Source organism: Castor canadensis, chromosome 4 (genome assembly GCF_047511655.1).
Source record: "Castor canadensis chromosome 4, mCasCan1.hap1v2, whole genome shotgun sequence".
NCBI classification, from domain to species: domain Eukaryota; kingdom Metazoa; phylum Chordata; class Mammalia; order Rodentia; family Castoridae; genus Castor; species Castor canadensis.
Genome location: NC_133389.1, coordinates 42,742,346 through 42,886,524, shown reverse-complemented (window position 1 = coordinate 42,886,524; position 144,179 = coordinate 42,742,346). Strand labels below are relative to the sequence as shown.

The 144,179-nt window shown below is 37.0% G+C and overlaps 1 protein-coding gene and 1 long non-coding RNA gene across 8 annotated transcripts; one reads left to right on the top strand and one right to left on the bottom strand.

Annotated features, from left to right (window-relative positions):
• Window positions 1-49,941: 49,941 nt before the first annotated feature.
• On the bottom strand, window positions 49,942-131,267 carry Trappc8 (trafficking protein particle complex subunit 8). Of its 7 annotated transcripts, none has more exons than XM_074070090.1 (30): window positions 131,099-131,267; window positions 124,090-124,284; window positions 118,508-118,591; window positions 115,282-115,371; window positions 114,007-114,181; window positions 110,443-110,596; window positions 107,990-108,083; window positions 106,471-106,730; window positions 106,013-106,128; window positions 104,686-104,836; window positions 103,053-103,153; window positions 100,348-100,453; window positions 93,142-93,273; window positions 90,535-90,759; window positions 89,538-89,646; window positions 87,501-87,695; window positions 86,968-87,098; window positions 83,676-83,750; window positions 83,070-83,196; window positions 80,769-80,923; window positions 77,272-77,714; window positions 75,618-75,765; window positions 74,318-74,414; window positions 72,770-72,838; window positions 72,624-72,682; window positions 70,294-70,467; window positions 66,266-66,367; window positions 54,805-54,950; window positions 51,355-51,444; window positions 49,942-50,981 (listed from the first exon to the last, which is right to left on the bottom strand). In XM_074070090.1, the coding sequence occupies exons 2-30, from the start codon at window positions 124,277-124,279 to the stop codon at window positions 50,747-50,749; spliced, it is 4,233 nt and encodes a 1,410-aa protein (XP_073926191.1). In that variant the 5' UTR covers window positions 124,280-124,284; window positions 131,099-131,267; the 3' UTR covers window positions 49,942-50,746. The 7 variants fall into 7 exon arrangements, with proteins under 7 accessions (XP_073926191.1, XP_073926187.1, XP_020041383.2 ...); XM_074070086.1 differs by lacking the exon at window positions 131,099-131,267 and adding an exon at window positions 130,734-131,011; XM_020185794.2 differs by lacking the exon at window positions 131,099-131,267 and adding an exon at window positions 130,734-131,011 and having other exon boundaries at window positions 106,471-106,727.
• On the top strand, window positions 131,246-137,508 carry LOC141422495 (uncharacterized). The gene is made up of 2 exons (XR_012447077.1): window positions 131,246-131,378; window positions 131,564-137,508. It is a non-coding gene; the product is annotated as an uncharacterized lncRNA (long non-coding RNA).
• The last annotated feature ends 6,671 nt before the right edge of the window (window positions 137,509-144,179 follow it).

Genomic DNA, 144,179 nt, shown 5'->3' with positions numbered 1-144,179 from the left:
AGAATCTAGAAAATTAAATTACCATTTGGTAATTTAAGGAAAAACCAAAGAACTGTTAGTTAAACAACTCAAAACCTGTGAAAAGAAAATGCAAGAACTCACTGACTCCATCAAAAGACCAAACCTGAGAATCATGGGCATCAAAGAAGGAGAAGAGGTGCAAGCAAAGGGAATGCATAATATATTCAACAAAATAATAACAGAAAATTTCCCAAATCTAGAGAAATCTATTCCCATACAGATGCAAGAGGCCTCCAGAACACCAAACAGACCAGACCAAAATAGAACTACCCCCATGGCATATTATCATTAAAACAACAAATGCAGAGACCTGAGAAAGAATATTGAAGGCTGTAAGAGAGAAAAAACAAATAACTTACAAAGGTAAACCCATCAAAATCACAGCAGACTTCTCAACAGAAACATTAAAAGCAAGAAGACCTTGGGGTGAGATCTTCTGGGCACTGAACGAAAATAACTTCAACCCTAGGATACTCTACCCAGCAAAACTATCATTCAAAATAGATGGAGCAATAAAAGTCTTCCATGATAAGCAGAAACTAAAACAATAAGTGATCACAAAGAAAGCCACCACTACAAAAGATTCTTCAAGGGATTATGCACACAGAAAGTGAAACCCAACATAACCACGAAAGAGCAGGCAGCACCAAACTACAGGAAAAGAAAAAGCAAGAAAGTAGAGACTAACCTCAACTTAGGTACACACAACCAAACCTTCAAACAACTAAGACAACTAAATGACAGGTATCACCACATACCTATCAGTACTAACACTTAATGTTAATGGACTTAATTCCCCCATCAAAAAGCACTGTTTGATGAAATGGATTAAAAAGGAAGATCCAACAATTTGTGGCTTACAGGAGACCCATCTCACCAACAGGAATAAGCATAGGCTCAGGATGAAAGGCTGGAAGAAGATCTACCAAGCCAGTGACCCCTGAAAACAGGCAGGACTAGCAATACTTATCTCTGACAAAGTAGACTTCAAACCTACATTGATCAAATGAGATAAAGAAGGACATTCCATACTAATAAAAGGGGAATAGACCGAAAAGAAATAACAATTTTCAACCTATATGCACCCAATGTCAATGCACCCAATTTCATCAAACATACCCTGAAGGACCTAAAAGCATATATTAACTCCAACACAGTGTTTGTGGGAGACTTTAACACCCCATTATCATCAATAGATAGGTCATCCAAACAAAAAACCAATAAAGAAATCCTAGATATAAAACATACCATAGATCAAAGGGACCTAGCTGATGTCTACAGAACATTTCATCCAACTTCTACACAATATACATTCTTCTCAGCAGCCCACAGAGCCCATGGAACCTTCTCCAAAATAGATCATATCCTAGGGCACAAAGCAAGTCTCAGCAAATATAAGAAAATAGAAATTACACCATGCATTCTATCTGATCACAATGCAATAAAATTAGAACTCAACAACAAAAGTAAAGACAAAAAACATGCAAACAGCTGGAAACTGAATAACTCATTGCTTAATGAACAATGGGTTATTGATGAAATAAAAGAGGAAATTAAAAAGTTCCTGGAAGTCAATGAAAATGAAAACACAACCTACCGGAACCTATGGGACATAACAAAGGCAGTCTTGAGAGAAAAGTTTAGAGCCATGAGTGCATATACTAAAAAGACTGAAAGATCCCAAATCAATGACCTAATGATACATCTCAAACTCCTAGAAAAACAAGAACAAGCAAATCCCAAGACAAATAGGAGGAGAGAAATAATAAAAATAAGAGCTGAAATCAACAGAATAGAAACCAAAAAAACCATACAAAGAATTAATGAAGCAAAAAGTTGGTTCTTTGAAAAAATAAACAAGATCGACAGACCCCTGGCAAATGTTACTATTCACTGGTAAATGGATGGAATTGGAGAACATCATTCTGAGTGAGGTTAGCCTGGCCCAAAAGACCAAAAATCGTATGTTCTCCCTCATATGTGGACATTAGATCAAGGGCAAACACAACAAGGTGATTGAACTTTGATCACAAGATAAAAGCGAGAGCACACAAGTGAGGTATGAGGATAGGTATAACACCTAAAAAACTAGATAGCATGTGTTGCCCTTATGCAGAGAAACTAAATCAGATACTTTAAAGCAACTGAGGCCAATAGGAGAAGGGGACCAGGAACTAGAGAAAAGGTTAGATCAAGAAGAATTAACTTAGAAGGTAACACACATGCACAGGAAATCGATGCAAGTCAACTCCCTGTACAGCCATCATTATCTCAACTAGCAAAACCCCTTGTTCCTTCCTATTATTGCTTATACTCTCTCTTCAATAAAATTAGAGAAAAAGGCAAAATAGTTTCTGCCAAGTAGCAAGGGGATTGGAGGGAGGGGGAGGGAACAGGGGGAAGGGTAAGGAAGGGGGAAAGGAGGAGGGAGAAATGACCCAATCATTGTATACACATGAATAAAATTAAAATTTTCAAAAATTTTGTTACAAGGAACAGCAGATTAGAAATACCACTTTGATAGAACTGAGTTCATGCACAGTACTCTGAGTGCAGCCCTGTGATGAACTTGCATCCAGGGTCTTCACACTGGGTCTCAGAAGACAATACTCCCAAAGTGTGGTGCTTCCCCATGCTGAGCTGGAGAAGCAGTGTGGGAACTAATGTCTCTGGGACTTTCCCCAAAACCCAGGCTGTATCATCTTTGACCCTTTCTCTCCTGAAGTTTCCTATCTGACTACACAAGTTCTCTGCCCACGAGGAAGGTGATTGCTGTGAAATACCACCAATGGAAAGGATTAACCACCTGAGGAAAGACTGAAACTCAAACACCACACCTAGAGCCCTGAGGCCTTTGTATGGTCTTGGGTCCAGGTATTTACCCTAAAAATTATTCTCTTCCTCTCCAGAAGTATCAACCCCCCTCACTTCCTTCTCCCCTGTGAAGACAGCATCAAAGCCTCAACCATCAGGCCCTTCTTCACATTTCATATTTTATGTAGACCCCCTGCTTGTATGCATGCAAATAATAAGTATGCTTTTTCTCCTGTTGATCTGTCTCATGTCAGTTTATTTCTGCAGCCCCTGTGTGACCAACAACCTGCACTCAAATCCTCAGACAACACTATTCTCCCGCTAGATGCAACACAAGGATCTGCACCTTTAGGTGTTTGTACAGAGAAAAAAGAGAACTGGTGGGTCCTGAGTACACTTAGCACCCAAGCACACAGAAGCTGGGACTGGAGGCAGGAGAGGCAGAGGAGAGGCCAGCTGAGAGCAGAATTACCCAGTTGTCATGTCATTCCTGTTTTATCTTACATTCATTGTATGATGTATGAACAATGGTTACACTCTCCTGGTCAATTTACCTTGCTTTAACCCAATACTATCTTATTTTCATTTCTAAAAGATTTCATTATGTTAGAATATATATTTAATACAAATGTATACATATTTATAGATTTATATTCAGCCCTGTAGTCCTCTGGGTGACTATCAAATTATCAAGCTCTATTTTCTATTGTTATTTCAACTGATAATGCATCAATGATGCATAAACCTATGCATTGTGTTTAGCTGAGAATTGCTGTATTCTTTATTTAAAATTCTCAACTGGGAATAGTCTGTATCTGCTCATCTATTCTTGTTCTTTTTATTTTTTATTTTAGGATTTTATTCTTTTCTTAAATGTATATTTTGAGTGATCTCAGTGATTCAATATTTGCATGCACAAAAAGAACTCTTGTTATTGCATATTTCAGCATTATGGCATTCCATAATGTATGTACAAATAACAAATCTTACAGTGTGTTTCATGTACATTAGGAGGTTATTGCCCCCTGGTAATTTTTTTTTTTTTTTGGTGGTACTGGGGTTTGAACTCAGGGCTTCACTTGCTAGGCAGGTGCTGTACTGCTTGAGCCATGTCCCCAGCCCTTTTAGCTCACACATTTCTACCATGGCAGACTAGGATCACAATTAGGCCTCCTGAGTAGCTGGAAACACAATCACATGCCACCACACACTGTTGAAATGGAGTCTCACTAACTTTTTTCCTGAGCTGGCCTCAAAATGATCCTCCCAATCCAAGTAACTGGGATTATAGGCATGAATAATTTTTGATAGATTCCTTTGAATTTTCCAATGATAGGCTCATAAAACCAGCAAAAAGTAAAATATTTACTTCTTTATATCTTTTATTTGTAACAATTTTTTCTTTCTCAAATATCATCAGAATTTTTTAACTGTAACTGGGGGCTTTACTTTTCTAGTCATTAGACTATCTCTAATGCTAAATTAATTTCCATTTCTACAAAACTTAATGTATGCTCCTTTTAAGATCAAAAAAGGAACAGGAGATCCAAGATAGCAGCTAGGGTACAGAAGCAGAAAACCTAATCTCTGTGACTCCAGAAAACTGGAGTCGGAGCTACACTTGGGTAATTCTGATTGCTTCTAGCCAAAATAATAACCACCATCACATTAGGTGCTGAAAAAAAAATTTAAAGACTGACCCTAGCCTTTTGTTGTATTTAACAGCTGCTGTAGCAGAGAGGAGGACCAAAAAAGAAATAAACAAATTTGTGTTCTGATAATGTAGCAGGGGGAAGATATGACAAAGCAGAGATAAACTTTAAAGAATTAAAATATAAAAAAGGTCACATAATACTGGGGGAATAAAATAGCCAATAAAGTCACATGCAACCATATTTGGGTTAAGCTTTGCTTTTTCCTTCTGTAACCTGCTTACAAGAGTATATAAAGTGAAACCCCTTTGTTCTTGGGGCTCAGCCTTTGTACATGAGTCTTTTGAGTCTGTGCCAGCACAATAAAATGTTGCTTCCTGCTGAACTGCCTCAGTGTCCCATATTTCATCTTCAGATTCCTGCAACACTGCAACCAATGGCACAGACAGCAAGGTGGGTCAGGCCCCAGCCATTTCTTTTTTTTTTTTTTCTTTCCTTCTCTTCTCCTTCTTCCATCACGTTGAAGACAGAGCATCAATCAGAATCAAACTCTGTGACATCCTGAACCCCTAGCCCATGGAAAGCCTCCCCACTCAGTGTTGCTGAGGAAAGTTGGCCCCATTTTCCCTGCTGCTGCTGGCTCCAAACCTGCTTGCCAGTGAATTGGCAAAACGAACAGGTGAGCATATCACACACACATGACTCCTCTACCCATTCCCCTGGAACTTAAACCAGTGCAGCCCCTGGCATACCAACCCCCCCCCAACAAAACTGAAAAACATAAATAGTGAAGTGCAATCTAACACCAACAGTGGAGGTGGGGGTGGAAGACTGAACCCGCCTTGGAGAACAGGGGCACAGCAAGGAACAAAACTGTGGGAAACCAAACTCTCAGTGAACAAATACAGGAAATGCAGCAAAGGCTAAAAGTGGGGGCAGGATCACAAGCCACCTTCCAAAGCAGGGCAGGTAGTGGATCACAGAACTGATCTCCTGGGCCAAAGGCATCATTCAAAACCAAACTGCCCTACCTTGTTGGGGGAGGAGCTGACTAAACAGAACTGCAGCTGAAGGATAACACAACTGCCAGTTGAAGAAAACAACAGCTCTGTCCACTCTGCATGAAATGGCAGATTTACCTCACCTCACAATTTCAATTAAACTGGTGAACAGAAGAACTAAACAATACTCACAATCCAGTCACCTGGTGGGACCACATCAGAACTTCTGCTTGTACGCCAATACCAGGACTGGATGCTGGAGGAATAGCTCCAGAACTAAACCAAAGACTGAAATTCTATTGTTCCTGAACCTGGTGGGTTTTTAAAATTATTATTGTGGTTTTTTTCTTTTCTTTTATTATTATTGTGGGGGTTTTATTTTATTTTATTTTTTTCTTCTATTTTTTTTCTGTATTATTAACTTTACCATTACTATCTTCTCATTCTTATCCTTGCCCCTTTCACTCTTGCCCCTTTTCCTTTGCTACAATCCATTGTCCTCCCTCCCAACTCTCTTTCTGCCCCTTTTTATCCACTCTTTCCCCCATCTTCACCTCCTCCTCCTATCTTGCCCCAACCTGTCACAAAACTACCCCTGCCTCCTACATACTCACCACCTGCTGACTAGCCTACTGTACCAACTTTACACAACCCCAACCACCTGCAATCCCTGACACAAGCACCCTACACTACACCAACAGAAAGACACCCAAACACACACAAGGACCACAAAACCCAGCAGCCCCCAAAACTCTTTCCTCACTCACCAACCCCACCTCCTGCCTTCTCTTTTAGTGCTACCTTTACCAATTTCCCAAATGTCTATATCTAACCTAACAAGCATTACCACCCCCAACTCGCACTGTTTATAGATAATATCACCAAGGGGTCTTTTGTATAATATATAAACAACTGGTCTGGCATTGAATTTGTGAATTTGTTATTGCTAAATTACACCAGGGACAGAAATAGCACACCAACGAAGACAGTCACAGCACAAAAATTAACTCAAGAGAAAGAAAACAGGCAATTAAAAGTAACAATTAGTCTATCAAGAACATACTTTCACAGCAACAAGTAGAGTGATGGGAAGAAGAAGAAGGGATGAAAACCACTCTCTTCAAAAAGATAATTCAATACAGGATTCAGTGGGAAATGAAGAATGGATATCCAGTTCCTGACACCAACAAAGCAATGATAAATGTCACTAAGGAGCTGAGAGATCCCCATAAAAACACCTTCAAAGAAAATATCTAGAAAGAAATCACTGAAAAATCATGGAGGAGATACTAGACATGGTTAACAAAAATGTATAAGATGCAGTCAAGAAATTTCAAGACACCAAAAATAAAGAACATGAGAAGACATAGAAACAAATAAATGACTTAAATAAGCACCAAAGTGAAACAAAGGACACTATAAAAAGAGAGATAAATGAAATAGAGACCAAAAAACCATAAAAGAATCAATGAAACAAGAAGCTGTTTCTTTGAAAAAATAAAAAAGATTGACAAGCCCCTGGCAAATCTGACTAAAATGAAGAGGGAAAAGTCACAAATCAGTAAAATCAGAAATGAGAAAGGGGAGATAACAACAAACATCAAGGAAATCTAGGGAATCATCAATTGGAAAATCTTGAAGAAATGGACAAACTTCTAAATACTTATGAACATCCAAACCTGAACCAAGAAGATATTAACCAGCTGACCATGGAACTGTGAAAAACTCACACGCACTGGAGTTGGGAGTTAGGAAGGTGACTTTCTACCACTTGCCATTTATTGGGACACAATCAGTCATGACCATGTAACCTTCTCCTCCCCTGGCTTACCCCAGCCCATCACTCATAGGCTGCATTTTTCTTGAAGATTTTAGGTAGTCTTCCTCAGTCTCTTTCTTCAGTGGTTTGTAGTTCTCCTTGTATAGGTCATTTACATCCTTTGTTAAGTTTATTCCTAAGTATTTGATTTTTTTTGAGGTAATTGTAAGAGTTTTTTTGTTTTGTTTTTGTTTTTTGGTGATATTGGGGTTTGAACTTAGGACTCACGCTTAATAGACAGGAGCTCTACCACTTGAGCCACTCCACCAGCTGAGGCTATTGTAAATGGAATTGTTTTCCTATATTCTTTTCCAATTTGTTCATTGTTGTTGTAGAGAAAGGCTACTGATTTTTGTAAGTTATTTTGTATCCTGCTACATTGCTGAAGCTGTTTATGGTGTCTAGGAATTTTTGTGTGGAGTTTTTTGGGTCTTTAAGATATAGGATCATGTCTTCTGCAAATAGGCATACTTTGACAATTTCTTTACCTATTTGTATCCCTTTTATTTCTTCTTCTTGCCTTATTGCTCTGGCTAGGAATTGCAAGACTATGTTGAATGGGAGTGGGGATAGTGGGCACCCTTGTCTTGTTCTTGATTTTAGGGGAAATGGTTTCAGTTTTTCCCCATTAAGTATGATGTTGGCTGTAGGTTTGTCATAGAAAGCCTTTACAATGTTGAGGTACATTCCTTCTATTCCTAGTTTTCTTAAAGCTTTTGTCATGAAGTGGTGTTGAATCTTATCAAAGGCTTTTTCTGCATCTATTGAGATAATCAAGTGGTTTGGTTTTTGTCTTTTCTTCTATTAATGTGCTGTATTACATTTATTGATTTGTGTATTTTTTAAACCATCCCTGCATCCCTGGGATGAAGCTGACTTGCTCATGGTGAATGATCTTTCTGATATGTTGTTGGATTCAGTTTGCCATTATTTTGTTGAGGATTTTTGCATTGATGTTCATTAAGGAAATTGGCCTATAGTTCTCCTTTTTGGATGTCTTTGTCCGGTTTTGGGATGAGTGTAATACTGGCTTCATAGAATAAGTTAGGCAAGGAGTGGTGGTACATGCTTGTAATCTCAGCAACATGGGAAGTGGAGGTACAAGGATTGTGGTCAGAGACACACTTGGGGCAAAAATACTAGACCCCTATGGAAACAGGTGCATAACCTAAGCCCGGACAATCAAAATCTCTCCCTACAGTGCTTCAAAATGGAATTGTGCAGGAAGAACCACATTCTGTCTGTGGCAGAGCTGTTAGCACCTCAGCCTGGCCCTATCAGCAGCCACATGCCCTGCCACAGAGACAGCTGGTTTGATAGAACAAAGCCACACACAGAGAGGGTGGGATGGGAGAGCAAAGGACAAGAAGAAGTCCTGGTGACCTGCACCTATCTGATTGCTGTCATTCCTGGGGCCAGTTGAGCCCCAGCCTTACAAAATTCAGATATGCATCCAATAAAGTCTCCATCTGTTTAAGTAAACTTGAAAATTCTTTCCTTATATTCCAAAGAGTCCTGAATTTACAACCAAGCATCAAGTTTTAGCTCAACTGTGTCCTCATTCTTGCTCACCCATCTGGATTCCATTGGGATAGCTCTGACTAACCAGTGGTGATTGCACTGACCTTAAGTTCAGCTCCAACTTCTCGTTTCTCATAGACTTGCTAGATAGCAGTGACTAAATGCATAGACTCTGGAGTCAGAAGGCCCCTGTCAAACCCCAGCCTGAGCACTTTAGCTGGAAGATAAAAGCCTAGTGTGACACCTAGAGAAAGTGGTCTGTATAAAAGGATCCTACAGATAGGGCTGCTTGTAGGTTGGCATATCACACAGTTTATAAATGTCACTAGTCGGGACTGACAGAGCATTATGTCAAGAAAACATTTCCAATCTGTCAAGGCCATAATTCTTTAGCATTTTCTTCCTTCCCTGTTCCTTCTGATATTGCCATTACAAAATGATTCAAGAACCTAAAACCCAAAGATGGAATAACACAGAAGCAGCCATCAGCCAAAGGAAGACACAACTTGGAGAGGGATTAAGAGGAGAAAATGGATATTTCTCAGTCCTCTTAGAGCTTTCAAGGAGAGAAATGTGTTCTATTCTGACAATTAAGTACCTGTTTTATGTTTACCCTAATATTGGCTTAGGAGCTTTCAGAGGAGATGATGACAGTTAATTCATGATATTCTGCCAGACTGTGAAAACCAAGAACTCCCTGGTGAGCTGAATGCTGCCATGCTAAGGTTTATGGATGAGGGAGGACAGCTAGCTGCTGCCTTGTCAGGATGCAGTGTCAGGATGGTCCCTGGCAATGCTGCATGTTCATTGCATGTGAGTTTCCCAGGGCTCCATCTAAGATGAGACATTTCACAATCATAGCTGCTCCAGGACTTACCGAACCACAGTCATTAAAGTTGATGATACCTGAGTCATTTCTCAGGCAGGGGATTCCTTGGATCTAAGTAAAGATCACTTGTTAAGGTCCTGGGGTGATTTGTGTTTCAGTTCTCTTTCAAACAAATTCCCCCTACAGAATCAGGTGCTCACTCTTGTAATCCTAGCCACTTGGGAGGCTGAGGTTTGGGGTCAGTCCAGGCAAATAGTTCACAAGAGCATCAAAATAACCAGAGCAAAATGGACTGGAGATGTGTCTCAAGCAATAGAGCACCTTCTTTCCAAGTGAGATGCCCTGAGTTGAAATCCCAGTCCCACCAAAACCAAAAAGCTTAAAGTCTAAAACAAACAGTAATAAAAATGTGGACCCAATATAGCTACATGATATTAATGAATATCCTTTTACTAAAGTTTGTGTGTTCATATATATTTATTCCTTTGTCCTTATGATATAGTCTTAATATGATTATATTCACAAATAAGAAATTGGAGGGTTTTTCCTTTGTTGGTCTAAGAATAAAAATATAAAATTCTCAAAAATTTATCTCAATCTCAATTTGGGAACTTCTCATTATGGAGCAGTGATGGCTTACCCATAATTTGGTAGTGTTAATTATCCAACAACTTCACTCTGAGAGATTAGCAGGGCAGTGGCCCAAATGCTCGTTACTGAGCAGAAAACAATGGTGAGATCAGCCTCCACAGGACTTAACCAGATCTTATTGTAAACCATCAAAACCATGTATTGTAAGGAAAAGCACACACGAAATTGCCTTTGCTAATCTGACTCCTATTAAAAAACTGCTTTTAACTCATCTCTCCCAGTTCACTGAGAATAATGTTTTTATCTACAATTCCTCCTTCTGCTTTCTTACCCTCCCCATGGCTCATTCCTGTTTATTTTCTCTTGTGGCAATACCAGTTCTTACTTACACAGTCCTTACGCTGTGCCAGGCACTGTTCCAAGCATTTTACACATATTATGAAGTTTAATTCTGGCAACAACATAACAAGGTATTTTTACTTCTCATTATGGAGATGAGGAAATTAAGGCAGAAAGAGATTAAATAATGTCCAATCACACAACTAGTTGCATGGCTGGGATTTGAACCCAGGCCAGATGGTTACAGATTCTATGCTCTTAAACAGTGGCTTATGGGAAACAATTTTTCTCTGGTGCTGCAATGACTTGTTTCAACTTCCTTTTATTAGGGTGACCACACTTACAGGTTTTCCTGGTAAGGTTTCCTTACAAGTTTGTCTGTATAACAGTCATTTTAATTAAAAAATTTTATTAGCACAAATTAATCGTACAAAGGAGTTTCGTTGTGATATTTATAACATGTATATAATGGGCTTTGATAAAGAGTCACCCCTTCTATATTACTCTTTCTTAACCACTTTCCCTCCTCCCCCTCCTTTTCAGCAGTTTTTGGTGGGCTTCATTCTGCTATTTTCATACATGTATATAATGTATTTCTATAATATTCACCACCCATCACCCTCTCCCGTTCTCCTCCTCCAACCCACTGGTTCCCAGCTCCCAAAAAATCCTTTTACAATCATGTCATATTATTTTTTTAAGTCTAGGTTATACATCCACAGTCATGTTGACAGCATTCTTTTCACCCTCAAATTTGTCCTCTTTAGTGTAAAATTATATTATACTTTTAAAACTACCTACTATTCATAGCTACCATTTGTTGAGTGCCTGGTATGTACCAAAAATTTATACTTATCTTATTAAACTGCATAAGAATTTTATGATGTAGTGATTGTTGCCCCCAGTTTTATAGTGGAGAAAATTGAGACTCAATGATGGTAGAGAACTTGCTCCAAATTGTGTAACAGTAATGACTGAGGCAGGATTCAAGCCCATATCTATCTGATACAGTAGCTCATGGTCTTAGCCCCTGCCCTATACTTGGCAAGTAACCATGAAAACTCAATTAACCGGGTAAAGTCTACCATCGCTGCCTGCACAAAGTTCAGCTAGTGCAGCTGTCCTCAAAGTGTGGTCCACAGACAACCTTGAGATCCATTCACAGGGTATTGAGATTAGAAGTATTTTCACATTGACACTAAGACACCGTTTGTCTCTTTCACTGTGTGGGTATTTGATCTAATTGTATAAAAGTAACAATGATCCTCTGATGAGAGACCACTTCACACTAAAGAGAATGGTTATGAATTTTTTAATGGAAAATAACAAGTATTGGCACCGATATGGAGAAAGCAGAACCCTCGTGCATTGCTGGCAGGAATGTAAAATGGTGCGGCTGCTTGGAAAACAGTTGATGGTTCTGCAAAAGTTAACCACAGAATGATCATAGGACCCAGCAATTTGCTTCAGGTGTGTGCTCACACTACCGTGAATAACAATGTATACAAACATTTGACCGCTTAGTGGAGGCTGGTCAATCCCTTGAAAACCTCATGAAATATGAAACAGACAATTTGACCAGCCCTATAAATTAAGGAAACAGAATCTGCAATTTTAAAACACCCCCAAAAGAAATTCCAGTCCCAAATTGTTCCACTGGTTATTCTACCAACCACTTATAAGATTATACTAATTCTACATCATCTCTTCAAGAAAATACAAGAGGAGGAATAATTTCCCAATTCATTTTTATGAAGCTAACAGTACCCAGATGCCAAAGTCAGATATTGATGGTAACAAAACAAAAACAACAAAAACTACTACAGTCTGATATCCCTAATGAATATGGATGCAAAAAAAAAATCTTTAAGAAAAATTACGGAATCTAGACCTTAAAAAAACAAATGATATGAAAAACTCATGAAGAACTGCTCAACATCCCTGGCCATAAAGGAAATACAAATCAAAACCACATTAAGATTTTACTTCACTCCTGTAGGATGGCTATCACCAAGAACACAAACAACAAATGTGGGTGAGGATGTGGGAAAAAAGGAACCTCATATGCTGTTGGTGGGAATGTAAATTAGTACAACCACTATGGAAAACAGTAAGGCGCCTCCTTAAAAAAACTAAAAATAGAACTGCTATGTGATCCTGCAGTACCACTTCTGGGGATATACCAAAGGAATGTAAATCAAGTTTCAGTACAGGCACCTGCACTTCCATGTTTACTGCAGCACTGTTCACAACAGCTAAGCTGTGGAAACAGCCAAGATGTCCCACTACTGACGAATGGATCAAGAAAATGTGGTATTTATACACAATGGAATTTTATGCAGCCTTAAAGAAGATGATTGTCATTTGCAGGTAAATGGATGGGACTGGAGAACATCATTTTAAGCAAAGTTAGCCAGGGTCAGAAGGCCAAAGGCCACATGTCCTCTCTCATATGTGGAATATAGACCTAATACAAATACAGCAATATTATGAAAAATATGTCACACTATGTGGAGGTCATGTACCAGAGGAAGGGTAAAACAAGGAAGTTAAGGTGATTATGGTTGATGTACTTTTTATATAAGAATGAATATAGAGTTTTTAAACCTGTTGAAATCATTATAAGAAGGACATTAAGGTAGAAAGGAGAAAAATAGAAGAGATGAACCAATTCAGGTTGTAAGATGGAAATGTGACAAGTAAACACCCTCAGTAGTTATCTTAAACAAACAAAAATGTCATATATATATATATATATATATATATATATATATATATATATATAAACAGTGAACAGGAAGGTAGAACAAGTCCTGTCTGGGGGATTGGAGGATGTGGGGAGAGTGTGTAGGAGGTGAACATGGTGCAAATAATGTGTACACAAGTATGTAAATGGAAAAATGAGACCTGGTGAAACTCTTCCGGGAATGGGGAAAGGGGATAAAGGAGGATAATGGAGGGGGTGAATTCAACTACGATATAGTGTAAGAACTTTTGTAAATGTCACAATGTACCCCCAGCACAACAATAATAATAATTAATTAAAACACAAAAAATAGAGGTCTCTTTAGCTCTGTGTTCTGGAACAGAGAAGTCTAATAACATAGGGCTGGCATCAAACAAGCTTTTTTTTTGCTGCATCCTTAGGTGGTGGAGATCATCACATGGCAAGACAGAGTGGGCAGAAGTCATAGTTGGGGGTCTCTGTTCCTCTTTTTAAACATGGTAACCCCACCTGTTACTGGAAAACAGGTGCCTAGGCCTCAATGCCAATTCACAATTTACAAGTAATGAGAGCAAGATTTTAAGGAAAAGGAAATAAGGTTTATTTTTCATCAGATGAAGAGGAGGACAGTGAGCGTCAACCTCTCAAAACACTGTCGTTCTACTTCTGAGAGAAAATGTCCACCTTTCAAAGGAGAATTCAGAGGCTCAGCTTGACTGTGTGACAAAATGCTTATTCATCATGGCCACTGGCCTTGATTCTCCAGGTATCTGGTGCCTCTGCTCTGATTCCCATACAGCTCAAGATTTACTGCTCTGGAAGTCAGTAAGAGATAAGGGATAGAAAACTGCCAGGTTAATTGAAGAGCAAAGGGAGTTAACCTTGGGTTTTCCAGGATGTAGACAGAGTGGGAAAGATGTCAATTTAATTAACAGACAGAGTAAACTGGCCGTCAGGCAAGCTGGCTACAACCAAAACATTTTCCCTGTTGTAATCCTGGTCACACATGCTGATGACCCCATCTGATCTTAATTACCCCTCATTGGCCCCACCTCCAAATCTGTTATGAATTAGGGGATTAAGTTTCCAACACACGAGCTTTTGGTGGACACATTCAAACCATATCATATTTATTGATAAATAATTTAAATTACATTGATTTTTTAAAACTCTGCAATGGAAATGGAATGGGGCTGGTAATACAGCTCAGTGGAAGAGCTCTTGTTTAGTATGTGTGAAGCCCCAAGTTTGATACCCAGCACCATAAAAAACAGTTTTAAAAAGAGAGAAAAACAAACGGGTTATCAAAAGTCAGATTGCATTATATTTATAACACAACAAAAGACAGAAAATCAATAAAATCAGACGTTACAAATAGGACAGATACACCATGATTGTATTAATAATGCTCATGATGAAATAGTTAAGTAAAGTAGTTAAAATACTAAGCATCCAACAAAGGTGTGTATAATAAACACATGGTACATGGAGAGTTTCTCAGGAGTGGGTTTTTAAGAGCAATGTTCTGCTGTGTTTTTATCCTGCTTTCCAGGTGCCTGGCAGCTATCTGAATGCTAATCATGGCTCTCCTTGAAGCAAGAAATTCAGGCTTATGGCAATCTTGATACCAGAAAATCTATCAGGTAGTTCAAAACAATAGCCATTAACTTTATAAGACACTTAATGTAAATTTTCTCTAGTACATTTCTACAAATCTCATTTTCTCTCAGTCACGGTCAATGGCTTTTGTTTGAAAAATGAAATGGAACATTTGTAAGTACCTGCCACTTCCACCTACTCTCCAGCCAGCTTTCGACTGTTCTTGGAATACTGCTCTAAAGAGCACAAAGGGAACGAGGAAACACCCAGACCCTGCTGTGGACCAAGTGGCTACTTCAGTTACTCCCCGTGCTCCCAGGGATATTAAAAAAAGAAAAGAAAAAAAGGTGAGAGTATCTAGTCTTTTTTGTCTCCTTTGGTCATATACAGAAGCTAATGTAGTTTTGGCCCAGTCAGGGTTTTTCACAATGTCTGAATGCAGTGAGGTTTGATAGATCCCAGGAAAGACCCATACCTAAACCTCTTCCCACACAGGTCTACTATTGGTGATTAAATTTTCCACTATTAAGGAAAAATTATTTGGGGCCTGGGTTTGAAGCTCAGTGGTAGAACACTTGCCTAGCACACACAATGCCCTGGTTTTGATCCCCAGCACTGCCAAAATATTTTTTGGTTAAAATATTTTTTTTTTAGTCAGGCATGGTGTTAAATGTCTATAATCCCAGCACTTGGGATGCTAAGGCAGGAGGCTCATGAGTTCAAGGCCAACCTATGCTATATAGTAAAACATTGTCTCAAAACAACAAAAAATATCCTTTTTAAAAAAATAAAATTAAGCAAACATCCATATTTAATGCCTTAATTGATAAATCATAGCTGGCAATGATGGCTGATTGGATGAAAAGATATCAATAATGTTTTAAGCCTGGCTAGGGAAGCACCAGTATTATAGTTAGAGCTGGATAATTCTTTGCAGTAGAGTCCAGGATGGGGGTGGGAGGCTGAAGTCTCTTCATTATAAGCAACCCAGGCCTCTCATCACTAGATGCAGTGATAACCCTGAGTACCGGCAATCAAAACCACCTCCAGACATCATCGAATGTTCTCTGGGGACAAAGCTACTCTTGATCGAGAGCCACTGGGCCAGAGCTTTGTATGTTGTGAAGCTGTATGAATGAGTCATTTCACAGCAGGAGCTAGGGTGAATCTCAAACACATCATGAGGAGTGACAGAAGCCCTTCCCAAAGGAGGCATACTGTAGGATTCATTCACAAGAACTTCTAGACCTAAACCTAGGCTAAAGAGTGAAAGGAGTTAAGAAGGTGAATATGGTTGATGTACTTCCTAAACAAAAATAAATATAGAATTTTAAACCTGTTGAAGTTACCATAAAAGGGGACTAAGGTAGAAAGAAGAAAAATGGAGGAGATGATACATATATACATGGAAATGTCACAAGGAAACTCCCTGTATAGCTATCTCAAACAAACAAAAATGTCTTTTTTTAAAAATTTTTTTACAAAATTGGAGAATAGGAGGACAGAAAAGTGAAAAAAATAAAACTAAATGGTATGTATGCTGATGTATTTAAGGGAAAGTATACTGATATTTTTCAATTTATTTTGAAATATATCTGAAAAAATAAGATAACTTGATGGACCAATATAGGAAAGAGAGAGAGAGAAAGAGAGAGAGATGTTTATGGTAGAATCTAGGTAGTAGGTATATGATATTTACTGTAATTTACTTTTAGGTTTTCTTTTTTTTTTTTTTTTTTTTGGCTGCACTGGGGTTTGAACTCAGGGCCTTGTGCTTGCTAGCCAGGCACTTTTACAGCTTGAACCACTCCACCAACCTAGTTTTTCTAAATGTCTAAACTTTGCACATAATAAAACATTAGGAAAAAATCTAATATCCTAAGCCAGCAGCTTCACAAATATTAATGCAGACAAAGCCTGACAGTCAGGTCTCCAAGAAAAGTCACCTTATCAGACCTGTCTCTGACCCCTTTCATCCCCACCAATGTCTTCTGCATTATTTTTCTTTATGGCACTTGTTATAACCTAGCATATATTCATCCCTAGTCATTCATCTCCTGCTGCTGAAAGAAAAGCTCATGAAAGCAGATTCATCATTTGTTTTACACAGTGCAAGCTCCCTGAGGTCTAGAACAATCTCTGGCATAGAGTAGCCACTCAATAAATATTTGCTGAATGAAAAAAATTCTGGCCAGGCACCAGTGGCTCACCTTGTAATCCTAGCTACTGAGGAGGAAGAAATCAGGAGAATTGCAGTTCAAAGCCAGCCTGGGCAAATAGTTAGCAAGACCTCCATCTCGAAAATACTCAACATAAAAAAGGACTGGAAGAGTGGCTCAAGTGGTAGAGCACCTGCCTGGCCAAGTGTGAGACACTGAGTTCAAACCCCAGTACCACAAAAAAACAAAAATTCTGAAAGGTTCAAGAATTTTTTGATGGGCCATTGTTACATATGGACATATGCTGAAGGTGCCAGGCCAGGCCAATAAAGCAAGATTGGACATAATCTCTACTCCCAAGGGGTCTTCAATCTAGTCAGGTGACATTGGTCAGTAATAACTAAGATAATGCCAACACAAAGTAGTGTATGCTAAGTGCAAAAGGAAAAATAAAAACAGAACAAAGCAAAGAAGGTCTCCTGGAGGAGATGAGATTTAAGTTTCATCTCAAGAGAACAAAAATGACTGCCTGGCTTCCTTGGGAGTTACACCTGTCACGGTAAATTAATACACTGGGATGCGTGTTTCAGGGTTCTGTGATATATTACTTCCCATGAAGTCACTCACTTTGATGGGTGCTGGCATAATAAAGCTTTGGGGATTTCCAAAGCTGAAAAAGGCTAATGACAAGAAGAATCTGAAGACAGAATAACTGATAGAACCAGTCTCAGAAGTCAGAAAGTGATTTTATACAGCCAAGGTAGGAGAATTTATCTGAGACAGGAGAAAGAGCCTTTCTTCTGAGCCTGGAGGAAAAGAAGTTATTTATAAGTATAGAATTTTTAAGTAGATGGACGTCAAGAAGATAATGTTTTTGCCTTCATTTTCTCTCTGAAAGAGTAAGGACTTTGGTCAAAGTGTAAGTGTATGGGAAACTGATCGAGGTAATATCATATAGTGAGTAAAAGATTCTGCAGACAGAATGCCTGGGTTCAAATCTCACCTCTGTGTAATCTGAAGCTTTAATTTCCTCAACTATAAAATGGGAAGGGGAGTAATAATAGAATCTTCCTCCTAGTTGTTATGAGAATTACATATAATTAATGCATGAGCAGTGTTTTAAAGAATGCTTAACATGCAATAAGTATATTATTTGGAGACTTAAAGGGCTGGAGGCTTGGCTCAAGTGGTAGTGCACTTACCTAGCAAGGATCAGGCCCTGAGTTCAAATTCCAGAACCACTAAAAGAATGACAAAGCTATGAGAGACATCCAACTCAAAATTTCATTGGGCACCTGCCTAGTGAGGGCAAGACTGAGTTTAAGCAGTCTTTAAGACTTGAAGCAACTTAAAGTGAGTGGGAAAGATTTTGTAAGAGCTTTGTGAGAAACCAGCAAGAGAAGATGGTGAAAGGAACAAATAAATTTCCCTGATGCCCCCGTGAGGCTGCAGTCTGTAGATAAATTGTTGTACTAATGTAAATACTATCTTTGAAGAAAGGAACTCTAAGAGCCAAAAGTTCCTCTTCAGGTAGGCTACTCAAAACCAGCCAGAACCAAGATGGCCGCTTAAACAATTTTTAACAAACCTTATACCCCATTATAATCCCATCCACATGGTAAATAACATCCCACATCAGCACCATGACAGTTGACAAGTACCATGACGACAGCTGGAAAGGACCATAAAAGGAGCAAAAAGAGGTGGACTATGAATTTCCAGAAAAATCTCTGCCTATACTCAGGAAATACATGAATATCCCTCCATTTCATTACCCCTCCCCCATTTCTTTCATCCTGGATCCATGACTTCACCTGCATGGGGCTGAGAAGTTAATTTGCAAGCCTAGACTCCCACTTCTCCATTCATTGGCACTGAATAAACTTGTGTTGTTAATGCTTGGCCCCAGGCTTATCTTTGACTTCATGACACTCAATGGAAAAAGATTCTTTCTGGAGTCACTCTGCTAGAAGAGGAGCCAAGAAATTGTGAGTAATGTAAAGACGTCTAGATTTTCTTTCTAAATGCGCAGCTGCTGGATGTTGGAGAAGAACATGGGAACTTTACAAGGCGTACTTAAGGTCGAAGTTCTCCAAGCTGAGTTGAGGAACCATGATGGATCTACAAGCTGAGAATGCTGGGAAAGGAAGCAGTTCAGCTGGTCAACCTGAGCACACCAGTCTCATGCAGATGGTTGAAAGATGGACGTTCAGAGGATGAGGTGTTATCTGCACCTGATGTCACACCAGGGTGACAGCAGAAGTAGGAGTAGGGAAGGAAGACTGGGTTCCAGGTGTTGGAGTCTTCGTGCATAGGAGAAACTGGTGACACTCAGTCAATGGCAACAGTGAGAAAAGTCGAGGGGATGTAATCAACTGAGAGGAGTCAACAGAGAGGGGTGATCTAGAGAGAGAAATTAATTCCTTTGGGCCTCACAGAGTAGGGAACAGGAGAAGGAAGGTGATAAGAACTGATGTTCCCCTTAATTTTTTTTGGCAGTATTGGGGTTTGAATCCAAGGCCTCACACTTTCCAGGCAGGTACTCTACTGCTTGAGCCACTCCTCCAGCCAGATGATACACTCTTAAATCTTACATTGAAGTCTTAACCCTCAGTGTGACTCTATTTGAAGATTGAGCCTCTAAAAAGGGAATTAAGGATAAATGAGGTATTGGGGTGCAGAGAGAGATGCCCTCCAAATAGGGAAATTTTTGGCATGCTGAACAATTCGATCTAACGGAAACTGAAAGGCCTAAAAGCTGGCTCTGAATCAAGGTCCATTCAAGCTCACCTTCTCTCCACCCAAGCCCAGGGAAAGAAAGAATTCCCTGACTACATTCAGACCAGACTGAAGGGAAGCGACTGTCCTCCCTGAAGTCCCATTATCTATTTCAGCAAAGAAGACTGAGGGATGGAAGCTACCTCCATGGGCATCCTGGGCAAGGTAATGTCTGTCTCTTGGGGCCAGACAAGGATTCTAAAGAGGCTGTCTCTGGTTCCCCTAATAATTACCTACAAACTCTCGAAATTGTCTGTATTCCCTGTCTTCTTCCTTCTCTATGTACAATTTTCTCAATAGTGTTCAGCAGATGGATAATCATGCTCCCTCCAGCTGAGACTGTCCCTTTTCACATGTGAATAAATTTATATGCCTTTCCTCTTTTTAATCTTTGCAGGTGTGCTCCAGCAAACCTACAGAGGGAAATTTCCCTACAGAAAATTTCCCACCAGTCTGACTGGTGTCCTTATAAAAAGAAGAAAACACAAGAAAGATGTGCCCTCAGAGGAAAGACCCCAGGAGGGCACAGTGGGAAGGTGGCCTTCTGCAAGCCTCCAGAGTAGCCAACATGTCAACACTTACTTTTGGACTTCTGTCTTCCAAACCTGGGAGGAAATAAACTTCTCTTGTTTAAGCTATCCAGTTTGTGGTGTTTTGTAATGGCAGCCCTAAGGAATAAATACAGAAGGAATAGCCAAATATTTCATCCTCAACTTTGCAGGACCAAAAATCTGATTTTGTTTATGTACACAATAGATAATATTTGAACTGGCTCATATTTACCAAACTCATAAAAGTTTACTGTATAGCCAGAAGAGTAATATGGATAAACAAACCAAACTAAAGCCTCCAGAGAACTGTAATGCCCATTCTGACTAACTACACATTTCTCTCCCCATTGGCAAATATTTGAGAAGATGCATAATTATTTGAAGTGTTAGCTAGTGAGTGTTATTAGTATGAGTGTTAATTTTGATTGTACTGAGAAACATCTGCTAGATTAGTAAAACACACTTCAGGGTGTGTCTGTGAGGGCATTTCCAGAGACAATTAGATCATGGTGGGGGGTCTGACCTAATGAATTGATTAATCCATTGATGATTCAAAACTCAAACAGACTTCCACCTGGTGGAACTGTGGAAGGCAGGCCTTGGTTGGAGGAAGTAGGTGAGAGGGAGCGTGGCCTTGGGGACTATATCTTGCTCTGGCTCCTTCCTATTATGGATCCACTCTGCTTCTTCTCCACCATGATGTGAGCTGCCCTGCCCTCCCTCCCCACCATGGTGGACAGACACTTCTGAAACCATGAGCAAAATAAATCTTTCCTGTCTTTTAAGTTGTTTTTCTCCAGTATTGGTCACAGAGATGCTGAAACTGACTAACACATTTGGTGAGCATAATTTCAGAAGGGATATAGAGAGTATTTGAAGACATCGCTGAAACCAATGCTGCCAGTAACGTAGGCCTGTGACCACAAAATCAGCTTATAACCTCTGTTTATTTAATTTACTGTGTCTGTAACACCCACTGGCCTTCTTCCTCCAAAGTGCCTTCCCAGTTACAGGTGGCTCCCCCAGGTCTTGCATCAAGAGATGTTCCCCACAAGTCCTCTGCTCCTTGTTCACCAGTAACCCTGATGACTCAAGAGAAACAACCCTCTGGTGAGTACAGCTATCCCTCATGGTGACTCTGTTCTCAGCTGGGTTTGAGCCCTACCACTAATATATATATAATATATATATTATATGCAATTTGGATTGGATATTTGGTTGCAATCAAAGGAGACTAGCTGTATTGTTGCTATGGAGACATCTGAAAGCAGAGCAGGTGAGCAAATGATTCTGCATGGCTTCCAATGCAAACGAGCATTGGATGGTGAAAAAAGGATTCACCAGGGTTCACCCGGAAAGAAGAAACACTGATTCTAGGAAACTCAGTCAATAGAAATTACCTGGTTTGTAGCTTGGAAAAGCAAGAAAAGGGTAGAGATGGGATGGAGGGGGGTGTGACTCAGTAGTAAAATGCAGGCTTAGCATGCTTGAGGCCCTGGGTTCAATCCCCAGCACCCCCCCACAGTACCCCAGAGCCCCACATTGGCTATCTCTATCATATGGCCCTTGAGACCTAATATTACAAAGGGCTTCATTTGCATCTTATTTGTTGCAATCAACAATAAAAAATCTATATATCCCCACTCAGCATTGTTCTTCACAGTGCTGTACCTAGATTGAGACAGAGAACATACAGACACATCACAGCAGCGTTGTTCTACCCTGAACCCTTTCTGAGACAAGCACTCTTTATTTCTTTTGGGATTTTTCATTTGGGTAATAACTGGACTAAAGAATTGCAGTACTTATTTCTTTTCCATCCAGAAAGAGTTCTGGGGAGAGAAGACAGAGGAGAAAGAAAAAACAGACATTTCTCACAATCTAAAAGTGTTAGGTGGTGCTGCAAAATGGATGCACTTAGTCTCTGCAAACATGTCACAGCTAGAGATGCAAGTAGTAGGAAATGGAGTGTATTTTTAAAACATTATTTTCTTTGTTTGCATCCTTGAGTCTCCTTGGCCCTGAAAACAGTGGGGTAGGGTGGGGACCCTTTTAAATTTGAAGAGAGATATGGAAAGGAAACCAGACTGGAATACAAATTGAACTTCATTCATATCCAATATCATTGGTGGGTCTTTGTTGCTAAGCAAAATCAGTGAGGCTGCTTTAATGGAAGACAGCCCAGTCAGATCGGGGTGAACTGTGCTGAAAGAAAACACTGCAAATCTCTCCTCCTGTCCTTTGGGTCTAAAGCATGACCTGACAGCACCCAGGTGAGCAAGTCAAGCTTTCCCTCTTAGCTTTTGCTGTCCCAGCTTAGTTGCTTTAAAACACTTCTGCCACATCTGTTGGGTTTTATCACTTTCTAATCAAATTAGAATCCTCAACCCCAGCATCTCCTAGGTCACCTATAAAAATTGGAGGAGCATGAGTTGTGAGAAACTGGATTCACAGGATTTGCCTGATGACATATATGATGTGCTATCAGTAAGAAGGTCAGAACCTAGAATGGACACAGTCATCCAAAAAATCCTGGTTTCTCGCTCCTCTGTAACTCACTGGGGTAAACTGAACAAAACTTTGCTCCTACCGTGCCAGTGGCATGTTCCTCTTCATAGAATCCATAATTCTGTAAGTCAGACAGTCCTCCAGCTCCTCTAAGTAACCCCAAGAATGGTCCCAAATTTGGGAAGAGGGTCCTGGTACCCACAAGCAATATGATTCAAATTCCAGGCAAATTTTGGTCTTTTCTACTACAGTCCCTTTGGTAGCACCTGCTCAGAGCCCTTGTCCCCTGCAAAGGTTGGGTTGGTGCTACTATTCCATGACTGATAAGTTGTCCTGGCAGGTGGAGTTGGGGCTCATTTCAGGAGCTGAGAGGACATCCTGGACTCTGGTTAGCTACTGACAACTTGTGTGACCTTGAACTCTTAGCTCCAGAGGCCATTTCATAATAGTAGAACAGTGAAAAATAGCTCCCAAGTGAGCCTAATATGTGTCAAGGACTATATTAAACACCTTAGATATTTTAATTTATATGCGTAAATAAAATATACAAAATAGAATGATTCTCATAACAACCCCAATGATGTCTAATGCATCAATTTTTATTCTCAGAGCATTTTCTCTAGAGCATTTAGCTCTATCTGATTTCTAAATATGCTTGGAGAAACTTAAAATCTTCCAAGTATTTCATGTTAGGTAATAGAATATAAAACATGGCTAAGGTCATGACTGCAACTCCTCAGAAAAGCAAAGATTTCCTCACATAAATCAATGAGTCAGATATTATTGCATATGAATCCAATAAATACAATACAAAAGAGCCTCTTGGAGAGGTGGATTGGGTTTGACCTATGACAGAATATAGTTCAGGTTCATTTCATGGGGCCAGGCAAGAGGGAAGAGGGAGAGAGAGAAGAGAAAAAAAAAAAAAGAGAGAAAGAAAGGCCAATTTGAAAGTATAGTGGAACAACCAGAAGCATAGCAAGTTCAGCTCAGATGATAACAGGACATTACCTCTAAAATTAAGTATGTCTTCTTTTTCATTTTGCCAGCAAATCAATGTTGTCATGGTTCTCTGAAATAGAGAAATAAGTTTAGCCTTTGAAAATCAAACTGTGGAAATCCATCATCACAGTATAGAAGTCCAGCCTGCTGAAAAAAAAAAAAAAGATTAAGCTACAGACAAGGTTTTTTTGAAAACATAGGGGCAGAAAAGATGTTACCTTTTGCCATCCAACATGTGTTCTTATAACATATGCTCCAGTAACATGAGTCACGGTTGACACTCTTATTGCAAGAGAAAAGTGTAAGAGACTTAGTAATCAAAATTTTACATGACATGGGTGTCTTCAGAAATGTAGACCCAAACACCCAAAGCTTTTTTCAAAGCTTTATTGAAAGAAAAAAGAAAGAATAAGCACCACAAAAGAAAAAATGGTGGGTCAGAAGCCAGAAACCTTTATTTTTATGCTTAGGTTGGATGAAGAATGGACAGCTACATAGAAAGGTGATAGGACAAAGGGTCTGATCTAATGGTCATAGACTAACAGGGTAGGGACCCAACAAGGCCTGTCTGTTCAGATTCTTCTTGCCATTCTGTGTAGCATTCCTTTCTCTGGCTAGAACAGGACACCCGTCAAATGAGGGTTTTTTGAGGGAAGTCAGACAGTTAACTTTCTAAGCTTTATGGCTTACTTCAAAGAAGAGGATTCCTAATTTATATAACTTGCCTTAGGTGAGAGGAATTCTGGTTTCTGTGACTCTTCTGGGGAGGAAGAGGGGTAGGAGACAGACAGGAAGGCAGGAGTTCAGAAAGATCTTGCTTATGAGGACTTCCAGTCTCTCTCAGCTCAAAAAACTCAGCAAACTGGGCCATGATAACTTTGAGACATTGTGTTGTAAGTCCCAACAAGAGCATGCAGCAAATTATAGGTCCATCTAGAGGATCAGGAAAAATTCTGGATACATATAATTTTTCCAATATATTTGGAAATTTAGCATAAATATATTGCTATGTAATTAGCTATGACAAATGAATTCAGCTAACTAAATAATAAAAATTTAAGTAAACTAAAGAGAGCAATAGAATCAGGTCACTATTATAATGATGTCTGTCTATACCCTTTGGAGAAGAAAACAAGGAACATTGTGTGACTGGATCCAGGATAAGTGAACCTGGGTTCATGAAGTGACTTTCTTCTTAGGCAAGGACATTCATTTGACTTAGACCCAAGTCTAAGTGAAACTAATCCTCCTCACTAGGGATGTCAAAGCAGTTTCACTTTATATCCTGAACCCTGGTTATCTGTAATGGCCGCTCCAAACCTGAAGTTATGTCTGGATTTAATGTGTGTTCCCTGGGCAGAGACTCTGTAATGGTGGCACATTGGTTCTGCATCTGCAGATTCAACCCACTGTGGATAAAAAGTATTGAGGAAAAGTTGTGTCTGTACTAAACATATACTGACTTTTCAGTCGTTATTATTCCCCCAAAAAATACAGTGTAACAACCATTTGCCTAGCACTTGTATTAGGTGTTATTAGTAGTCTAGAGATTTAAACTATACAGGAGGATGTGTGTAGGTTATTTGCAAATACTACACCATTTAAAATAAAGAACTGAGCATTTGCTTATGTTGGTATCTGCAAGGTGTTCTGGAACCAGCACCCTGTGAATATCAAAGGATGGTCGTGTTTGTCTTCCAGATGGTAAATGAATGATAGGCTAAATATAACAGTTATTAAAATTTCCTTCATGTGTTAAGACATAAAAATCAAGCATTCCTCTGATTGAGAATTTAGTTGTCCAGTGTGGTAGTTTTTAAATTATTTGACAACCATGTCACATAAAGAGGGTTAGACCAGCTAAAGTCTCAGACAATGCATAACATCAGCCACCAGCAATGAACTGTCAGTGATTCTAGCCCTCCGCCTTCAATTCTCCCAGCTGAGATACCAGCCGTTTTGAAGTAGAAGCATGCAATCCTCTACTATATATGAATTCCTGACTCATAGAAACTGTGAACAAGAATATCTTATGATTATTCCAATTTTGGGGAAATTTGTTGCTGCATAATGGTCTTAAAATATTAGCAGTAGAAAAGAATATGACTCCCTGAAAGTGAATAAGTTAGAATTCTAATTGAATTTGAATAACAGGAGTCATTTCAACTGGAGACGAAATATGTGTGGGGCACTAAGAATCAAGTTGTTCGTTTTATAAAACTGAAATCTCCAGGGTTGTGGAGATTCCACGGAGGCTATTGCTCCATAAAAACCAAACAGGGCTGTCATCTGTTATCACAGCATAAGTACAACAGTTTCTTTAAAAATAGCCAGGTGCTGCCTGCGATCAATCCTAGCAACTTGGGAGGCTGAGATAGGGAGGATCGTGGTTCAGGGCTACCCTGGGCAAATAGTTTGTGAGACCCCCCCATCTCCAAAATAACCAGACCAAAATGAACTAAAGTTGTAGCTCAAGCAATAGAGTGCCTGCTTTGCAAGTGGGAACACCTGAGTTCAAATCCCAGTACCCCCACACACACCAAAAAATAACCAGGTGGGAACCAGCATGGTGGTACACCCCTGCAGTCCTAGCACTTGGGCGACTGAGGCAGGAGAATCTCCAGATCGAGGCCAGCCTGGGCTACAGAGTGAGTTTGAGGCCAGCCTGAATTATATCTGAATTATATATCAAGACCCTGTCTCAAAAAAAAAAGAACATTTTCTTTATGACAGGACCTAAACTCAGTTTCAGTAAATACACCTAGCTGGGCAGTGGTGGGTGCCTGTAGCTGTAACTACTCAAGAAAGTTAGGCAGGAGGACCCCTTGAAGCCCAAGGATTTGAAGCTAGCCTGAGCAATATAGTGAAAATCTGTTTCACTAAAATTTTTTTTAATGGGGAGGGAAATAGTAAGGAATAATAGAGAGGGTGAATATCACATGTGCATCTATGGAAATATCACCATGAAACCCCTTACTTTGTACACTTAATACAGTAGGACCACCTTATTCACAGATTTAATACAAAATGCAGTTTTGGCCAAGTGCACTCCAAAAAATAGTAGTACATTTAAAAAAAAAAAACTGCCGGGTGTTAGTGGCTCATGTCTGTAATCCTAGCTACTCAGGAGGCAGAGATCAGGAGGCTCACAGTTCAAAGCCAGCCTGGGCAAATAGTTCGAGAAACCCTGTCTCAAAAATACCCGTTACAAAAAAAGGGCTGGCAGAGTGGCTCCAGGTGAAGGCCCTGAGTTCAAGCTCCGGTAGCACAAAGACAAATAAATGAATTAATTAATTAATAAAAAGTAAAAAATTTTTAAGACAAATAATTTTAGATTCCCATGTGCACTATCCATCTCACTTGAGACGGAGCAGCTCTCAGTACTGTGTTGTCGTAAGATGTGTTTAAATTGTTGTATGGTCTACTATTTTCCTGCCCTTAATTTTGTGAAAATATACCTTCCAAAAAGCAAATGGTGCCCAAGAAACAAGGTAAAAGTGAATGTGCTTAATTGAAGTGATAAAGGAGAAATTTTATTTTATTTCATATTTTTGGTAGCACTGAGGTTTGATCTCAGGGTCTCACGATTACAAGGCAGACACAATTGTAGGGAAATTTTAGGCTTTGTTTTTTTTTTTAAATTTTTATTTTATTCATATGTGCATACAATGTTTGGGTCATTTCTCCTCCCTTACTCCCTACCCCTCTGTCCCCTCCCTCTTCCCCCCACCCCCTCAATACCCAGCAGAAACTATTTTGCCCTTATTTCTAATTTTGTTGAAGAGAGAGTATAAGCAATAATAGGAAGGAACAAGGGTTTTTGCTAGTTGAGATAAGGATAGCTATACAGGGAGTTGACTCACATTGATTTCCTGTGCATGTGTGTTACCTTCTAGGTTAATTCTTCTTGATCTAACCTTTTCTCTAGTTCCTGGTCCCCTTCTCCTATTGGCCTCAATTGCTTTTAAGGTATCTGCTTTAATTTCTCTGCATTAAGGGCAACAAATGCTAACTAATTTTTTAGGTGTCTTACCTATCCTCGTATCTCCCTTGTGTGCACTCGCTTTATCATGTGATCAAAGTCCAATCCCCTTGTATGATTGCCCTTGATCTAATGTCCGCATATGAGGGAGAATATACGATTTTTGGTCTTTTGGGCCAGGCTAACCTCACTCAGAATGATGTTCTCCAATTCCATCCATTTACCAGGGAATGATAACATTTTGTTCTTCTTCATGGCTGCATAAAATTCCATTGTGCATAGATACCACATTTTCTTAATCCATTCGTCGGTGGTGGGGCATCTTGGCTGTTTCCATAACTTGGCTATTGTGAATAGTGCCGCAATAAACATGGGTGTGCAGGTGCCTCTGGAGTAACCTGTGTCACAGTCTTTTGGGTATATCCCCAAGAATGGTATTGCTGGATCATATGGTAGATCTATGTTTAGATTTTTAAGAAGCCTCCAAATTTTTTTCCAGAGTGGTTGTTCTAGTTTACATTCCCACCAACAGTGTAAGGGTTCTTTTTTCCCCCAACTCTTCGCTAACACCTGTTGTTGGTGGTGTTGCTAATGATGGCTATTCTAACAGGGGTGAGGTGGAATCTTAGTGTGGTTTTAATTTGCATTTCCTTTATTGCTAGAGATGGTGAATATTTTTTCATGTGTTTTTTGGCCATTTGAATTTCTTCTTTTGAGAAAGTTCTGTTTAGTTCACTTGCCCATTTCTTTATTGGTTCATTAATTTTGGGAGAATTTAGTTTTTTAAGTTCCCTATATATTCTGGTTATCAGTCCTTTGTCTGATGTATAGTTGGCAAATATTTTCTCCCACTCTGTGGGTGTTCTCTTCAGTTTAGAGACCATTTCTTTTGTTGAGCAGAAGCTTTTTAGTTTTATGAGGTCACATTTATCTATGTTCTTTCTTAGTTGCTGTGCTGCTGGGGTTCCATTGAGAAAGTTCTTGCCTATACCTATAAGTTCCAGAGTATTTCCTAATCTTTCCTGTAACAATTTAGAGTTTGGGGTCTGATATTAAGATCCTTGATCCATTTTTCAGTTAATATTGGTATAGGGTGATATACATGGATCTAGTTTCAGTTTTTTGCAGACTGCTAACCAGTTTTCCCAGCAGTTTTTGTTGAAGAGGCTGTCTTTTCTCCATCGTATATTTTTAGTGCCTTTGTCAAACACTGTTGGTTATTGTTGTGTGGCTTCATATCTGGGTCCTCTATTCTGTTCCACTGGTCTTCATGACTGTTTTTGTGCCAATACCATGCTGTTTTTATTGTTATTGCTTTGTAATATAGTTTGAAGTCAGGTATCATGATACCTCCAGCATTGTTCTTTTTACTGAGTATTGCCTTGGCTATTTGTGGCCTCTTGTGTTTCCATATAAATTTAACAGTAAATTTTTCAATCTCTTTAATGAATGTCATTGGAATTTTGATGGGAATTGCATTAAACATGTAGATTACTTTTGGGAGTATAGACATTTTTACTGTTGATTCTACCAATCCATGAGTAAGGGAGATTTCTCCACCTTCTGTAGTCTTCCTCAATCTCTTTCTTCAGGGGTTTGTAGTTCTCCTTGAAGAGGTCATTCACATCTTCTGTTAAGTGTACTCCTAGGTATTTGGTTTTTTTGGATGTTATTGTAAATGGAATTGTTTCCATATATTCTTTCTCAGTTTGTTTGTTATTGATGTATAGACAAGCTAATGATTTCTGTAAGTTGATTTTGTATCCTGCCACCTTGCTGTAGCTATTGATGATGTCTGGGAGATTTTGAGTAGAGTTTTTTTGGGTCTTTAAGGTATAGGATCATATCATCTGCAAATAGGGATATTTTGACAGTTTCTTTACCTATTTGTATTCCTTTTATTCCTTCTTCTTGCCTAATTGCTCTGGCTAGGAATTCCAGTACTATGTTGAATAGGAGTGGAGATAGTGGGTATCCTTGTCTGGTTCCTGATTTTGGAGGGAATGATTTCAGTTTTTCTATGTTAAGTATAATGCTGGCTATAGGTTTGTCATATATAGCTTTTATAATGTTGAGGTACTTTCCTTCTAATCCTAGTTTTCTTAGAGCTTTTATCATGAAATGGTGTTGGATCTTATCAAAGGTTTTTTCTGCATCTATTGAGATGATCAGGTGGTTTTTGTCTTTGCTTCTGTTAATGTGATTTATTACGTTTATTGATTTTCATATGTTGAACCACCCTTGCATTTCTGGGATGAAGCCTACTTGGTTGTGGTGAATGACTTTTTGATGTGTTGTTGAATTTGGTTTGCCATTATTTTATTAGGTTTTTCGCATCAATGTTCATTAAGGAGATTGGCCTATAGTTCTCCTTTTGGTGGTGTCTTTGCCTGGTTTTGGGATAAGTGTAATACTGGCTTCATAAAATGTGTTAGGCAGTTTTCCTTCCCTTTCTATTTCATGGAACAGTTTAAGGAGGGTTGGTATCAGTTCTTCTTTAAAGGTATGATAGAATTCAGCAGAGAATCCATCAGGTCCTGGACTTTTCTTTTTTGGGAAGACTCTTGATTGCTGCTTCAATTTCATTTTGTGTTATAGATGTATTCAGGTGATTAATTTCCTCTTGGTTCAGTTTTGGATGATCATATGTATCTAGAAATCTGTCAATTTCTTCAAGATTTTCAAATTTATTTGAATATAGGTTCTCAAAGTAGTCTCTGATGATTTCCTGGACTTCCATGGTGTTTGTTGTTATCTCCCCTTTTGCATTCCTGATTCTACTAATTTGGGTTTTTTCTCTCCTCATTGTAGTCAGGTTTGCCAGGGGTCTGTCGATCTTGTTTATTTTTTCAAAGAACCAACTTTTTCTTTCATTAAATCTTTCTGTGGTTTTTTTGGTTTCTATTTCATTGATTTCAGCTCTTATTTTTATTATTTCTCTTGTTCTAATTGTTTTGGGATTTGCTTGTTCCTGTTTTTCTAGGAGTTTGAGATGTATCATTAGGTCATTGATTTGGGATCTTTCAGTCTTTTTAATATATGCACTCGTGTCTATAAAATTTCCTCTCAGGACTGCCTTTGCTGTGTCCCATAGGTTCCGGTAGGTTGTGTTTTCATTTTCATTGACTTCCAGGAACTTTTTAATTTCCTCTTTATTTCATCAATGACCCATTGTTCATTAAGCAATGAGTTATTCAGTTTCTAGCTGTTTGCATGTTTTTTGTCTTTACTTTTGTTGTTGAGTTCTAGTTTTATTGCATTGTGATCAGATAGAATGCATGGTGTAATTTCTATTTTCTTATATTTGCTGAGACTTGCTTTGTGCCCTAGGATATGATCTATTTTGGAGAAGATTCCATGAGCTGCTGAGAAGAATGTATATTGTGTAGAAGTTGGATGAAATGTTCTGTAGACATCAACTAGGTCCATTTGATCTATGGTATGTTTTAGATTTAGGATTTCTTTATTGGTTTTTTGTTTGGATGACCTATCTATTGATGATAGTGGGGTGTTAAAGTCTCCCACAACCACTGTGTTGGCGTTTATATATGCTTTTAGGTCTTTCAGGGTATGTTTGATGAAATTGGGTGCGTTGACATTGGATGAATACAGGTTGTTAATTATTAGTTCCTTTTGGTCTATTTCCCCTTTTATTAGTATGGAATGTCCTTCTTTATCTCATTTGATCAATGTAGGTTTGAAGTCTACTTTGTCAGAGAAAAGTATTGCTACTCCTGCCTGTTTTGGGGGGCCATGGGCTTGGTAAATCTTCTTCCAGCCTTTCATCCTAAGCCTATGCTTATTTCTGTCAGTGAGATGGGTCTCCTGTAAGCAACAAATTGTTGGATCTTCCTTTTAAATCCATTTCATCAAATGGTGCCTTTTGATGGGGAATTAAGTCCATTAACATTAAGTGTTAGTACTGATAGGTATGTGGTGATTCCTGTCATTTAGTTGTCTTAGTTGTTTGAAGGTTTGATTGTGTGTACCTAAGTTGAGGTTACTCTCTACCTTCTTGCTTTTTCTTTTCCTGTAGTTTGGTACTGCCTGCCCTTTCATGGTTATGTTGGGTCTTACTTTCTGTGTGCAGAATCCCTTGAAGAATCTTTTGTAATGGTGGCTTTGTGGTCACATATTGTTTTAGTTTCTGCTTATCATGGAAGACTTTTATTGCTCCATCTATTTTGAATGATAGTTTTGCTGGGTAGAGTGTCCTAGGGTTGAAGTTATTTTCATTCAGTGCCCAGAAGATCTCACCCCAAGCTCTTCTTGCTTTTAATGTTTCTGTTGAGAAGTCTGCTGTGATTTTGATGGGTTTACCTTTGTATGTTATTTGTTTTTTCTCTCTTACAGCCTTCAATATTCTTTCCTGGGTCTCTGTATTTGTTGTTTTAATGATAATATGCTGTGGTGTATATATATTTCACTATTTTGTTGGATGTTCTGGAGGTCTCTTGCAGCTGTATGGGAATAGATTTCTCTAGATTTGGGAAATTTTCTGTTATTATTTTGTTGAATATATTACATATTCCCTTTGTTTGCACCTCTTCTCCTTCTTCAATGCCCATGATTCTCGGGTTTGGTCTTTTGATGGAGGCAGTGAGTTCTTGCATTTTCTTTTCACAGGTTTTGAGTTGTTTAACTAACAGTTCTTCGGTTTTTCCTTTAATTACCATTTCATCTTTGAGTTCTGAGATGCTGTCTTCCATTTGTTCTATTCTGCTGCATGGCCTTCCATTTTGTTTTGCAATTCTGTTTTGTTCTTTTTTCTGAGGTTTTCCATATCTTGAGTTGTTTCCTCTTTAATGTTGTCTATTTTCATCCTGAGTTCATTTAGCTCTTTATTAATCATGATCTTTGTTTCACTTTGGTGTTTATACAGTGCTTCTATGGTTTATTTTATTTCTTCTTGTGCTTTCTCAAATCCTCTATTTTTGTTGTCTTGGAATTTCTTGAGTGTCTCCTGTACATTTTGGTTGACCCTATCCGGTATCATCTCTATAAAATTCTCATTGATTACCTGTAGGATTTCTTGTTGTAGATTATTCTTGTGGGCTTCATTGGATTCTTTGGCATAATTTTTCTTCATTTTGTTGGAGTCTGGGTCTAAGTATCTGTTTTCTTCATTCCCCTCTGGTTCCTGTACTAATTTTTTGCTGTAGGGAAACTAGTTTCCCTGTTTTTTCTGTCTTCCCGTCATTGCCCTTTGTGTTGTTATTGTCCCTGTACTGTGTGCAATTAAGTATTTTCTAACTTGTAATAATAACAATGGTGATATTTAGACTGGAAGGGTGAGAAGAGAGGGACAGCAAAGAAGTTAAAGAAAAAGGGAAAAACAAACAAGTAAAAAAACAAAACAAACAAACAAAAAGTTTCAAAGATATAAACAGGGAGAGATAGTGTACTAATCAACAGTAAGCTGAACAGGCATTAGAGAGACAGAGAGAGGATTGAGAAAAAAAAAATAATAAATTAAATAAATAAATAAATAAATCTCCAAGTTCAAATGCAATAAAGTTTCAGTCTTAATAATTTTGGTGTTAGTACCTCAGCATCCAATCCTGGATATGGTGTTTCAGAAGTAGTTCTGTCATTGTCTCATCAAAGGGAAAAAAACCCAGAAAAAACCAAACCAAACCAAACAAAAAAAAAAAGCACCATAAATGTCCCAACTTCAAATGCAATACAATTTCAGTAAGTTTTTCAGCATGCAGGTATAGTTCAGTTGTTGTCTCATCAAAGGAAGGGAGAAAAAAAATCTGGAGACAGGTCTGGGAATGGCTATCTGCGGCTGTGGCTCACCTGCCTGCTGCTGTCATCCTGCTGTTGCCTCCCTTCTCCTGTGGAGTTTTCCTCCCACTGCCACTTTTACAAGCTTTCCCACTCCTGGTTGCCGGGCAGTGCCGCCGCTCCTGCCTTCTCCAGCCGGCTTGTTTATTTACAGTTCCGTGAGGGATTGCCCCTCCCCCCCCCTTTGGCGATCAGGGCACCCCGCCCTCTTTGCTATGTGTCCTTTTTGTTGTTATTGCTTATTATTCAGTTTTTTTTCTTTTTCCCCTGGGTGGGGGTCAGTCTTTCCAGGGGGCTATGCTGATCTGGCCCAGGGTTGTCTGTGGGAGTACCACGTACCGCTTAGCTCACCTGTGGTCCACGTCTTCCCAAGCCATCTGGGCGCTGGCATCTGATGGCGGCATGGGAGCCCTCCTGGTTTCTCCGTTTAACATGAAGTGGAGATGCTATGCACAGGCTGGGGGTGTGGAGGAGTCAGTTTTGCCTCTTCTCGGTGGTTTTTCCTGTAAGGTGTATCTCCAGCATCTTTCCAAGATTTTGCTTTCGGAAGCACACTTTCTGCTTCCTCCCTCTAGCCGCCATCTTGGAAAATCCCAAAATTTTAGGTCTGATGAAAGGTAGGATGTCTTTAGTGGAAGTTGGGTGGTATTATGGGAAAAAATGAATCAAGCACACCCAGTACAGAACTGAGCTCTATTCATCCTGAGTATGTGTGATATTCTCCTCCACAGTGGTTTCCTTGGAACCACACACCTGTAAATGTCAAGTGTCCACTGTATACACTAAATTTTTTTAAAGATTAAAGCAATACTACTCAGACCACATTTTTCTTCAAGGTTCCGTTAAGCAAAAAAAATAAGGCAGCAGACTATAGCTTCTCAGTTCCTGGCACACAGCCAGAAGCAGTCATTGCAATAAGCCTATGCAGAGTGATCTACACAGAAATAGCAGATGATTCCTTATGTGTGTAAATCATACAGCAAACAAACAAACAAAAATGCCACAGGATCTTTTTGTATCTTCCCAAGTAACCTCAGTGAGTTGTTGACTACACTATATTGAAGACTTAAAATAACATGCTTAATTTTGTTGAGCTCCATGCCTTCATTCCCGAAAGCATGCATTATAGTTTTTGTTCTATGAGCAGATAATGGAGTTATTAGCCTAGACTTGTTGGTACACAGCCTACAAGACAGAAGACACAACAAATAGGAGTTCTAGAGACTATGACTCATTTATCAAAGTGTCAGAAGCACAAGTAAAGCAACCTTTCATGCTCAGGAGTCAACTCTGAAATTCACCTCCTGCAAAGGGCCATTTCCCTGCTTCTGATGGATCCTCTGTTCTGACACAACACTCAGAAATTGCCTGATGCTCACACCATCCTCTTCTTGCTACAGCAGCTAAATAAGTTTCCCTCATTCATTGGGAAGTTGACCCTACTGTCCTGAACATAACTGATTGGAACAAGCCAGGTGCCAACACAGCCACCTAAAGCACTGTTTCACAACTATCTAGAAAGTTTCTGATAAACAAGCCTCATAGGAAACAGCCCACACTACGGAATCAAATTCCTCAAGGAGGAGGCATGATTCTGTATTTCAAAATACTTACCTGGTAATGCTGATGATTCACCAAGTTTTAAAATTTTGACTCAATATCAGAAGGTAAGGGGACCCATTTTATGAGATGACCTGGCCTGAAACTTCTCAACAGGGTTATGAGGAACAGATCTGATCAGATCTTCTTCTTTGGGTGTTTGAAGGGGGCACATGGAGAGAAAAGGGAGTAGGCAACAGCAAAACCTGAGAGACTGTCAGAGAAACAGCTATAAATTCATAAGTAGAAGCCATGGGAAGTATGGAGAGTTTAGGCAACGGTGAAAACAAATAGGCTGGTAGGTTATCAGAAGCCGACACTGAGCACTGAAATGCAAGCATCAGGACAATGGGAAGGAACGGGTACAGCAACTGAAGGGTGAGCCTTACACCCCTAAGTTCATGGGGCTGGATGCTCAGTAACTGGGATGGTTTCTTCTGACTTGACTTTCTTATGTTTCCCATTCATTACCTGAGATGCTCTGGAAAGACCTAATTCACTCACAGGTTTAGGTGTCTATTTGTTGTTCAGTGGGCTTTTTGCCTCGATATTTTACTGGCAAATGTACTGTGCTTAAGTCAATGTAACTCCCTTCCACTACATTTCTTCACCCTTTTCCCCTTATCATGTGTTGTTCAACAGTTTTCAGTGTATTTCACTGTATCTTGTTCCTACATAGATGTGGTGTATTTCATTACTGTTTCCTATCTTTCTTTCCTTCTTTTCCTCCTCCCTCAGCCTCTTCTACTAGTCCCACTTTGGGTTACATGTTCTGTATATATTTCTATGTATATATAATGTTGCTTATATTTTTATTGGGACTATATTCCCCATATGAGAAAAAACATGCAACCTTTGGCTTTCTGACCCTGCTAACTTCACATAAGATGGTGTTTCCCAGTTCCATCTATTTACCTGAAAATGACAAAATTTCATTCTTTATGGCCAAATACAACTCCATTGTATATAAATACCACATTTTCTTAATCCATTCATTGGTTTTGGGGCATCTTGACTGTTCCCAAAGTTTGGCTATTGTGATTAGTGCTGCAATAAATATGGGTGTGCAGGTGTCTTTACTGTAACCCGATCTATATTCCTTTAGATATATGCCTAGGAGCACTCACTGGTCTTATTTTTGAGTGAGAGAGAGAGGGAGGGAGGGAAGGAAGAAAAGAAAGAAGGAAAGATGAGTGGAAGGATGGAAGATGGAAGGATGGAAATAAAGGAAGGGAGGAAGGGAGGAAAAATGGAAGGGAAGAGGGAGAAAAGAGAGATGGAAGGAAGGATAGAAAAAGAAAGGGAGAGAGGTTTTTTTTGTTTTTTTTTTTTTACTATACTAGGATTTGAACTCAGGGACTACACCTTGAGCCACTCCACCAGCCCTATTTTTGTGAGGGGTTTTTTGAGATAGGGTCTCACGAACTATTTGTCTAGGCTGGCTTCGAACTGCGATCCTCCTGATCTCTGCCTCCTGAATAAGCTGGGATTACAGGCATGAGCCACTGGTGCCCTGTGGGAGAGAGGAGTTTTAGAGGAGCACATCCTTGCAAGGGCCATACCATGCTTCTGCAGCATGGTTTTGTTCAACATGCCTTTCCAGCATCCTTGGAGTTGCACTATCTTTTATGCTTACTTCTAAAAATTACCCTTTTTCAAGACACTTCAACAGTTACAACATCTCTGCTTAAATGTTTTTAGACATGATATTCAGTCTTGATCATAATTATCTTTAATGGTTCAGCAAAATCTCCCAGTCATTTACTTTTTGCTAAAAATATATGACTTATGTTCATTTTATGTGCTACTGATTGTTAGAGGAAAACATAGGAACATTATTATCTATCCAGCAAGAAAAATTATCCTGTTTCAGTTATTCAAAGGATGGATCAAAACCATTTTGTAAGACACTCCAGAACAGAACCTGACTAACTTTGAAGTTGTGCTTCAGTCATTTTTATTTAAATTATTGTTATCTAAGAGCAGAAGATTGTCTTCAAAGTCTGTACAGAGATCTCTTTATAGGAAAGCATTCTTTAATAATTTTCTTTTTTTGTGATACCATAGAGAAATATTTATGATTCTAATATCTGGCACCAGAATCTGAAATCATCAAACTGTCTAAAAATGTCAGAATGTTTGCTGTTGTGATTTTCTCATTTTCTAGTGAGGAAGCTTCAGAAGGGTCTGCAGAGTCCAGACACTGACATGGCCCCAATTCCAGACACAGGAACACCCTCTTTCCTAAACAGTGCTTGGATAGGTGCTAGCAATCTCTAGATCTTTGGGAACAAATTTTATAGGTTTCAAATTGCCTGGTCCCCTTGTGTTGACACAGGCTCCCTCCCAACAAGGTTTCACATAGTTTAGTCTTCACCTCAGTAAATTACAAGCACTTTCAATCCCTTGTTCCAGAGTAGTCTAGATTAGAGGGTTGGATATTTGTAAACTTTTAAGACACACTTTTTAATCTATAGTTTATGCCCAAATTATCTATCCTAGATCTACCTTCTTTATGAAAGTTGAGATGTCAGTAACACTAAAGAAAGATTCAAGTCAGGAAACTCCCTTTGCATTCACGCTACTCTTTTTTTTTTTTTTTTTTTTTGCCCAGGCTGGCCTTGAACTGGTGATCCACTTCCCTCAACCTCTCAAGTGCCTTAATTACAGGCATGTACCATGACCGCAGCCTCTGAATTTATACTTTCTGTTGGGGATGGAGCGTTGACACTGGGGATGAATCGAGGCCTTGCGTTTTCTATGCAAGGGCTCTATCACTTGAACCACGCTCTCAGTCCCTTGACTTTCATTTTGTTTTTCAGATAGGTTCTTGTACCTTTGTCCTGGTGGGCCTCAGAACCTGATCCTCCTACCTCTGCCTCCCAAGTAGCTGGAATGATAGGCATAAGCCACCACACCCAACTTGTTTATGAAACAGAGTCTCACTAACATTTTTTTTTTTTTGCCAAGGCTGGCATTGAACCATGATCCTCCCATCTCTGCTTCCTAAGAAGCTGACATTACAGGCATGAGAATCTACACTGTTTAATTAGAATTTGGATTTGGATTATAATATGATTTCTTTTATAGTTTGACTAGAAAAAGCCGAAGTGGATCTGCATTCAGATCCAGTTAGAGGTACTGTTTTCTGTAAATTAATAAAGGGGCATATGTCACATATTCACCTCTGTGTGTGTGCATGTGCCCATGAGTCTCACTATAAATATACATATGTGTCTGAATGTCACAAACTAGAAAATGTATGTCACAAATACACATACCCATATGTGATATTTTCTAATTCACAAATGGGGGTTACATATACCTTAAATCCCCATCACCTAAAAATTGATGTAAAATTCACAGCTTAATTTCTTCAATTAAGGTCAGCTTTTCTCTTTCTTTTTAAAATCGTATCCTTCCTGTGTCATATCATTCCCTCCCCCCCAAAAAAAAGTTAAAAAATACTACAAAATCGGCTAGGTGCATAGCTTAGTGGTAGTGTGTGCTGAGCACGTGTGAAGCCTTATTTCTCATCCCCAACACAATGCCCCCCAAAAACCTACAAGATATGAGATTTGTGATATTTCCTATCATTAATAAGGGAGTAAAAGTAAAGCTACTTTACCTCGTAAGAGTTAAAAATCTACCATAACATCACCCAATTTCATACAAGGAACGAGTTATGCCACATAGAGAGCATTGTGAATGCATCCAAAGCCAAAATGCTGGATAAGAAAGAGGAAATCACAAGCTGTGAACCAGGTGTCAGCCTCCCCAAACAGAAAAGTTTCTGTGAATATCTGGAATCCTGGAATTGCTTTATGAGTCATTTGAGGACTTACAGACTACAGAACAATTTTCTTTATCTGCTAAGAATTTCTGATTATCATCACACAATTGTGGTATAATACCAAAAAACCATCTCTAACACAGACTTTCTGTTTACGGTATTACACTAGAGGATATAAATATGATTTCCAAGGGTACCCATATTCCTTGGCTCTTGGTTAGCAATCCTAACAATTGCTTAATATAACACTCCTTTTTTTCCTTTAAGATCATCCTCTAAGGGTAACTTTCCAGGAGTGCATTCTAAAAGGGTTTTACTACACTTAATATTACTCAAGACAGCTTCTTACACGTCCAAGATTATCCTCAAGCAACATAATGGCTGCCTTCTGTTGGGAGATAATTCTTCACAAGTCTTTTGCCTTTCTGCAGGCCATGTGAGAGAGAAGCATTAAACACCCTTTTATTTCTGACTTCCTCTTCCTGAATGTTTGTACAATAAACAGCTTTGGAATGTGGAGACCTGTCTCCCTCTGGAACAGAGAGCTGGTTGCTTCCTGCCAAGTATAACAAAGCCAAAGGTCAGGGAAGTTTGTTTGCAGTCCATTATAAAGATATTTCACAGACAGTTTATAAACCACAGTTGAATCTCTATTGCTCCACAATCAACCAATGAAAGCCTATTGAGATAAATGGGTGGATGAAAAAGTGACTTTTGCTTAAGCTTGGAAATTTTGCCATTTGGGTGATTTCCTTCCATGTTGAAAACAGACTCTTTCCAGTTTTTGTTCTTGTCAACCCCAGGCCTTCACTTAATTTTTTAAAATCTTATCATATGGGTTGTGCTTTGGGGAACTTATGAAAGGACTGGGTTGGCCCACAGGTAGAGCAAATATTGTGGGAGAAGCTGCAGCTGAAGAGATGCCTGCTACCTGCCCAATGACCACAGGTGGCCCTGGAAGCCAGCACAACCTGTCCAGACAGCACAGTACAGAAGGACTTGCAGTAGAGTGTCTTTGGGGGTAGGAAGGGAAACCTGACCAAAGACTACATTTTAAAAAGATGACTTTGGGGAGATGGAGAATTCACGGAACTGTCTGTGACAGCAATGCTCAACTCAACCAAATTAACTGTTACATTAAACTTGTGGTTGGACTGGGAATATAACTTGCCTAGCATGTTTATCCCCAGAACCACCCAAAACACTGGGGTTAATAGTAAATTATGGCACACCAAGTTAGCCTCTGTAAATGTATCAGGTTGATCCATTCATCAAACAAACATTTTTGAACATATACTCTATGGCCAGACTAAGATCCAGAAGTATGAGACTGAACAAGACACCCACCTTCAAGGATATTTAATTTTTGGTAGTTCTAGGGTTTGAACTCAGGACCTATATGTTGAGCTACTCTACCAGAACTCTTTGTGTGTGTGTGTGTGTGTGTGTGTGTGTGTGATGGGTTTTTTCCGTCAAGATAGGTTCTCACAAACTACTTGCATGGGCTGGCTTCAAACCTCCATCCTCCTGATCTCCTCTGCCTCCTGAGTAGCTAGGATTACAGGTATGAGCCATCAGCACCCAGGCCTGTAACACTTGGAGGGAACAACACACCCAACTGGTAATGGAACACAGTTTTATTATGAGGATGTGTTCAGAAAAAATATTTCAGTGGCTTTCATAAAATTAAAGTTTATGTCTTTTACCCAAAAGAATGGTAGACAGTCCCAGGCTACTATGTGGACTTCCCTGTCATCAGGACCGTAAGCTACTGCTAACTGGCTTCATTCTCAACAAATGGCTTCTACCTTCTACCAAGACATGACTGACTGTTCTGTCTTCAGCCATCCCATTTTGTGCATTCTGGCCTCCGGCAAGGTTAAAAAGAGAGAAAGGCAAACTCCTTCCCTTTGGGGACCCATTACTCTTCAGTTACACACTATGGGTTGGATTTAGATGCATGTCCACATCTTACTAGAGTGTCTTATTCTGACAAGCCATGTGCTGGCTAAACATACAGGGTTGTACTATGGGAATGAAGAGCAGATTGGTATTACCCGTGATCAGCAATCTCTTACAGGGCACCTCTTACACCCTGCAGCAGAAAATACCCTGGAGCTACTACTGGGGGTTTCCTGAGGCTTCAGGAATAGATGGAACTGGAATGTGGAAGGACAACTAGGATTGTTCTAGAAGTATGTGGGGGAAGGCATATTCCAGATAGCAGAAAGAGTTTAGCGACCTGGAAGTAAGAGAAAACATGACACTTTGAAGAACGTCAAAGTTCTTTTGAAAAACCAAGCATAGAGCACCAGGTTGAAGTGTGATGAAAGATGAATCTAAACCTCTAAACTAAGGCTCCCCACCCTGCAGAAGTTTGAATTCTCCTTTAAGAAAAAGCGAGTTCAAACAAGAAGCGAATTAAGTTGGCCAGACTTGCACTTTAGAGGAATGTTTTGGCTATAATTTGGAAACTAGGTTGGAGGTGAGGTAACCTGGGGATTAGACTTGCAAAGTAACTTTTGCAGTAAATCAGACTGGTAATCACAGAAAGCTGGACTCTGGCAGTAGCAGTGGAAAAGGAGAAAAGTAAACAAATTCACATGGCAGGAGATAGTATCAACAAGATGTAGAGTTTAAATAAATGTCAAGAATGAGGGAAAGTTAAGGACAAGCCTCAGCTCCTGACTTCTGTGAGAGGCTGAATGGGAGCACTGAAATAGGGGAGTTGGTAGGAAGATCAGGGTTGGAGAAGGGGGCGGTGTAGCTTGGAGCAGGTGAATTCAAATATCTGTAGGACCTGTCACTGCTGATGTACACAGAGAGAATCTTGGTTGGATATTTGTGATTGATCGTTATGTTCAAGATGGTAGATTTAATCTGATATTTAAAAATAATTATAACTGGCAAATGTGTGTTTATGGAAAGTATGTACTTCCAAGTTTCCATATACAAGACCATAGGAACAATCATATTAATTATTTTACAATTATTATTGCATTGGCTATATGATTTACAAATCATACTTGAGTAACAGTTACCAATTTTTCTGATTGAGTCAATACATTAATGTGAAATGTGCAGCATAAAAATAACTGCTAGGCAGATAATCTCAAGTTTTTAAATATTAAACCTAGCAAATAGTTTTGAATATCCCCAAACTGTAATTCATTTCAGACCAAGAGACATTTCCTAAATGTTAATTAGCTTTCCTTGAGGCCATAGTTCTGTTTTTTCATACAATACCTTCCCAGAGAATAGCATTAGGCTTAGCTTTCATTTATTATACAAGAATATTTTTAACGGTTTTATGTTAAAGATCATTTTATTACTCCAGAACCTTTTTTTTCTATTGCATTGCTATTTCTTTGCTGTCTTTATTAATTCAGCTAATCCTTGAGCCCAATTAATTTTAAGTGCTTAATATACATCCTAAAAATTCAGGGGAAAAGGCACTTTTCCTATATTATTTTCTATGACTATTAGCCCAAGATTCCATGAAAGCACAGAAATGAAAAAGGAAGAGATGTAAAATTTAGCCCTTTCTTTTAAAATTTTTATTAGGACATATTCATTGTAGGAGGAAGATTCCTTGTGATAATTCTAAATAGTCTTACATTGTACCTTGATTAGATCACCCTTACTATCTCCCCCGCCACTGACCCCTTCCCTGCCTCACTTAAAGCAATTGCAAGAGGTTTCATTGTTCTATTTCATATATGAAGCCCATCAACCATATCCCCTCACTTTCATCTCCTTCATTAACTCTTCCCCTCCCACAAGAACCTCCTTCCCCCAAACACACACACTGTACCTGTTTTACAGTCCTGTCTTTCATTATTAATTCCTAAGTCAATGTTCAGAGGGGTTTTTTGATGTATCCCTACTGTGAATATACTTTACTTTTGTCCATTCAGCCTTTCCATTACCCCTCCCCTCCCACCCCCCATTATCCAATAGCTTTCAGTATAAATCATTATATCCTCTACCTGCACAGATGTTACCCATTTTCATATTATCCTCTCTATCATTCTCTTTTTCTTTCCTCCCTAGACCCATAGAGTAGTTCCACTGTTACAAACATGTTTTATGGATGTTTGTATATGATCATGTTTGGTTTTGTGTATATGTTTATCTATTGGATCTATCTTCCACATTTGAGAGAAAATATGTAGCCTTTGTCTTTCTGAACCTGACTAGCCCTCTTTTTTTAGTAGAAACCTTACATTGCACCAAACTGGTTAGGATTCATTCGACCTGATGATGATTGATTAAAGAAAAATGAGTTTAAAGAGGATACTGAGAGATGTTGGAGAACTGGAGTGAAGTCCAGTGGTACAGTATTTGCCTGGCATGCATGAGTGAGGTCATGAGTTTGACCCCAAGCGCTGCAATAAAAAAACAAACGTTGGCAGAAAACTAGAAGTGTGTCTATCAAGACAGGAAAGATGAGTTTCTTTTGCTGGAGTTTGAATCTGAAGAAAAACAGAGAAGATACACTAGCCAGCAATTTTTCTAAGAAAAAAAAATCTGCAGAGCAAAGGCGAAATATTCAGCAGTGGGCTCACTGGAGAGCAGTTACCTTACGTAGCATGTGCAAGGCCCTGGGTTCCTCCCCAGCACAGCAAACAAACAGAAATACTTTGTAGATTGATGTGGAGGCAAATACCTGTTATCCAGGACTCTGGAGGTAGAGGCAGGAGGCTCTCAAGTTCAAGAGAAGCCTGGGCTACATTGTGAGACTCTGCCTCAAAAAAACAAAAAACAAATTGAAAACTGGTTCAGGCGGTCCATAACCACTCAGGAGAAAAATGTTCCCCAGGACATTTGCTATATTTAAGGAAACACTGGGAAAGCAAGGAACTAGTACTCTGATAATTTGCTCATTTACATGTGAATTTTATTCAGTTGCTTCAAGCTTTAAATATGCTCTAATAATAATTTGTAAATTTTCTGGTTTAATTAAAACAATTTCTTACCAAAAAGCTAAATCTATATAATAATAATAATAATAAATAACCCCCCCCAACCACATTCAGTACCTATCTACAGTGTTAATCTTGTTTGGCTGAAAAACAGCAAAAGCTAAAATTATTCATATATATATATAACCATTGAGCATGAGTTTTTTGGGTTTTTTTTTTGTGGTTTACTGGGGTTTGAACTCAGGACCTTGTGTTTGCTAGACCACTCTACCATTTGAACCACACACACACACACTCCCTTATTTGCTTTAGTTTATTTTTTAGACAGGGTCTTACATTTTTGCCCAGGCCAACCTCAAACCACAATCCTCTTACCTACACCTCTGACATAGCTGGAATAACAAGCACACACCACCACATCCAAGTTCTGTGTTGAGATGGAGTCTTGCTAACTTTTTGCTCAGGCTGGCCTTGAACCACAATTCTCCCAATCTTTATCTCCTGAGTAGCTGGGATTATAAAATATTATAATTATAGGGATTATAGTAATTTGATTATTTGATTTTTTGGTGTTTTAATGCCACTGTGATGAATTTCCACTTCACTTTTCCTGATTTTCTTAATCCTGTTCTCAGGATTCCTGCAGGAAAATTATCTAAACGATGCCATTCATCATAAAGAAGACAGAGTACATGATCAAAGGTATACTCATAAAAACTTAAAAACACTTTGTATAAAATTTGATGGACAGCACTTATTGTTCAGCTGGGGAAATTTTTTTACTTTTAATCTTTTAATAAATGACATTGTATAAAAATAATGGGTTTCATTGTGGCACTTTATATAAGCATTTCATACTTAGACCATAGTCACCCCGCCATTCCCTTTTTATCCCTCTTCACTTCACTTCCCATGATCTCCATCTTCTTCCTTAATAGTCACTTTCAATTTTCATGTCCTTTTTCCCCCTTAGATTTCACTTATGAGAGAAAACATGCAATACTTGTCTTTCTGTGTCTGGCATATTTTGCTTACCACTGAGACAAGCAGACTAGCTCCAACTATTGTTTTTTTTTTTGCAAATGACATGATTTCATTCTTCATTATGGGTAATACTCCATTGTGTATATATACAACTTTTCTTTTAACCCATTCATCTGTTGATGGACACCTAGGCTGATTCCATAACTTGGCTATTCTGAATAGTGCCACATAAACATGCATGTGCAAGTATGTCTTACTGTATGCTGATTTGAGTTCCTTCAGGTGTATACCCAGGAGTGATATAGCAGGATCATATGGAAGGTCTACTTTTAGTTTTTTGAGAACCCCCCCATACTGATTTCCATAGTGGCTGCACTAATTTGCATTCCCAACAGGTATAAAAGTCCCTTTCCCCCTCACCTCCTTGCCAGCATGCTTTTCCTTGATGACAGCCATTCTGACTTGGATTAATCTCAATATAATTTTTAATTTTGCATTTCTGTAGTACTTTTAAATGGCTGAACATTTTTTCATTTATTTATTGGCCATTTCTACTTCTTGAGAACTGTGTTCATTTGCCCCTTTAGTAATTTATTTGATTTTTTTTGTGTCTAATGTTTTTAGTTCTTTATGTATCCAGAATATAAATCCTGTCGGGTGAGTATCTGGCAGATTTTCTCCTGTTCTATAGGCTGACTTTGCTGTTGCTTTCTTTGCTGTGCAGAACCATATAAATTTGGTGCAATCCCATCTGTCAATTATTGCTATTATTTTCTGAGCTACTGGAGTTCTACTCAGAAAGTCATTGCCTATGTCTGTATCATCAAGTGTTTTTCACATGCATTGTTGTTAGTCTCAAAGTTTCAAGTCTTAGACTAGGATCGTTGATCTATTTTGAATTGATTTTTATACAGGGTGAGAGATGGGGGTCTACTTTATCTTCTACACGTGAATATTCCCTTCTCCAACAGCATTTGCTGAAAAGGCCACCTTTTTCCAATGTATGGTTTTGGCCCCTTTGTTGAAAATCAGATGGGTTTATTTCTGGGGACTCTGTTCTATTCCATTGGTGTCTGTTTTTGTGCCAATACCATGTGGTTGGTGCCCCCAGGCTCTTTGACTTGTGATTGTTCCTTTATTCAGGTCCTCTCCCAAGATGGCACCTGCGTACAGCACTCCCAAGATATGGGGGAAGGACGAAATTGATTTCTCTAATGCTGGTCTGCCATGCAAAAATGCAAATGTCACATCAAATCCTCACACTAGATTTAAGGGTTGTGAGAATCATAGGTTTCTCATGGGGCTAGGACTGCCAGTCTGTTGTTGCAGGGCTGCCTGGCTTACCTTATAGTTGTGGCTTTGGGTTCTCCTCCCTTAGGGGAGCTAGAACTGGAGTGGTAGACTGATTCCTATTTTTCTCTGTCACCTGTTTCTCCATCTTTGTTAGCTCTTTTCTCGATTCCCAGAGCTGCTTCTTTTTCTGTCCTTGGAATAGACTGTTATACTGACTCTTCTCATTGGGCAGAGTCATGTGGAGGAATCTTCTAATCCACCATCTTATACAGGAAGCCTAAACCACTTAATGAAACAATGGCATCTACACAGTAAGAAAACACAAGACCATAAGGACAAGAAGTCAGAGAGAAGAAATTTTATGAAATTGAAATAGAGCCATTCTTGAGATGGACCTGGAAAATGGAAATAAATATATAACTAAGCTATAAACAAAATCAATATTGGAAATGACACAACAAATTCCTTGTAGGTCAGTTTTGACTTTATTACCTTTTGGAAATGGCCAATATGCAATAGTAATAAGAGAAATAAGCCTAAATTGTTCTGCATAAGAAATGATACGGGTTGTTAAAATGGAACATTTTCTCATTTTTCATTATGTCCCCAAAGTCCAAGAATAAAACAAAAGGCAGAAAGAACTCCCATGTATCAAAGTGTCATATTAAATGGCTTGTGAAGGATTGACAGCTGACTTGAGGGCATAAAACAGATGAGGCTAGAAGCCTGGTGAGCACTTCAAATGAACTTCACAGTTTGACCTGGGTCACAAGGAGACAGTAGGAACAGTGAGTAGGTGGCAGGCTCACAGCTGGAAAAGCTGAAGTCAAGACACCATGTTTGGCTACTTGCTCTGATAGAGGAGCAAAGAGATAGTCCCTGCTATTTGGGACGCTGAAGCAGAAGGATCATTTGAACTCGAGTTGAGGGCAGCCAGGGCAACGCAGTGAGACCTAGTCTCAAAAAACAAAAACGAAAAGAATTTGCTGCTTTAGGATAGTCTTTATTGATAGTTTGTTGGAACTAACTGTGGGCCATGCCTAAGAGAGCCATCTTGCAGCTGGATTTAAAATGAAACTGGGAGTCCAAGAGAAAAGCAGCTAGAAACAACCATGTTAAGGAGATACTGCCTGGATTTCAGGGACTTTAGGAATCTCCAGTGATAGTCTCCCAAGATCCCACAAAACATTCCCTGATTGTGAGTCAGTTTTAAACAATGGCCACAACCAGTGCCCAGGGCCAAACAGTGCAAGGTACCACAGTTATCAGTGAGGTAAGACCTTTCCTTTATTCTTGCTTCTCTTTAGTCCTCTCCCCAAATTATGGAAGTCAGAGGCAGCCAGGAAAATTGAAAAAAGAAAGAGAAGTACAAAATAGAAAAAGGAAATTGGCCACTTTCCACACCAATTGAAGTCTTCCCAGGAGAGAAGAAATTTTATGAAATTGAAATATACTCATTCTTGAGATTTAAATTGGAAATCACTAGCTGAAAGAGTTATAATACTCAGTATTTCATTGACTGGACCTGGTGAGTTTGAGTGTGTGTGCTGGGAAGGTGGGAAAAGAAAGGAATATTCTTCTGCTGTATCTTGTAGAGTCTCATGTTAACATTACATCAAACATGAATTCTGTTCTAGGAGATGATCCAAGAAGGAGAGAGTGTGGTATGGGAGTCAGATGATGAAACGGACACTTTAGGTCCATAAGAAATGATGTCCAATGAAAAAGGTCACCCAAGGGCTTTTAGAAAACCTGAAGTCTGGTATTGTTTACAGATGCTCTGATGTGCTTCAGTGTAACAAACCTAGAAATCACAAACCTTTGTGCTTTTGTTAAATAAAGTTTAGGTACTTCAGTACTGGGTGATGAAATGGGATGTGTCTTGTCCATGCATTCTATCTGAATGATGTAAAATAATTACTAAGAATGTCTGTAAGAATGTTCCAGGTACTTTATTAGAGGAAACTGACCCAAAAATGTTATTAGAGGCAAAATCTACATTTTCTTTGTGAATTCCCCACAACTCTATTAAGTGCTAGCTCAAATAATGTTATTTTCAACACTTTAAAGGTAGTTAATGACAGCACTGATGCAAAAATTGTACTGAGTGCCCTCTAGTGGACATAGTTTCAAGAATCACAGGCTTGAGTGAAAACTTAGGAAGGAAAACTCTCCCACTGTCATGTCCTCTCCTTTCTCCTCCCTTATTCTCATTCTGTCCAAGTCTCCAAAACATACTAGAGTAGACTTTCTCTAGACTAATTCCAGCTCACCGTTCTGCTTTATCTCTTCTCCAGTCTCTTAGATTCCTGCCTTTCCCACCTGCACTCCTGTAGAAGCCTGTTATGATTAGCACTAAGCTTTCCACTTAAAGGACATTTGAACTTCTTAGTATTCTTTCTAGTTATGTTTACAAAATTATCTTTAGGTTCATTTGCTGTGGTTGTTGATTGGCATACACTTATTCAGAGAATGAATGGATTTAGATTCAGAGAGCTGGCATCATCCTACAGTCACCTGTAAGTGAACGATCTAGTTTTGTCTAAACATGTTTCACTTCCATTCTGGAAGAGTGTGTTCTCTGAGCTTAGAACTGTGGCTGAGCAATTCAAACCTTTGCAGATATCCCACTGTCTTCTGGCTTCCATTATTTTTGTTAAGCCATCTGTCAGTGCAATTATTGCTACTGCTAATGGAAGTTTTGGGACTGAGGATGTTGCTAAGTGGTCGAATGCTTGCTGAGCATGTGTAAGGCTCTGAGTTTGAGTCCCAGAACTGCAAAAAAGAGAAAAGGTTAGTCTGGATTCAAGATTGCTTCTGTGTTTTTCATTTTCAGCAACTTCACTGTGATACATTTTTTTAAATGTTGTTTGGGATTTACTGAATTTGTTGAACCTGTAACTTGACTTGATACTCATTCTGGAAAATTCTCAGATTCTTTCAATACTGTTTCTGCCTTATCCGCTTCCTCCTTTCTTACTAGGACTCAAACATGTGATAAGACATTTTCGCTGAGTCCTGTGGTTCTCTTAACTTTCCCCTATTTTCCATCCTTCTTCTTTGCTTCAATTAAGATTGTTTCTCCTGACTTAGGCTTTTTATTTTGAATATACATCAAATATATGGCTATGCCTCTAGGCAGCTTCTTCTCAAGTAAGTTAATACTCCCAAAGCAAAGCAGTCCCACATAATGCTGGCCTCACCTCTCTGAACTTTCTTCTCGATTTGGTTCACTAATGACTAATTACATCGGTAACTCTGTGTTTTAGGAAGATGTTTTCCCATATTTTGTTCAGAATTTTAATTTTTCTTCAGCAGGATGGCTAACTTACCTAGTTTGCCATGACCACCATCAGAATCTGCAACATGGTTATTTACAACAGGTTCAATAAATTTACTCTCCACCAGGATAAAAATGCATTACCCAAATTTGTAACTGAGCATCAGACATGACACATTTAAATCAAAATTCACTTTCTCATGTATAAAGAGGTCATCTCTTCATTCTGAAAAGAATGAAGACTTGAATTTCAGAAACAATGACAATAAAAGCTTTCACAGGAAACTGGGCTGGTACCTTCTATATATGGTTGGCATTTATTTTAAATAAATAATATATTAAGTCTTCAGAAAACCAGGTTTTAAAAAAGGCATCTAATAAATCTCTACAGTGAATAGCATGTCTTTATTCTATTTACAGTACATTTGTTATAAATATAATACATTTTTGAAAAGCTTATTTTTAATTAACTTGAGTAGATTTATATTTTAAACAGATCAACTCAATTATTAAAGTTATATAATAAAGAATATGATTTTAATGACAAAAATCTCATATTGCAGAATAGTGCCATGAATGTGAGATGAATGAGGGGAAAAAAGTCAAACTCCTTTCAAAATTATATTCAAAGCATCAGAAAAAATGTTTTTCTTTTTACAAAGTTATGTATAAGCCATAGGGACCACCAGGTACAGAAATATGAAGACTCTATAACCAAAGTTCCAAACTGATTTTAGAGACCTGTGTGAAGCATACAGGGAATTTTGTATATAACACTCTATAGAACTTCACAGTAAAGCTGGAATTTATAGACTAATGGCTTAACAGAAGAATTGCCAACAAGGCCTTTCCTTCCTCAAAATCATCTATTATTCATGTATCATTTGAAAAGTTGTAACAGCAGACTTAGATGGTTTTTAAGAGGGGGCTTAAGAAGGTGCATGGATATGCTGAAATTCTGTATTATGAGCATGTAAATTATTACTAGGTTTAAAAGAAAAAAAAAAAAAGAAAAAGAATGTAAGTATTCTCAGTCCAACGTGCTTTGCATCATCAGCCAAATAAGTCAAAATATCCTGCAGTGATGAGACATCAACCTTCATGACGAGTTAGGTATTTCAAATACTGCTGTAAAACCAATTCGGCAGAATTAAACTGATTCTTGTGGCTTCAATATGAACTTGCAAGTCATCACACATTATTGATGATGATTAGAGCAGGCATGGAGTTCTGCTGACTTGTTTCAAATACTGTGACCTGGTCCGAAAGCTTGGCAAATACCCTAGGCGTTCCAAGGTTATAAACACCTGTATGAACAAAGCATGCTTTCAGCTGCAAACTGTGAATCTCCTGACTTTTAAGCTGAAGTTTATATTGTGTCTGTCCCAGCCATGTGAACGATCCATGGATTTCCAATGCTTCTGGACTAAAGAAGGAAGAAAATGGTAAGTTGTGAGGTTTCCTCTATAATTTTTCCTCTAAAGTCCCATTAATTGATCTCTTTCAATTAATACTTCTATTTCTAGGAATTATTTTATAAAGCTATCTGTTTATTAATACCTAGTCACAAATAAATTGTGCTTAGAAATTCAGAGAGCCATCCCAGATCTGACCCAAGGAGTTAGTTACACGATAATATTCAGTACATACTTCAAATTATTTTTCAAAGAATCCAAAATTTCTGAGTTCTAGAGCATCTGGGGTTCTAGGAGTATCAGATGTGGCAGTACAGATCTGGTTTTTTTTAAAGAGTAATTTTATAGTGAGGAAAAAACTTTAACCTTTTACTAAATCTTTACCTTGTTGTTTTATGTCGAAGATCGACTATCACATCTACATCAGCTTTAGAACAGTTAGAAAGCAGAAGGGTGACTGGTACTAAACAAAGGCTATGGAATAAAAAGAAACAAGAAAGGTTAGCTGTGTATTTTTTTCTTACAAACAATCTTCCTGAAAATAACACTTAAGAAGATCTAACAAGCTGGAGCTGGTGGCTCGTGCCTATAATCTAGCTGCCTGGGAGGCTGAGATCAGGAGAATGGAGGTCCAAGCCCAGCCCAGCCAAACAGCTCTAGAGACTCTATCTCCAAAATAACCAGAGCAGAACAGACTGGAAGTGTGGCTCAGTGGTAGCGAACTGCTCTGTAAGTGTGAAGCCCTGAGTTCAAATGCCAGTCCTACCAAAAAAAAAAAACCTCTAAAGAACATAGGCACCTTAAACACAAATTTAAGGAAAAAAAATAGGAGTTCTGAAATATTCAATATAGTTTATTTTGTAGATCAAAATACATGAATACAGTGCCTCAATATGTAACATCAGAATATATACTTTATAGAACAACACTGTAAATAACGCAGATTTCCCTGAACAAAATCTACCCTAGGTTGTACTGATGCCAAGCCCTAAACCTCCCCACAAACTTCTCACATGGCAATGAGGGCAACGAAGACTGGTGAGCAGGTTTCCTCTCTGTAGCTAAATTCCAATTGCATAATTTGTACACCAAAGCAAAAAATTCAGAAACTCATTCTGTTCCTATTTATCCATACATGTCAAATTCTTAATGCTTTACCTAAAATGCTACTAGAAAAAAGAAATGTGATTATCTGGATGTTTCTTAGTCCAATATGAAATACATTCCCTTAATTTTGCTACTTCCTCCATTAACTACCTCAGTAAATAGCACCCGCATCTACCTGAGCAAAACTTAGGCATCAGACTGACTCCTCGTATTGCCTCACTAACCACCACTCCACATCTTCTTCATAAACTTCTGTCAATTCTCTCTCACACATCTCTGAAAACTTTATCCTTCACTCTACTTCATTTTCAAGTTCAAGCAGCACTGCATCTTGGTTTACTGCAATAGCCCTTAACTGGCATCTAATGCAATCTGGTCTTTATACCAGTGTGTCTCACACTTGAGTGTGCACCAAGTCACCAAGTGGGAATGTTACAGAAGAGTGCTGGGTCCCACTCCTAGAATTTCTGATAAACTACTTCTGGGGAATGGCTCAAAAAGTTGCATCTCTAAGGAGTTCCCAGCTGCTACTACTGCTCCTGTTCTTGGATTACATTTTGAAAAACAATGCTTTTTAGTGGTCTAACATGCTAAACCAATAAATCTCAAATGGTGCCTAAAGACTGAGCTGTTGAAAACTATTCCTTGACCTCTGTGCCCAATATTTAGTTATTAACCAACAAACTCGCACTAGTGATAGTAACTCAGTACAGCAGGGATTCTTTGGAAGAAGAGGAAAGAACGGATATTTTGAATATATGAGGTGAAGATGAGGCACGTGGAGTCTGAACCATCTGCAAATTCATCTACTCTGCCTGTCAAGCAGGGGCACACTATGTATGTGAGAACACTGCTCCAGCTCTCCTCTTTCAAGTCATCTATTGGCTTCATGAAAAACCTTCAGCACGTGTTTGCTTTCTTCCTTTCAACCCCAGGCCTTGCCATCATTTTGGACAAGTAGCCTACATTGATGACTCCTTTGACACATTCTCAAATCCCTGATCTGCCATCTCCATTAATCTTTAGCCACTCCACCAGCCCCTTTTTGTGTTGGATATTTTCGAGATAGGGTCCCACAAATTATCCACCTGGGCTGGCTTCAACCATGATCCTCCTGATCTCTGCCTCTTGAGTAGCTAGGAGTACAGATGTGATCTTCAACCAAATCATAGTCAACCTACAGATCATGAGTGTGGAAATAAATGCCTTACCATAAGCTACTGAATTCTGGAGAGGATTGTAGGAGGCATTACTGCAGCAACAAAAACTAAGAGAGATGCACACTGGTATTATCTGTGAATGTTAAACTACAGGTATGTGGGTGCTACTGCCACAGAGTCTGATTTTAACTGTCCTGAGCACCGGGAGCTTCAGACACTTCCAGATGGTTCTAATGTGCAGCCAAGGTTGGAAAAAGCTGCCAGATTTTCCTTATTACATCCTTGAACCTGCCTTGTTTTCATATATTTCCATGTAGTTTTGATTCTGTGATACTTCATTTAACCCACTTCTCTACTTTAGTTTGATCAATCCTGTCCTGCCTCACATACATCCCTATACTGCCTAGATTCTATGATGTTTTTTTAAACCCAGGAGCTTTATATCCCCAAAGCTCCTAAATATCCTGGCATCAAAATACAGCCAAGGTTTTAACCACTAAGGTTGAAAAGAGGTACTATGAATTAAAAATATATTCAGAAAGTACATGAAGGAAGACAGGTTTGATAAATATGGATAAAGTAGAATAGTGGGTTAAAATGAAGTATTATGGAATAAAAATGGTGCATGGAAGGATGTGAAACCAACACAAGTTCAATAAGGATAAAATACAGAAGTCCTTCCTCACCCCAACTTTGGCTGCACATTAGAATCACCTGGAGCACTTTAGAAAATCCAAGTGTGCTGGAAGTGGTAGCTCATACCTTAATCCCAGCTACTCAGGAGGTAGAGACTGAGAGATAGTGGTTTGAGGCCAACCCAGGCAAAATGTTAGTTGAGACCATCTCAACCAATAAGCCAGACAGTGATGGTATATACCAGTCGTCCTAGCTACAGGCAGGAGGATCACAGTCTGAAGGTGGCCTAGGCATAAATGTGAGACTCTATTAAAAAAACAACTAAAGTAGGGCTGGCGGAGTGACTCAAGTGGTAGAACACTTGCATAGGAAGCAGGAGACTTTGATTTCAAACCCTAGTACCACCAAAAAAAAAAAAAAAAAAAAGCAAAATTTTTATGTGTGTGTGTGTGTGTGTGTGTGTGTATACACACACACACACACACACACACATAAAGGGTTGGAAGCATAGCTCAAAAGAGTGAGTGAGGGAGGGAGGGAGGCAAGAAGGAAGAGGGAAGAATCCAGATGCACAGCTTCCTTATTGTCAGACCCTAAGATCACTTATTATTTGACCTTTCTGGAACACTTTAAACTATTAACCATTTCTATCTCTTGACCTATTCCCACCCAACCTAGTTGAGATGCTAGTTTCTTTTTGTTGGTCTTTCTTCTTTATTTTTTAATTCTTGACAACTAAGAGGTAGCTGAAACAATGCCTATCCTTAACCACAACTGTAACATATACAGTAATTATAGCAAAGGGTAAATTATATAATCAATATTTGGGGTAATGCTATTGCAAAGATAAATTCATAAATAAATACAGGTGTGTTCCTGTATGTATGCATGAATAAGTATAGAAAAATTTTAACAAAAATAAACCTCAAACCTTTTTTGGTGAAATGGATGATTAAATGATTCTGGGTAGTGAAGACTTGTTTTAATGAGGTTAGAAAGCTGGTCTACTGATGGTCTTGAGGAAACTGTAGTGTTTTCTGGTCTGAAAAATTTTAGTAGTTCCATTTCTGGTGGCTCCTGAGAAAAGACAAGAAAAAATTTATGCAATAAGACACTTTGTTTGAAATAATAACAAAAAAAAGTATAGTGCAAAAAAACCAAAAGAAATTAAAACCAGTAGATAATGAAAAAAAAAATGAGCAGTACTTTTTCTTTTATTATTTAGTTTATAATATAATCTAGGATAAAGATACTAGGATCTGGAATCATTCACTTTCTCACCCTTAGTACCACAGTTAGACTTGAGTTCTACTCACTTTACATATTAGTTTTGTGATCTTATGTTGCTTAACACTTTAAGACTTAATTTCTTCATATGAAAAAAGGAGTGTATAACAGATGATTTTAATGGTTGATGTAATTATCATTCAGTAAAACTGCTTAGGAATTAGGCGGTAGACTTTAAATTCTACTATATAACTTTTAGTAACTGAAGGCCTTAAAATTACTTAAAATTCCATTTTGATATTTATTTTACAGATTATAGTGTTTCAACTATATTACCTAAAGGTCCATATGGAAGTAAAGTCAATGTAGAGGAAGACAGAGCAAGATCGTGGCTGAGTAACAACCCCCAGCATCTCTCCTCACAGTCACACCAACAGAGAAGGGCAGCCTGTGAGTAGACAAGGGACTGGGAGACTTGGGAGGACTCCACAGGTCAACCAGTGAGTGAAACCAGATTCAGGGTACAAATGAATGAAATAGAGACTAAAAACACAATACAAAAACACAAAAAGTTGATTCTTTGAAAAGCTAAACAAGATTGATAAACCCTTAGCCAAACTAACCAAAAGAAAGGTCAAGAACCAAATTAATAAAATTAGAGATGAAAAAGGGGTATCACAACAAATACCAATGAAATTCAGAGGATTACTGAAGAATACTTAAAAAACATGTATTCTAATAATTGAAAAATCTAGAAGAAATGGATAGATTTCTAGGTGCATATAACCTACCAAAACTGAACCAAGAGGATATAACCACTTAAAAAGATCTATAACAAGAATGAAATTGAAGAATATAGTCACCTAATAAAGAAAAGCCCAGGACTAGATGGATTCACTGCTGAATTCTACCAGACTTTTAAAGAACAGCTAGCACCAATGCTCCTCAAACTATTCTATGAAATAGAGAGTAAGACAAAGAAAAAAGTGTTTAAAAGAAGAAAATTATAAACCAATTTCTCTGATGAATATATCTGCAAAAATTCTCAATAAAATACCTGCAGATCGAATTCAACACATTAAAGAGATTATACATATCACAACCTCAGGTTGGTTTCATTCCAGGGATGCTTGATGATTCAACATACACAAATCAATAAATGGAATAAAGCACATAAACAAAATAAAGGACAAAAGTCACATAATCATCCAGCAGATGCAGAAAAACTCTGTGACAAAATTCAACGTCCCTTCATGGTAAAAACGCCAATAAAACTAGGAACAGAAGGAAAATACCTCAGTATAAGGGCCATATATGACAAATGTATAGTCAACATCATACTAAACAGGGAGAAACTGAAATTAAAGTCAGGGACAAGACGAGGGTATTCACTCTCTTCACTCTTACTTAATATAGTGCTTGAATTCTTAACCAGAGCAATAAGGTAAGAGAAGAAAATAAAAGGGATACAAATAGGAAAGGAAGAAGTCAATTTATCACTATTGTAGAGATAGTCTATACTTAAAGGACCCTAAAACTCCTAGACCTGATAAAAACGTTCTGTCTACGGCCACACCACCCAATCTCATCTGATAAACGCATTCTGCAAAGTAGCAGGATACATACAAAAATCAGTAGCTTTTCTATATACCAACTGTAAACAGGCTGAGAAAGAAATCAGGAAAACAATTCCATTTACAATAGGCTCAAAAAGATACCTAGTAATAAATAAGGAGGTGAAAGACCTCTATAATGAAAACTGTAAAACACTGAAGAGTCAGGCACCAATGGCTGATGCTCGAAATCCTAGCTACTCAGAAGGTGGAGATCAGGAGAACTGCAGTTCCAAGCCAGCCCTGGGAAACAGTTAGAGAGACCCTATCTCGAAAATACCCAACAAACAAAAAAAGATGGTTGAGTCGTCAAGTGGTAGAGGGCTTATTTAGCAGGTGTGAGGTCCTGAGTTCTCCAAAAAAAAAAAAAAAAAAAAAAAATCAATCCTAAAATTGAAGTAAGACCCAAAATACCAACAGCAATCCTAAACAAAGAGAAAAATAAATGCTGGAGGTATAACAATAACTGACTTCAAATTACACTACTGAGCCACAGTAACAACATGGCACTGTCAGAAAAGCAGACATGTAAAACACCTAGAAGTAAATCCACAGAGACACACCCATCTGATTTTTGACAAAAGAGCCAAAAACATACATTGGAGAAAACACAGCCTCTTTAATAAATAGTGCTGGGAAAACCAGATAACCACATATATAGATGACCGAAATTAAACCCAACTCTCACCCTGTATAAAGATCAATTAAAAATGGATCAAAGATCCTAATGTAAGATCTGAAACTCTGAAACTGCAGGAAAACATTTGCAGTTATTAGGCATATGCAGTTCTTTTCTCAACAGGACTTCCAATTGTCCAGGAAATACGAGCAAGACTTGACAAACAGGATTGCATAGGTTTTCGAGGTGGTTGTTTTTTGTTTTTTTTTTTTGATGGGACTGGGGTTTGAACTCAGGCCCTCACCCTTGCTAGGCAAGTGGTCTACAATTTGAGCCACTCTGACAGCCCATGATTGCATAGTTAAAAAACTTTTACAGATCAAAGGAAACAACTGACAAAATGATCCACAGAATAGGAGAAAATCTTTGCCAGCTATTCAGATAAAGGATTAATATTCAGAATATACAAAGAGCTCAGAAAATTAATGAAATATAATTTGCAGGAAAGTGTTTTAATTATTATTTTCATCTAAGTTATTTTTTCTTTATTTTCCCCTCACTGTCAAGGAAAATTTTAATTTCCTGTTTAGCCTACTTTGATTCTCATCTATAGGGATTGGGAGCCCATAGCCAGTGGGCCAAATTAAGTCTGCCTCCTATTTTTGTAGGGTTGTTTTGGGTTATTTTGCTTTGTGTTCTTTTCTTTTTGACACATATTCTTGCTATGTAACTTAAGGTCACCTGAGAACTCACTATGTAGATTGGCCCTGAACTCAAGATTCTCCTGCCTCAGCCTCCCGAGTGCTGGGATTTCAGCATAAGCTAACACATCCAGCTGTAAAGAAAGTTTTATCTAAACAGTCATACCTATTTGATAACATACTGTTTATAGCTGCTTTTGGGTTCCAATGGCAGAGATGAGAATTATGACTGAGAATGCCTGGCCAGCAAATACTAAAATATTTAGTTTCTGGCACGGTTTAGAGAAAGTTTGCTGACCCCTGATCTATGCGGGTATAAAAGTAAGAAATACATTTGATAAAAATAACTATGCTATTGGTTCCAATAAGGAAGTCCAGATTCATCCCAGCAAGTAAAGTGACAAGTTACATGTAATATATATTTGTACATATTCCAGTAACATTCTGGTGCTATTGATAAAACTGCAGAGTTTATAACCTATTAGTGGTAAAAGATGAGAATTTAATCCTATGAGCCAGCAATTTGTAGAAATTTATTTCACAAAAAAATGTGAAAAGCAAGACTTTTGCAATTTGTATGATATATAAATGTACGGAAATTGACTAAAATGGTGTACAATGACCAAATAAAGTTGTACAGTATGTAAAAAGTACATATATTTCCATCCTTATATTTACATGAGCACAGAATATTCCCGAAGAATATAAAAGAAACTCGATAGCAGATAACTCTAGAGGCCATAAAAGAGAACAGAAAGAGAAAAGCAGAATTTGCTATTTATTCACTTGTATTTGATTTCTTTTGGCAATAAGAATTACTACTTTTGTAACAGAAGTTAAAAGAAACAAAAAAGACATACCAGAATGCATTAAAAAAAAAAAAAAAAAAGATGTGCCAGTGGCTTACACCTTGTAATCCTAGCTACTAGGGAGGCTGAGATGGAAGGATCACAGTTCAAGGCCAGCCAAGGCAAATAGTTTACGAGACCTGATCTCCAAAATAACCAGAGCAAAATGGACTGGAAGCATGGTTCAAGGAGCAGACTGAGTTCCAATCCCAGTCCCACCATATAAAAAAAAATTCTTTAGCGGAACCAAAGGGAGAAACTACAGAATATAATATAATAGTCTTTACATGCGTCAGATGAGTGGAAGTGGTTACATTTTAAATAGGAGGGAAATTAACTCAGAAAGGTTAAAGGTTGAGTAAGATATTTAATGTTTTGGGTGTCTCTTTTGCATGGTTCTGGGGACTGAACTCAGGCCATCTGAGCCACACCCCTAGTCCTTTTTGCCTTTAGTTTGTTTTTCAGATAGGGTCTCATGCTTTTGCCCAGGATAGTCTCAACCATGATCCTCTTACCTGTCTCCTCAGTAGCTGGTATGCCACCATGCTGGGCTTCTTTTTGAGATATGGTTTTGCTAACTTTAACTCAGGCTGGCCTCGAACTACAATCCTCCTATCTCTGCTTCCAAATAGCGAGGATGTTCAAGCCATCCTCCTGGCTTGAATAACATTTTTTAAGTGGCACAGCTCTATTTGACTCTCAAAGCCCATGCATTTAATTACTGTGCAATATTGCTTTAGTAATGAAATCTTCCTCTTCTAACCATACAACTTATAATTTTGAGCTAGATGTGGTGGTACTCACCCATAATCCCAGCATCTGCTGAGGTAGAAGGATCTCAAATTTGAGGTCATTCTGGATATAAAGTGAGACCATATTTCAAAAAACAACAAAGACTGGAATTATGGCTCAAGCAGTAGTGCGCCTGGTTTGCAAGCACAAAGTCCTGAGTTTAAACCCCAGTCCCACCAAAAAAAAAAAAAAAAAAAAAAAGTATGCAATTCAAAAAGCAACAAAAAATATAATTTTACATGCCTGATGAAGCAAGAGAATTCAGATTATAAGGACTTCCCTCTCTACTCCTTACAGGATTGTTATGAGAACTACTGGTTTGAATCAGCATTTGACAAATACCAGACACTCATTGTTTACTTACGTGGATTACTTTATTCCCTACTAGCAGATAGAAGAATCTACTACAATTGCATATTAATTTTTTTTAATTGTATAAGGGCTGGAGGATGTTGCTCAGTGGTTAAATGTTTGCCTAGCACGCACAAGGCCCTGGTTACCACCAAAAAAAAAAGTTGTATAAAATAAACTGTTTCAGACTTTAAGCAAATTTAGATTGGCCAACTGGAGACTGAAACACAAGAGTGATATATTTTTGGTACACTAGCAATGTTAATGGATGCTTTCTACCTTGAATGGGTTAGTTGCCTGCCTTTCATAAGACCTCAACAACTTGACATTTACCTTGGTGATTTTACCATTTCCAGGGCCTGTCATTCACCCTTACAGACTTAAGTATTTAATCTCATCATTTTCCTAGAGTTGAATTCCAGTGGGTTGCTAAGTCACTATAACACAGTGCATGCACATGAATGTGTAAAATACTTTGCTAACTGATATACAGTCTTTCTGTTGGAAGGATGTCTAGGAAACCAAAGTTTCTGAAAATGACTTGCCAAATATGGAATCAAAAAAGAGGGATTAATCTAGTAACACAAATGTTGACTGGTAGCAGGCTGATTCCCCTCCATAATGGAGATGTAACTCTATCATCAAATACTAATGGGGAGGAGAAGAGTGCACCCACGCCAGGGACAATGCTTGTTTTATTCAAAGACTTAATAACTGACTGATATCCCTTCTGGTGGACAACTTCTTTCTTTAGTTGTGTTCTTATTTTCTCTCAGGTTGAATTCAATGTATTGTAAGACTGCATATATAGCTCAAGTAGTGGAGCATTTTGCCTAGCAGAGGCCCTGAGTTCAATTCCCAGTAACACACACACACACACACACACACACACACACACACACACACAGGACTAGAAATCTTCTGAGATATTGCATATTTCTGTTAATTCATTAAGCAGGCTTTTTAAATTTTTGAGTGAATCATTTATTTAAAATATGTTTTTGAAGGGTAATATATGTTCACTGTAAAAAAATTCAAGTACTATGTGTAGAAAAGTAAAAATAATTTTAGACTTTCCTTTTAAAGATTTTAAAATGACTACATGTTAAAATATTATAATTGCACATTAATCTGCAGTACAATTGAACTAGTAGGCTTTATATTTAAAAGTAATAAACAAAAGAAATAACAATTCTACCGGACCTGTAGTTTACTAAGCAATATCCCCTTTATCCCATTGAACTTTTACCCTTAAAGAGCTGAATGAAAGTTTTTACATTTCACTTAACATGTACTAAATGCCAAACACAGCACAGCTGGGAATCAGAATTGAGTCTTGCAAGCATTAAGTAGGGCACATATAAATTCTGGGAATAGAAGACAGTCATACAATGCATAATGATGTTTCAATGAACAACAAACTGCACATGACACTGATTCCATAGTTTTCTAGTGCCTAGTGGTGTTGTAGCCATGAAAATATTCTAGAATAACATATTAGGTGTCTGCAGTGTTGCTGGTAAAAACAAACCTATGGTGCTGCTAGTCATATAAAAGTATAGTGCACTCAATCACATATACTACATAAAACTTGATAATGGTAATAAATGACTATGTTACTGGTTGATGTTTTTATAAAACATTTTTTTTCAATACTGAACATTAAACTTTATTTTGAAAACAGATCTCTCTATGTAGCCTGGGTTGGCCTTGAATTTATTTTAATGTAAAGTTACTTATTTTTTTAAAAAATACAAACTAAACTGTACATCTGTCTTTGTTTATGGCCTTTGCCTATTCTCATTTACCAAAGTGTGATACCCCTTTCTTTGAAGCCTTAGCCAGGCAGGATAGAAGACAGTTTCTACAGGAGGGCCTCAAACTCTTGATCCTCCAGCCTCAGCCTCTTAATGCTGGGATAACAGGTGTGTACCACCATTCCTAGATTCAATACTATACTTTTTATCATTACTTTAGAGTATACTCCTTCTATGTGTCAAGAAAGTTTACTGTAAAACAGTATGTTATACCAGTACAGCCTAACATAGCTCAAGTTTCTGCTTTCATGCTCTTTCTTTCTTTCTCTCTCTCTCCCCACCATGTGTGCATGTGTGTATATGTGGTGCTAGGGACTGAACCCAGAGCCTTGCACATGCTAGGCAAGCACTCTACCACTGAGCCCAGCCCTACCATGCCTCTTGACTACATCATTCTCTGTTGTGCTTCGTTTTACCTTGTGTGCACACATGCTATAGAGTGTGTGTACTAGACTACACCATCTAGGTTTGTTCAAGTATATTATATCTACACATAACAAAATCACCAAATGACTCATTTCTTAGAATGTGTCCCCACCAACACATGATTATATTTACTAAAGGAAAGAAACTTTGTCAGTACATTGGTAAAATAATTTTGTATATAGCCACTCAGTAGATTTGTCCTTCATAACACAGAAGGAAAATCAATACATATTGATTATCGGAGCTGGGCATGGCGGTGCATGCTTAATATTCCCAGCACTCAGGAAAGGGGGGGTGAGAGGATCATGAGTTTGAGGCCAGCTTGTATACACAGCAAGTTCCAAGACAGCCTGAACTACACAGTGAGACCCTACCTCAAACACAAAATACAGGGACTGGGCATGGTGGCACATGCTGTTATCTCAACTACTCAGGAAGCAGAGATGGGGAGAACTGTGGTTCAGTAATAGGGCAAAAAGTTAGTAAGCACCCTTCTTAACAAATAAGCTAGAAATGGTGGCTGGCACCTGTCATCCCAGTTACACAAGGGGTATAAGTTCTCAAGGTTCAAGGGTGGCCCCAAATACTTAGTCTCTATCCAAAAAAAATTAAAAATGCAGGAAATAAACCAGAAAACAAAGCAAAACAAACATCTCCCCCTCTGTCACCCCCCCCCAAAAAGAACTGATCATAGAATTGTAACTTAAAATCTTTTTTTTTTTTTTTTGGACGCACTGGGGTTTGGACTCAGGACTTGAGCCACTCCACCAGCTCATGACTTGAAATCTTAAAGCTTACTGTGTACTTCCTGTTTTGTACAAATTACTAGTGCTACTGAACTGCTCACGTCTAGTTAAAATCTTTTTGGATTTTTAAAGCAGTAGAAAGAATTCAGTATTACAGCATTCTTCATTCATTTAACAATTAATAAGTACTTATGTGTTAGTACTGTCCTAAAAAGTTGAAGTGAAACAGTAAATAAAGCAAACTCATAAAAAATAAGTCTGCCTGGGGGATGGATAAGTAATGTGTAACCAATAAATTATAAACCTTCAGGTGACAAGAGCTCTTTTTTCTTAAAAAGACAATTTTAAAATTAAAAAATTGTGAAATAATATAACTACTTTTTTTAATGGAGCCTCATTTGCAAAATGTGGTTATTGTAACCGCACTGCTTACAGACTATTTATGAAGATCAAAGGAGAATGACAGTCACTTCATAACATAAAAGCAAATGAGCTTCTATGTAACTGTTTACCCCTATGGATTATGATCCCACTGACCAATTTTCATTAAATTTTTCTCTTGTAAAAAAAAAAAAAAATAAGAAATGAGCTCAGCATGCCCTCTCTCAGCTGGGGGAGCACTTCCTTACTGTTCTGGCACTGGGAAGATCTTGCAGCTCCTTCTCAATTTCTCTGCCCCAGCACTGGAATCAACCATTTTGTCAACAAACCCTGGTTCTTCTCATATTGGAGAAAGGCTGGTAAGTTTTATGTTGAAATGTTTATTGCCAATCAAAGAGCTACATTATGGACACATTTCACAAACATGAACCTTGACTGAAAGGAGCCAGACAAAAACAGTATCTAAGTTATGTTATGTCCCTCTCCTTGTGTTACATCAAAGAGCTATGATACATATGTGTCACATTATTTGGGACAGATCTTTCTTTTATAACAGATAGGCAAGGGGTTTGCCTTCATGATTTTATTGAAGTAGTGCATACAAAAAGTAAAACAAGTATCATTTCAGATTTTGACAGTGATAGGAAAAAAACAACTGTTGCTATAACAGATATTGTAATAAACATGACAGACTGATGGGGAGGAAGTGCTGGAGGATAGAGGGTACACTCATGGTCTGCAGCACCTTCTAAGGGGATAAGTAAGCTGGGAACAGTATGTACTGTGACCACATTTTAAATTTCTTCTAAAAAGTACTTTTTTGGACAGAAGTGGAGGTCTCCCCAAGACCAGGCCAGAGGCTGGGTAAAACAGTGCTCTACGGGCTTGCCAGATATGCCCCAACGATAGATAACCTTGTCATTGGACTGGGGACCAGAAGAGAAAGCTTCTGTAGTGTACAGGGTTGTGGATTGTTCCTAGCATTCATGGCCTTCCCAGAGGTATTCAGAGAAACTGTCGCTGTCAATGGAAAGGGAAAAGACAGTGGAGGAAACAGAAACTGAAGGCAGAACTGGGTTCCGAGAGTTCTCCTTCTTCCTTGCCATGCAAAGGTAGAGGACTAAGGGAAGTAAGCACGGTGGAACTACTGCCTTTCCAAGAATGTTTGCTGAAGCCAAGGATGGAATTGGGACAACACCTTGAAACTCGAACCCAAGTCGGCATTGAAGGAACAGTAAGCAGGATATTAAGAAGTAGCTCCACGTAACAGAGACAGATTCCACGACTCACAGCTGCCCTTCTCTGCCCTGGTCACATGATCGTGGCACCTAAGTTCCCTATAGTTCTCCCTGTAAGTTAATGTTGACTCTGTGTGACAAGCAGCAGTAGATGCTTCTGACCTGTAAGTCCTCGAGGATAGGCACCAGCCAGTTCACCTAAGCGTCCCCTGCCTGCCCTAATATGGCATCTGCTGGTGCTCAGAAGGCCTTTGCTGGAACAAAAGCAAATGCCCTTTCTTGGGGCACTTAGGCTGGTTTTGTTGGATCTACAGTGGAGATTAGTCACCACTAGGTGTCATGACTCATAGCTGAAAAAAAAAAAGGTACTTTTTCTTTTGACTTGTAAGTCAGAAAGAAATGACTAGGTTTACATTGCAGGAGGGAGACTTGGGGAAATTACAAGTATACAACTTCTGGGATGTTGGTTAGGTTCTCTTTCTTGATCTTGGTTTTGAATCAGAATGTTCTTCAATTTGTAAAAACTCAATGAGCTAATAAGCACTTTTCTATATTTACATTTCACTTTGCAAGTTTTTAAAAGTATTATTAGTATATTAAAGTCTTCCAAAAAGAAAAATAAGAGTTAAAGAGTGGCAGAGTGAGGGGGCTTAGCACATTTGAGACCCTAGCACTAAATAAATAATACTGAATAAATGTCTATCTTGTTTCAGGAAGAAAACACATGAACAATGGCCATAAAAGGATACCCAGAAACTGAAGCTAATTTACTGAGAAAATACTTAGAAAACATTCTCTTCTAGCTTAAGAACATCAGCAATTATTTTTGCAATCAATGCTGGAGAGTTTGTATAGTAGTTTCCTAATAAGGATATGATTCTATTTTATGAGTTCCACACAAGAGGAAAGATTTTACATCCTACTATCCTTGTTTTATAAGTGGGAATCTTAGAAAGCTAAGATTCCTCAGGATAAGCCGGGCACAGTGGCTCACACCTATAATCCCTTAGCTACATGGAAGGCTGAGATAGGACAATAAAGGCTCAAAGCCAGCTGGTGCAAAAAATTAGCAAGTCCCTATCTAAACGAAGCTGTCAGGAGTGGTGGTTCATACCTATAAGCCTAGTTCTTGGAAGGCATTGGTAGGAGAATCACATTTGGAGGCTAGCCTAGGCAAAAAGCTCCAGACTCAGACTGGACGTGTGGCTGCTTTGCAAGTGGGAAGCCTTGAGTCCAAACCCCAGTCCCACCAAAAAAAAAATAAGAAGAAGAAAATATAGAGAATATGGTTCCTTTCTTTCTCAAGCAAATCAATTCATTTTACGATTATAAATTCTAGATTCAATATAGAACATATAAGTGTATCTTCATATTGTTAAAGAGACAATAATCATTTTTCTGGATGATTAATTTTACAATCAATTTCTGTTCAGTTCTAATCTTAATCAGTCTTTGCCACCAACCTCTGACCCATGTCCCAAACAAACAGACCCCTTCAAAACTATAAAAATCAACCAAACAATCCTACACACACACACACACACACACACACACACACTCACTCACTCACTCACTCACTCACTCACTCACTCACTCACTCATAGGAAAGCCCCAAAGCAACCTATGTTATTACCTGTTTCTGAGGATAGGAAAAGGATTCTTTTCCTATAGTATGAAGAATAACATGATGCTGACCTTCCAAAATAAGCTGCTTACTGTCTTCCACAACATATGCCTAAAAAATTCAAAACACAAAAATGTAACTCTGCTTTGTGCTAACCTCAAAAGTAACCAATCTGATGAAAGTTAGAAATATAATAGCTAATATCTATCAATTATCAATAATCTTGGCTATATGAACATGTCAACTTTTACTCATTTAATCAATAAGAAATGTGTTCAAAAATCTGTTTTAACTCATTGTATCTCAGATGGCCTAGATATTTGGAAGGGACAAATCTTGAAATCTTTCCTAATTTGCTCTACATTCTTAAGAAAAAGCTTCAAAAGAATTGTGCCATAACCCAACCGTTCTGTTTTTACTGGATTGTCAATATATAGGCAAAGGTTTATTCTTATATTTTTGCTTCTAAAATGCCCTACAGTTTACCACAGAGCAGAGAGAAATTGCTGAGTATAATCATAAATCCTGGCAGTGGAAATACCATGTTGGGAAACCACATACGGTTTTGAGATGGTTTTGTTTTTATGCTTTGTAGCTTAGGCTATCCTGAAACTTGCAATCCTCCTGAATCTCCTCCCAAGTGCTGCGATTACAGGCATATGCTACCACACCCAGTTTAATACACATGCTTTTAAAAATGTTTTTTTCTTCCAATATATAGTGAACCAATTTCATCTATATAAAATACTTGTTCAGTTCATATATACATATATATATATATATATGTATATATATATATATATTTTTTTTTTTTCAGTACAGGGTCTCACACTCTATCAGTTGAGTCATTCTGCCAGCCCAATCTTCTCCTTCTTGAATTACTTTTGTAGTTTTGGTTCTAATTGGCACATTATGCAAATATAAGGCTTATTTTTTTTTTTATAAACCCAAGGTTTTTACTATTAAATTCTACAGACATAAAATTACTCAGTCAGTAAGGGTCATAAATCTCATTGCTTGCTTGCTTTTGTTCTCTGTACTTACAATGAACTAGTGGCAGCTTGCCATGCAGGGATCAGACTTAGTGTACTGCACTAGGCACAGAATAACAAGGACCTGCTCAGAATCCATATGGGCAGAACCCAGAAATACAGGAGTTAAACAGGGGATGGCATGACCTTTAATCACAAGGGGATGGAAGTTGGCAGGTCTTGAGACACAATGTCAGACATATTTTCCTATAATCCCATGGGATAGAGCCACAGTTACCCAATGCCATCGCTAATTCTATTATGCATTCTCCTCCCTGTACAAGGGCTTAGATTTTTTAAAACAAGCTTTTATTTTTGGCTAAGATTGCCTATGAGTTGCACTATACCCCTTTTCAACATTTTTTCCATTAAAATTTTGTTCAATTTCTTAGTTTTCTCCCAAATCATATTTTATTCAAGAGTATTATGTCTCCTGTGCATCTTACTCCACAATTAAAATGACTTTTCAAGGCTTTTTTTAAAAAAATTCAATAGGTCATTTTTACCTTACCTAAAAAATAAAACCAACCAAACAAACAAAAAACCTACCAGCCACTTTTTCAACTGAGTACATACAGGTATTAGGCACAACCAAACTTTATATCCCATTCTTTAATCCATTCAAAATTATACTTTCTAGCCAAGAAGAATTGCACTCTCAGTTTTCTTCTTCATGTGATTAGTAACACTGATGGTGGGCTTTTGTTCAGGGTCATTTTTAAAAGACAAAATTTTCTCCCCAGCCAACATTATTGTGTACTTAATGAATACTCAAAATCTTGTCTCAAAAACAATAGATTGTTATATGGCATGAGCATATGGACAACAGTCACAACTGTAAGGGTCTATTATACACTTATTTAGTGGATGGTGGTTTACATTAAGGGAAGTGCTAATCCTGAAAAACAGGATCCTCTTGATTGAAGAGCATTTGATTTCAAACTGTTTTATTGTAACATAAAATATTTTCTATACTCAATAAAAATATTAACTACTTAAATAGCATTCCATTTGAAATTCATGCAAAGTCAACAGTCTCAAAAAGTTTTATTTCTAATTTTTTTTAAATAAAAAAATGCTTTTTATTTGGATAAAGCTAATAGCGTGTAAAAAATGTTTTTTATTTGGATAAAGCTAATAGCATTTTAAAGTATGTTCATAAAAATATTTAGTAATTTTTTTCCCCAGTATAGAAGATCAAACTCATGGCTTCTTATATGCTAGGCAAATGTACTAAGCTATACCCCCACCCCCAGCAAAAAAAAAAAGGTTTATTAAGAAATACGTGGCTTAGTTAAAAAAATACTCTAGAATACCTGAATCAATTTTAAAAATACATGTACTAATGACATACTACAGTCTCTATGCTGGCTTGTATCAGAGGACAAAACATACCTCTGTCAGAGTTCAGGTGAATATTCTTGGACAGCATTGTCAACTTCACAGTAGAGTCATTTAAAAAAACAAACGAGTTACACAGCTAAGCTATGGAAACAGCCATGATGCCCCACAGACTAAGAAAATATGGTATTTATACACGATGGAGTTTTATTCAGTCACAAAGAATAAAATTTTGTCGTTTGCAGGTAAATAGAGTGAAGTGGAGAATATCATCTTAAATGAAGTTAGCCAGGCTCAGAAAGCCAAAGACTGCATGTTCTCTCTCATATGTGGAATATAACCTAATACAAATTCATCAATATTATGAAAAACAGGTCACACTGGAAGAAGGTCAGATATGAGAGAGGGAGGGTAAAAAACAAGTTAAAAAGGTGAATATGGTTGATATACTCTCTATACAAGAATAAATACAGAATGTTTAAACCTGTTGCAATCACCATAAGAAGGGGACTAAGGTAGAAAGGATAAAAACAGAGATGAACAGAGATATGTATGTATAATACATATATACATGGAAAGATTACACGGAAACTCCCTGTACAGCTATCTTAAACAAACAAAAATGTCATTTTGTTCTTTACAAAAATGGAGAACAGGAGGGTGAAACAGGTCCTGCCTGGGGGTGTGGGTGATGGGGTGGATACCAGTGGGAGGGGGACAGATGTGAAGAGAATTCGTAGGAGGGTAAATATTGTACAAATACTGTGTACATGTGTATGTAAATAGAAAAATGAAACCTATTGGAATTATTCCAGGAATGGGCGAGGAGAGATAAAGGAGAATGATAGAAGGGTGAATTCAACTATGATATATTAAAAGAATTTTTGTAAATCTCACAATGTACCCCCAGAACAATAATAAAAAAAGGGAAAAAAAGTTAACACACGTATATGCTACAAAAGGATATACTGTAAGTAAGATTCCAATGTATTATGGCTCTGTTCAATTTAGGGGAGACTAATGCCTCAACATTCATTCTGCTACTACATGTGGACTTTGGGTTTGATTCAAAGCATTACAAAAAAACAAAAACAAAAAAATAGCTTTGTGGTATTGAGTGCTTTGCATGTATGTGGCAAAACAAAACAACCAAAAATAACCCAGTAGAAACAATAAAGGTAAAAACAAAAAAGGGGGAAGGGGAAAGGAATACATGGCAAATGAATAGCAGTAAGTGGCTGTTGGAAGGAAAGAGAGTAATGGGTACCTACAGGTTCATGGCGCTATGCTTCTTTACCTGGCATGTTTGGAATTGCCATAGGAGTTTAATAATACCTGATGTCATGGAGGTTACCACGTCCACAACATTCTCAGCAACACACAGATATAACAGTAACACAGAAGTTATAAAACAACTTCAATATTGCAACTGAAAATTGTATGCAGAATACAAATAGCAGGAAATATCTGTTCTTCACTTAAGAATCAGGTATCTAGACCAAGCATGGTAGCATGCACCTACAATCCCAGCACTTGCGAGGCTGAGGCAGAACGAATGCAAGTTTGAGGTCAGCCTGGGCTATGTAGTGAGACTTTGTCTCAAGAAACAAACAAGAAAAACTTCAAACACCTATAAGCGAAGCTTACTCACATAGAAGCACATACCTTCCATAAAATGACAATATTCAAATCCACCTCACTGCACTTTTGAATCAATCTCACGGCATCCTCTGCTGAATGTCTTTCTGTATGCCCAGACACCTGAGTTTGTGTTTTTTTCAATTCAGAGGATAAACTTCGAAAAAAGAAATCTGCACACGGGCTTGCTGAACTTATTATCTGTTAAAAGAAAATCACTTGTCTACATAAATGTTCTTAATTTAATGTCCTGTCAATACTTATTCTGTATCACTTATTTAAATACATCTTGCCAAAAGTTACAATTCTGTAATTTATATATACCCAAAAGGCATACTCTGTGATTTCTTGCCAACTACTGCAGTTGAACACAAGGTCATTTGAATACCTAAGAGATTTGTTACAAATTACTCAGAATCTTAAAAGCTGTCACCCCAAAATAACCAATCTATACACCCATCATCTTTCACGTATTCAGGGAGTATATATAAAAAATTAAATGCTGAATATAAATATTTTACTATTAAAATAGCAAGTATTTCTTGAATATTTCAGAATACAAGGCAATGAAATAGAATGCAAATAGTTACTGGTACTTATTCATTCTTTATGCTGTAGGATTTGGCAGGAGAAAGAATTTTAAATGGACTCAGACCTACAGGATTTCCCTTAATAAAATGTTGGGTCTCAGTAAAATCTCTACACTTACACTTTTATAAATTGTAGGACAGGTATATATCATGTAGATATTAGCTTCGAGATACAAAATAAATACTAAATGTTAATGAATATACACAGTTTCTCCCTTTTAAGTGACTTTTTTCCTAGTAAAAACATTATCTTCATAGTTTTCTCCTTAATCTGTAGTACTTGGTGCTATTTATCAACCAGATTTGCTGAAAGGAAAAATAACTTTGTTTCTTCCTTCTTCAGCACTCCTATACAGAATTATTTAACAAGTCAACAAAAAACATAACCTTAATGTAATTTAAGAACTCCAGTGATGTTTCAAAGGATTCTAAATCTTTTAAAAGAAATAATGAACAAAGCACACAACTGAAGACCTAAAAGCTGAGTTCAACCACGCAAAGCATAATATCTGCAAAAGTCAACATGTTTTATAATTATTGGGCTTTCACAGCTGTGAGATATTTCTAAACAGCTGCTTCCCCAAACGGTCAAAGACTGTCACAAAGGCTGAGTCAGAAGAAAGCCAATGATTAGAGAAGTATAAAATTGTAACGATATTTGGTATTATCAGAGAAGAGTACAGAGAAGAAATCGTTCCACTACCCACGCACAATTATACAGAATTTCACACTGACAGTCCAGTACTTCTCAAAGCAGATCTCCTGATAACCGCTTCAATTATATGTACGACTAGCTAAAAATGCAACATTCTCAAACTCTACCCAAGACACAATGAACCAGAGCTTTAGAGGTAAAGAGACAAAGACTGTATTTTCATAATTCTCCAGGTCCTTTGAACTCAAAACTAGGGTCTGCAGACTAGCAACTTCAGTGTCACCTAGGAGCTTATAACAATTTAGAACCTGAGGTTCTACCCCAGGACTAATCAATCAGAATTTGCATCTTAATGAGATCCACAAAGCACAATTTTTGAAATTTGAAAACCACTGCACTAGGTGATTCTTATACATAATTATGATCAGTTTTCACTGCCTTAAACAATACCTTTAAAATCACAAGGCAGCCTTATATATCTAGCTTGTTATGTGGGTCTCAGAACCATACAATATGCCAAAATCCATGGGGTTAACATCTACATGTTCCATCATGCACACTTCCTAACAGAAAGGTCTCCTCATCTAATCCTGCTTTTTTTTTAATCTCAAGGATTAATTTCATTTGGTATTTTCAAAAGAAAGTTAATTTAAATAACTAACTAAAATGGCATAGTCCAGATATCACGTATGGTAGTGCACACCTATAAGCCCAGCACTTGGGAGGCCAAGGCAAGAGCATTGAGAGTTTGAGGCCATTCTGAGCTACAAAGCAAAACCTTATCCCCAAACCCCACCCACAAACTAAAATAGCATAGTAGTCCATATAACATTTTTTGGTTTGTTTTGGAAATTGAAGACAGATTGTAAAACTCATTGAAATTGAGATGTTCATCCTCTAAAGAATTTTGGTGATTAATGAAGAAACAGGGTTTAATTTTTCTTTCAAATATTTTTATTAAGTTTTACTCAAAAGAAATGAAAGATATGATCCGACTGAGATTTACATTCTCCAGGTAAAGAAACACTTTTGCCAAAGTGGCCAGAAATTCTGTATGACTTGTTTTTATAACTATGATATTTAAATCAAACACCATGTGCTTATTTGCATACCTGTTCATTTCCAAAGATGATATCTGCAAAAGTGTACTTTTCTGAGGATTGTGAAGCAGCTGAAAACCAGAAAAACAAACTAATCATATCTTTGCCATAAAATATAAAGTGAACGCTTAAGAAAGTGTGAAGTAAAACTGGCTTACCTTCTCTTTCTTTACATCTTATTGCCTTGAAGCAAAACTTGCCCTTCTCCCTACTGGCCAACTTGGAATCTAGGAATAAAGGGGGACAGTTTACAGAACCTTCTCAGTTTATGGCTTCTTCAATCAAACAAGAGAACAATCCAAATTAAAAATAATGTTTAACATAAAAAAAAAATCTTTGCTTTTGGTTAACGACCTCCCTTAACCTCTTAAAAAAGATAAAATTTAGTTTTCTCAAAATCCCTGTGTATAAGTACTCCCTATGTGTTACGTGTTAATACCTGATACTCCACATAAACAGAACAGTCTGAAAGATCAGAACCTGGGGTCAGGAAACCTACAGTCCCACCACTCTCTCAATCTTCACTTCTTTTCAGTATTTTTTCATAGCTATGATTTATACTAATTCATGTACACATTTTGTTATAGTGTATTTTCCCACATTAAGGCACTCTTAAAATGCTAATATATTTTAATGACCACAAGAGTCTGAGTGGCAGTTTAATTTACATTGAAGCCACAATGAACTTTTCTCTAGTAAAAATAATCATGTAACAAACTTTTCTAAATACATAGATTTTCCCAAATTTTCAACTGAATCCTTTTGTTTTGGTTTTTTTCCTTACAACCTCTTTATTCCTTTTTCTGCTTATTCATTTTTTTCAGTAAACTTTTTCTATTGTTGTGCTGGGTGAGGGGTACATTGTGGCATTTACAAAAGTTCTTACAATGTATTAAATATATCAACTGAATCCTTTGCATAAATTCCTAAAATAAAGATCAATGTGGGGCTAAGCATTTAAACATTTTGTCTTTTGAAATATTGCACAATTCATTTCCAATAACAGGCAATATTATTTTGCCAGCTTCCTGTCAATCTTATAGTAGGTACTTTATATTCCTAATAGGATGACAAATTGATAGAAATGTTCTGGAAAACATTTGTCGGTGTATACGACAAGGGTGAATATTCTTTTGCTTGAATGTTACATACGTATGAAGACAGCATAATGAAACTCACCAACCACTGTTCAAGAGAGGGAAGAGGGAGAGTGGAAATAGGAATATAACACAGTAGGTGAACTTGTTCGAGGTACACTATACACAAGTATAGAATTATCATAATTAAATCCCCTCATTATTAATGTGTGATAAATCAAAAGTGAAAAATTTAAAAAACAAAAAGACAGAAATAGGTATGGCTACTACATACACACACACACATCAACCTATCAGTGGTGATGAAAACAGAAGCTTCCGTATTCTAGTCTATACATTTCTATACTGCTTCAATTTTTGACAGTGATCATATGCTCAGGCACTAATTTTACAAATAAAAAATAAGGAAAAAATAAGAGTAGAAAATATGTGGAATGGAATAAAAGGATAGAAAGATTGAATCAAAACAGGGAATTTGATTTATACTCAATTTAATGCTTAAAATTAATTATAAGGAAGGCACCAAGAATCTCATAGTCTGGTACTATGCTGAAAAATCAAGCAATGAAGATATCAGAATTTATTATGAAGAAGGGGAAAGGCACGAACCTTTGTTTTCAGAGAGATTTACAGATTTTTGTAAGTTCCAGTGCTTGCTACTACTTGATACTTGTACTATGTGGAATTCCTTAACACCTGCTTCACTCTGTCAGAAAGATACAGAAAGCCATTCAGAATTCAGGAGCATTAAAATAAAGTATTTCAATGAGAACAATATTCCTATGCTACCAAAGTCAATGTCAATTAACATTAGATGAAATTTTTATTTTGAAATAGTGACAATATACATTTCAGAAAGTTTAAATTCCTAACATTCTTAAGACAGAGAAGACAACATTTTACCCAAGAAATATTTTTAACCATAATGCACACCCAGTGGTAAATTTAAAAAACCAAAAAAAACCCTGAAAGGCACTAAGTAATTAGAATCCATCATAATTTTTGATAGTATTGAATAGATGAAAAGTAATCTGTTGTCAATTTTTAATCAAAACTATGGTGTTTTCTCTTTTTATTTCTTCTGATCTTTTAAAGATATCCAATTCCCAGTAAGTTAGAAAAACAAATAACTGTTCAAGTATGGTGGTACACATTTGTAATCCCAGCACTTGGGAGACTGAGCAGGATTCAGAGTTGAGGCCAATCTGGGCTACACAGCAAGACTCTATACCCCTCTCTCCCAAAAAAAAAAAAAAACAAAAAAAAAAAACACCAGCAAAACCCTACAAAACAGAACCTCAATATACAGACAATACAAATGAAGCTACTTAAACTGTATATAATTCTTATTTATCTAAATAAGAGCTAACTTGACATTTGAAATTAAATTTTTCTTATTCAAGTAACAAACATACTAATTCTTTTGAAGATCACCAAAGTATCCCAATACAATCTAAATATTCCTTAAAAAAGTGACTTTACAAATTTATGAAGAAAAAGCAGAGGGTATTACAGAACTAATAAGTAACATTTCAAGTAATTGTAAATCAATCTGAGGCTAAGGTCTTATATTTAAGAGATCACACTCCCTTCTTCAAGAATACTGATTTTGATATTTAGAGTCCATAAACAGCATTTTTAAAATAGACGGAATAGTACTGTTATAAATGTATAAATGTAAATGAAGTATTACTAAGTTACCCTTTCACTCAGAGACAGACTGAGCAGACCGGGGTACAGCTCAAGTGGCAGAGTGCTTGTCTAGCAAACCCAAAGCTCTGAGTTCAAGGCCCAGTGCCCCACACCTAAATTTCTAGCTTATGCTGTTTTGTGACTGAAAAAACAGACAAAAACAAAGCACACATTTGAAATATAATTAAAAACAAAACTCAGCTGTAAAACAACTTACAGTATTTGTATTTTCCACATCCACAAAGACTAACATATTGCCTCCTCTGCCTTCTTCATCATCAAGTGAATTACTTCTACAGACAGTGGCGCGAACATTTAAAGATCGACTGGTACAAATAACTGCAGTATGCCTTAATATTCTGTGTCTGGAGAAGTAAATTATATTCAAATATAATCTAAGAGCATTATTCACTGCTACAATTCTCTAATTTCAAATAAAAATTTAAAAAATTGAAAACTCAGGACCACTTATTACTCTAGAAAAACAAAGAAGAAAACAATCAAGTAAAATTATATAGTTAGCCTAAACTGAGTGCAATTCTTTCTTCTGAGTTTGGAAGGACTCCTTGAATCTAGGCTTGCCCCCTGGTCATCATATTCATCTGTGTAATCCATGAAAATAATCTTCGTGAAGTAATATCTGACTTCACATTTTCTCTTGGTAGTGGTCCCAAAATTACTGAACAACTAACCAAGCAAAAATCAAACTTCTGCTGGTGGAATGGCTCAAGTGATAGTGTCTGTCTAGCAAGCGTGAGGCCCTGAGTTCAAACTCAGTACCATTTAAAAAAAATGAAACAAAGTTTTAACTTGACATTCAGAGCTCTCCACCACATAGCATTACATTTCAAAGGTTTACTCTCCTTTACTTCTTTCACGCAAAGTTTTACTGTGGCTTAAATCTACCTATATTCAGTTCATATTCTCTAACTTACAAATCTTTGTTCATAGATACAGCTACTTCCCACAATATTTATGCCCTGCCCCCTTCATATCCAAATCCTGAAACCTTTACTGTCCTTGGAAACTAATTTCACCACTACCACACTCTACAAAGCTTCCTTGGCCAGATTACTTCCTCTCTGAATCATCCAAGAACCTAAAATGTACCCATACTTACAAAAATTATCCCATTTTTGTTCTCACAGTAAGTTTTACAAAATATTTTTAGATATTCTGTTGAATAAAATAAATGTAGCAGAATTATTCCTAGTTAATTTTGTAAAAATGACAAAGGCACTATTATAAATAAAATACTCTTGTTGGTGGAGTGTCTCAAGTAGTAGAGTACCTGCCTAGCAAATGTGAAGCCCTGAGTTCAAAACACAGTACCACCAAAAAAAATTTTTAAATAAAATATGCTGCTGTGCAATATATAAGCCCCAAATTCTGATGGGCCAGTTAGGTTTGATTTCCTCAGTCACCACCTACTATAATACCACTTTAATCATCTGTTCTGAAAATATTGTACATACATTTTCCTTTCATGTATTCTAGTGGGAAGGTTAAAGGAAAAAATATTTTTTTAAAAGAATGACTACATATACAAATGACATCCTATTTAATTAATGGTACTGTTAATTTCATTATTATGTGATAATTTTGAACATGGTAATAAGTCATATTAAAGAAACATGGAGTTTATAGATAGAAGCAACTAAAAAGTTAATGTAGTTAAATTATTTTCCACTTCTGGTTGCCTAAAATTTAGTTGTATTTGGGACTTTAGATATAAAAATCATGCATAATTTTGAAGAGGATAATTTTTTAATAAACAATGATGCATGTTAGTGAATGTCAAAAAATTTACCCAAATATGTGTACATATATTTAGCATAGAGCTTAAGCTTTAACATTTTTATAATACTCACCGTATTTTAGGCTGCTTTTTAACACTTTCATAGTAAAACAAAAAATTAATTTCATGTACACCTTCTTCATCTGGGCCCCGTAACCACATTGGCAGCTGGACTGAAGCTCCAGGTAAAAGAACAGTGTCAGGAAGGGGAACTGGAATCACCTCTGGCTGACTTCCTAAGCCAATGCCAAAGTCCACAGAAGAAGCTGAAGATGTGAGTGCTATACACATAGAGGTAGAGTCTGTCACAACAGTCTTATAAGCACTACAGTTTTCAGAGGCCGAGGGGCTCAGCGGTGTGAGAATAGCAGTATTCCCACCAAAAGTAAAGAACTCTGGACGTTTAGAAACAACCTTCAATCCAGTAAGAGGACATTTGCTGACATTGACAAATTCTACGTATGCTTTTCGGATTTCTCCACAGAGGAGCCCTGTAGGAAAATGTATAAAGAACACCTGTATTGGAGGGAAAAAATATTATTATATTGTCTGTTAAAAATTTTGAACCTCTAATAAGTAACACTTTAAGATGCTGCATTTCTTACTAAAGGTGTAGGTATTTTTCATTAATTCGGTTTGATATCTCTTTGGAAATATAGCAGTTAACTCTATTTTAGAAAATACAGTAAGATGAAGAGACCAACGTTACTTTGCCACTCAGATTTTGAGTTATGAATTAAAGGAAAAATGTCAATAACAAAAAGGCTACCATGTCAAACTTTCACAACACTGTAGATTATAAACCATATCCCAAAAATAACAAAAGAAAAGCTCAAGTGGTAGAGATCCTGCCTAGCAAGTTCAATTCCTAGTACTACCAAACAAACAAACAAAGACTGTTGAATTCTACAGAGTTGAAAATCAAAGACATTATATTGGACTGGGTATGGTGGAGCAGGACTGTAATCCCAGCAAAGACTGAAGTAGGAGGATCTCAAGTTCCAGGCCAACCTGGGCTATATAGTGACTTTCAAGCTAGTCTGAACTACATAAGCAAGACAGTGTCTGGGAGAAAGGAAAAAAAAAGGTTATCATTTAGTTCAACTTTCCTCATTTCTAAGGTCAGATAATTAGCCTAAAAGTAAAGTTCCTCCTACAACAATGCTATCTGAGAAGCACTGCGTTTTAAAAACTACTTGTATATTTAGCATTTTAATAATTGAAGACCATTTAAATGATATGGTTTAATGAAAGTTATAAACTAGTAGATTCATTTAACAATGTGTATTTTGGTGTCCTCAACTAATTATTTTGACAACTATAGTGATCAGAATGTTCCCTTCAGAAAATAAGCCCTCACAAATTTTTACTTACATAATTACTAAACAAATATCTACTAATTAGGTAATGGTTGTTTACCCAAACAACCCTAAAATAACATTTGCATTCTAGCTTATTTCATTTCATCTTCAGTGTTTTAACCCCTAGCAACAGCAACGCACTATTAATAAAAATTATTATTGTGGGAACTTGACAAGCTTGGACAAAAGTATACAGAAAAAAGAAAAAAATGAAAGCTTCTTTGAGAGATTTGGCTTGCCAGCCTCCCTCCACCCCTGCCAAAATATAAGATAAACCAACAGTATGGTAATGACACAGAAATAAGGAAATGTTATTGAAAAGAACAGGTAGCATACAAAAAGACAGTCATGGGTACTTTTCAGCATGTCAGTAAATAGAAAGATAGTATGAGCTGCCCATACTGTATCACTGGTACTGAGACTAGAAACAAAGTTTGTAGTCTACTCCCTTGATATTCAAAAGAATTTATCTCTTGAATTTAAAAAACACAGACACTAAAAAGTAAGATCAGGACTAGAGAGTATGGCTCAGTAGTAGAACAGGAGAGACCCTGGGGTTTGATCACTAGCACCACAAAAATAAACGAATGAATGAATGAATCGATCAATCTATCAAATAAAACTGTCAATCTTGAGTAGGAAGTCTCTGTTAGTAAATATAAAGCTTAAAAACAACAAAGTAAAAGAACACCAGCTATTACTTCTGATAAGTAACAAAACCTCAACATGGGGCTGGAGGTGTGGCTCAAGTGGCAGAGTGCCTGCTTTGCAAGCGTGAAGCCCTGAGTTCAAACCCCACCCACAGGGGGAAAAAAAAAGTCAACATGTGGAAAGATACCACATGAAAGTTAAAATTTGTACCAAATATTTATCAACAAGAAACTGGAACTTAGGCACATTTGATTTCATTTGCCCTACAAACTCTTTAATTACAACATAATTAAACAAGTATCAAAACTGGGCAGAATACATGTAGCTCAATCATACACTCCTCTTAATACATACACAGCACCACCACCATCCATCTTAATTTTCATGTGTAGTCTGATACTGCTTATAATTATTAAAACTGTATTTATATACAGTATACACAAGGAAAGGTCTTTAAACATAAAATACCAATCTGGAATCACAATATTGGCCCCTTGTGGAGGTAGATTGCTACACTTATTAATTCTCCTTTCAGGAGAAAGAGTCTCCTTCCAGTGTTCACATTTGTAACTTCTATGATATGACCCTGACTTTTGGTACTACCATCCAAGATGAGCCAGATTTTTCCCCCTAATCTTAGCCTCTCAAGCAGCTAGGATTACAGGCATGAACCACCAGAGCCTGGCTTTTTTCTTTCTTTTTTTTTTTGTAATACTAGGGTCTGAACTGAGGGTCTCTCACTCGCTAGGTGGGAGTTCTACCACTTAAGCAACACCCCCATCCCTTTTTTGGGAATTTGTTTTTCAGACAGGGTCTCGTATTTTTGCCCAGGGCTAGCCTCAGACCATGATCCTCTTACTTATGCTTCCCAAGCAGCTGGGATTACAGACATGTACCACCACTGCCAACCCTGTACTGCTTATATTTTCTATAAGCATTCATTCATGTATTATTCTTATAAGTAACAAAAAGGAGTCATTGATTTTAAATAACCAGTGTTCTGTTATAAATGTTTCCCAAATTTCCATTAATTTTCCCCAGAACTGGGGAAGGAACTTAGGGCCCCGAGCATGCTAGGCAAGCGCTTTTATCACTTGAGCCACACCCTTAGCCCATGATTAGTATTTCAAGGCTACATTTTATAACCTGGCTGTTACAATGTCAATCTGCAGGACCACCGTAGTTTTATAAATCAGACCTACTTAGCAAGCTTAGCAATAGTTTAAAAGCAGAACTCACTGGGACACTGGGGCTCACACCTGTAATTCTAGGTACTAAGAGGCTGAGATTGCGAGCATCACAGCTCAAGGCCAGTCAGGACAAACAGTTCTCGAGACTCCCATAACCAAAACTAACCAGAGCAAAATAGACTAGAAGCGTGGCTTAAGTTATGTAAGCGTGAAGCCCTGAGCTCAAACCAGAGTCTTACCAAAATAAATGAATGAATGAATGAATGAACAAATGTAGGGCTCAATGTATTATCAAACAACCTCAAAGTCTAAAATTAATTTCTTTGAAATATCTAGCCTCATAAATGGTATTTTAAGAAATGAAATACCTCCAGTAGTGGCATTTCTTCAGTGATTATAGGATCTAAACGTCGATCAGGACCATATTTAATAGATGTTTTCTCTTCTTTTGTGTTGTTAAGTCGAGGACCTTGAATTTCTAAATCCTGTCTCCCTCGCACTGACATATTCAAGGAATGCTTTCCTGAAATAAAAAACAAGCAATACCCTAAAAAAATTTGACATGTTAACTATACTAATTTAACTTGAATATATGAATACTCTAAGTTTCATATAATTGCTAAAAATAGTCTAGACAATTATTAACATAATTATCAAAGAACTAAGTATATTTTCATCCCATGTAACATATCAACTATGATATGTTGCTTAATTAGTTTTGGATTTACTTATATTGCAAAAAGACTATGCATCACCGAATAGGAAGTCCTTTGAAATCTAAGTTTTATAGACCATAATATTTAATAACCAAAAATATAGGAAAGAATGGCAATTTTGGGCCCAATATTTGATATGAGCCATGAGAAGATAATATATGTATGTATCTTTTTTTTCAAATGAAAAAAAATCCAAAACACAGAAAACAGGTCAACTTTTCACTTTTATTCATATTCAAATATACAGGTTAATTTGAATTATTTCTGTATTAAAAATAACTACATCTTCTTAAGAGACTGAACAAAGAAAATTAAATACAGTACAGATAGTTTTCTTTTAACTTACTTAATATCCATATGACATTTTCCCAAAGGCTTCCATGCAGTACTTACATGTGTGAAAAAGTCCTGTGGGACTAACCAAGAACTTTAATGTGCTGAAAGACACTGATGGTTCCAGACTGGATCTAGAAAGCAGTATTTCTCACACTTCATTTGACTCAGATCCCTACTAGCATTTTACATAAAAATGAACTACATGAAAACTCTGCTTAAAAGATGGGACTTATTTTAATAACTAACTCATGGTCTCCACCTACTAATGTCATGCAATAACAATTTATAATATCAATACATATATTTGGTACTCCAAGTGAAACAATTAGCTATATTTTATTGACAACCACAATTCTGTGGTGCTAAATCAAAGTAATATTTATAGATAAATAGGAACAGAGCTTCAAAAAGTTCTTAACACCTAGTTATCTTGCTTTAAAAATGCAAAAAATTTTCAGGATTATTTACAAATAAACCTTGTCTGGCACTTGTAAAACAAGAAATACATATTGAAATGCAGAACATCACACTCAATTTTAGTGTGAGTTTTTTGTTTGTAAGTTTTACATTCACATAGATTAATTCCATTTCTATTTATTTTTAAATTTTGTATTGAATTATCTTAGATAGCCAGCCAAGTAAAATTATTCAACTGAAAGTTAAAAAGATTAACAAGTTTCCCAAAATTAATCAGCTTTTATAAATGCTACATTCATGCCTATCAATGACAAGTCAACTTAATTTGTTACAAAATAAGACACATCTATTAAAATGGAGTGCTGAAGTAGAGGGTATTATAGCAAACTCCCTTCCTAGCATCTTTTCAAACTAAACTCCAACAACTTCACACAGTAATTACAAGGTAATATTAAATCTTTTCAGGTTTTTTAATTAAGAAATAAATAAGTAAATTATGTTGATGTTTACAGTTTAACACTAAAACCCTACTCTCTTTCATGGTAACAGAATTTCAAAACCCAGAGCCTCATGTGTGCTACACAAGTACTCCACCACTTAGCTATATCCCAGCTCTTATTTTATTTTTATTTTGAAACAGGGTCTTGGTCAATTGCCCAGGCAGGCGATGAAGTAGCAATCCTCCTGCTATAGCTTCCCAAATAGCTCAGATTATGGAGGTGTGAGGCACTGTGCCCTGCATCAAGTGTTGAATATTCAATGATACAGGAAACACTGGTCAGTCTTCTTCCATGTTTTATAAAAAGGATGTATTCAAAAAATGTGCTAAGGTGATTTTTGTTTTGACAGTAGACATTTCAATAATAGAATTTATATGATTAGAATCTATTGGGATCAGTAACACAAAAGAAAAATACACATAGTAGAGTCTAAGAATTATAAGAAAAGATATCAAAAGGGAATAAAGTTATTTTTGAAGGTATGGAAGAAGTTAAAAAAATCTAAACTTAGAAAAAAAACAAAAAGAAGATAAAATTTAAAAAGTAAAATAATCTAAATTAGTTATTCTTACATGTGCCTAAATGTCTTTATCTAAAGGTGCATTAGACCTATTTAGAAAACAGGTCATTTTCATTTGCAGTATTGCATGAAATGGCTTAAGTGTTAGTTTTCTGATTACTTGTAATACTATAGCTTTACCTGTGTGACATCCAGAAAGAGAACCAATGCCATCTACTGTCATGGAGCCCTGAACAGTGCCGAGATCATAAACAACTCCCAGAATATGCAGCTCCCCTACGTGATGGGGAAAGAGCTTTAGTCTTGCCTGTGGAAATATTTAAGTCATTCTCATTATGTCCTCATAATATCTTAAATAGTGAAATACCTAAATTCTGTAATATTGCAGAAATATTAACCCATGACCTAAACTTTTAAAATACCAAATTTTCCTTTTGAAAAGTATCTATTTTTAAAAAAACTAAATGCAACAATTATAGGGTTAGCTCCTCAACAATACTTTTAACAAAAATCAAAATAATTCTGTTCAACTAAGTATGCAAATTCACCACACTAACAGCAAGAAAGTGAAAAGTTTTGATCAAGCTTCTCAGGAAATTAAATCAAAGACCACTACTAACCTACTTTTCCCACATTTCTTCCTAAGCAATTCCAGCTTCCTAATCTTCCAAATTTAGGTCTTACAAAAACTAGAACATATAACATCTGAATAAATTGAGCCGATTATTAAATTTGTTTCTAGCTTACTTTCAGAAAGGCAAAAGACAGAAACGATAAAACAATTACCACTTTAGATTCTTCACTATTAATTAAGAATTCAGAAATAACTTCAGTTCCAATCATTCCAGGTTCACCTATAACCTAAAAAACAAATTATTTATAAAAATAGGCATTCTAATGAATAAAATATCAGATTATTAACATCATTATAAACCAATACATAGAAACAAAAATACTAACCAAATTTAGTATTTCTAGGTTCTTACATGAGCTATGCTCTATGTGAAGCATTTATTTGCATACTTGGATTAGAGCCATGCTGTGGTAGGTACTTGATAAATATTTTTAATTTTGTTCAGTCAAATCAGCTGAAGAGGATAAGAATCTATTCAAAGATTCAGTTACCAAAAGAATAAAATCCCAAGAGAAAAATTTCAATTGCTCTGTCAACATTAGCCACAATAGTATTTTAATATTGTAATAATGCAAAAATCTACATTTTTTTGCTCCAACCAGCCTCTTTTTCCACCTGGCCAATAATACTTAGAAAAGATGCTGGTAGCATAGGCACGATACAGAAAGACATGTGGACAATAAAAGTACTGAGAGGGCTAGCGGAATGGCTCAATTTTTATAGTGCCTTAATAGAAAGTGAAGTCCTGAGTTAAAACTCCAATACTGTCAAAAAAAAAAAAAGAGTAGTAGGAGAAAGAAAGGCTTCCAATGATATCCATAAAAGCTAACTGGTTTATACTAGAGGTAAACTTGATCTTCACAAACATTATTTTACTTTTACTATGAAGTCAGTTATTTGACACAAAAACCACAAATTACACCTTCCTAAATTCCAGTTCAGCATCTTAATCCATCAGCAGAAGCAGCTCACAAAGAAATGTTGAGTAAGGCAGAGGGTGTGAGGATAAGGTCAGCCTGGGTCATATAGCAAGACAGAAAGGAAAGAAATGGAAGGAAGGAAGGAAGAGAAAGAAGGGGAAAGAAGGAGAAAGGGATGGAGGAAGGACTCTAGAGTTGAAACTTATAGGAAAAAGTACAACTATTTTAAAAGTGCTAAAAGTTTTCATTTACTAAATCTCCTTTAGAATCCAACATATTAAACAGGCTAATATACTTAAAAAGATAATAGAGCTTTTAAAAAAAAACTTATCCTACCTTCACGTTTCATACTCTTCTAAATAATTTAACATTCATAGTTAGTATAACATATATGTTCTTCCAAGTTCTCTTCCTAGACCAGCACTACAACGCTGGCTTATTTTCTGTTCCCATAATAATTTTTTTCACATTATTAAAACATTTAGCAAAGTAGTACATGGAATTAAAAGTTTGTTTGGTTTTCTTTTGCAGTAGTAGGGCTTGAACTCAAGGCCTACAACCTTAAGCCACTCTGCCAGCCCTTCTTCTGCAAAGGGTTTTTTCAAGATAGGGTCTTGTGAACTATTTGCCTCGGGGTGGCTTCCAACTGTGATCCTCCTGATCTCTGCCTCCTAAGAAACTAGGATTATAGGTGTGAGCCATAGCAACCAGTGGAATTAAAAGTTGTACTACATATACCGCTGAATATAAATTAGTAAATTAAAAAGTATATTTCAGCCAGGCATGGTGATGCATGCCTGTAATCCCAGTTCTCGGGAAGCTGAGGCAAGAGAATCATGAGCTTAAAGCCAGCCTGGGCTATATAGTGTTTGTGGTGAGCCTGGCTATACAGTAAAACCTTGTCTCAAAATTATAATCATAATGATGATGATGATATGTGTGTGCATGTGTCTAACTTATGTGTTACCATCAGCTGGCTAACAAAAATTATTTGTTCAAGTCATACCTGTTATAAAAGTAACTATCTTAAGCCAATGTGGAGGCACAAGCTGATGTGATGTCACAGGCCTATAATCCTAGCACTTAGGAGGCTGAGTCAGCAGGTCTCCTAGACTACAGAGTGAGACACTATCTAAAACAAACAAACAAAAAACTACTTTAAATATGCAAATGGTTTATTATAAACATTAATATGAAAAGATGAATATATATGAATTCACAAAACAAGAAATAAAATCTGTGTGTGGCGGCACATAGCTATAATTCCAGCACTGGGGAGGCTGAGGGAGGAGAATGGAGAGTTCAAGGCCAGAGCAGACTAATAAAACCTTTTCTGAAAACCTAACAATAAAAAGAAATATGAATACAAGAACTTCATCTTTATTAGAAATCAATGAAATGGAAAACAATAATAGTAACAGGGAATTTTTTACCTGTCAAATCAATACTGGTATTTTTGTAAATAATAATGTTTAATGTTAGGACTGGTGGAGTGGTTCAAGTGGTAGAATGCCTGCCTAGCAAGCATGAGGCCCTGAGTTTAAACCCCAGTACCACAAAAAAATAATAATAATGTTTAGTATTGCAAGTATCAGATGCTCAGCTCCATATGCTGTTAATGAGGTCATTCGCATAACTTCTAGTGAAACTAACAGGGGATTAAAGTATTTATTCCCTAAAATCTTATAACATCTAGGAATCTTTCCTAAAGAAAATAATCTGAAGGCTAAAAAGCTAGCCAGGCACTGGTAGCTCACACCTGAATCCTAGCTACTTGGTAAGCTGAGATCCAGAGGATCACGGGTCTAGGCCAGTGTGGGCAATAGTATGTACCTATCTCCAAAATAACCAGAGCAAAATAGACTGAAGATGGGGCTCAAGCAGTTAGAGCATCTGCTTTTCCAAATGTTAAGCTCTAAGTTCAAACCTTAGTCCCACAAAAAGAAAAAAAAACAAAACCTATGCACAAAAATATTCAGCACTGGGGCTAGAGATGTACTTCAGTGGTAACATACGGTAAGGCCCTGGGTTTGATCTCCAGCCCTGCCAAAATAAAAATAAAATAAATTCATGCACAATTACTGTGGTAGTAAACAAGGAAACCTCCAAAGCATCTACCAATGGTAGAATAACTTCAGAATCATTCAGAGGATTATGTAAAAATAAAATATTAATGATATTTTAGTATTAGAGAATGCATATTAAATAATAGAGAATGAAAAGGCAACATATACAATATAAGGAAATCCCAAAGACAAGCAAAAGCCATACAAATGGAAATGATTGAATGACACACAGCAAAATGTTAAAGTGGCTATTTTTTCTAGATAGTTAAGAAATTTTACATTTATACTTCATGTTTTTTCTGATTCTTTCAAATGTCAACACTAAAAACAAATACATTTTAAAAGTAGGCAAAACAAGAGTTAAGTACAATTCACTGCACAGAAGCAGAAAAGTTAATACAGCATCTATTAGGCTATAACTGAAACATGCTTATTACAAATACCTTTTAATAACTTACTAGTTCTCTAACTTCTTCATTATCCTTTCCACTGACATCTTTAGGATGAAACTTCCACAGCAGTGACAAATCAGTCAACAAAAGTGGAACTTTCAAAGGGTTTCTAAAAGCTACTTCCACTGTAATTGGCTCTGTAAAAGAAAGGTCTACATCAATAACTTTGGTAAACCTCACACCTCACCCTAACTTCAAACCCCGCTTGCTTTCATGACTGACTGCATTTCTGCCCAGACTCTTCTTTACCACCTTATAAAGGTCTTTTTAGTTAGAATTCAGCTTTAAAATTACCTCTTCAAGAAAACATCCTCTATTTCTCTGTAAAGAACGTCATTCTTTAAATACTCCAGCATCACATTGTCTATACCTGCATTAAAGCTCCCAGTATTTGGAATTATACATGCAGCTCAGTAAACTGTGAGTTTCTAACTTATTCTGCATTCCCAGCCCTCCAGTAATATGTGACATACTCTAAATTATCTTGAACCTGCTGTAAGTAAAACAAACAAAAACAAATAAAAACTCAAGTATATCACCTTCCACAACTGCCAGTGGAAATCTGGAGTTATCTGAGTAATTGTTCAAACAGTATTGTGTGGGATGAAAATTGGTTGGAATTACTCCTTTGTTAACCACAGCCACTACTTGTTCCTCAAGTTCTCGCCACTGCTGAGAAGATTCAGAGTCATATTCTTGATCAAGACTTACATGAGTAGCTGCTTGCTTTTCACCTTTAAAAAAAGTGTCACAATACACATTCATGAACACTTGTCCTAAAATAAGAACCAGAGGTATCCAGGTAAATGACCATGCGCGCGCGCGCACACACACACACACACACACACACACACACACACACACACAGCTACTTCTAATTCTTTAAGAAGAAATTATAAAAATGTCTTCTCATTAGCCCTAGACTAACTAGAACATTGCTTATAGTATTAATATTCTTTTCCTTCTAACTCCAAAAGAATGCTTTTTCTCTAGCTTCCACAAACAATTTTTATATGAAGTACCTTAAACCTATAGAAAAAAGCATAGAAAATAATACAGGAAATGCTTATACCCTAAAAATTGTAAATGTCAACTCTTATCAGATGTGTCTGGGATCACAGGTAAGAGCTGATCCCCTATCTTTCCCAATTCTATTGCTCTCCTCACCCCAACTGGCATACTTACTCTCAGAGTTACTATGAAGTTGAAGTTTATCACTCTTACCCATGTTTGGTTTTCTTTTTTGCAGTACTGGGTTTGAACCTGGGGCCTACACCTAGAGCCACTCCACCAACCCTTTTCTGTGAAGGGTTTTTTTGAGATAGGGTCTCGCAGAATACTTGCCCAGGCTGCCTTTGAACTGACATCCTCCTGATCTCTGCCTCCTGAGTAGCAGGGATTACAGGCATGAGCCACCAGCACCCAACACCCACGTTTACTTTTTAATTTTACCACATGTGTATACACATGAACAATGCATAGAATGAGTTTGTGTATTTATACTATAGATGAATTTTTTCATACATTATATTGTATTATCCATATTGAAACATGTAAAATTAGTTTACCCATGTGAACTAATTCCATCAGTTTAACATAAATAAATCCATTATTTGAACACATCAAAATACACTGACTCATTTTCTGCTATTAGGAATTCTAGTTGTTTCACATTTTGCTATTAAAAAAATACTGCATGAGCCAGGCATAGGTGACTCACACCTGTAATCCTAACTACTCAGGAGGCAGAGATCAGGAGGATTAAGATTTGAAGCCAGCCCGGGCAAATGGTTCATGAGACTCTTATCTCAAAAATACCAAACATAAATAGGGCTGGCATAAAATGTGACTCAAGTAGTGGAACACCGGCCTAGCAAGTGCAAGGTTCTGAGTTCAAACCCCAGTACCACTAAAAAAACCAAACTGCCATTAACATGATAAATATTTTTTTAAAAAAACACTAGATTTCATGGAAAAATAACAATTAAATTCAAATATAAGAATATTTGGAATTAAAATTTTCACTTCAACATACCTCAAGAGCTTTAATATGTTTAAAGTTTTGTTTTGGTAGCACCATTTCAAAGTTCAATTCCAAGAAAATAATCCTTTAAAAAAAAATAGTCTCACAACAAGAAGAGTAGAACATGGCTAACTGTTCTATCCTTCTGTATAAATTAACAATTTTTAGTAAGAAAAAGTTAAATGTCCATAACAATATGACTTTATACAACCAAAAAAGATGGAAGCAATCTAACTATAATGAGGGAATGTTAAAGTGCTTTCTATGCTCTGACTGGAGTATCTTATTAACATTAAAATGCTAAGATCATAATAATGACCATCCTTTACATTATGTGAAGAAGGACGTAAGTATAACTGCTTTTATTACTTTTAGCTTTTAGGCTGGAAGGAAAAACATGGAGTAGTGCTTATCTTCAGATGGCAGGACAGAAAGTGAAGTGATATAATTATTTATTTTCAAATATTCAACTACCCATCATTTTTTAAATAGAAAAAGAAAAGATCTTTAAAAGTAGTCACTAGGTAACTAGGCCAAGTGAAACTTTACTAACCATCTGCTGGTCGTCTATCGTGGCCAAAGAAAACCCGTGTGGCTGAGCTGTTAATGTATGGTAAAGGGAGCTGTGGTAAAGGGCCATCTGGTGACAGCTGACTCACATTCTGAAAGAAATACAAAACAAAAAAGGAACTGTTGCAAGGAAACTACATTTTCTTCTTATACGTTCCCTTATTTTTTAACACACAGATATTAAAAACATGATAAATAAAAATAGTAAGACATATTAGTGTTATTTAGTATCAGTCATTAAATTCTGCAACTGAGAAGACCTTTAAGTACCATTTTTTCTGCATCAAGAAAACTTCCAAAGGCTACTTTAGTTCTCTTCAACTTCCAAATGTTATTTTTATATACATTTTACTTTCTATGACTCATTACAGCATCCTACCTGCCAAAATTCTAACCCTTCTAACCCATATAATTTCAAATTAATAAAGTATAAGGAGTAGCTATTTTCTGCAATATGGATATAATATAATCTATTCGTTAGGTCTTGGAGAAAATTACAACTTACTTTTGCCACAAAAATCAAATCAATGCTTTATATTTTCTACCTTCCTGTCTCAGTGAAATATTCTTTCAATTAATTTTTCTAAGTTACACCACAATACTTCCCACAGATCCATACCTCTTCATCTTTCATATGAAAAAGAATGTATGCATTTTGTAAAAACATGATGATCCTATAAAAACATGATGAAGAAACTGTACAGAAAGTTTGCGGCATCTTTTTAAAGATTCTAAGAACAGTCACAAATCAAATGTTTACTGAAACATTAACATTCTCTTAAAAACTGTGGAAGAGGCAATTCAATGGAGATCTGTGACCAAGAAACTTAGCCTTCCACAACTTTATTATGATAGATTATTACATACATTCTAATAAAACCATTTTATTATACTCCTATTAGATAGTAAAGAATATGCTTTTTGCTGAAAATAATGACTTAAAACAATCTTAGAATTTATTTCTGAAAAGAAGTATTCACCTTATAAACATAAAGATATTCTCTGAGGAAGGCCCCTTGTTGAGCAGCAGATTGCTTACTTTCATTGATTAAAATATGCCTAAAAGCAGACACAGCATTGTCCAGTTGCCTAAGAGTATAGGATTGGCGCCCAATTGTGAAGTTAATGTGATCCTCTGCAAGAGACCAGCCTTTTCCTTTATAAACTTGCATGGCTTGACAATAGCAGCGTAAAGCATGCTTTTTCTGAAAGAAAAGAAACAAAATGAAGTGTTATAATTCAAATTTGTCTTGGACTGGAAAGAATAAACACACAGACACATAATAACTTGCTCACCCTCTAACAGAGAACAGGATAATGAAGAAAATGAAACTAACATATAATTATGTAACTCAATTACACAATTATATCTGGAATGATAGAGATTAAGTTTCCTCAACTATCCAAAAATGTGTGTGTGTATGTGTGTGTGAGAGAGAGAGAGAGAGAGAGAGAATGGTGTAGAAAATACAAAGGAAGATAAAGAGAGACCAGTCTACCCTGATATATAGCCTGTATTTCTCTGAGCAGCATCTTAAAAAGGTCAAATTCAGAGGGAAGTCCACACCTCTCAATTTAGTTTTATTTATTTGAAATTCTTTCTGGGAGGATACACATAAATAATTTTCAACATATAAAATGAATAGATTTTGCTAACATTATGATGACAAACATATTTACACTGTACCTAGACACATACTATGTTTTCAAAGAATTTTTTCTTACCAAGCAAAACAAATACTTTTTCAAACTCTTTTTTTCTCTTGCCTACAACCAAAAACATGCATTGAATTTACTTGGCCATATCTACCATGTGATGGCACAGATTTACATGATGTATAAATCAATATTATTTTCCTACTAACAGTCATATACTGTTCCAGTCATGCTGACCCCTGCCTACCCACTAGCCACAATTCACTGGCCAGTGCTGTGACCAACATGAGGTGGTACCTCACACTGTTCAGGGGGCCATTGCATTTCTGATCTCTTAGAAAAGTATCTAACGAGATTTAAAAGTTGTAAGATTTTAAAGTCCACCTTTTATAGTCAATATAAAAAGATTATTCAGGTAATACCAAAGACAATCACATATACTCTCTTCAGAACTTTTCCTTTTTTTTTTTTTTTTAAATTGGGGTTTGAACTCAGAGCCTCACACTTACTAGCCAGGCACTCTACCACCTGAGTCATATTCCCAGTCCTTTAGTGTTGGGTGTTTTTGAGACTATATAATCTCCTCCCTCCTCTCTCATCCCTACAATCACACCCATTTTTTTAATGTCATAAAAACTTGGTGCTTCTCAGAAACATTTGTCCTTAGAATCATATGTGTTCTAAGGGTCCTACTTCCAAAAGAGACACTGATCTTGACCAACTTCAATACTATGTATATTGGCACTGCCAGCAGACCTGCATTTTTTATCATATTCTCACCGTCTTGAAAGAGTATACAGCATAATCAGAAAACAGCAAACCCAGACACCCTGTAATCATTAACTCTACAGGGTAACTACAATTAGAGATGATTATAAGGTCAGACAGCAAATGTATTGATAGCTACTACAAATGTAGTGTTTTTAACTTGCTGGTCATTTCCTAGAAGAAATATACCCTATAATTTAAAGGTGGAATACAAGCAGCTGTTTCCAGCTGCAAAGACATTATCATTCTCACAAATGAAAGCATTCACAAAAGAGGACAAACATGTAGTAAAAGAGGGCTTTTTTGATTTTATGATGTATGCTCAGCTCCTACCATAGTCCCTGGAACAAAGAGAGATTACTCAGCCCAAGCTTCTAACTCTATTTGGAGTAAACCAGTATCTCAATGATGCCCCTGCTTTCAGCCTCCAGCAAACTCTCTCCAACTAACTCATACAGGAACTGGAGCTCCAGAAAGCTTTCTAAATCAACAGACCCCTCCAACCCAAATGCTTCCAGAAACAAGCAGTAGATTTCTACATATTAAATATTTTTAGTCAATACCATTGTAAAGCACCTTCAGAGACAACAGAAGATCAGAGCTCAAGTAGGGAACATTCACCCCTACTTGATGGCAAGAGTATCTGGCCTTTCACATATTTGGGTAAAATTATAAATCTTATACATAAAAAAACCTAAGACTCAGAAAAGTTAAGTAACAACAAAAGTCAAGTTGTGAGTGGAAGACTTAAACCCATTTCTGTCTAAAAACAAATCTCATGCTTTTAAGCAGGAGATAATACATTATCTCAGAACAAAATTTACTTCAACTTTTAGGATTGTTTTGGGGTTCTTTTTTGTTTTGTTTTGTTTTACAGCACTCCTGCTTGATTGAACTCAGGGTCTTCACCTTGAGCCACTCCACCAGACTTTTTTTGGTGACAGGTGTTTTCAAGATAGGGTCTCACAAACTATTTGCCGGGGCTGGCTTCGAACCTCTATCCTTTTGATCTCTGCCTGGTCTGAGTCTGTAGGATTACAGGCGTGAGCCACCAGCTCCCAACCTCTGTTAGGATTAATTTCACATCAGAAAAATTAACAATGATACATTATATAATAAATTAATGAGTAACAACTTTTTGCGTCTCAAAAAACTGTGCTCACCTGTCCAGCTTTACTAAACCGATGGCCTGCCAATATCATATGAAATGCGTATTTTCTAACCATGGGACTCTTCATGTTTATAAAGCAATGTGCCGCCTGTTCCAAGAGAAGTGCACTTCGAAGATCAGAATCCTATTTAATATTTAAAACAAACAAACAAACAAAACTATTAGTTTCATGAAATTAAGTTAACTGGTTAAAAGTATTTACTTTCTTAGTACATAGAATATTCAATGTTTAACTTAGAGTGTAAGAGGGCAGAGATAAAGGGACAAACCAATCTTGACTCTTCCAACAAGCACAAATTCCATTCAAAAAGTCTTCAAAAAATTGAACTGTTTTGGCTTTTCGTAAAAGTCAAATGCCTAATTATGATATGTACTATGCAACAAATCTCTGAAGAACTACAATCCCATCGCAAATGGCAAAAAGTATATAAACTGAGAACTTAAATACAAGTATGCTGATTAAAAAGAAACAACAAAACACAGAAAAAAATAGATTTGTACTCATCTAATTTCTTCTGGAAGGTACTCTGTGATTTCAATCCACCCACAAAAAAAAAGGAAAACAGAATGTGCAGATAATGAAATAAACTAATCTACTATTTTATTCTCTGTTAAGGTCTTTTTATATTTAAAAGAAACCTCAATTTTTGCTATAATTCTTAAGAGCCAAAATGACTGCTTTCCATTAAAAAGTTTAGAAGGCTTCGCCTTCAAAGATGATCTCTTCACAGTAAAACTCAAATTAGTTTCCAATTCAACTCCTTACAACAGAGCATCTACAAAACCCACATACTACATTACTACCACTCAAGAAGATAACCTTTCAAATAAGTCATCACTTTACAAATAACTGAGAAAGTACTGAAGTTGCTGATTAAATATCAACAACATTTTCTCCAAAACTTTCTCTAGGTTTTCAGCTATTCTCAAGCTGAACTTACCATGCCCTTCCATGTGTTCTGCTGCCATTATTTTCCCCAGGGAAAGTTGAAAACAGAAAACATTGACTTTAAATGCAATAATTTCAACAAATTTAGTTACATCAAAAAGTGTTCATGCGCCATTGATAATTATAAACTATCTCTAACAATCTTAAAACATTTGAAGCGAAATAGATCTGAGGAAGCTATCTACAACACATTCAGCAAATGGTAACTATTATTACTTCAACCCCCTCATGACAAAAACTAAATGATCAAATGATTTCTCTAGGAATTAAAACCTTACTAGGTGCCATGGCTCACACCTATAATCCTGGCTACTCCGGAGGCAGAGATCAGATCAGGAGGCCAGCCCAGAGAAATTTCCAAAATAACCAGACCCCATCATCTCCAAAATAACCCAAACAAAATGGGCTAGAGGTGTGGCTCAAGTGGTAGAACACCCGCTTTGCAAGCACAAAGCCCTGAGTTCAAACCCCACTACAAAACAAAACAAACAAAAAAAAACTTGAAAAGCTACTATGTAGGAACATATAATTAATGAGTGCTCTTTAACAAGAGTATGCACATCAGAATTATTTGAGGGCTTGTATTTTCATTTTTCAGGAAAATCTTTTTTGTAAAAAAAACTGTTAAAAGTATATTTTTTAAAGAATAAGTTGTTACAGAAAGAACATCTTTCTTATCCTCCCCATCCTTCAACTCACTTACCTGAGGTAACTAACTAGTTGTTAGCTTAGTGCTGGTATCTATCTCTATCTCTATCTCCATCTCTCTCTTTCCCCACGTGTATGTGCTTATAGCCCTAATAGTACTTTTTTTATAAATACATGTAATTTTTATATATGAGTGGTACTATACGCAGTTATCTTGCTTTTTGTACACTTACTATCATGGATAGATATTCAGACATCTACATGTGTTGTTTCTTTTAAATCTATACTACATTCTAATATGTAAATGTACCGTGACTTATTAATATAGTTCCCAGCTGATTAATTATTGCCTTTTTTATTACTACAAAAAAATGTTTCAATAAGTACCTTTTTAAGAAGTTTTTATATTGGGTAGTGCTGCAATCAAACTCAGGGTCTTGTGCATGCTAGGCAAATACTCTACTACCGAGCTACATCCAAGCCCATGTTTTTTTGAGACACAGTTTTGCTATATAGCTCATGCTGGCCTAGAACTAACTATGTAGCCCTGGGTGGCCTTAAACTCATGATCCTCTTGCCTCTGCATACTGAGTGTTGGGCTTACAGCCATGTACTACCATGCCTAGCCATAAAAAAAATTTTTAATAATTATTCATTTTTATTAGACAAATTTCTGGAAGCAGAACTAAGTCAAGAAAAATGTATATACATTTAAATTTCTAATCATTGCAAACTACCAAAAAAGCAGTACCAACATATACTCTCATCAACAGAGAACAAGAATTCATATTTTTCACTCTACTCAGTCAAAAATCTTTTTCAAGATTTTTATCTATCTAATAAAAGAAAAATGACACCTTGTTCCTTTTAACATATTTAATAATAAGACTAGTCACCTTCTCATGTGTTTAGAGGGCCTTTGTATTTCTCTGTAATTGCCTATTTATATCCTTTTGTGAATGGGTTTTCATGATTTTCTGGTTTCTAAGAATCTTTGTATACTTTAGTCAGTATTAGTCCTTTGTCAAACATTTTACAAATATTTCTTACAAGTTTTGATATGAAAGAGGTTACTCTTTTGTAGTCAAGCATACTTTTTCCTGCTTTTTACAGCTTTAAGATATAGCATGATGGGGCTAGGATGTGGTTCAAGTGGTAGAGCGCCTAGGAAGCTGAAGACCCTTTAGCTCAAACCCCAGTAACACCACTGCCTCACCCAAAAAAGATACTGCATTATAAGCTAGCCATGGTAGTGCTTGTCCGTAATCCCAGAACTCCAAAGGCTGAGGCGGGAGGATCAAGAGTTCAAGGCCAGCCTGGGCTACATAGCAAGACCCTGTCTCAAAAAAACAAAAAAAGAAATTGCATCAAATTAAGAAAGGATATTATCATTCCAAGATTATATTTTTAAAAATGTTCTACTAGCATTTTCTTTGAGATTCGTGTGTGTGTGTGTGTGTGTGTGTGTGTGTGTGTTTGTGTTGTATTATACTGGTGTCATTTCTTTTATCTTACAGCTTAACTAAGCTATAACACATTATGTAATAAATAAGAAAGGAATCCAACACAAATAGCTGCTTAGATGTCACAATACCATTAAGTGAATAACCTATTTCCTGATTTTAAAATGACACTTTAATTGTACTCAGTATTCAAATTTCCATCCTATCTATTAATATGTCTAGTCCTATCACTGTGAAGTTTCATTTTCTATAGCCTCATAATTTATTTTATTATCTAGAATGGGTAATGCATTCTAATTACTTTTTCTATTTCAGAATTTCATTTAGGTCTTCCAATAGTTTCACAATTTTTGTTAAGTTCCATAAATGTTTTAAGTGCATTGTCAGCATATGCATGTACACATACATGTATCTACCTATATTTAATTGTCTATGAAGCGTCATGAAACTAAAACTTGGATGGGGCAGTAATCCTGGAAATTCTAATGTATCTTCTGTACAACTGTGATGGTTTGTAAATGATTCCAACGAACAACTCAGTAGAGAACCAGCACAATAAACTCAGGTTCCTCAAATTTAACACTCGCAGACTGACTAATTCAAGAGAGTTCTGGAGATCCCCCTCATGTATTAATTTAGCTTAAACAAAATTTTGATTCTTACAGACATACTGAAAGAATCAGTTTGCAGAACAGAATACTCTGTTTTCATACATCTCATGGCAGCTCTAATCTTCATTGAATCTTCTTACAGTGACACCACAAGTGGTAGAAACACTGCTCTGAAAACAAAACGGTCTTCAAAAAAATAATAACTGCCATCAGTGTTAATGGAAGAGAAATCAAAGGATTTGCAGTGACTATTTCATCCAGGAAACAAAAACTTTGAATGGAGAATAAAATTTTAATACAATGGTAGTTTAGATCCACAATAAGAATGTTATTTGTGCTATATGAGAAACTAAGAAAAAAATATCTGTGATCACTCCTCAGTAAGAAGTACAGCCTAGCCAAACATGGGGCACATGTCTATAATCCTAGCATTTGGGAGGCTAAGGCAGGACAGTCTTGAATTCAAAGCCAGCCTGAACAACTAGAAAGCTCAAGGCCTGATTGGGCTACATGAGACCCTATCTCAAAAACAAACAAACAAACAAAACACTGATGAAGCCAGGTGCCTGAAGCACAAGCCTGTAATCATAGTTACTTGGGAGGCAGAGATTGAAAGATCACAGTTCAAGGCAAGTCCAGGCAAAAAGTTCACAAGACTCCACCTCAACCAATGGCTCAGGAGCTTGATTAATTTTTTTATTGCTTAAATGCTTTTGTTTTTCTATCCTCTTAGGTGAATAAAATTTCTTCAGGGCAAATTCTTCTGTCTACATTATAACATTGTTATTTTCTATCATTCTTCTTTTTTCCAAATTTACTTTTTTTCTCAAGTCTTGATTATTTATTTTGTCATGAAAGTCTAAAAAAAAAAATGTATCATTGTCACTCCCCTGGCAGGGGGTGGGAACGGTGCTAGTCATTCTTGGTAGCCTGTTATGCTGTACTTTCTTATTTCTTTTTTTTCCTCAGTACTGGGCTTTGCAATTGCTAGGTAGACCCTCTGCCAACTATCCACCCCTTTTTTGTGCTGTGGTTTTTTTTTTTTTATCTTTGTGCATACTTTATTAATTCCAAGGTACACAAACACTTATTTTTTCTTTCTTTCATAGATAAATTTCTCAAAGGTCATGATACAGTCACCATTTCTTCATTTTTCCTGTCATGCCCTGACCAGCCTACCCCACCAAAGGAGAATTGGAAATAATCTTGGAGCTCTAACAAATTCCCTAACTTCTCTCTTTGCATTGCCATCTGTTGTCCCTCTAGCCCTGCCATCCCAACTTCACACATTCAGTCTGTAGCCCTAGCTTGAATGCCTTTGGAACCTGGGCTTGAAATACGCTTTTACTTTCAGTTTCCCAACACATCTAGCTCTTTTTTCTGCTTTGAGATGGAAGTACTTTAGTGCTAAGGAACCCACTCTAGACAACACAGTAGCAGGGTGGAGAGAGTCAGGATGGTTAGGTCTGCCAGGTGGAGGGGGAAGGGAAAGGATTTGAACCTCCCTTTGAATTCACTTCTTTTTAAAAAAAATTCATTAATTTTTTTATTAGGATATATTCCTAGTACAGGCGGAATTCATTGTGACAATTCCAAATAGGCTTATATTGTACATTGGTTAGATCACCCCAGTGTGTTGGTTATTTTTAGATGGGTCTTGTTTTATGCTTGTGCCAGCCTGGGACATAATCCCCCTGTTTGATGACAAGTGTATACCATAAATTCTTTGTATATTCACTAATATGTCCATGCTGAAAAACAATAACACATTCAAAGTCACAAATTATTTATACAGAGAGAACATCAAAATATGTAAGAGCCTACATTCAAGTCTACCAAGCAAATAGTTTATGTCTGGCATTTGTTCATACTTTCTAGTCAATACCAACTATTAAACATGTTACCTATCACCCCTGAACCAAACTAATGTATCTTACAGAATTCTTTTTGAAAGAATTAATGGTTCAGTTTAACACACATTTATAGAGTATCTATCATATGCCAAATCCTGTTAGGTACCAGGGATGAAAATGTAGAAGGCCACATATATGCCCTTAAGCAACTGACATCATTTCTTAATATGACCAGCCAGGTTTTACAGCATTATATGAGATAGCAAAAAGGAGACATGTAGGACAACCTGGGGTAGTGAGAAAGATCATCTGAAGGACATCATGAATATCAGACTAATTAATGAGGCAAAGTCAGAGGAAAAAGGCCACAGTCTAGGATAATGCAGGAGAGGCTGGGAGAGACAGAGAGAGACAGAAAGAGAGAGGACAGAGGAGAGAGACAGACAGACAGAGAGAGAGAGAAACTATTTTGAGATATAAATGAAAATATGTTGACAAAGATGAAAAAATCCCCCACTCCCACCCCCACAGTGTGTTATGGACAGGAGGGGTGAGTACAGGAGTATCTCAAGCAGTTTCTGCCTCAGCAAACAGAGCTGGCTGGTGGTCACATATCACAATCTATCAGGTAAAAAAATTTTGAGTTTATTCATGTTAATTTAAGATGCCTTGCAAGCATGCATTCAGGTAAGACTATCTAAAAACACAGTTGGCCACACTAATTTAAGGCTCAAGAAGAGATCAAAGGGACAGATTTGAGAGTGAAAAATATCAGGACTATGAGTAAGATCAACCTAAAAAGGTAAAGTAAAAAGAGCAATGGTTTAAGCACTAAAACCTTAGGGTAATCTAACATTTAAGGGGCAAAGATATATCTAATTTCTTTTCCTTTATTCTTGAATATTCATCTAAAAAAAAGTGTCTTTAACCACACCTACAAGCAAATACTACCATTCTTTACATGCCTAAGGTCAGTGTAACTCAATGGCTACTGTACAACCTTCAACAGCAACTATAAATGGACTACTTCTTCCTTTTGAAATATTCATAGTATAGATATTTAATGCTTATAAGATGATTTTTATTAAAATCATTTTATACTAGGTGAATATGAGATTACAAATTCCTCAATAATTACTTTTTTCAAGAACTCGCTTTATATCAAGAACAATCCACTTTGGGCTCAAATAGTACCCTCTGCCTGTCTAGCAAGTAAGAAGCCCTGTGTTCAAACTCCAGTACCACCAAGGGGAAAAAAAAAAAAGAATGATGCATCGTATGTTGTTTTAAATACCATTATACACTGGACATAATCAAAGTCAGAAAAAATACTCAATACATGTTTGTAGTTAATGAGTCAGAATGAAAATACATAAACAAGCATAGCCCAAGGGGTAGAGCACATGCCTACCAAGCACAAGGTCCTGAGTTCAAATCCCAATACCACCAAAAAGTAAATACAATAAAGAAGAATTTAAATATATATGAACAAAATTAATTCAATTTATGAAATAATAAATTTAAAATGAATCCAACAAATAACCAAACTAACAACACTGTAAATACCAAAAATAGATTCCCCTCCTAATTTTATTTGTATACCTTCTCATGAAAGACACATTTACAGGATAATGAACAATACCATTTAAATCAAATACTACACAATTTCAGTACCTCACTTGTCAGCCGTATTAGGAGAGCTGCAGCCTCTGAATATTTGCTTTGGCTTTTTAAAATTTCAGCACTAAGCAATACACATCTTTCAGCCAATACCATATTCCTAAAAAAAAAATAGACAAGAAAAATATAATCAGCACCATAATAATATTTTAGCACATCAAAGTCACAATGTGTTCAGCAAAATATTCCATTTACAGATTTTAAATAAAGTCAACATCCTTATTTTCTACCTACCAAAAAGACAAAAACAAAAAACACCCTAAGAATTCCCATAACCTCACCACAGCTTTTAATCATCATATAATTTTGTAATAAGAATACAATGCAAAGTCACATTTCCTACGTGCAAAAAGCTAGAACCCAACTGTTACCTCCAAACTAGTAGCTAATTAATGAGTAAAACTGCTTTGATCAAAAAAGAATATAAGCATTTCTCCCTAATTTCTTTCTCTTCTCTCATCGGAAACTGATATTTTGTGTTTTATTTGGTTGGCTACTTAGACATTTTTCTTCTGGTGAAACTACTGAGATATTTCAAATGGGGATGGCATATGACCAAATGTTGACTGATTCCTGAACCAAAGTTTTTTTCTGATAAAAACATACAATCAAAAAGCCCAGTATAAGCTGGTTGCTAATGGTTCACGTTGTAATCTTAGCTACTCAAGCATGAAATCCTGGTTCAAACCCATGTACTACCAAAAAAAAAAATTCCCAGTGTATCCAAGCATGATAGTGCATGCCTATAATCCCAACACTTGGGAAGCTGAAGCAGAAGAATCCCTCGTTTAAGGCCAGCCTGGACTACCTTGCAAGTTCAAGGCCAGACTCTGATACATAGTAAGACCCTAACTGAAAAAGCCAAAAAGAAAATGTATTTACATTTTAATATTTCTGAAAGCAGGGAGATTATTAAAATTGATATATAAAGGGCTGGAAGAATGGCTCAAGTGATACAGTGCCTACCTAGCAAGTGTGAGGCTCTGAGTTCAAACCCCAGAACCACGAAAAAAAAAATTGGTATATATAAATGATCCATGTTTCTAGCTTAATAAAGTCATTAAATTAATGACAAATTCTACCAAGTATGGTAACTTAGAATGAAAACGTAAAGTAAATAATATATGGTCTGGACCAGGCATCATGGCATATGCCTATAATCCCTCTCAGGAGGCGAGACCAGAAGGACTAAGGTATCAGGATGGCCTATATAAAAAAAGAGTTAGTGAGAGCCTATCTCAGTAAGCCAGGAGTGGTGGTACATTACTATAATCCCAGCTAAGAGGGAGACGGGAGGTAAGAGGACTGCTGTCCTTCTGGGAAAGAATGGCAAACACTATCTGATAAATAACTGAAAAGCAAAAAGGGCTGGAATAGCTTATAAAGTATAAGAGAGAGAACTGATTGTGGCTCCACCATTTAATAGCTATATGCCCTTAGGCAAGCTAAACTTTTCAGGATTCAGCTTGCTAATGTGCAAAACAGAAATAATAGGACCTACCATGTCACAGGTTTGTTATGAAGATTAAACAAGAATGCAAACTATTTAGTCAGAGGCAAATACTGAGTACCCTATAAATGATCATTTTCTAAACTTTTCAATGTTGTATTGCAAACATACTGTAATTACTATTACTATTTCTACTTGAGCAACATTATAGGAGTGAAAATGGTCTCTGTATCTGTCTACCAAAGCATCTACTTTATACTAGAAAGTTCAAGCAGGACACCTGTGGCTCACACCTATAATTCTAGCTACTCAGAAGAAGAGATCAAGAGGATCAAGGTTCAAAACCAGACTTGGACAAATAGTTTGTGACACCCTGTCTCAAAAGTACTCAACACACACACAAACACAAACACACACACACACACACACACACACACACACACACACACACACACAAAACAGGGCTGTTGAAGTGGCTCAAGTGGTAGAGCACCTGCCTAGCTCTAGCATGAGGCCCAGAGTTCAAAACCCAATACCACCAAAAAAAAGAAAAGTTTAATGCTTGCCTAGAATACTCAAGGTCCTGGGTTCAATCCCCAGTACAAAAAAAGAAAAACAATAAACAATGAGGATGAGAATTTTCTATCTCATCACCAAATTTATCATCCAATATTTCCATATACACAAACCGTCTACTTAGCCAACTCTCTTTCACCAGTAATGCTGCATCCAAAACATTATTCCTATAAAAATCACAAATCCAGAAATGTCTTCATGGCTATCAAATTCCAACCACCTTCCTTTCAAAGTCTACTTATCAAGTGTTCCATGAGCCTGTGACTACCATTTGTGGACCAGTTCATTTTTTCCTTATAAGTATTCACTATGTACATGAAACCCTTCTCATTTATTTCCCTAGACTACTACGTAACTCTTTACGTTTTGCCTAATTAACAAGGAAAATTCAAATTGGTGGATTTCTGGTTTGACAGCAGGTATGGTCAAAAATGTCTCCAAAATACAAATACCCTCAATAACATTAAATATAAGAAATTCATAGTCCAAAAATACAAACCACATAGGAAATGCAAAGAGGATGTAATAAAACACTCACTTTTTCACCTCAATTTTTCTGACTATATTATCTTGGTTTGTGAGCTTGAGGCATAAAAAACAAATCGAAAACCTAACTACATAAATGTCAAATTTACTTGTGAGTGGGCAAAACATAAAGATCACAGTCACCTACTTGCAGATATCCCTGTATGTCTGAATAGCCGTATCCATGTAGTGAGCAGGGTATGGCCTAGGTGCTCCTGGCTGAAGAAATGCGGATACTGCTGCCATTTCCTAAAGAAAAAGATGTCTTTTATACTCTTTTGAAAGGAAAAATATTCTTATGGTTTAATATCAGGGAACACAAAAATTGGAATGAAATTTGTTGGGGGTCTCTTATTATATACATTTATTGTACATTCTCAGTCCGCATAAATTCCATAGTTTAATTCAGACTCAATCTGGGTGTGATGGCTCATGTCCGTAACCCTAGCTACTCATGAGGCATAGATCAGAAGGATTGTGGTTCAAAGTCAGCCCAGGCAAATAGTTCCACGAGACCCTATCTTGAAAAACTCTTCACAAAAAATGGGCTGGTGGAGTGGTTCAAGGTGAAGGTCCTGAGTTCAAGCTCCAGTACTGCTAATAATAATTATTATTAACAATAATTATTAATATTAATAAATAATAATAATTATTATTATTCAGACTCAAAACCATAGTTAAGGCCAGAAATGGCACATGCCTGTAATCCTAGCAGTTGGAGACTAAAGCAGGATAATCTTGAGTGGAAGGCCAACCTGGGCTACAAAATAAGACCTTGACTCAAAAATAAATAAATGACATTTCCAATATGGCCTACTAAACACTTTGGTTTATGGTATATATAAACTGCCAAGTGAGCCTAGCTTTACATTTTTGCTACACCTCCTCCTTGTTCCTTCCTAACACTCAAGGAGTAGAGAACAGAGCAAAGACAGGATTCTACAAAGAAAACAATATATGGTTACTCATCACTTAGTGACAAGGACAGACTGATGGAGAAATCCATCATAAGGTGATTCTGTTATAAGGACATCACAGTGTATTACACAAGCCAATATGATTATGGCATTACTAGGTGACGATTTTCGTGACATATAATTCTATGAGACCACCATAGAATGGTCCACTGTAACCATATACATGGTCCACTGTAACCCAAAACATCGTTATGCTCTGATGACTGAACATTTTTTCCAATTTTATCTATTATCTGAAAAATAATACATTTAAGCTGCTTAAATAGAGATAGCTATATGACAGCAAATAGTTTAGCACTGGAAAATAAAGGTATATTTACAATAACATGATATATATACACATGAAAGTAATTGTTATTTATAAAAACTGCCCTAAAAGTAGTAAGCTTCTGGGGAAAAACAGGGTTGAAACAGTTCTCTTGAAGCCTATTCATCTGTGCAACCAAAACACAAACTAAAACAGGCGACCTGTATAACCTAGACAGGCAACTTACATGGTTGAAGGGTGCCTTAGCGAACATAAAAAATACCAATACATAAATCCTGGTGAGGGAGGAAGTGAAGAACAGGAGTTACCACGTGGGTGAACATGGGAAGAGAGCTTGCAAGGCTGCGGTGTACTTCTCCAGAGTGGAAATCCATGTGCATGGAAGTAAAGACATTCAGTTCTTACTTTCTTAAAATGCAGCCAAGGGGTTGGGGACATAGCTCAGTGGTAGTGTTTGCCTTGCATGCACAAGGCCTTCCATTTGATCCCAAGCACAGCAAAAGAAAAAAAAAAAGAAGACAGACAGAAATACCAACCAAGGCCCCAGCTGCATATAGCATTGCTTGATCGTTGAGAAAGTCCTTCTTTGCGGTATGATAGCAACTGTAAGCCAGATCATAATGTTGCACCAAGAAGCATAAGTCAGCCATCTTCCTGATTTGAAGCTCTGGTGCTTCTGGTGGATACCTGCACGCATAAATAAGAAAACAGTTTATGATTCATGACCCAATACACCAATAAGTATAAAAGGTGTAATAAGCTGTTTGACTACCCAGAACATGAGAAAAATTGATTCTGTTTTACAAGAATTATATCCCGAAGGACAGTGTCAATTTTCAAAACTATTGAGAAACAAAATTTAATTTATAACCCTGGGAACTTCTCAGGTGGCAAGCATTTTCTCTATGGTCAAGTTATAAAGTAAATGGTTAATTCCAGGTGACTCATGTGTATATGCAACCAGAAAAAATAATCAAGTAGATTAATTTTATGTTCTCGTGAAACAGGATTTTTCTTCAACTTTTTTCTCCTAGCAGTACCAGAGTTTGAACTTGGTCTCATGCTTGCTAGGCAGGCATACTACTACTTGAACCACTCCATCAGCCCCAAAATAGGATTTTGTATCAAATAAAGTTCGCTAAATATATGTATGTCTTAGAATCACAGACCAAAACATTTTGGATTTAGAAAGGCTATTAAGCAAAACCTAATCTAACTTCATCTTTTTACAACAGGGAAACAGATTCAAATAAGTGACTTTCCTAGTTATATTCAGAGTTTATTTTAGGGTTAGGTGTGGTGGAACATATGCGTAATCCCAGCTACTTGGGAGAAGAGATTGGGAGGATCGAGGTACAAAATAGTCAATAAACGAGCTGGGTGTGGTGGCACATGCCTGTAATCCAAGCTATGTCAGGAATAGGTACAAAGATCTTGGTCCTAGGCAAACTCCAGGCAAAAATATAAAACCTTATCTGAAAACTAACAAAAGCTAAAAAGCGTTGGGAAACATGGTAAGTGGCTGAACATCTGCCTACCAAGCATAAGTCACTGACTGAGTTCAAATCCAGTTTATTAAAAAAGTTTATTTTTAAACATCCAGTTAGTTGCTTTTTAAATTAATATAATTTACTTACAGTTACTTTCTTATCTAAATTTTGACCAGTAAGAAACAAAGAAACTGGGGCAGGCAGAGTGGCAAGTGGTAAGAGCATGTGCCTGCAAAGTAAAACCCTGAGTTCAAATCCCAGTGCTGCCAAAAATTAGAAAAAGGAACTAAAGAGATAGCTTTTTTGGTAGAACATTATACAGTCAGAAACTAGTCAGAGTTAAACAGAGAAAAAAATAAAAGAGTTTACTCACAGCAACCCTGATGTATTTTTCAGCTCATTAATGCTCTTTTCTGGAACTTTACTACCACTAAACCATTTTTTAGTTGCAGAAAATAGAGACCGACTCAACCCTTTTCTGGATATTAGCTAAGAAAAAAGATTACATTATGTTGACAAATATGAAGGTTTAAATTGTTTTATATACAAAAGAAAAGTTAAATAACTAAAAGCTTTAATAGTAAGCATTCATTTTAATGACACCAATTTTTTTTAAACTAATATGCTGATAACATTGCAGTGTTTTCAAGTGAGCCTCTTCTAGGGGTGAATAGAATTTCAGCACTGAATTAACTTCAATGAGTTCTAATATCAGCCTATTATAGAAAGAAAATCAAAACAAAAAACTTCAAACACTTTAACCTACACTAGTACATTCTTAAATTTATTATTTAAACTTGAAAAATAATAATCCAAAAAGTTAAGACTTACCTGATCATTTAATTGCCGAATTGTTTTCTCTATATGTGGCAAAAGGCCACGAAATGTAAACTCTTGTATAAACTGTCGAATTCTATCATGATCAGTAAGTGTTAAACACGCACCATGAATCACTCCAGTATTTGCTTTCTTTGTTTCGTGTAATGATGAAGCAGATTTTACATGATCTGGACCGTCAATGCTGTTAGAAGGGTCACTGGATTGGTCCAATTGAAGTGGGTGAGTTCTAAAGTTATTTGGTATGCCATCTACTAAAAAACAGATCTTTCTTTTACACTCAGAATTCAACAGAAAATTGTGATAATACTATTGCACTACTAAAAATAAAAGAATGACAGAACACTATTTCTACAGTAACAATGACATCTTCCCCTCTAAAATTAAAGGGCTTGGGTTAATATTTGTTACATGTTACAGAAATAAGAATTCAGGTAAATCACAAATATAGAAAAATATAGTTTAATAATAATATAATGAATTACTTCTAAATAGCACAACTAAGTTGTTAGAAAAATTACAAGCCAGGTGTGGTGGTACACACCTGTAATCCAAGCACTCAGGATACTGAGGCAGTAGGATCGAGTTTGAGGCCAGCCTGGGCAACAAAGTGAGTTCCAGAACAACCTACGCTACACAGGGAGATGCTATCTGAAAACAAAATAAAACAAAACAAAAAAACACAACAGCTACTTGGGAGGTGGAGATTGGAAGGATTATGCTTTGAGGCCAGCCAAAGGAAAAAGTTAGTGAGACCCCCCCATCTCACTAAGACAAACCAGGCATGGTGGCCTATAATCCCAGCTACACAGGAAACAAAGGTAGGAGACTGTGGTCCATGGCTAGCCCCAGACAAACTCAAGACCCTATATAAAAAAAAAAACAAAAACCTAATGCAAAAAGTGCTAGGGGTATGGCTCAAGTGGTAAAACATCTACCTAGCAAAATCTAGGCCCTGAGTACAAAATCCTGCTACCAAAAAATAAAAAAGAGAAAAACAAACAGTAAAAGAAAAAAGAAATTTTGAGCTATCATTACCGAAACTGTAACTTAAAATACAGAAATACAACTTCCCAAATTGTGAATAATGCTGTACATCACATCTTTCCTTGCTTTCTACAAATATTTTTAAAAAGAAATGTAGTAACTATTCTCATAAAACAAATTTTTAAAAGTCAAAAAAAAAATCAAACTCAATGGACTCAATAAAATCTTAAGAAAAGTTAACCTGCACTAGATGTGATGGTGCACACCTATAATCCCAGCATTTGAGAAGCTGAGGCAGAATAGTCACTGGTATGAGGCCAGTCTGGGCTACACAGCAAGTTCCAAAACAGCCTGAGCTATATATCAAGACCCTGCCTCAAAAAAACAATTAAAACAAAAAGGCTAACCTGCTCATTTTCTTTTTGTATTATGAAAACTTCCCCCATCTTCTATCGATAAAGGTTAGCATGCTTTGACAATACACATTTTCAATCAAAAGAGAAGTTAGAGAAAAGTATATCAAGACCTTTGACTTCGTTATCTAATCCATCCAATGAAAGTAAGTTACTATCAGAATTCTTATTTGAGGTTATAGTACAAGGGCCATCTTCATATGATTCCTATCAAAATAAAATAAAAAAGTATTAGCAATTATATTGAACTGTGTTTAACATACCATTAAATCCATCAATAACTATGGCTTGCTCTGCTGTTAGCTTCCTTTATTTGCTAAAGCAATACTCTTTTCTTCTAGTCCTCTAAATTCCTAACTTCTTTCATGTATCTTATTCTATCACACCAATGCACATCTACTATATTCTTAAATCCCTTTTCATATTCAAATCTACTACCCTAATTCTTCTGAATTCAAATTATCAAGTTCTCAATTCAGATAATCTGTGTTTATATATGATACACACGTATATATACTCAAGTATGTATACCATAGATACTCAAATAGACATATACATACACCTATTAATTTTAAGGAATAATAGCAAGGGAGATGGACTACCAGAGTCAGGCAAGAGAAGAACAGGTGTAAAATCTCCTAGGTCTAGATGCAATACTGGCAGGTTGTAGTGAATTGTGAACATGCTGAACTATTTGGAGAACATATTCAGTGCAGTGTTTATTTTTATAAAAGTATTGGTTTCTCAGTCAACAAAAATTAAATCTCATCAGCCCATTCCACAAAACCAGTAAATGTTAAGGTATTATTATTGAGGGCCACACAGTTGAGGAAAATATTTAACCTACAACTTAATAAGGACATGACCACGAAAGGAAACTCAGAAACCATGCCCTGACATATGCTTAAACTATATAAATTTACCCTGGAATAATACAAAAGGGAACATGAGAGCTACCTTCTATATTTTGAAAGCTGTCTTAATGGAAAACTGGTATGGACCAATGCGTACAAGAAAAAGAGAAAATTTCTGGGGGATCCTTAAGTTGTTCAGAATTAGAATGGGTCACTTAAGGAGATACCAAGTAGATGAGTCATTCCAAGGGTTTTTTATTTATTTTGTTTTGTTGTTTGTTTTGAAGCAAAGTGTCACCAAGATGGCTTCAAATTCTCAATCCTCCTGCCTCAGCCTTCCAAGTGCTGGTATTACAGACATGTGCCACCAAGTCCAGCTTTTATTCACAGGTTTAAAGGAAATTTAAGTATCATATTAGGGACTGGGTTTGATAAGCTTTACTCTCAAACCCTGGGCTTCTAGGATTCTAAATCATAGAAGCTCTGATACCTCTGTCTTCTGTTAAAAGCCCTCCAACTGAATAATCTCATTTACATTTCCCTTCACAATGTTAGACAGCTAAACTCTAAATTGAGACCTAGCACTTTTTATTTTTTGGTGGGCTAGGGACTGAATCCAGGGCCTCATGCATGCTAAACAAGTGCTCTACAACTGAGCTACATTCCCAGCTAAACTCTAAATTGAATTTTTCAGTATTGCTTCTATTCTAAGTATGGCTCTGAAAGACTATTTTAAAACAAAAAGCTCTCCCTATAGGTGTGGCTCAAGCACAAAGCCCTGAACTGAATTCAAACCTGCGTACCACCAAAAGACAAAACAAAAAAACACCTTTCACATCCAACTAGTTCTTTTTTGTCTAAAAATTTTTCTTCAACATAAACTTTTAAAAAGTCGGCAATCACTTCCATATTAAAATGAGTAAAATATCAAGATAGCCCTATGTCTAGACTAAAAACTGTACGTTATATAGAAAAATAAGGCAAATAAGGTTTTAAAATAATATTTATATTAAAAAATCAAGTTACATAAACTTTTTAAAAGCTGGTATTTTTTAAAATATCACTTAAAGAGCAAATAATGAAGTTCAGTTGCATAAAATATTTTTTTCCATTTAATTAAAAAAAAATCCTCCTTCTAAACAGCTCCTGATTATCTAATCTTACACCTACCCACTTCAGCCAACAGATAAATAACATTAGTCTAGTACTCTAAAGAAGTAACACTTCCTAAATATTAAGATGAAAAAGTGATAAATCAAAGGAAAATTAGGGAAAAAAACCCACCCACCTAAAAAGTATGAGCTCTAAAAGGTGGCCATAGAACAGCATGTTGAAAATGTAGGAAGGCAACCCCAGAGCATGTGGATAACAGAGAATTGACTGTAATTATTCATAGTGAATTAAATGTTCAAGCCAAAAAATCTATTCTCTGTATGTCTACCCAATCTAATTCAATTATTACTGCATGATTCACTTTTCATCTTTTAAGGAAAGAGCAACTAACATTATTACATACTTGAAAAGAACTGTAGTTGGTTAAAAAGCTTTAGAACTACTCATTTAAGAGCTCATGACAGATATAACCTAGCCAGATTCCACAATGTAAATATTAATTGTTCTAGTGAAAACAAGACATAAACAATTCCACTATGTTGTCATAAAACTACAATACAACTTTCGTGGTTTGCTTCATTGTTGTTTTTAACATATACCTGGTTTTGAATACTATTTTTCTGGAGATACTGACTCCAAGGATCTGGTATCTGTTCATCTGATGCTCGATTTGATGTTCGAGAATTGATTTTAAGTAAATAGCAACCCTGAGTTCCATATTTCTGTTTCATTTCTTCATAAATTGATTCAGCTCTAAAATTTAAAACAATGGAAAAAGCTTTATAGTAACCATGAGCAGACTTTAGAGAATAGATCTTAAAATAACACAAAAATAATACCCCCAAAATGAGCAAAACAGAAAATTAGTAAAAAGAATAATTTAAATGTTAAAAAGAAAATCATGATCGTAATTGAAATTTAGACTCTAAAATTTCAGATGTTACTTTAAGGCAGTGTTAGCAAAGTGTGTTTCATGGAATAAAATTCTACCAGACATTCCTATCGGACAATTCTGATGGTCAAACCAGTCTGGAGAAACTATAGAAAAAACAAGTTTATAGCACAGACCATCTCTGAACTTTCCATGAGCTAACATGAATTGCCAAATTCCAAAGAGCAGCTCCAAACTTAAATATCAGCAGCCCTTTCTATCATCTATAGGAGCTAGTATTTAGAAAATATAACTTTGGGGAATTCTTATAAAACACTTATCAATAAACAAAAGTGATAAAACAGAAAATTATACCACCAGAAAACTTTCACAAAAGGACTCAGTTCAAAAGAGCAAAAAGGTAAAAAACTTAGCAAAAGCAACTGAGGCATTTGTTACATATAAGCCACCCTTTTTTCTTATAAAATTTATAGTAGCTGAATTCATGAGCTATTTCTCAGAAGCAGGAAAAGCATTCTGATTTTCATACTTTAAGAAAACAAAACATGCTGGAATGGAGTATGGTGCAAATGATAGAGTGTCTGCCTAGCAAACACAATACCAAGTTCAAACCCTAGTACCATCACAAAAACAAAAAAAATTATATATGTTAATTGGTGGTAAATAAAATAGTTCAATTAAAATAAGACAGCTTAAGAAGTAAACAGAACAACTATAGGAAATAAGATCTTAACCATAGGGTTAACCCATTTTAAATGAATATTTTTAGTCAACTGGCCATCTGATGGAAAAAACAACAAACTATAAAACCCTAGAAAATCTGAAAGCTTATTCAAATGCAAATAATGATATATACAAAGGACAGACAAACAACTAAATCACATTAAGGCTAGGAGTAAAAGACTTAACTTTAAAAAGTTATATAAACCAGGCACCGTGGTTCACATCTATAATCCTAGCTAGTTGGGAGGCTGAGATCAGGAGGATCAAGGTTTGAAGTCAACCCAGACAGATAGTTCTCAAGACCCCATCTCCAAAATAACCAGAACAAAATGGGCTGGAGGTGTGGCTCAAGCAGTAGAGCAGATGCAAGGTGCAAGGCCCTCAATTCAAATCCCAGTACCATAAAAAAAAGTTCTGTGCATGTGCTTTGCAAGTGCAAAGCCATGAGTTCAAATCCTGACCCACAAAGTTACGTAAATACAGACAGAAATATGGGTATGCATATACACACTCAAGTACAATAAACCCAACCCCCACTCACTTTACCAATGATCCTGCTACACATAACAACCATGAGCTATTCAATCTGTAAGATACATGTCGTACTCAGGTTGGAGGTTTGGCTCAAGCTGTAGAGCTCCTGCCTAGCAAGAGCGAAGCCTGGAGTTCAAACCCCAGAACCACTAAAAAAAAAATTATTCCTCAAAAATTAAAGAGAAAGCCCTTCCCAAACAAAAAGGAATTTATTACTATGTGACTGGACCTACAAGAAATGCCTAAGGGTGTCCTGTACTAGAAATAAAGGAGTAATCAACTACTGTCATGAGAGTATAGAAAAGCACAAATTAGAAAGCAAAACAGAGAAACAAACGAGAAAAAAGAAAAGACTTGCACTGCACTGCTACACAGGATCTCCAAACCACAAGTACAAACAATACAAGGAAAAATAAACAAAGGATATTCAAGATATGCACTATACTCAATATGCTAATAAAAATTTTAAAAAGATATGTATTATATTCAACTAACAGAAGCTAATTTCAATAGCCAGTCCATATTATTTCTATTTATAGTATACTTTATTCAACAGGCTACAAACATTTCAAAAAATCCTGAAGATGAATAATCCTGAGAGTAAGTCTTTGGTTCTACTGAGTTTAATTTATTAAAAACTGGTAAGAGAATGGGGAGGGTGGCTCACACCTGTAATCCCAGCTATGCAGGAGGCGTAAAGTAGGAGGACTGCAGACCAGAATAGCATGGACAAAAATGCAAGAACCTATCTGAAAAATAACCTAAAGCAAAAAGAGCTGCTATTCGTGGCTCAAGTGGTAGAGCATTTGTCTAGCCAATGCAAGGCCCTGAGTTCAAAACCCCAGTACTACCCCCACAAATAAAATGGTCAGAGCTGAGCATGATGGCACACACCTATAATCCTAGCAGGAAGCTAGGGCAGGATGATCATGAATTCAAGGCTGGCCTAGGTTACAACAGTGAAACTCTGTCTCAGAAAACAAAACAAACAAGACAAGGTTAGAGGCTAGAAGTGTATATTGGTAGTAGAAAGTGCGTTTACTATGCACAAGGGCCTGGACTCAAACCCCAGCACCAAATCAATGAATCAATGATGGTTTGTGCTCACAACATGGGCAAGAAATGATTATAAGATTACATAGCCCAGTGGTTTCAAAATATCAAGAATCACAGTATGAAACAAAAGATTCATTTGGCTGTGGGTATGGCTCAAGTAGAACAACTGCCTAACAAGATCAAGGCCCTGAGTTCAAAACCCAGCACTGCCAGAAAAAGATTAATTTGATCTATACCTTGAAACAAAAGCCAAAATAAATTCCAAAGCTATAAAATTGCTTTTAATGTTCATAGTATTTTTCAAGAATTAATTAATTAATTTAGTTAGCTTTTTTGACGCAGGATCTCACTATGTAGCCCAGGCTGGCATAGAACTTAATATCCTACTGCCTCCACTTCCCAGAATGCTGCGATTACAGGCTTGCACCACCATGCCTGGCTATTTCATTTTTAACGACAACTTATTAATGAATCTCAAAAAATAAAAGAACTACTGCAAATCACCAAAAACAAATATTAAAGGGAATGTAAGAAATGCTTAGTTGTTTCTAAAGCTATGATGAACATTAAGATTAAAAATACTAAATCACAAGAAAGTGGACGTGTGAAAAAAATAAATGCATATAAGCAACAGTCCAGCAGTGAAAAGTTAAAAGGAAAACTGGGAAGTAGAAGTAAATGAGAAATAATTTTATATAAAGAAATAACAACTAAAACCTACAGGTGTAAAATGGCAAGTGTTTTTGTACAAAGATTATGTGACATATATATTGAAAAGAAAGTTTGGGTAAGCATATGAATTCTAACATTAAGTGTCTGAGCTGTTTAATATGACTACAGAATAAAAAATAAAGCTAAATGTTTATTAACTAATTTATATTACAACCTTACTATCTTAGATTATTACGAATCCAAAATTTAAATAAGCCATGTCCAAATTAAAAAAAATAAAACTTACCTCTGTTCATCTCCTGTGCTTACATCATGTAAAAGTACATAATATTTAAGTGTATTTGGTATAAACCACTTAGGGTAGGAATAATCACTGTTGTGTTGAATTCGATGCTGTTCTTGTGACAACTTTGAAAACTGTTCCATAGGTTCAGCTTCGCTAGATGATGCTACCAACATACCTTGTAAACCATATTAAGGTAATTATCACTTACCACTTAATGATAAATTCTACCCTATTAATATAAGTTTTAAGGATATAGTCTCAGCTTTTTAAAAATCTGATTTCACAGGTTTTCATTGCAAGCACAAAAATAATTTTTCCAATTACTCCAAAGAAATTCAAGGCTCTAAACCTTAAAGATATTTTTTGAGTGTTTCGTTCATTTACATATTTAATAAGGAATTTCATAAAATGAACAATATCAAAATTGTACAGCTATCCCTATAACAAAGAATTCTGGCGAGTCTTGCTTATCTCCATTTTGTCTCAGTGGAATTTCACACTTTATCACTTCACTTTTCTCTACAACCTTGTTAAGAAAACTAAAAAACCATAATTACCAAAGGAAAATGAAATAGTTACTAAAAATATGGATTCCAAAAGAAGCAATTAATTCTAAGGCAATCACTAAAGCAGTTAGCACTTACCATTCATACTTTCTCTTTCTAAAATGGTTTTAAAACATCTTAAGCTGGGCATGTTGGTACACAACTATAATCTCAGCACTTGGCAAGGCTGAGGCAAGAGGATCACGAGAGCTCAGTGTTAGCCTGAACTACAGGGTAAGCTCTAGGCTAGTTTGATACATAGCAAGCCTCTGTTTCAAAAAAAAGAACTTATTAAATATGAAATGTTCAAGCTAGAGGAATAACAAAAAAGCAAACACTCAGTTGTCTTATTTTATAATCAAACTTAATCAAAAATTAATTTATTACAGCAGTTCTGTATCATTATTAACAAAATGACAGTAATAAAAACTCGGTATGTCATAAATAAAAAACTTCTCAGCCCTGTATGGTGATCACACCTATAATCCCAGCCACTCAGGAGAGGGAGACAGAAGGATCTCAGGCAAGGTTAGTGAGATCCTATCTCAAAAACAAACAAATTGGGGGTATATATAGCTCAAGTGGTAGAGCACTTACTGTACCAAAAAGGAAAAAAAACATTTCTCCATTTTGTATAGCCTCTCAACAATTTTGCCTTCATTTTACTATTTCTGAATTTAATAGCCTCCATTAATATTTGACTTTAAGAGAACTTAAAGATAAAGGATACATGCTAAATAGTGGTTCAGAAATTCATGATCTGATGCTGGCATCGACTGAAGAAAGGTCTCTCTATAAGACTCGAACCATGGAGTAGTAGCTAAAATTGACAATATATAAAACAGTTAATATTCCTCAACAGAATCAGTTTACAACAGACAAATTTTAAGTTCCACATTCCTAAAAGATGGGAGATAATTTCTGGCAGGAAACAAGAATTTTCACCTGTGCTTTAAAATATGTATTATTTATAGATATATACTTTTAAGCCATTCACACAAATATATTCATACATGGATGTATATTTATTAGCAAAAATAAAACTGAGTTATTCTCAAACCTACACGATGTTCCCACAACCACTTACTAATGCTCTAATCATTATTTATACAGGGCTGGGGGCCTGGCTCAAGTGGGAGAGAGGCTGCCAAGCAAGCTCAAGGTCCTGATTTAAAATTCAGTACCTCCAAAAAAAGAAATTAAATATTGCCTATATGAATAAAAATATAATAGAACTAAAGCTGTGCCCTGCAACTAATCACATTGTCATAAACAGATCCTTTTCATAAATATTATCACTTTAGAATACTGGTTCTCAATTGAGGTTGATCTTAACCCCCAAGAAACATTTTACAGTAGCTGAAGATATTTTGGATTGTCACAACTGGGAAGTGGGAGTGCCAACCTATCTCCAGAAGAGTTCAGTAAAATGCAAATATATTACAACGCACAGGACAGGACAGCTTCCCACATACAAAGAATTACCTAGCTCAAATGTCAGTATTTACTGTAGCTGACAGACTCTACAATTTGATAACATGAATATGGCTACAACCAAGCCTCTTTAAAGAATATTTCAAAAGATACTTACCTTATAATCTAAATAAAAAGTATATTTCATTTTTTGTTAGAATGTCAACTTTTTTGCTCCATGCTGAACACTTTACATTGCATCTACTCTTTTTTTCATTTGAACTCACACTTGGTTTCACTAGGTTTATGTGACTTCATATAAGTCACAATTTTACTAAAGGGATCCTCCACTCCTAGCTATTTGTACTGACTACCAAGCCTTACATGCTTCCTGTTTTCATCTTAATTGCCAAAAGCATGGCAAATAGATTTTTGACTTACATTATAATATAACTGGAAAGGTTGAAGAAAAAGCCAATCGCGTATCTACTCTGGTACCAAATATACAACAAATTTTAATTCCAACAAATACCTTATGAGAATTATCCATATATTAGAGTCTAATTAAGAGGCCTGTTATTGTAGCAATTTCATGTTCACTGCTAGTAGAGGAAAAATATTTCCAGAAATATAACCTACACATAAATGGCAACTGGAGAATAAATGACACAGACTAATAATATGTTACATTAGGAAATGAATTTTCTCACCAGCTGATAGAATAAACTCTTCCTCACCAAACTGGCCAAGAAAAGACTGCAAAATTAATACTTTTCATTCAGCACCAATGGCAAGAAAACAGATAATAAAAACTATGATTTAGTAAACAGTTATCTCCACCGAAAATGTGGAAATGTCTACACATCTAAACCTATTTTGACTATTTTTCTATTTACCTTGTTGCTTCATGCTGCTTAAAATGATCAAATAACAGACAAAGTGTAGTGAGATGAGAAAGTGTTCATTTCATAGTGGGGGTCTGGACTCCTGAATAAACAAGGTACATCTTCCAAAACAGCTACTCTTTGCAACACTATTTGTAATAACAAAATACTAAAAAAACCCTCATGTCATCAAGAAGACTGGGTAAACAAATTACAATACATCCATTAAATGGTACACTATACAGCTATAAGAGAAAAGGGCAAACTCCCACAGACTGCTATAAAATGCTCTCCTGGATATATTAAATGAAAAACAAAAGCAACAACAGAAAAGTATACATTTCTGTGTTAGAAAAAGAAGAAAACAAAGAATCACACATTTATGTGATTGTGTTTTCAAAAAGAAGTAATAAAAAGATAAATCTAATACATTTGAGCTGGGGATATAGCTCAGTGGTAGAGCACTTGCCTAGCATGCATGGGGCCCTGGGTTCAATCCCCAGCACTGCCAAAAAAGAGGAAAAAAAGTTGACGCAATTAACTATAAGGTAGTAAGAAAAAGAAGAGAGGAGCTGGAAAAAGGGAAAGGAATGAGAACAGAGGCTAGAATTCACTATAGCATGTTTTAGTTTGACTTTGGAACTACTACTACATTTATACTATAAATGTATGAATAATTTAAAATAAATCAGAAAAAGGTAAAATACACACATGTACAATTTCTTAAACTGAAATAATAACTTCCTAAGTAATAGTGAAAAAAGACACTGAGTACTCAAGTCATGACATGAAGGGCAAAGGAGAAACTTAAAACTATATATGGTAGAAATGAGTTTTCACGTGTCAGATAGGTCACAGTACAATAGTTAAGGTTTCCCTTTAGCTATGTTTCCTAAAAAGGCTGTGGAAACAATATATGCAGTTTCTCTGTCCTTTATTTTAATTTTGTCAAATGGCAATAAATCAAGGGCATTTTTCTACTTTTTTTTTTCAAACTTTTTTTTATAGAAAGTGGGGAAAAATAATACCTCTAAATTTTTTCGTGTTAACAGAAGACTTTAACACTTACTGACAATTCTTTCCCCTTAAAAATTCTCGTATTTATTTTGGGATGGTCACTATCTTGCTCATACCCCTTTCTAGCTCTTCATGTTCTTCATTTGGAACTGATAAAGCAAACATTTTATCTTTATCCTACTAAACTTTCTCTGTACGGAATGTATTTTGTCTTGGTACGGAAGGATAGTATGTTTGTCCTTCTTATCAAAATAAGATGCAGTTCAAGCTATACTGTTCAAGGACAATGCTTAGATTTAGAAAATAATGATGTAAATCAAGAATAAACACAGTAAGGCTGGGAGCATGGCTCAAGTGGTAGAGCATCCGCTTAGCAAGTGTAAGTCCCTGAGTTCAAACCCCATTTCCACCAAAATAAAGAAAATAAAATCTAAAAAGAAAAAAAAGAATAAACACAATAGATGATAGATGATAGGAAAAATTGTAAAAGATGAACAAGCATCATCAGACCTCCTTCATTTTAGAAAAACTAGACAGATGTGTCAATTGAAACAAATATGAAAAAATAGTGGGAAAAAAAGGTAAGAGATAAGGAATGGAGTGAGAACAACCTGGAAAACTGAGCCCCACCATAAGAAATACCTGTGTACAACGAGGATTCTTTCAATTCCATCAAAGTGTCTTTCCAATTACTGTACCAAGGAACACTAGCTTTAATTGACCGATCTGATGAAAAAAATATGGCACTGTTAAACTAAGTTTATGAAGTAAATATCTAACCTTTATTTCTTTAACAGAACAGATGAAAAGTATACTGACTCAAATTAATGGTATAAATTAGAAACTAACTTCTGGACATATAATATCTTATGAAAATCCATTAAATTCCCTTTTAAATAACCTCCAGAGTATATTCTGCTACAATGGAATTTTATTCACATGAATTCAGTACTATATCATAACTCACTCCCAGTTTTCAAGGCCAAAAAATAAAGCTGAGATCTAGAGTTATAGCTCAGTTGTAGAGAGTCCATGCTTAGCAAGCACAGGGCCCTAGGTTCAATCTCTTAACAGCAAAATAAATACATAAAACTGAATAGATGTGTCTTAAAGTAACAGGGAAGATGCTGAAGAAAGTGTTTTCTTTTAGTATATACTTTATCCTAACTACTTAAGATTCTTTTAAAAATCTGCCTAAGGATTTCAAATATTGGTAGTGCTTTTAAAAGCAAATCGCACTCAGCCTTTGTGTAGATATATTGGCAGGGGCCTGAGGATGAAGTAATACAATTAGAATAAATTCTCATGATCAAATAATGACTGCATTATTTTTATAAACTATCTACTAAACCACTTCAACAGATTGTCTAAAACTGCCTAAGGCCCCTAGTATATACAGAGTAGATTTAAGTATCTTTCTCTGGAGAACCTAAATGGTCCCTAAGAAAAGGACCGGGGAAGTCTATTCACAGCCTCAATATCCAATAAAGAAGTCCGCTAACTGATAGGATCTTCTCATACCTGGTCAGGGTTTTAATATCTCAATTTGAAATAGAAAATAATGCTGTCATTAAATATTTGAGAAAATGTACCAACATGAAAAAGAGACAAAAACAAACAAACTGAAAAATAATATGAATGAGAAAAAAGGGCACAGGACAGAAGAACAGTTAAAAACAAAAAGAAACCAATCACAATGTATTAATATCCTCAGAGCTAAGATTCTACAACATGAAATAAGAACAACGTGGCATAGATCTTAAAAGCAAGAACAGCAAACACTAAAATTTCAATATAAGAGTCAGAAGATAAAATAAAGTTGAGGATATTACCTAAAACATTAGTAACAAAGCCAGAGATGGACAATATTAGGAAAAGAGAAGCTACACATGGTGGTACATGCCTGTAATCCCAGCACTTGAAGGTGGAGGCAGGAGGATTCAAAATTCAAGGTCAGCCTGGGCTACAAATCAAGACCTTGTCTCAAAAAAACAGCATTAACAACAACAAAAAGGTTAAGTACTTTGAAGAATCAACAAAAGAAGTTCTAACATTGTTCCAGAAAGAACAGGGAAAAAACTTGGAAGAAATTAACAAAGAACGCAAGAAAATTTCTTAGAACTAAATAGGATGCATGACCTCATTTCCACAAAAAAGTTGTTCAGAGCAATGAGTGAAACAGAAGTCATATGGGTCTGAACATGAAATTTCAAAACAGCAGGGATAAAGAGCTTCTAAAAGTGAGAAGGATGGATAGCCCTGAATTCAAACCACAGCACCGCCAAAATAAATAAAAATCAGAGGACAGATGGGCACCAGTGGCACATGTCTATAATCCTAGCTACTCTGGAGGCAGAGATAAAGAGGATCACGGTTTAAAGCCAGCCCAGGCAAATAGTTCACAAGACCCAACCCAAAAAAGGTCTGGCAGAGTGGCTCAAGTACTCTACCACCTCAGCATGAGGCCCTGAGTTCAAATTCCAGTACCACAAAAAAAAAAAAAGCCAGATGGATTGTAACCAAAGGGTATAAAAAAACCAAAAAAAGCTGGTGATACACAGAGAATATGCATCATAATGCTTCCAGCTTCTCCAAAGCAACTCTAGAAGCTGAGAAGGTTGAATCTGATGGACATGGTTTCTAATACTGTAGGCAGCCATCCATCAGTCAGCAATTAAATAAGAACATTTTCAGACATTCGTATCTCAAAAATTTTATACTCTTCTCAGGAAGCTACTGGAGAGTAGCTTCCTTCACCAAATCAAGGAAATACACCCAAAAAAAGATATGAATGAAAGACTATAAAAACAAAAGGGAAGCTGGGATATAGCTCAGTTTACAGTGCTTGCCTAGCAGACACAAGGCCCTTGGTTCAAACCAGCTCTGCATACATACATATATACATACATAAGTAAGTAAATAATTAAATAAAAGAGAAAGAGAGGAAAGGGAAGAAAATCCCCCAGATGACAGCTGTAGAGCTTGCTTTGGAGAGTAACCAATACAAGATAAAATAGAACAGTATTTTCTCAACTTTTATTTCATTATCTTCCCCCATGAATGTTTTAAAGACTTTTTTCCTAATCACCCCCTTCCCCCACCATTTTTTTCCAGCACTAAGGATCCAACTCAGTGTCTTGCATATGGTAAGCATGTGCTCTATCACTAAGCAATGGCCCCAGCTGCCCCCGCTCCAAAAAAAATTTTAATAATAAAACAGATATACACAGACCATGATCCTCTGGAGAACTACAAACCATTGTAACAATTTAAAAAATTTTGGCTGGGTACCAGTTGCTCACTCCTGTAATCCTGTCCTCCTGGAATCAGGAGGATCACATTTGGAAGCCAGCCCAGGCAAATAGTTCTCAAGATCCTATCTGAACCAACAGCTGGGTGCAGTGGTACACACCTGTCATCCCAGCTGCAGTGGGAAGCATAAAATAGGAGGATCACAGTCCAGGTTGGCCTGGGCAAAAAGGAAGACACTATCTCAAAAATGACCAGAGCAAAAAGGGCTGGAGGTAATGGCTCAAGCAGTAGAACACCTGTCTAGGAAGCACAAGGCCCTGAGTTCAAAGCCTACCACTACCACAGCAACAAAAAATTTTGCTCCCACAAAAGTGATTTTCACCTCATTGGGGGATGATAATCATCCTCACTGAAAATGCATAGAATACAAAGAAAGACTTCTGGAAGGAAATCTCAGTAAATGGATTATTTGATAAAATAACCTGACAAAAAAATCCTGAGGAAATTTGAGAGACTACAAAGAACTCTGAGAAAGCTGATTTTTAAAAAGACAAAAAAAATTTTTTAAGAAAATCCAAAAATTGACTCAGCAGTAAAGTAAACATGGTCACAACTTTGAAAACAGTCAATGTTAACAAGAAATTATGGAAACCACATTAGGGGGATAAAGAAAAAAAAAGGAAGAATAATTAGGCTAAGTCCTCATTAATCATAACAATAATAATATAACAAATAAAATTTAAAACTGTTTAAATCACAGATAGCAATATAAAAATATTACTTAGAGCACATAATACCTGAGGATAACACTAAGGGAATACTTAGCACGGCAAAGAGCAGAATCACTATTTTTTTCACACAAGTCTTTTTAGCACTGTCTATGTGCATATATCATTTTAATAAATCAAATTTTTTTAAAGGGAAAAGAGCTTTGGAGAATATTTGTAGTATAAAAAAGATACTTTGTTAGCCATGGTGACAAACATCTTACTTTGCCCCCACAAGGCTAAGGCAAAAAGATCTCAAGTTTGAGACCAGCTTGGGCTACACAGTGAGCTCTAGCCAGCTCGGCCGTGTGCAGAGACCTTGTCTCAAAAACACCAGGGAAAAAAAAATATATGCTTTTATTATTTCATGTGTCCCCTTAGCACTTTGGCATACCAGAATATGCCATATCTCTATTATTATGTATTATGATCATAATGTATAATGATTACTGATTAATCATTACACATGATTAATGTATTAATTATTGATAATGTATTATAACAATGTAATATAATACGTTATCAATAATTGTAATTACTTATTAAATTAATTACATTAATTATTGATAACGTAATGTATAATTGAGAAGACGTCTGTCTTCTTAGTAGATTATCACTTTATAAAACATATCTTACTCAATTCTGTATCTCAACACAATATATTTGTTACATGAATAATAAAATGTTAAAACCTTACAAAATGGAATAAAAGGATTAATGGTCTGAAAGAGAACTTAAGAAAGGTCAAACTCTTACTTTCAGAGTTGGAAATTAAGTCTAAAAAACACTAAATGATTTATTCAAGCTATCTAAATAACTAAGGATTTGGCAGTATCAAAACTTAAAAAATATTCTAGCATTTCATTCATTGTACTTCACAATACAAGTGATGACATGGAAACAAAGGTTCAAATTCCACTACTTTCTCTGGGACATATCTTATTGTTTTTTTGGCTTCTTTGTTTTATTTGTTTTTTCTGAGATAGGTGCCTGTAGCCCAGACTAACCTGAAACTCACTATGTAACCCAGGCTAGCCATGGAGATCCTCCTGCCTCAGCCTGCCAAGCGCTGGGACTATGCTGCATCATGTTAAAAATACTATCAGGAACTGATAAAAATATGTATCCTAAAATTCAGATTCTTTTGATTGGTAAAGGTAATCATAATATTCTAAATTGAAAAATATGGGGCTGGGAGTATAGCTCAATCATAGAGTACTAGGCAGTCAGTTCAATCCCCAGTTTCAGAAAATAAAGTAAAAATAAATTATCAAGTTAACCTATGTTGCTAGAATTAAAAATGACAAAGAAGAAAAATTATGAGACATTTAAATAAAAAATTCCATGAATATATGTGCAACCAACTAATTCTGTGACCTAAAACATGCCATTTACGTTCTCTGTATGCGGTTTGGAAAATCTTTAACTATACAATAAGCAGGTATTAAAGCATTTAATTATAAGTTATACTGACCCAAAAATGATTATTTTGTAAGGCTGCTAATCTTTTCCTTCCAAAAAAAAATCTCAGTTAAAAGCTGGCTGCCAGTGGCTCATGCCTGTAATCTCAGCTACTCAGGAGGTAGAGATCAGGAGGATTGCAGTTCGAAGCCAACCCTAGGCAAATAGTTTACAGGACCCTATTTGGAAAAAATCCAATGTAAAAAATAGGGGTGGCAGAGTGGCTCAAAGTGTGAGGCTCTGATTTCAAACCCCAGTACTGCCAAAAAAAGAATCTCAGTTAAGACTCTTTAATATTGGAAAAGAGTAAGTTTTTGTAACTCAGTCTACATATTAATATATTATTTCACTTATCAGTTTTGTTATAAAAACATTTATAATTCAAATCAGATTAAAACCCATTAATGACTATTAATACATGTTATAAACATTTCCTCCACTTAACACCAAGCAAGATTAAAAATACAATAAACAATGCTTTTTAACAATATTATTTATTTAATAACTTGTTAGCTACTGTTGTTTTTCATTAAACAAATATTTATCATACATATGTTCTAGGTATTACATTAGGTGCCAGAATAAAATAAAGAGCCAAAGTTCCTGGGACTGTTTTTCAACGATGCTCTGTATTCCCACCTATAAGTGCTCAAATATTTGTTGAATGGTCTCCAGGTCACAGAATTATTTTTTCTAACAAAAGAAATTTTCACTTAAAAAATAATAATAAACCTTGTTACATACCACTGATGTTAAGGTCATAATCTCCCGCTGTAATCACATTAGCTACTAATCCTTCTGCAGGCTGACTGCCAGAAACAACATCATTCAAAAGCTTCCGAATGGCTCCAGGCTGAGGTGGTTGGGTGATAATGTTGCTTACTGCTATCTTCAAATTTTTAATTATGTGAAGTTGATTACTGGGATCTCTCATATGAACTTTAAAAAAAGAGAAAGAAAATTTGGAAGTAATTCTATATAATGCGTAACAAACCAAAATGGGTTAATGGCTTTCAAACAAAAAGGATTCTCAAATCAAAAACCAAGAATTCCAAATGGAACATTCTTCCTGCAATAACTGGTTTACAGCACTCCCTTAAATACCAGAAGAGCTAGCTAGACAACCTTTAACCATAAGCAATGTTACTGCTGACAATTTCCTCACTGTAGGTCCTTTCCTTTCTCCTATGTTTAGAGTTGCCAAAAACCAACCACTATCCACACCAAATGTCTAACTCTTACTTCACACTAAGGCTAGTCCAGGTAGGTAAGGTTTTTCATCAACAATGAAAATGGTAGGTATAAGGCAGAAAAGGGAATTAAATGCTGCATGTATTCTTCATTATTCTTTCCCTAGTCTTCTGCCTGCATTCTCAGTCTGTTTCACTATCATAAAAATCAATGCCCACTCTGGTACCAGATGTTAACAGTGAGGGAGACTGGGCATGTGGGAGGGTGGCAACAAGGGGTTTGTGGAGGCTGCGGACCTGCTAAACTGTGCTGTGAGCCTAAAACTAGTCAAATATATATATATATATATAGTCTTTCTAAAAAAAAAAAAAAGCCCAAATCTCTTTTGTCTCAATACCTCCTATCTCGTCCCTGCTACAATCCTCCTTCAGTCTATGAGATGTGTAACTAAGGGCTCAGAGATCCAGGACAGGGAATCAGTTTTGAGGTGAAATTAACACAGTACCTGATGTCTACAAGAGAACATGTAAACTTACTTTTCTTCATATTATCAGACAAGATGACTAGTTTCCAAAGTAATTTTATTAGTCCACGATAATGACTGAGGACACAGATTTGAGAGTCACACATTAATTTAAATCCCAACCCACTACTTATCAACTAGATTATCCTGCCCAACTTTGTAACTATGTGCTTCAATTTCCTCATTTGTAACAGGTGATTAATACCTACTTCACAGGATTAATTTAAGGATTTGGGTCATAAGTATTAAGCACTGAGCACCACCATGCCTAAAGATAAGTGATGGAGGCAGTATGAATAGCATCAGGCACAAAACATCTATTCCAACTGTATTGTGAGAAGCAACTAGGGTTTGAACTCATGACTTCTTATGCCACATTCCCAGTCTTTCAAAGAGGCAACTCTGCATAACTGGTTTTGAGTACCTACTCATGTTTTAAAAAGGGATTTTTCTTGGTGGAAAATGCTTTATAACAAGCAAGTCTTTTTTTTTTTTTTGAGAATGGAACTCACTATGCATCCCAAGGCAATCTCCCAAATGCTGGGACTGCAAGCGTGTCCCACCATGCCCAATTCCCCACAGCAAACATTTTTAAGTTCAGGCTTACCTATATTTTAAGTAGTTACAAACATAAGGATTATCTTTCTAAATGTCCTGGATTCTCTGTTGCATTCTAAAATATTATAATATTATACATGAATATGTGTCCATTTATTCTAAATACATATACAGAAATTATATATGTATATTCCTTTCACAGTGGTTGCCTATGATTATGGTCAGGATGGACAGGTAAAGTGAAACTAAGGACAGGTAGAAAAGGGACTTTAACCTTACCTATGAAGTTTGCTTTCTTTTTAAAAGAAGGGAAAACATTTAAAAAAAAAAAGTATGACAGACATTTAGTGTCTAGTTCAGGGTAGTAAGGAGCTAAAAGTATATTGTATTCTCTGCATTCTTCTGTAATTGTTGTTTTCTAATTTAAGTGAACACATACAGGCCTCTCTCCCTAATTAAACTTCACAACTGTGAAAACAGTACTATGCTGCATTTGATACTTTTAAGAATACATTATACCAATATTTTCCTCATAGTTGGTACATAATTGTCAGACATTAAACCTCTCTTTGAGGACCTGATGGCTTGACTCAACCCTCGTGAGCACAAAGCCTGGAGTTCAAACCCCAGTACCACCAAAAAATACAAACAACCTTTCTAAGGGTTTAGCTCAGGGATACACTGCTTACCAAGCACACACAAGGCCCTGGGTTAGATCCCCAACACCACACAAGGGGAAAAAAAAAGTTGACCTGAATTTTACTTAAAATTTGGAAGTTGAAAACTTTGGAGATCAATTATCTAGTTACATCAACAAGGTAGTTAAAGTATGATAAAAATGTTTTAGGGTGGGGATACAGATCACTGGGAATGAAATGTTTCTTAGTAAAAGACATTTAAGAAAACTGGAGACATTAAGTGTCTTTCAGAGATTATTACCTAGTCTAATCTGCCAAGTTTTCTAGCTCATGCAGAAACTACTCAAGAATTCTAAGAATTCACCTTCTTACGCAATTAAATTTAATCAATTTCAAAATAGTAATAGGTGTATTTTTCAAAACTGAAAGCCATAAATTTCAAAAGTTAGTGTTTAAGTGAAATTTTCTTAACATTTATAAAACATGTAAATGGCTGGGCACCGGTAGCTCACACCTGTAATTCTAGCTACTCCGGAGGCAGAGATCAGGAGGATTAAGGTTCAAAGCCAGAAAGGGCAACTAGCTCTCAAGACCCTGTCTCAAAAAAACCCATCACAAAAAAGGGCTGGTGGAGTGGCTCAAGACGTAAATCGAGTTCAAGTCCCAGTACAACGAAATTAAACAAAGTAAGTAAATGGTATGTTGAAACACTGTTTCAGAATTATCAAAGAACTACCACTAAGCAAAAACAGTAAGACTTAATGCAGTTTCTTGAAGTTATTACAGGTCTGGGGTGCAGCTTAAGGGTAGAGTACCTGCCTAGTATGCATGAAGTCCTGGGTTGGATCCTCAGCACTGAAGAAAAAAAGGAAGTATGAGGACCAGAAAATGTGTGTTGAACAATAAATGTAATTAAGTCTCAAGGATACAACAAGTGTATAATAGACACTTAGAATATTTTATTAATATATTTTAAAATATTTAATTTCTGATTTTAAAAATGTGTCTAAGGAACTTAAAATGGCTATCATCTAATACATCAAGCTTTATCTCTATTTTCAAGGTCCTGCATATAGCTAATACTCAAAATTGTCCTATCAATTCCACCTTCAGTATAGCTTTAAACCGCGTGTTTTTCTACTGAATAAAATAAGTCTCCTGAAAATACTTGCCAAGATATTGGCAACACTTGATCTCAGGAGTCAAAGCAAATTTTTACCCTAGTAAGAGCAGACCTGCAGGCCAGAAATGAAATCTAGTCGGTTTTTTTGTTTTTTTGTTTTTTTAATTCCTTTCTCCTTATAAGGAAAGTTTAGCTTGTTTTAGTGGTACACTTAAATTTCATTGTCAGAAGTGATATTCTCATGCCCTACAACCTAAAAGCTTTACAATGAAGAGTCCCGCATTTGACACAAAGGTGGCCTGAAAGCAGCCCAGCCCCTCTGGTAACATACCCAAGTTGGGGATGTAGCTCATACTTGTGTAGTATGCACAAGGTGCTAGGACACAAGCACTACATTAAAAGAAAAAAAAAATTATTTACCAGAAAAACTAAGCCACAAAAAAAAAAACCAATCTTTTTCACCAAATTTCTAATGCCGTTATCCTAATACCTATCTTAAATGTTACATTTTACATAATTCCTCCCAATTCTTATGAGCAATGGTCTGTGACTACCTCACATTTCCCACTAGATGATTCTGAAATCCCCTTCCTATAATCAAGGTCCTCCTTTACTTAGGCATCTTCCCTTACTGTACCCAAGTAGACAGTGTCCCCACTGTTCCCCAACCACTCAATCACAATTTATACTTGCTGCTTCTGCCATTCTAACCGCCCCCCAACTCCTCAATAAGGAATGATTGCCCTTTTCCTTTTTATCACCTCTGAAGATCATCTGTCCCAATCTTCAGAGGGAAATTAAAAGTATACTGATATTGAGCCTCTATCACTGCACTGTCCAATAAAGAAGACACCAGCCACATGTGGCTTACTGAGCATTTAATACATGTCTACTTCAAATTGAGATATAAGTATAAAACACACCAAACTTCAGCCAGATGCTGGTGGCTCACACTTGTAATCCCAGCTACTTGGGAAACTGAGGTTAAGAGGACAGAGGTTTGAGGCCAGCCAGGGCAAATAGTTCATGAGACCCTATCTCCAAAAATAACCAGAGCAAAATGGACTGGAAGTGTGGAGCACCTGATTTGCAAGTGTGAAGCCCTCAGTTCAAAATCCAGTTCCACAAAAGAAAAAAAAAATTTACCAAATGTCAAATGCAAAATATCCCATTAATGTATTTCACACCCATTGCCTGTTGAAATGGTAAAACTTTGGAAATAATTAGGTTTAACAAGATATACTATTAAAACTAATCCCACCTGGGTTGGGTGTGTACCTAAGTGGCAGAGAGGTTAGTATGTAAGAGGCTCCTAAATTCAATCCTCAACCCAAAATTTTAAAAAAGGCATGCCAGTGGCTCAGGCCTGTAATCCTAGCAGAGGATCAGGAGGATCATGGTTCAAAGCCAGCGTGGGCAAATATATTTGTTCTCAACACTCTGACTCAAAAATGCCGAACACAAAAAAGAGGTGTGAGTGGCTCAAGTGACAAGAGTGCCTGCCTAGGAAGCGTGAGGCCCTTAGTTCAAACCCCAGTATTGCAAAAATAGTAATAATCTCACCTATTTCTTTTTTCTTTTACCTTTTTAATATGGCTACTAAAAATTTTTAAACTATATATGACTCAGATTATATTTCTATTGAACAGCACTGCTTTCCAGTACAAATAATTCTAAGCATTTCCAGGAGACAGTATGATTTGATGATTAAGCTCACTACGTCTTGAGTCACACTGCCTGTCTTTAAATCTTACCCAGATATAAGACTGTAGGGACTCCTGGTGTGATTCAAGCAATATAGCACCTGCTTTTGCAAGGTACTTTTGCCCTGAGTTCGAAACTCAGTCCTACCAAGAAAAAAAAAAGACTGTGGACAAGTTAACATTTCTGTGCCTCAATGCCCTCAAATTTAAAATGACAGTAACATGGGATTCAATGAGGACTTAAAAGAGAAAAACTACATGAGTGGTTGTCAGGTACTAGCATTATTATTTTTTTATTAATAGAAAAGAAAAAAGTCGCTGTTAGGGGTTTGTGCTTTTTAAGAATTAAAGAAAGTAGGGCATTTTGTTGTTCTTAATGTATAAAAACCTAACATAACATGGAAGGGGATGAGACTAATGGCTAAATTACAGACTGAAGAAAATCCATGCTTTCCCAAACTTTGGGGGTTTTTTTATTTATTTTTATCTGACAGTTCCCTCTCTTTAAAATACAAAAGCAAAGCTTGTAAAGGAGGGATTCTCCTAAAGATTGCCAGTGGCGTGTAAATGAATTTACACTTTTTTTTGGTGTAAAAATAACCATAACCAAGTAGACATCAGTTATTTGCTTGACAAAAGTTCACTGAAGAACCCTTCATTTTATACAGATCCTTTTTTTTCTTTTTTCTGTAGTACTGGGGTCTGAATTCAGGGCTTCTGCTTGCAAGCCAGGTGCTCTACCACTTGAGCCTGCCTCCAGCCCCTTATACAGATCCTAATAAAGAACTCTTCTTGCATTTTTGGCTACCTTCTATTCTTCCCAAGATATTGGTTAAACATATCTGGGGTACACCTGGAGCAATGAAATTTCAAGTACAGTTTAACCAATTTTTTTTCCCCAACAAAGAATCTAAAGCTGCAGAAAACAGGCAAATTTCTCAAAGAAAAGACACTTCTTCTACTTAAATGTCTATCTGAAAAAATAAATTTTAGGGCATTTCTGTCCCTACAAATTTGAGTAACTTCAACTATTTACATTAACCACAATTTGCCCTCACTTCCTCATCCTTCAGGCAAAAGGCAGTTACAAGATTTTTTAACATAATGAGGGGGGTTTTTGTTTGTTTGTTGTGCGCTTTGAAGCAAAATACTGCGTACCTAAGAAAAGAGAAAAACTGCCTATCGAAAGAGATGAGCTTCAACACTAGACGAGTGTAACGCTCAAGATAACTTTGAGAGTCCAGTGCACGCAGAAACGTGGGGAGCAGGATGACAGATCCTCCGTCCTCTTAGGACCCGCGGCTTCAGAGACAGCATCTTTGTACCTTAGCTGCCTTGCAAGTGCCTCATTCCTTCCCCATGGGCCAGGGCAACAGTCTCGGCGCCGCTCCCCGGGGCTCACTTTTTTCTGTGTATTAATTAAGCGAAGGAGGTTGGGCTCGCACGGTCCTGACAACCTCGCACATGGCCCCTCCTCCGGCGGCCGCCGGGACACCGCGGGGCCGCGTCCCTAGACGCCACTCTCCCGGCTCGGGATGTAAACACCGCCCTTCTCTCCCCTAGCCCGCCCCCAACTTCCTCCTCCCGCCGGCCACGGCTCTACGGGAGCCACAGGGAAGAAAGAAAAAAAAAAAAGGGAGGGTACCACATACCCTCGGAAGTGAGGCGAGAAAAGGGCTTGAGCAGCTCGGCGAAGCTGAGATGATTGAGACGAGTGAGCCGCTCGGCGTCGTCGCTGCACAACGCGGCGACACAAGGGACGAAGGAGTCCGGGATCAGCTCCTGCACTGACTGTACACACTGGGCCATCGCCGCGGCACAGACGGTGGCGCCCGACCTCCGGCCGACCCTCCAAGCTGATCCTGCGGCTGCAGCAGCTTACCGCCGCCGCCTGTGCCGCCCACCCGCCGGCCTGACCGGCCGCCTGCCCGGCCGGGCGGGGCCCCGCGCTGGAGCCTGCAGACGAGTACAAGGAACCGATACCGCCGCCTTGGCTCCCGAGGCACACAACACTGACCCCTTCCCCTTCGCCGCCGCGCCTCAGCGCTCTCCCCGGCGTCCTTGCATTCCGCCCCGATAAGTGGGGACACCGATAATCGCCAGAGTCCTCCCGACGGCAAAGCCTTGGTCACTGCCCGACCGGAACCGCCATGTTCAGGCCGAACCTTAACCCACCGGCAGTACTACTCCCGGCAGCCCCCGCGCTCGCCCCTCACGTGATTGTGTCAAAGGAGCGGTAGGGGCGGGGAAGAGAGCTGAGGCGAGGGAAGTGGAGAGCGACGGAGGCCGATTGGGAGGTTGAAACCGGAAGTGGCGTTGGGTGGTTCCCTGCGGGGCGGGGCGAAGCGGGGCGGGGATGTGGCTACGAATGCGGTGGGCGGAGCCAAGCGGGCAGGCTCACCACTACTTTAAGCTGGTTCTCGCGACGGTACTTGGCTGAGTCCAGCCGCGCAACCCGCCAGCCAACATGTGTTTGCTCTAGATCGATGCTGTCACAGTGATGGAGACGCCCTCTTGCCATTCACGCAGGCCCAGGCTCTTTGGTGCCCCACAGGCTCTACCTGGCTGCAGTGAGCAACTGATACGGCGCTGCTTCCCGACCTCTCGCTTCTACTTTTTCTCATGCTTGTCCGCGGAGCAGCAAAAGGACACCTGCTCAAGGGACAGGAGCTGCTGCTCGCCAGGTGCTTGGGGTTCCCTCTGGAGCTGTTCAGGACAGTCTGTGTATCCTTTGAAAACAACCATGCTTTTAGAAATGGACTGCCACGTATGTGGACTCAGTCTCTGAGCAGAAAATTGTGCTGTTGCGGGTGCCACAATTAACTCAAGTGTAAGGGGAAACTCCTCAACTACTTACTGCATTTCTGGTCGAAGGCAAAGCGTGTGGCGTGGTTCGTCCTCAGCCTGTTTTTGTTGTTGTTGTTGTTTGCTTGGCTGGTTGGATTTTTTTAGACAAGGTCTCCTGTGTAGCCCCACACTAACCTGGAACTCACTGTGTAGCCCAGGGTGGCCTCCGAATTTTCAATCCTCCTACCTTAGTCTCCCGAATGCTGGGATTATAGATGCGTGACACCATGCCTGGTTCTGCATCTTCCCTTTTCCACTCTGCTAGTGTGTTTACTTCATAGTGGTGGAGGTAAGGGAAGCCAGTATTTATGTACTGTATGCAGTCCTAAGCTGGTTTCCATTCCTAGGTTTTTATTTTTATAGATTTTTATAAGTAGAAGTGAATGAAAAGAACTTTACTTTATTCTGTCACTCAATTCTTTGAAATTCCTCTCAATTGTATGCCAAAATATAAGGACAGGAAAATTGCAACACTTTATCTTGGTTTTGTGGTGCATTGGTTAAATGAGGCTTCCGACACATCAGTATCTCAAATTGTCAAACTTGTTGGCACTCAGGCTATTTACCATAGTGAGAATTTATGCCTCTCTCCTGTAAATTGAGAAATAGGAGTTAGGGAAGGATAATAGAACAAGTGACATAACAACCTGACCAGAGATAAATTTAGAAAAAAGTGTCCGAGTCGAGGATCTAGAAATTCACTTCCCTAAAACTGTCTCTACCTGTGCACCTTTTAAGAATTCTTATGTACCCAAGGGTATGCATAATCCCTTTTGAATGCTTCTAGCCTAAATCCCATACCCTTTATGTAAGAATCTCAAACAGCAATGCTGAAGTTATAAAATACAGTTTTTGTAATGAGGTCCCAAAATGCAAATATACTGCTTCCTCTAATGCTCAGCTGAAAATAAGTTTAAAAGGCCATTTACTTTTACACTAAAGTTAAAATTAGCTATGTTAGACTCTTTGATGACTTTCAAGGATAATTTAGCCTAAATAGATATGGGAAATATAATTCACATACCCTAAAATTCTCACCTTAAAAGAGGTTTGTATACTCAGAAATTGTACAATTACTACTCTCTCGTTCCAGAACATTTCATCACTCAAAAAAGAAACCTGGGCCTCCACACTGCCTTTGGACTCAAGACTGCAATGTCTATTCCTGTCAGAATTTCCAGTCTGCTGGCCATTTCTATGTATTTCAGGCTTGTTAGCCCCCATAATTACCTGACTCATCATAGCACAGCTATAAGGAAAGTACCTGAGGCTTGCTACAAGACAGAAAGGAGAACAGGAACCTTTGTCAGACATTTTTCTCTCATCTCCAAATCTCTATTTGGTTTCATTCTCAGGAAGTCTTTTTTCACATGCTAGGGTCTGCCCACATTACCAGGTCATATCCTTTCAGTTTATCGAATCAAGCAGAAATGGAAGTTCTCCTTCCCAGATCCATGTATCCGTCCCAGGGAATGTCTCCGATTTGCCTCACTTGTGTCATATGCCTTTCTATGAGCCAATCATTTTCCAGGGGGATGGGCTATTGCTGCAGGCATGGATCATATGTCTGCTCTTGTGGGTAGAGAGGATCTATGACTAGAAAAATAGGGATGGGAGTTTACCAGCCACATTAAAATAATACCCATCATATAGCAAAAACTATCCATTGGCTTCTCAGCATCCACACACACACACCCTTCCCATATGTATGATTTTAAGACTGCCTCCACCCAGTAATTATCCCCTTTAAAACTGAAAATTCTATCCAGAAGCAGACAAAAAAAATCACATTCATTACTGCACCCAGTTCCAAACCAAGGGATCTCTGGATAATGTGTGCTCTTCTTGGTCAACACTGGGTGTGGTTCTTCATAGTCCTATTACTAATGGCAAATTTCAATGAAAACAACTCCAGTTGACAGTGAAGGAATATAGAAAACCTCAGTCCCATTTTTGAAACGAGACAGTTGATAGTGATCTGTGGACAAGGATAGCAAAAACTCATTCTCCAGCCAGTGGAATGAATTCCATGGCCAGGCAAACTGGTCTCCCTTCTATTTTTGCCTCCAAGGAGGATGTCCCTTAATCAGTATCCTCCAAGGCCATTCCTGAGAGAGATGATCAAAGTAGGGAAAGATATTATTCTTTCTAAAGACATGATCATTATCATAGTCATACCTATCTCCAAAGGAGGCTAGAAAATTTAGTCTCTAGGGTTCTGCTGTTTAATGAAGAGATTTAATAAATGAATAAAAATAATGTCACCATTATTACTCACCATATATTAAGCACAGTACTTTAACTACATTGCCTACTACTTTGCTTCTCTTATATGTCCAGATGGAGTAACTGAAGCATAGAGCAATTGATTAACCTTCCCAAAGATAAGAGACTCTGAAGCCAAAAGAAAGCTAGCTCAGTTTAACTCTAGAGGCTTGAGCACTATGGTAAATTGCTTTTCCATGGAAGTTTCCTTGTTTTGAAGCATGTACAGAAATTTTAGTTTGTAGTTAATATATACTGTTTTACCAAGATAGCTGACACTTGACAGTTTATTCTTCCTGAGTCTCACATTCTTTTTCTTCAAGGTTAGAACATTGGAACTAGAAGATTTTTTCTGTTTATTTAAGTATGAAAATCTGAGTCTATACTTTCCACTCTTATTAAATTTCACTTATTTCAACAGCAGATGGTGCTATTGAGTATTGGCTTTTAAAAATAAAAACTTGCAATTAATTCACAAGTATATAGTTGTCACATAGAAGGTAACTACTTGTATATCAAAGGATTGGGCTTTAGAGGATGCCATGAACATATTTGTAGATTAAAATTTATTATGCTGAAGTATTTTATGCTACACTTACTTTAAATTAAAAAAAAAGATTTAAAACATAAAATTTGTAGGCTGGGAATGTAAGTCAGCAGTAGAGTATGTGCTTAGCATTTGTAAAGCCCTGGGTTTGATCCCCAGAACCTAATAAATAATAAATGAACAAACATACAATATATATATATACACATATACATATGCTGATGGTAAAATGTGTACTTAGCATGCACTAAGCTCTGAATTCAGTCCTCAGCACTGTATGTGTTTGTGTATATGTGTGTGTGTGTTCCCCATACTGGTTCATACATTTTTTTTCTTAGTGCTAAGATAAAACCCAGGGTCTCATGAATGCCAGAAAAACACTACCACTGAGCTACACCCCCAACCCTAGCCCACAGTTTTTGTGTATTGTACTGGATATGTTAAGAAGTCTTTAAGCTAGGAGTAGTGGCAAATACCTGTAATCACAGCACTTGGTAGACTGAAGCAGGTGGGTTGTGAGTTTGAGGCCAGCCTGAGGTATACAGCAAAATCTGCTTCAAAAAAAAAGAAGGAAAGAAAGAAGAAGGAGAAAGAGCAAGAGAAAGTAGAAGAAGGGAGAGGGGAAGAAGGAATAAGAGGAGGAGAAAGAAGAAGAAGTAGCAGCCTTTAAGATACAGTAACAAAGACAGTATAGACCTGGTATAAAGACAGGCTCATAAATCAATGAAAATAGAATTGAACACCAAAAAATAAACCCTCACATTTAAGTGCAATTGCTTTTCAAAAATGTCATCTAAACAATTAGATGAGAGAAAAATAGTCTTTCAACAAATAGTACTGGGACACCTGGATATCTACATGCAAAAGAATGCACTTAGGAGCCAGGCACTGGTGCCTAGCTACTCAGGAGGCAGAGATCAGAAGGATCACAGTTTGAAACCAGCACAGAGAAATAGCTCATGAGACCCTACCATGAAAATACCCAACACCAAAAAGGGCTGTTGGAGTGGCTCAAGTGGTAGATCGTCTGCCTAGCAAGTGTGAAGCCTTGAATTCAAACCCCAGTATTGCCAAAAAAAAAAAAAAAAAAAGAATGTACTTAGAGATGGGGAGTTAGCTCGTAGCTCAGTATTAGAGCACTTGCTCAGCACATGCAAGGCCCCGGATTCAATCCCCAGTACTGCAAAGAAAAAGAAATCCAAAAACTAAATTGAACCCCTACTTCATACCATTTACAAAACAAAATTATGAAAGGCCCAAATGTAAGAGCTAAACTTATAGCCCTCCTAGGAGAAAACATAGGTGTAAATAAATCTTCTTGACCAGGAGTTAGGTGATGGATTCTTAGACATGGCAACAAAAGAGAAGGGAGCATGGTGGTACATGCCTGTAATCCCAGCACTTTGGAGGCTGAAGCAGCAGGATTGCAAGTTCAAGGTCAGCCTAGGCTACATAGCAAATTCCATGCCATCCTGGGCTACCGGGTGAGACACTGTGTCAGAGATAGAGACAGAGAGAGAGAAATTAGACATAATCAAATTTTAAAAACTGCTTCAAAGGACAACCTACAGCATTGGAGAAAATTAGTTGCAAATAGTGTGTCTGATATGATCTAATGAAAATATGATAACTATAAATACTGCTGGATTTGGATGCCAGAAATATAGCTATATAAGAAAAAAAAGACTCTAAAATCTGTAAAGGACAATTAAAACTTATTAACAAAAAGGCAACCCAATTAACAATATCCAAAAGATTTGATTATATAGTTCTCCAAAAGAAAAGATATACAAATACACAGTAAGTATTTGAAAAGATGTTCAACATCATTACCCATCAGGGAAATGAAAATAAAACTATAATAGCATGTTACTTCAGACCCACCAGGATAGCTATCATCGGAAGGACAGAGAATAACAAACGTGGATACAGATGTAGAGAAATTTGAGTCTTCATAGACTGCTGGTGAGAATGTGACGTGTTTAAGGATGGAGCTACCATATGATCCAGCAGTTCCACTCCCAAGAGTAATGGAAACACATGTTGGACTCAGAGCATGGCTTAAGAGGTAGAGTGCTTGCCTACTAAGTGTGGAAAAAAAAGAAAACATATCCACACAAAAACTTGTACACAAATGTTCATATTAACATTATTAACAACAGCTCAAAAGTGGAAATAAGGGATGGAGGTGTCACTCACATGGTAGAGTGCTTGCCTAGCAAGTGTGAGGCCCTGAGTTCAAACCTCAGTACCACCAAAAAAAAGTGGAAATAGCCCAAATATTTACCAATGGATGAATGGATAAATAAAATGTATTATATCCATGCAGTAGAATATTAGTTGTCAATAATAAGAATGAACTGCTAATGCATGCTGTAACATGGAAGAGGCTTGAAAACATGCTAAGTAAAAGAAGCCAATTACAAGAGACTGCATATTATATTATATGATTCTATTTATTTGAAATATCCAGGATAGATACATCTATAGAGATAGAAAATAGATTAGTGGTTGCTTAGGGCTGGGAGTGGAAGAATGAGTGGCACATTTGAGCTGAGAGGTTAAAGGGTACCAGTTTCTTTTTGGAATAATGAAAACGTTCTAAAAATGATTATGATGATTGATACATAACCCTGTTAATGTGCTACATGTTATTAATCTGTATAATTTAAATGGATAAACTGTAATGGCATGTGAAATATATCTCAATAAAGTTTATCAAAAATATAATTGGAACATTTTTCAATTAAAAAAGACAGATAAAAAGATTTGTTGTATTTATTTATTTTTAGTGAGATGGGGGTTTGAACTCAGGGCTTTGTACTTGCAAAGCTGGTGCTCACAAAGCAGACACTGTACTGATTGAGCCACACCTCCAGTCCGTTGTTTGTTCTGGTTGCTTTTTGGAGATGGGGTCTTTATAACTATTTACCCAGGCTGGACTTGAACTATGATCCTCCCAATCTCAGCATCCAAAGTAGCTAGAATTACAGTCATGAGCCACCAGTGCCTGGTGATTCACTGTTTTTAGATGTCCAAGCTTGCTTCAGTTAGCTATGGCCAGTGAGGAGCACATGCACTATTAAAAGCATTGTGGGAGGGACAATTCTACTTCAGATTTTCCCCCTCCTTTTTCATCATTCTCTTTCACCTGGTTAAATCTTATTTGTTCAACATTCAGCTCAAGTATGAGCTGAGACTCATGAGACAATCTTCCTTGACCCTCATATCTAGAGGTAAAATATTCCTCTACATATCTCATAGAGTAGTCTAATATAAATTCTATCTTGCTGTAATGTATTAATTTGTTTTCTTGTCTGTTCTTCCATCTAAATTTTGAGGTATTTAAGGGCAGGTACACAGCACTCATTTCATCACCTACAGAAGATAAATAAGTGGGGCTGGGGATATGGCTCAAGTGGTAGAGTGCTTGCCTAGCATGTGTGAGGCCCTGGGTTCAATCCCCACTATTGCAAAAAAAAAAAAAAAAACTTACTATTTAGCTAGATGTGGTGGCACATTTCTATAATCCCAACTACTCAGGAGACAAAGGCAGGTTCAAGTTCAAGGACAGCCTGGGCAAAAAGTTAGTAAGACCCTATCTTAAGAAGGCTGGAGAAAGGGCTCAAATAACAGAGCATTTGCCTAGCATGTGTGAGGCCCTAGGTTTAATCTCTAGTACCACACACACACAGACAAATGAGTAACAAAGAAGTTACAAAAGTTATATCTGATGGCTCCTTAAATTAATGTCCCACTTCCAACTTTTTTTAGATTAAATCTATGGCCTTGCATCTGCTAAGCATATGCTCTGTTAATATGTTTCACCCATAGTCCAATGCCCCACTTTTGAAAAGCAATTTCATAGTATCTATCTGGAACTCTGAGAGTGTTCATAGTCCTGCTTGAAGTGATTCCACTATAGAAATTCAATTCCTCTTAACAATAGCCAGGTGTGGGGTGTGCATATGTATACTCAATACTTTTTATATGGCAGGAACTATTCCAAACCCTAGGATCTAGGAAAAGGCCAATTCAGGCCCGCTATTATCCAGTTAATGCCTTTGAGATGTCTAAGCTGCTCTCCATGGTTCTGAACTATACTTGCCGATCAAGATGCAAGCCTACTTCATTAACATCTCTCGTGTAAACCTTTCACTGTGTGTGAAGCAAAATAAGGAAAAGATGGCAAAAAGAGAATGAAAGCCAAGCGCTGATGGCTCATGCCTGTAATCCTAGCTTCTCAGGAGGCAGAGATGAGGAGGATCTAGGTTTGAAGGCAGCCCAGGCAAATAGTTCATGAGACCCTATCTCAAAAATACTCAACACAAAACAGGGCTGGTGGAGTGTCTAAAGTGGTAGAGTGCTTTCCTCGCAAGATAAAGGGCCAGAATTCAAAGCAGTACTGCCAAAAAAAGAGAGAGAAGAATTAATGAAACAGAAGAGAGATCATTATAAAAAGATTAACCATTTAGAGATTCAGGTCAAAGAAAGGAAATTTATTTTAAGATCATTTTCAAATAGCTTTAGCTATACTCTGGTTTCTCTTCAGACCGTATAAATCTTTTGCCCTTTCAAATAGCTTCAGTTAAAAACAAAGACGTTACCATTTGCCCATACATATACAAAAGATAACTGCAGGGGAGGTAGGGCAAGATGGCAAATTAGACATTTGCTTTGTGTGACTTAGTGAGATTTGTCAGGGTAACAAAAAAGAGAGACTACATTCCAAACAGAGAAAAAGATAAAGAGCACTGGGACTCTTGTAAAAGTTTACAGGACAGTCAAAAACATGAAGAAATAGAAAGTCAATGCAGAGAAAAGTAGGAAATAGTCTAAAGCTCCCCAGGGGAGAGGAGGGAAAGCTGAAGCTACAACCACAAGGTTAGTCATATAAACTTGGTAACAACAGACTAGCCACAGAAGAAACCCACAGTTCTTGCAAGCCTTAAACTCAGTGCATTGATTTGGTATGACAGTGACTCCTCTTGCACGGCAGGCTAGCATTAGAGAAGAAACACATTTTGTCACTCCCCATATGGCAGAGTGGGAATGCCGCAGCAATAGCCAGGCATCTTCAAAGGAGGCCTATTGTTTGAGACTGAGCTACTCTGGGGACCTGAAAACAAGAAACAACCATGTGTCAGGGAGCCTGGGGACATGCTGCCACAGTGCCTGCATGGAAGACAGCTACAGGAGGCAGTCATGGAGAGGGAAAGGGTCTGATGTGGACCTACCGAGAAGTTTAAGCAGTGGAGAACTCCAGCAATGAGTGGCTCAATGGTTGGTATCTCTATCCTTTGTGACAAGGAGAAAGCCCCTTCACCTGAGGTTCACAGCAGAATCAGAACTTGGAGCATGACTAGTGAATTGCTCAGCTTCTAGGAACAGCCTCCCAGCTGCCTGGGCTTACTGCCAGTCTGGACCAAGAATTCTGAACAAAGTCTCACAGATCACTCAATTGCTGCAGCCCTCTCCATCCCACAAGGTGATTAACTGCTGAGTGGGGTGTGAACACACTAAGACCAGCAGGCAGAATGTCTGATTCCTTTATTTCTCCATATTCAGTTCAGAACTCTGTTCTGTTGCTTCCCCCACAGTTGAACTTACTTGGGGGACATTCCTAGGATTGGACCCTTGCTTCCCCTGGAGGCACAAATGAAAGGACGGCTGTGGAGCAAGTGGGATCCTGCCCAGACCACAGGCTCCAAAGCCGTGTGTGGCCACACCATCTCCCAATATAAAAAGAAAGGGAGTTTGTAAAATGAATGCTGTTGTTGCTGTTTTCTCCTCCCTGAATGGTGCTAGAGGTTGAGCCCTCAAGAAACAACTGCTCAGAATCTAAAGCAGCCAGAGTGAGCCACAGAGCTGAACCAAGTTGGGTCCAATCTGGGCCTGGAGGACTGGAGGAAGCAAAGCACTTCAGATCGGGAAGTGACCATCGGTGAGTTAATCTTGTGTGTCACTTGAGAAAAGCAACCCAACCACTGATCACACAGGCAGGCAGCCAGGGGCAGAGTCAGGAAGGAGCTCACAGGACATGGGAAAGAGACCCAGTTCAAGGAGTTGAGTAATGAATTTCTTTCCTAAGTAATCAGGTTTGGGAATCACTGGGATACACGAGCTGATAAATTCACAAGCTGCTGAGAACATGAGCCCGACATCCAGAACAAAAAGATCTGCTTCCCATACTGTGTGGCATGAAGAAGGAAGAGGTTGAGGCCCAAAGTAAGTGTAGCTTCCTATATGACAAACCCATGAAGGAGAATGGAGAAGACAGCCACTGAATCACTCATAGGGAGCCTGGCACAGGCTCTACTGAAAAGGGCACAAGTAGTCATAGCATTTAGACAACTTGATACACATTTGTTTTGTACCTCAAATTATTTGAAAAAGTATAGGAAAAAAAGACAACAACAAAAAGAATAAAACAAAAAAATGGGCTGAAGATGTGACTCAAGTGGTAAAGTATCTGCTTTGCAAGTGTGAAGTCCTGAGTTTAAGCCCCATTCCCACCAAACAAACAAAACAAAACCCCCTGCAGTCCTAAAAATAAATGAATAAAACCCTTCAGTCTTACCAAATTATTAAAAAAAGAAAAAGAAAAAGAGGACCAAAACAGTATAGGAAATGAATAAAATACAAGCTTAAAAAAGAAAACAATTTTTAAAAAAGAAAACAATAAAAAAAAAAAGAAACAACTACTCATCAAGTTAACCAAATAAAATTGCAGCTATCCATCCCAACATATTCACAAATCTCAACCTAGAAACATAAGAAATTTGCAAAAGCAAGGCAATATGACTCCTCCAAAAACTCCTTACTCCCTGATAACTGAATCTAAAAATACCAAAATGGCTGAAATGCCAAAGAATTAAAAAGTGTACTTTTAAAAGTGATCAATAACCTCAAAGGGGATTCAAATAACTGTATGAAGTAAGGAAGTCAATTCAAGACCTGGATGAGAGAGTCAACAACATGGATGCAAAAATCAGCAAGGATATTGAGATTCTGGAAAAATACACACACAGAGAAATGTTGGAAATGAAATTTTCAATAAATCAAATAAAACACACAGTGGAAAATATCACCAATAGACCAGGCCAATCAAAAGAGAGAATGTCAGGGAATGAAGATAAAGTAGAAGAAATATTACATTCAGACAAAAGTAAAGAAAAAAAGCAGGGCTGAAGGCATGTTTTAAGTGTAGGGCACCTGCCTAGCAAGCACAAGGGCCTGAGTTCAACCTCCAGTACCACCAAAAATAGAAATAAGAAATAAATAAGACTGGGCGCCAGTGGGTCACGCCTGTAATCTTAGCTACTTACTCAGGAGGCAGAGATCACAAGAACTGCAGTTCAAAGTAAGCCCCAGCAAATAGGCCTCTAGTCCCTATCAGGAAAACACTGAACACGAAACAGGCAGATAGCTCAAATGGTACAGAGCCTAACAGGTGTGAGGCCCTGAGTTCAAACCCCAGTACTGCAAAAAGAAGGAAGGAAGGAAGGAAAGAAAGGAGGGATGGAGGGAGGGGCATTGTTTATGTCTTTAATATGACTTAAACAATATATTCAAAAATTCGGTAGGGGCTAGGAATGTATTCAGTGATAAAGTGTTTGCCTAGTATGCTTATAGATGTGTTTCTTGATAAAAATTCATTTATCTGTAAATTTCAATTTGTACCCTTCTCTTGAAATGTTGTAATTTTTTAAAATTTATCCCTGTCCCCCAAAATCTTGGGATGGTATTTCCTATGCTTTTTCCTAGATGTATTACAATTTTTAGCTTTTTTTTGGAGGAAAAATATCTATTTATTTTATCAAATACAAGCTTGAAATGTTAAGTAAACATTACAGATTCTAGGAAATTACATTTCAGATTTCCTGTTGGTGTTGGACCAGTAAAGCAATGCTTTAAAGGATTTTTTTAATTCCCGAAAAAAAAAAAAAGGCAACACTTTGGGGATATAAAGTAAGTAAAATCCAGAACTTAAAAGTGTATTCAAAATTGTTTTGAATCCCCAAAATGGCTGTAAACAGTTTGTTTTAAAATGTCCATAGCTTAAAGGAATGCGAACATCACAGTTTATCTCAACTTCTGTCTACAAAGCCCAGCAAAGTTACACACTAGTTTCATGTTTCCATAATCCAGTCCTAACACTGCCAGTGCTATTAGTACCAAGCAAGGTCTTTCCTGTCCATTCCTTTTATTATTTATTGATTTATTTATGGTGGTGCTAGGGATTGAACTCAGAGCCTTTTGCGTGCCAGGCAAGCATTCTACCACTGAGTATATCCCACCCAGCCCCCCTGCCCATTGCTTTTAATTGGTTCATTCTGGATGGCCATGTTGAGGCCATAAGACTTCTGCTGACTTTCAAGTTCAAGTACAGTTGGTTTCTTTAATGCATGAAATAGGCTTTTCAAAATTTCAGTTACTTTTAGGAAGTGTGCTATAAGCATCACCTCTGCCTTGTTGGGGTGGGTTGTACCGTGTCACTCTGTAGATTTATGTTCTCTCTTTAGTTAATTTTTATATACTTTTGTATGTGTGTAATGAGACTGGGGTTTGAATTCAAGGCTTCATGCTTGCAAAGCAGGTACTCTACCACTTGAGATACACCCCTAGTCCATTTTGTTGTGATTATTTTGGAGACAGGGTCTCACAAACAATTTGTGCAAGCTAGCATGGAACTTCTATCATCCTGATCTCACCTTCCCAAATAGCTAGAATTACAGGCATGAGCCACTGGCACTTGACTTGTATATGCTTTTAGACAGTCAACATTAATATTGTTTCATAAATATATTAGCTTATTATACCATTTGTTAAAAGGACTTTCCTGACCATTGAATTGCTTTGGCACCATTGTAGAAAATCCATTGACCATGTAAGTGAAGATCTGCTTCTAGATTCTTTATTCTGTTCCATTGTCTATCTCTATCCTTTTGCCAATACACTACCTTGATTACTGTAACTTTATATTAAGCCTTGAAATCAGATCATTGAAGTTTTAAAATGACTTTGATTCCTCTATACCATTTACATTAAAAAAAAACTTTAGAAACAACCTGTCAATTTCCACCAAAATAATCTCACTAGAATGATAATTGGGATTGTGTAGGTTCTACACATCAATTTAGGAGAGCTGAGCCCTTTCAATATTTAGTATTGTAACCCAAGAACGCGGTCTGACACACCATTTATTTCACTCTAATTTTCCTTACCCATGTTTAGTACTTTTCATCCTTCATTTTGTTTATCTTATGTAAAAAATAATTTAAAAAGCAACAAAAAGTTTATTACTAGGTATATACTATTTTATAGTCCTACTGTAAATGTAATCTTTTTTCCCCTTTTTGATTATTTTTTGTTAGTACCTGAAAATATGATTGCGCTGGATGTAGTGCCATATACCTCTAGTCCCAGCTACTGGAGG

Bases quoted from the DNA above. Each gene is read 5' to 3' on its own strand.
- Trappc8 (XM_074070086.1), bottom strand. From the start codon at position 130,890: ATGGCCCAGTGTGTACAGTCAGTGCAGGAGCTGATCCCGGACTCCTTC. The intron at 124,285-130,733 runs GTATGTGGTACC...CTTTTTTTAAAG, and splicing joins TTCTCGCCTCACTTCCGAGG to TTCATATGAGAGATCCCAGT. The intron at 104,837-106,012 runs GTGAGTAAACTC...TTATGCGTGCAG, and splicing joins AAAAATACATCAGGGTTGCT to GTATCCACCAGAAGCACCAG.